General features: G+C 36.7%; 5 protein-coding genes, 1 long non-coding RNA gene and 1 other non-coding gene across 8 annotated transcripts; 5 read left to right on the plus strand and 2 right to left on the minus strand.

Moving 5' to 3' along the window:
- The first annotated feature begins 26,254 nt into the window (after positions 1–26,254).
- On the plus strand, positions 26,255–32,752 carry LOC107789341 (putative NADH dehydrogenase [ubiquinone] 1 alpha subcomplex subunit 12). The gene is made up of 5 exons (XM_075255646.1): positions 26,255–26,553; positions 27,835–27,861; positions 31,323–31,414; positions 32,160–32,269; positions 32,340–32,752. Exons 1-5 carry the CDS (start codon positions 26,465–26,467, stop codon positions 32,496–32,498), a joined length of 477 nt encoding a protein of 158 aa, XP_075111747.1. The 5' UTR covers positions 26,255–26,464; the 3' UTR covers positions 32,499–32,752.
- A 1,385-nt stretch (positions 32,753–34,137) lies between these two features.
- On the plus strand, positions 34,138–34,333 carry LOC142182435 (U2 spliceosomal RNA). The gene has a single exon (XR_012711264.1). It is a non-coding gene; the product is annotated as a U2 spliceosomal RNA (small nuclear RNA).
- LOC107789343 (D-xylose-proton symporter-like 2) lies at positions 34,138–43,099 on the plus strand. Its single transcript, XM_016611137.2, has 14 exons — positions 34,138–35,245; positions 35,340–35,422; positions 36,054–36,132; positions 36,994–37,053; positions 37,138–37,204; positions 37,277–37,401; positions 37,869–37,970; positions 38,121–38,489; positions 38,575–38,622; positions 38,720–38,782; positions 39,195–39,275; positions 39,864–39,962; positions 41,102–41,239; positions 42,668–43,099. Exons 1-14 carry the CDS (start codon positions 35,195–35,197, stop codon positions 42,797–42,799), a joined length of 1,497 nt encoding a protein of 498 aa, XP_016466623.1. The 5' UTR covers positions 34,138–35,194; the 3' UTR covers positions 42,800–43,099.
- An 8,784-nt stretch (positions 43,100–51,883) lies between these two features.
- On the minus strand, positions 51,884–52,186 carry LOC142182115 (uncharacterized). Its single transcript, XM_075256070.1, has one exon. It carries the CDS (start codon positions 52,184–52,186, stop codon positions 51,884–51,886), a length of 303 nt encoding a protein of 100 aa, XP_075112171.1.
- A 3,900-nt stretch (positions 52,187–56,086) lies between these two features.
- On the plus strand, positions 56,087–58,379 carry LOC107797315 (uncharacterized). Its single transcript, XM_016620188.2, has 4 exons — positions 56,087–56,304; positions 56,409–56,484; positions 57,853–57,936; positions 58,029–58,379. The coding sequence occupies exons 1-4, from the start codon at positions 56,143–56,145 to the stop codon at positions 58,091–58,093; spliced, it is 387 nt and encodes a 128-aa protein (XP_016475674.1). The 5' UTR covers positions 56,087–56,142; the 3' UTR covers positions 58,094–58,379.
- Positions 58,380–59,856: 1,477 nt separating this feature from the next.
- LOC107797316 (uncharacterized) lies at positions 59,857–66,990 on the minus strand. The gene is made up of 3 exons (XR_001650661.2): positions 66,877–66,990; positions 65,982–66,059; positions 59,857–60,251 (listed from the first exon to the last, which is right to left on the minus strand). It is a non-coding gene; the product is annotated as an uncharacterized LOC107797316 (long non-coding RNA).
- A 51,475-nt stretch (positions 66,991–118,465) lies between these two features.
- On the plus strand, positions 118,466–125,487 carry LOC107777702 (pentatricopeptide repeat-containing protein At5g27270-like). Of its 2 annotated transcripts, none has more exons than XM_016597802.2 (8): positions 118,466–119,157; positions 119,976–121,397; positions 121,797–122,108; positions 122,841–122,945; positions 123,087–123,174; positions 123,262–123,383; positions 123,854–123,918; positions 124,158–125,487. In XM_016597802.2, the coding sequence occupies exons 2-8, from the start codon at positions 120,089–120,091 to the stop codon at positions 124,713–124,715; spliced, it is 2,559 nt and encodes an 852-aa protein (XP_016453288.1). In that variant the 5' UTR covers positions 118,466–119,157; positions 119,976–120,088; the 3' UTR covers positions 124,716–125,487. The 2 variants fall into 2 exon arrangements, with proteins under 2 accessions (XP_016453288.1, XP_016453287.1); XM_016597801.2 differs by having other exon boundaries at positions 118,485–119,157; positions 119,993–121,397.
- Positions 125,488–144,179: the final 18,692 nt, after the last annotated feature.

A 144,179-nucleotide genomic window follows, 5' to 3' on the forward strand; every position in this document is an offset into this window, starting at 1 on the left:
TCATAGGCATAAGAGTGCTTTTGTCTTGAATGAGCAAAGTACTGACGACCCCGGCTATTTTCAGATCAATGTTTCCGTCTTTCCTTGGGAATACCAAAAGTCCCAAAAAGGTTATCATAAAAGCCACTTGTCTATGCTCGTCCCACTTCTGACGGTTACTCTTGCTGCATAACTTGTTATCCGGGTTGTTGAATCCTCCGACATGACCGTATCAGTCGTATATGAAGCACGAATTACAAAAACCTGCGGCCAAATCTGGCTTGTGGACCGTCCTAGGTATCTTTAACGAATCTAAGAACCGATGCACAGTGACAGCTCTTGGAGCGACCAGGTATTTTTGCCTCAACGGAACTTCAACATTTCCGATGTACCCGGCTATTTCCTCCAAAGTCGGGGTGAGTTCAAAATCGGAAAAGTGGAAGACATTGTGTGCCGGGTCCCAACAGGTGACCAAAGCTCTTATGATATCCCCCCGAGGTTGGATTTCCAATAAACCCGTAAGACCTTTCAGATATTTCTTGACCTCGTCTTGCCCTTCACCGCCTAAATCATCCCACCACAACCGCAACTTGAAAGGGATTTTGGTCATTATTGAAAAAGGTTCATTTTGCATCGTGCTCATCCTGCACATTTATTTAGGTGATTAAGAAATAAAATTTATTTGACTCAACAAACTGACTGAAAGGAAGATCCGGTTCCGCACACGGCTTTTCAGCACTTCGGGAATGAAGATTTTAAAGTTGGGTGAGTCAGCCAGTCAAAAATTCAAAAACAACTAAAAGTGGTCGTTTGTGCAAAGTCAGCCTTCCGGCGTCCCTTTCGGGAACATTCGGCTATTCTTGCCAAAATGGCATCACCTGATTTATTTGACAATTAAAATTTTGATATTTTTTGGCTATTTTTGTAAAAGGGGAGGTTGGACCCGATGAGGGTTGCCTACGTATCCCGCACCCTGTGAGAATAAATCCGGCGTAGTTCGGGCAGATAAAACAAACTTCTTTTTAAAACACGACTTTTTCAATGGCAAATAAAACCCTTTTTCATAAACAACCTTTTTTTTCTTTCCTTTTTTTTTCGTTTTCTCAAAAATTCGACAGAGTTTCGACGCTATTCGGACATTGATGATTTTTTTCAAAACAGGCGATTAATTCTCTTTAACCCTCTTTCCTCAAAATCCAGTCAGCATGCAAGTCCGAAACAAATAGATGCATAAGTAGAAGCAAGTAAGATGCATCAGGATGGTCGTTTTCATTTTTGGTACATCTGTCCTAGATAGGCCCAACCCCTGTGTTGAGCCTCCAAAGTCAAATGCACGTGATGCAAACAAACATTCCTACTAGGGATCCGGCATGAAGCTGAGTTATTCTAGGTTCGTAACCTGGGTATTTGTTCTAGACTGTGTACCCGAGCGGACAACTCGAGTCGAGGAGGGGGCTACGTACCGGGGACCCGCGGGATCGTCCGGCTTTGTAACTTGTCCAACTTCTTTCTTATTTCAGGTATTGACACTAACAGAATAGGGAGTCTCGACCAGCAAGCACATCCCCGGAGGTAAGAAGAGAAGGGTTTCGGCACAGTTTATATACAGTTCATATAATATCAAAGCGGTAAAAGCACCATTTAGCACATTAGGCCCAAACATGTAAAAATCAGATAATAAACAAAGCCAATTATAACAATTATTCCAAGCTCAAATTCTCGAACCCTGAACTAGAGATTCTGGGTGTTATGTCCCCAGCGGAGTCGCCAGAGCTGTCGCACCTCCTTTTTCACCTACGCCCCGCAAAGGGACATAAAAGGGAATTTTTCCAATTAAAGGACAATCGAAACGGGATTTTATCCAAAGATTCAGAGTCGCCACTTGGGAGATTTGTGGTGTCCCAAGTCACCGGTTGAATCCCAAATCGAGGAAAAGAATGACTCTGTTTAACAGTTTGCGCACCATAAATCCGGATAAGGAATTCTGTTAACCCGGGAGAAGGTGTTAGGCATTCCCGAGTTCCGTGGTTCTAGCACGGTCGCTCAACTGTCATATTCGGATTATTTATCTGGTTTTAATACAATTATGAACCTATGTGCAAATTTTAACTGTTTACCGCTTTTGTTATTATTTATTCAAAGAATTGCAACGTCGTGAGAGTGCATCTCGAATTGCGCCACATAAATGTACCCGCAATTTTCGATACATTCCAACTTCGTCGAGATTTGGATTTGGGTCACATAAATGTGCACCCTAGTTTAGGAAGATAACATTAATAAATACGCGCCTAAAGATACTAACGCGTTGTTATTTTGAGAAAAAACCGTAAAGTTCGCTATGCGGCCTGTCTCGAAATCTAAGCATTTGAAATAATTGTCCGTTGAGGGCCCCGCAATTTGTGTATTGTTGTTTGTCGAGGCTCGTCTCATTCATTATTTTTTTTTAAAGGAATTTGCAACGCCATGGAAATGCATCTCGAACCACGTCACAATCAATGTACCCATGATTAACGACACATTTCGACTTCGTTGAGATTTGGATCTAGGTCACATAAATGTGCACCCGAGTTTAAGAAAGTAAAGTATTAAAAGTACGCGCCTAAAGTGACTTGCGCGTTATTATCTTTTGGGGAAGGCCGTGAACGTTTTCTAAACGGCTCATCCCGAATTCTAAGGAATTTCCCAAATGCTTATAGAGGGCCCCGCAGCTTATGCATTTTATTTGGCGAGGCTCGTCTCATTTTATTAAAAAGGATGAACCTAAAGCAACTGTGATTTGCTATTTTTATTGTCTCTAAAGTAAAAGGAGAAGTCCTAATTAATTACAAGCGTACAATGTCCCAGTTTTTGTTGTTCAAAACAACAACTTAACGATGGCGCACATCAACGACAATACATAACTTTATTTTAATTGACAGACGTGAACTCCCACAATTCCTAAACTAATTTATCATACTCATTAACTATTGCGAAATATGGGTTTTAATGAACCAATTTAGTGTAAATGATCCTTTCTTTTCCTGACTTTTAACTGTTTTCAACACTAATCTACCAACAACATTTCAGGTTTTGCTTACTATCGAATTCAAAAACTATTATTCAATGAAGACATCCTAATACACTGGCATGATTAATGATAAAATTACTAGCGAGTAGGGTGAATATTACTAGATCAGCTCATGAATTGGAATCCTATTACAAGTTCATTACTCTTTTAACCTGACCTTAATCTAGACCCGCCTATTACTGATGACATTCGAGTTCCTCCAAACTGATTCAACGATCACATTTTTCACAAACTTGTTGAACTGACTACACTTCATGTCATTCTAAGGATCCAGTTTAACATTTCAATGTTATACAATGCTTAACAGATAACCCACCTTAAAACTGTTTTGATTATACACATAACTACTATCTATGTAACAGGAAAACATCTAAACTAACATCAATTAAAATACAGGCAGTCCTCAGTTGATCAATAAATGTGTTCGAACATTTCCTTTCAAACTTCAACGAGCTTACATCAATGTAGTTCAAGTAGTGTACCTGGTATTGGAATACAAGAAGAAGAAGAAGATCAACAGAGTAGTATGTAACCCAGCGACAGTAGCAATAACCAGCAACGACCAACAGAAATAAACCAGTAACAGTTTTAAAAAGGACCAGCAGAATTCCAGGAATACCAATAACAACACAAACACCCAGTAATTGAACAAACTGAGCTCGGATAAGGTCAGAAGCAGAATCAATGGACTACGAAATAGATTTAACAATTAAAAGGGCAAGAACCGGTGCTTGGAACCTATATTCTGCCTAGAACTCAATGGAACAATACCTTTTCTCCTAAACTCTCTCTTAGAACTAATTCAAAACTCAAAATGTTCCTCTCATATTACTTTTCCCTCTCTTCAAATTTCTCTCCAGATTTTCAAAAAATCCTCTTATCCTCTCTCCCAAAAACTCAGCCCCTTTTTCTGTCTATAAATGCCTCTATTTATAACCAAACACTGACCCTGCCCCCCTACCTTATCAGATTTTCTGCCCATGATATTCCTTTACCACTACTACATGTTTTTTGTTCTCTTTTAACTCACTTGTTCCCCACTACCCTTGTCTTTCCCTTATTTAATTGCTCAAACAGGTATGGGCACTTATTCTTAATCCATTTCCTTTAAACCTTCCCCTACCACTATGTCTTGTTCCCCATCAGCACTAAACAAATGCAATAGTTTAATATTAGTTAAGTGTTTTACTGACAGCTCACTTAAACTAGCCATTTTTAAACTTTTCAATTCCCAAATTAGCCTCCTAAAGTCCCTGAAACTGCAGCTATAACTAATTCTCGTAAGTTCTGAATGCAACCTTATGACTCATTACTATCTAGTTGACATTATCATACTAACACTGAATTCAAACCAATTGTCAGATTCACTTCAAACCCTAAACAGTAGGATTCGATTCATCAATTGCTTAAGTTTGAATAAAATAGCATCAAAATAAGGCCAAGGCTATTAATGACTCAGAACACCCTTACAGGGCATGACACAGCAGGTTCAGGTGACAACCAAAATATCAGTTGTGACGAAGCAGTTCGATTGACCAAACAATTCAGAACATTTCAAATGACCAAGCAAAAACAATGTGACTAACTGAATATACCCACATGCTCAGTACTAAGTTCAACTATACCAACAGGCTTATTTCAACACAACATTTAGGACAGAAACGAAGTAGGAGGGAAAATAGACTAGAATGAACCATGAAATCAAAACCAACATTACACTACTATCATGTTAAACTAACACTCAAACCTACCGGACTAATCGATGACGCTTATACAAATTATAACAATTGACAATAAACAGAAATAATGATGAAATTGGACCAAATAAAAGGTATGGTGAAGAAAGATAGAATCAATCGACAAAAACTGAAAAATCAATAAAGCTACATTTAAACAAAGTAAACTGAACAAACAAACACAGAAATGGAAACAAACAGGAAAAGGGAAAATACCTCAAGAACTTCAAAAACTGGACGACCCTGACTTAGACTCTGACTCGGCCCTTTAATTGAGGTCGAACGGACCTTAATCGAGTGTTCTCAACTGAGAACACTTCGACTAAGGTCCACTAGACACCCAACTTCCTTTAATTTGGACAGATTTCAGCCTTTGGTTTTCTAGGGTTCTTGGGGGTTCGATTTGGGGTTCGAGTGGTTCCGGTCTGATTCGAACCAAACCCACGGTGGTTTGGTGACAAGGAGGTTAGGGACATGTCTGGTATGAGTTTGGTATTGGTTGGGGTAGATCTACTTTTGCTCGAATCTTCGATTGAAGATTCGAGAAGCTGGAGGTAGATTCGAGGCAAACGGTTAGCAGATCCATAACGAGGGTGGTCAGGGGGTGCCTTGAGGTGAGTTTGGGACTGATTGGGGTGGGTTTCAAGTTTGCTCGAATCTTCGATTGAAGATTCGAGAAGCTTCAGTCCGATTCGAGCAAAACGGTTACGGGATTCGTGGAGAGGGCAGTTAGGTGCTCTAGGGGTGTTGGTTTCATGGTCATCGACGTCGTTGCCGCTGGCTTTCAGGCGAAAGGGTTTCAGGGCGGCTAGGGTTTGGAGGGTTGTTGGGTTTGATTCTGAGGGAGGCGATGAACAGGGATGTTGCTTAGGGGGTGTGAGGTGAAGGGTTGAATTTATATACGGAGGGGGGTTTTGATCCTGGCCCTCGGATCAAGCATGATCAACGGCCTGGATCAATTCACTTAACGAGCACGGCGTCGTTTGGAGTAGTGCTGGGGCGGGGTTGATCCGGGGGCAAGTGGGTCGGGTTGTGGGGAGTGTTTTGAGGCGTTGGATCAAACGAACTGAATGGCCTGGATCTGCCGGCTATATATGACGTCGTTTAGATATATCTGGGGATTGACTGGACCGTTCGATCGAGTGAGATCAACGGCCCCGATTTTCCATGACCAAACATCGTTGTTCCATTCGTTCCCCATGCTGGCTGGGTTGGATCGGGCAAGAGGGTGTTTGGACTGGGCCTGGACTCTCTTTTACAATTGGCCCAGTCCGATTTTCTCTTGTTTTCCTCTTTTCCTTCTATTTTCTTTTGCTTCTATTTTCTTAATTCAAAATTCCTAAATTGAATTGAAAACCAAGATTATTTAAAAAATATATTAATTAACCCTTAATAACAATTAACACACAAGATCGAAAAAATAAAATTGCACAATTAAACAATAAAATGACAAACTACCGGAATTCATATTTTTTCGCGATTTTCATTCTTTAAAATAGGACGTGGTTTAATTAATTCCGAAATGCATAATTAGATCCTAAATGCACATGCAACAAACATGCGCAGACAAATATACAAATAAATCTCAAACAACACAAAACCATTTTATTTTGAATTTTTGGGAGTAGTTCTCATAGAGCAAAAATCACGTGCTCACAATGCATATAGATGAGTTGGAATTATCTGAGGAACCAGGTTGGAAGCTCTTCTTTTATGGATCCACAAATGCGAAAGGAGTTGGAATAGGAGCGGTACTTATTTCTGAAACAGGACATCATTATCCTGTTACGGCACAACTACGTTTCTATTGTACCAATAACATGGCTGAATATGAGGCATGCATTTTGGGCTTACGGTTAGCTGCAGACATGGATGTCCAGGACGTCTTGGTCTTGGGAGACTCGGACCTCCTGGTGCATCAAATCCAGGGTGAATGGGAAACACAGGATTTGAAGCTTATACCATATCGACAATGTTTGCACGATCTGAGCAAGCGATTTCGATCAGTAGAGTTCGGACATATCCCAAGAGTTCACAATGAGGTTGCTGATGCTTTGGCCACTTTAGCATCGATGTTGCACCACCCAAACAAAATTCATGTTGACCCGTTGCATATCCAGGTTCGTGATCAGCATGCTTATTGCAACATGATAGAGGAAGAAATGGATGGCGATCCACGGTTTTATGATGTCAAGGAATACCTCGGGATGGGGATATACCCAGAGCAGGCCACCGGATATCAAAAGAGAGCCATTCGGCGATTGGCAAATGGATTTTTCCTCAGTGGAGGAGTGTTATAGAAAAGAACACCAAATTTGGGATTGCTGAGATGCATAGATGTTGGTCAAGCCACGACAGTGATGACAGATGTACATGTGGGAGTTTGTGGGCCACATACGAACGGATATGTATTGGCGAAGAAGATTCTTCGAGCAGGGTATTATTGGCTCACTATGGAGCGTGATTGTATCAATTTCGTGCGAAAATGCCATCAGTGTCAGATACACGGAGATTTGATTCATTCTCCGCCAACAGAATTGCATACAATGTCAGCACCATGGCCATTTGTTGCATGGGGCATGGATGTCATTGGACCGATTGAGCCGACAGCTTCCAACGGTCATAGGTTCATTCTGGTCACCATCGATTATTTCACCAAGTGGGTTGAGGCTAAAACTTTCAAGTCAGTAACCAAGAAGGCAGTGGTGGATTTCGTTCATTCCCATATCATCTGTAGATTTGGGATCCCCAAAGTGATCATCACGAACAATGGCGCTAATCTTAACAGCAGTTTGATGAAAGAAGTATGTCAACATTTCAAGATTACACACCATAATTCCACCCCGTATCGTCCCAAGGTGAATGGTGTGGTTGAGGCAGCCAACAAGAACATAAAGAAGATATTGAGGAATGGTAGAAGGGTCCAGGCAATGGCATGAAAAGTTGTCATTTGCATTATTGGGATATCGCACTATTGTCCGCACTTCAGTAGGTGCAACTCCTTATTTGTTGGTATACGGAACTGAGGCAGTGATATCGGCAGAAGTAGAAATTCCGTCCCTCCGGATTATCGTTGAGGCTGGGATTGATGATGATGAATGGGTCAAAGCCCGATTGGAGCAGTTGAGCTTGATTGATGAAAAGAGATTGGCATCAGTATGTCATGGCCAGTTGTATCAAAATAGGATGGCAAGAGCATATAATAAGAAGGTGCGTCCCAGGAAATTTGAAGTAGGACATCAGGTGTTGAAACGAATCTTGCCACATCAGGCCGAAGCAAAGGGCAAGTTCGCCCCGAATTGGCAAGGGCCGTTTATTGTGACCAGAGTATTATCCAACGGCGCCTTATGTCTGACAGATGTCGAGGGAAGATCCATCGACATGGCTATCAATTCTGACGCAGTCAAGAGATATTATGTGTAATTCCTTTGATTGCAATTGATGTTTGTCTGTTTGTACTTGGCATTTATCGGAGAATGAAATGACGGAGGCAATTCTTTCTTCTATCCAAACAATTTAACCTTTGCTTCCCTCTTTGAGCCTTATTTATTCTTTCATACCCCTCTCTTCGAATCACAAATGAAAATTAAAAAAAAAGGGAAGAAAAAATAATAACAAAACAAAAAGAAAAGCCACAAGAAAAAGAAATACAAAGGAATCGAATGAACTACGTTCGACCTGATTCCTCAAAGAGGATACGTAGGCGCCTCACGGCTCGGTCATAGTATAACAAAAATCAAAAAATCCCCCAAATAAGAAAACTGGGGCGGAAGTTATGTTTTAAATTGTGGAAAAAGGTTTGATTCCGAGAGTTGTAATGTTTTACCCATTAAAGTTATTTTGAATCTTTTGATATCCTTTTCCTTTTAGCCCCACACAAAAACCCATATTTGATGTCTAAAAAGACCTCCTGATCAGTATCCGAGAGATGCCGAGCAGGCAAATGAAAGCCGAGAATAACACACTGATCCCCGACTGAAAGAGGACAATGAGCCGACGGAATTGATAGCCAAAGGAATCCCCAGTAGAGAGAATCTTATCGGCAACACTCCAATCCCCAGCTGAGAAAGAGAAAATAAAATGAGAGAGTCTTATGGTGAAAACCTTCACAGGCACCGTAAGGCGACGAAAGCTGAGAGAAACAAAATGAGAGAGTCTTATGGTGAAAAACTTCATAGGCACCAGAAGGTGACGGGAGTTGAGAGAAATGAGAGAGTCTTATTAGTGAAAACCCCCTGAAGGGCACTATGAGGCGACAAGATAAGATTGGCGGAAAGGATCCGTCGAGGCATCAAGCAATGTAAAAGTGTCGATTTGGCAAAAAGAGTTCGGCGCCTGCATATCCCCCAGCGAAATGAGGCCACCAAAAAGATTGATTGATACAAATTGACTAGGTTGATTAATCCGGAATGCACGACATAATCGTTGGGATCGGTTATATCATTCAGATAAGTCCTTTTCTTTTTCTTCTCCCTAGCATTCGTTCGGAAAGACTTCTTCTTTTTCCATCTTTTGAAATCATCACTTTTCATTTCTTTTGTTTTAAGAATTTTTCCTCCAGCAGTTTGTTTTGAGAAAGATTTCCAGAGCTTACTACCATTTACCAAAACGGTGCAAAGCAAAATGCGAATAGGACAGGCCAAAGATAAGGCGACAAAGCGAAAAGAAGTTCGTCGCAAGACCAAATGATGAATGAGTCTAGATTCCAAGGGGACCAAATTCCCAGGGGAAGTTGGAGAAAACAAAAAATTAGGAAGTTGAAAAGTTATGGATCAAATTCCAAGAGGATCCCCAGTAGATTTGCGAGATGCAGGAACAACTCCGACAGATTATCGACCAAGTTCCGCGATGGTCGAACAACACAGAGCGGGGAAGGAAGAGAAAAGAAAAACCATCCCCAGCAAATAATATCATCCCCAACAAGTTTTGTAATGAAAGCACAAAGCGGGGAAAGGAAAAAGGGAAAACCCATCCCCAGCAGGAGTGACACGACCACTCACCACGTTTTAAATTAACAATTTTTTCTTTGATTTGAAGCAGGGGAAAGGAAATGTTATTGACAGCGGGAAGACATGGCCACAAAGAAGATTATCAAACTGGGGCAGAAAATTTTCTCTCATTGCAAAAATTTTCTTGAAATCAGATACCCACTTGGGGAAGATGGAAGATAACACAAGTTTTGAAAGAAGTGGAATCCCCAGCAGTATACACGAGAAGGCAATATAAGTTTTAAAGAAAGCAATCTTGGAAGAAGCAAGATAACCCGAGTTTTAAGGGTAGTGGTCTTTGAATCAGTATCATCCCCACCATTGTTAAAAGGAGGAAAGTAACTAGTCTTAAAGAAGGAAGATAATTCCCCAGCAGGTTTTAGAGAAGTGAAAACATCAGTTTGAGGGAAGTAATTGCTGAAGAAGTCAGGAGCCCGCCTGTAGAATAGAGGTTGTTTAAATTTTAAGTTGATGAAGTCAGGAGCCCACCTGTAGAATGGAGGTTGTTAAATTTTAAGTTGAAGAAGTCAGGAGCCCGCCTGTAGAATGGAGGTTGTTAAATTTTAAGTTGATGAAGTCAGGAGCCCGCCTGTAGAATGGAGGTTGTTAAATTTTAAGTTGATGAAGTCAGGAGCCCGCCTGTAGAACGGAGGTTGTTATAATTTTAAGTCGAAGAAGTCAGGAGCCCGCCTGTAGAATGGAGGTTGTTAAATTTTAAGTTGAAGAAGTCAGGAGCCCGCCTGTAGAATGGAGGTTGTTAAATTTTAAGTTGATGAAGTCAGGAGCCCGCCTGTAGAATGGAGGTTGTTAAATTTTAAGTTGATGAAGTCAGGAGCCCGCCTGTAGAACGGAGGTTGTTATAATTTTAAGTCGAAGAAGTCAGGAGCCCGCCTGTAGAATGGAGGTTGTTAAATTTTAAGTTGATGAAGTCGGGAGCCCGCCTGTAGAATGGAGGTTGTTTATTTTAAAAGTTGAAGAAGTCAGGAGCCCGCCTGTAGAACGGAGGTTGTTATGTTTTAAGTTGAAGAAGTCAGGAGCCCGCCTGTAGAATGAAGGTTGTTAAATTTTAAGTTGAGAAATCAGGAGCCCGCCTGGAGAACAAAGGAATACATTTCAAATGTCGAAGCTTAAATCTAAAAATGTAAAATAAAATCCAAAATGCAGATCCAATATATATTTTTTTTGTATTTTTTCATAATCTGAAATACTACATAATGCATTTTAAAATAAGATAGAAATATTGCACAATACCAAAGCTAATCCTAATTAATTAAACTAAATATAAACTATTTTTGTGTTTTCGAAATTATATAAAGACAAAAATAAGGTACTGTTTTTTTAAAATTGTTTTTTATGAAAAGTACATAAACTAAAATACATGTTTGTAATTTTTATTTTTCTTGTAAGAAATAAAATAAAAGAGTTAAAATGAGTTGAAATAGCTATATTAGGCCTAAATTAAATATTTACGTGCTAAAGTATAAATTTTTTGGGGAAGGTCAAAAATCACATGTCTACAGCTGCCCCTCTTTGACTGGAAACGTGAAGAGTTTTCAGACAAAGAACGACTAGACATGTTTTTTGACCCGACCATTATTTAAAGAGACCAAAACTTAAGAGAAAAGGGAAATGTGACCGAGCCCTGGTATTTGGGTTGCCTACATATCCTTGACTATAAAGGAATTAGGTCACGTGTAGTTCAGAAGTGAGTGAGATGATTGAGTATGCCGAGGTGGAGAGCCAGTCGAGGTGCCATTCCGTCGAGATTCTGATCCGCGGTCCTGTTATTACATCAAAATGAAAAAAAACTAACTAAGTCTATCAACTATGAGTTACAAGAATTCTATCTACATCTTCAAACTCGATCTTGCAACTCTTGTTGCCATGTTGACTTGTATTCTCCCGGTGAAATCCATTGTTGCCGCTTTGCACCGACTTCTTGAAATGATCTCCCTCTCGCTATGCTAGTACCTGATTACTGATCCTTTAAATGTCTCCATCTTGATCATTGTCGTCTTCCTCTGCTCTCTAGGCGAGCTCCTGACTTCTTGATCTTGAATGTATTTCTTTTGATTTTTGTTGTATTCCTCTTGATTTTTGTTGTATTCCTTCGCTCTCCCGGCGGGTTACTTACTACTTGACTTAAAAAGGTATTCCTTTGTTCTCCAGGCGGGCTCTTGACTTCCCTATTTTTCAGGCGGCCTCCTCACTTCAAAACGTGAAATGTATCCCTCTGTTATCCAGGCAGGCGTTGTTGAAAAAATAGAAAAAGATCATAAAAAAATAGTCATGTTACATTTTACTCTTTAATTTTCAAATTTTGGCAATTTTCTTTTAATTTGATTTTTAATTAGTTGTAATAATTATTAAGGTTAATTAATTTAATTGTCTAAGATAATTTGGGGATAGAAATAAATTTAGGTTTTATTTAAAAAAAATAAAAAAAGGGTCTTACCTAACTAATTAGGAAGCTTCTATATTGGTAGGGTAAAACTAACACTAATGAAAATTAAATAATAACACTAACTAGTGGATAATTAAAGAAGTTAAAAGTATAATTTATAATGGAAGATGCACTAATTTGATGCCTATTTAGAGATTAGAGAGCTGGAGAAAGAGGAGGGGGAAGTTCAAAAGATAGAGAGGAAAAAAAGATGGCTTCTTCTTAATGGAGACAGGGGGTATACACCCGTCAGTATACATTCTATATACACTAGAGATACTCTCGATATACATGGACAACCAACGAAAAGAGGGTCTTCTTCCTCCTAAAAATTCTACATCTAGAGCTTAATATCCACCATGAAAGAGCCATGAGAGATCGTCTTCTCCACCTGAAAAAAACCCCATAAAACGCCCCAAATAGTCCACTTCCAAAACTGTTCTGGCGAGTTTCGAGGTCGTCGAAGAACGTAGTTCTGAGGTTTCCGGTTCGAGGTCTCGATTTTGCTTGCGGTTCCTGTTTGACTTTGCCTCTGTTGTTTTGTTTGAATTTGTAAGATAAGGTCAGCTCCTATTTTCTAGCACTTTGATAATACTACTGTATCAGTGTTGATCTTCTCAGCTAGTTTGGTTATTGTCGATTTTGCATCCCTGTATTTGTTTGACGTAAAATATTTTATTATCTTTGGTTAGTTGGAAACGTGAGTTTAAGTTGAAGGCCTTTTGATTTATTTGAAGGTTGCTGAAGAAGTACATGATTTCCCTTTGAATTTAAAACTCATTATTTAGAAAGTAAACAACAAAAGCTATGGAAATTGTTAGCTAAAGTTGAAAAGTATTGCTATTTATATCATTGTGTCCTTTAGATGTGTTTTAACGATGTGTTGTATGTAGTTGTCAAATTAGTGCCTTTATTTATTATATTAGCGGTTAACTTTAAAGATGCCTGAATGATGTGTTGTATCGTATATCTACTTGTGAAATGACCATGTTTCATATTATTAAATCCTATGAATATTCTCACGATATTTTGTCAATAAAGAATTTAATATCTTTTGATCTCTTCTATTTTGGTTTCACCTGAACCTATATCAAACAATTTTGATATGCTTGTTTTCTGCACATATTGGAGTAAATGTTTACTTTAGCAGTAATGTACCGCATATGTATCCACAATAGTTCTCCTATTGAAGATGATTTTCCACAATATATTTTGTTCATAATCCATAGCCCGCATATAACTAATTTTAATCCTTTAGAAATCGAGGCGTGCCATTAGTTGAATTTTCCATGGCCCTCGCAAATTTGAAAGTGCGTAGTTGTTTTAGGCGCGTTATTTTTAATAATTTAACTTCCTAAACTCGGGTGCGCATTTATGTGACCCAAATCTAAATCTCAACAATGTTGGATAAAATACGTCACGGACCGCGGGTGCATTTATGTGACGGGGTTCAAGACGTGTTTTAGATGACGTTGAATTTTTCTTAAAAAATTAAATAAAGAAAAGCGGTTTAAGTTAAAATTTGCACATAGGTTCAAACATGTACTAAAATCAGATAATAGGCCAATTATAACAGTTAAGCGACCGTGCTAGAATCACGGAACTCGGGAATGCCTAACACCTTCTCCCGGGTTAACAAAATTCCTTACCCGGATTTCTGTGTTCACAGACTGTAATACAGAGTCAATCTTTTTCTCGATTCGGGATTTGAACCGGTGACTTGGGACACCATTAATTATCCCAAGTGGCGACTCTGAATTTTAATTAAAATAATCCTGTTTCGATTGTCACTTAAATTGGAAAAAACTCTCTTTATTATACCCTCCCCGGGGTGTAGAGATTCCTAACTCGAGATATGAATTTTTCCACAAAATCGCGCAAAACTGAATATCAATTCCGACAGACAGATGGATCAAATTTAAGAAATTGTTGGGGCCAATCTGGAAGGAATCCTTTCATGATATCTTGGTAATTTCCTTATTTCTGAGTATTTTTCTAATGGCACAGACAGATCATTATTTGGGCACTCCTAACTTGAGATATCAATCTTTTGGCGAGACTGTACAATGTTGTAAAGTTAAAATGCTGGACACGTTTATTAGCTTCAAAAAAATATTGCGGCTAATCCTCAAGGAATTGGGTGCTAGATTTTTTGATATGTTCCAGTCCCTCAAGTTATGATTCTTGTGAGCATGTGATTTTTGCTTCACGAAAACTACTCCAAAAGAAATCGAAAAATAAAACAAATGTCATTTGGGTACAAGTTTAAGAATTTCGCGTGACATTTTTCATAATTATTTTGTCTGTGAGAGTTTATTTTGTTTAATTAATTAAAAAATACAAAAATACATGTTGCATGCATATTTAGGATTTAATTGTGCATTTTGGAATTAATTAAACCATAGTTTGGTTTTAAAAGAAAGAAAATCACAAAAATATGTATTTGTTCTATTTTTGTCAATTAGTGTACAATTGTGTGATTTTTGTTTCTAATTGGTGTTAAATTTTGTTTGTTAATTGTAGCTAAGTGTTAATTAATATTTTTGTAGGTTAATTTTGGTTTTACAATTTATTGTAGAATTTTTTGCTAATTAGAAATTAAAAGAAAAGAAAACAAAAACAAGTGGAAATACCTACAAAATCGGAACTGGGCCATCCAAAACAACCCAAAACCAGGCCCAATTCAACACCCCTTACCCGGTCCAATTTGGTCTGTCTCCAAGATCACCCAAACGACGTTGTTTTGATGTGCAAAATCTGAACCATTGATCTCCCAAGATCAAACGGTCCAGCCTGCCCTCAGACTAACCGAAACGACGCCGTATCAGGCCAATTGATCCACGCCGTTCATTTCATTTGTTCCAACGGCCACAAATCGCCCCCATGCCCCGACCCATTCACATCCAAAGACCGATCCGGTCTCGAGGTGAGCAAGACGACGTCGTTTCCATTAATGAACGGATCCAAGCCGTTGATATCATCAGATCGAACGGCTCAGGATCATTACCCCCCATACTATATATTCCTAATCCATACCCCGCCCCCAAACCAAACACCCCTCTATCTTCGTCTCTCTCGGAGACGAACTCCATAGCCCAAACCCTAGACACCCTCTCACACCTTCACCTGAAACCCGGCGGCAACGACGCCGCCGACGGCCAAATTAACACCCTAAAGCCATTAGACCACCCTCAACCCAAATCCCTTATCCATTTTGCTCGAATCAGCCTATAGTTTCTCGAATCTTCAATCGAAGATTCGAGCAAAATTTGAAACTACCCTAACCGGCCCCAAACTCATACCGGACATCTCCCTGACCTCCCTCGTCACCAAACCACCGTTGGTTTGGTTCGAATCAGACCAGAACCGTTCAAACCCCAAATCGAACCCCCAAGAACCCTAGAAAACCAAAGGTTGAAATCTGTCCAAATTAAAGGATGATTTGGGGTCTAATCGACCTTAGTCGAAGTGTTCTCAGTTGAGAACACTCGATTAAGGTCTGTTTGACCTCAAAGAGTACGAGTCTGAGTTGGAATCAGGGTCGTCCAGTTTCCGAGTTCTTGAGGTATTTTTCCTTTCCTGTTTGTTCCATTTTTGTGTTTGTTTATATCTGTTTATTTGTTTAGTATAGTTTTATTGATTTTTCAATTTTTTGTCGATTGATTATGTCCTTTTTCAAAGACCTTTTATTTGGTCGAACTTTTTCTGGTCATGGTCGAGTATATAATAAACTATATAATCGATTCGAATGAGCTCCGTCGACTAGTTAAGTTTCATTATAAATCCCTGTTTCTATCAATATGACTCAAATCACCTCTGTGCCTGTTCGATTATGATTATTTGCTATTGATTGTATGTGTTGTAATTCGTGTAGTCGATTCGATAAGTGTCGCTGATTAGTTTTACAGTCTTGAATGTTAGAATAACCTGATAATAATTTGATTCATACTGCTTAAATATTGATTGAGTCATTGTTTGAATTTAGTTGTGAATTGGTTATAGCTGTAGTACTTTAGTGATCAGTTAGAAATCAGTTATTAGGGTTATAACTTAGAAATCAGATTAGGAGGTTTAGGACAGGGCAGTAGTTCATATTCCCAGGGGTAATTTGGGCTTGAAACCTGAAAATGACTTAGTGTTCTGTCAGTAACATTAAGGTACCGCTAAACTAACTGTTTAAATATTGATGGGTGGGATCAAGTCAGAAATAACATGGGGGGATTGATTAAAATCCAGGCTGCAGACACTTAACTAATTTTAATAACAGGCTAGACATTCAGTAATGGTTCTGCAGAGAATAACATGGGTCTTAGACTTAAAAAAAACTGAAAAGGAAGCACTCTGAAAAAGTTGTAAAAAGATAGTGCTCGTAAATTGTTAAAATAAGAAGGAATGGACAGAAGGTCTGGCCTGTTTAGTGGAGGGTTCCCAGGGCACTTAACAGTCTGTTTTTTTTGTATAAATAGGAGTCATTTGGGACAAATTGGGGGGGGGGGGGGGGTTGAAATCTGAAAAAAGGTCAGAGTTATAGAGTAAGGTACACTACCATGAACCACATTGATGTAAGCTCGTTGAAGTTTGAAATGAAATGTTCGAACACATTTGTTGTTCAACCGAGGACTGCCTGCATTTTAATTGATAGTAGTTTAGATGTTTTCCTGTTATATAGATGATAGTTATGTGTATAATCAAAACTGTTTCTTAAGGTGGGTTATATGTTAAACATTGTATAACATTGAACTATTAAATTGAACCCTTGGAATGGCATGAAGTGTAGTCAGTTCAATAGGTTTGTGAAATGGGATTGTTGAATCAGTTTGGAGGAACTCGATTGTCATCAGTAATAGGTGGATCTAGATTAATGTCAGGTTAAAAGGGTAATGAATTTGTAATAGGATTTCAATTCATGAGCTGATCTAGTAATATTCATCCTACTCGCTAGTAATTTTATCATTAATCATGCTAGTGTATTAGGATGTTTTCGTTTGAATAACAGTTTCTGAATTCGATAGTAAGCAAAACCTGAATTGTTGTTGGTAGATTAGTGTTGAAATCAGTTAAAAGTCAGGAAAAGAAATGCTCATTTATATTAAATCGGTTCATTAAAACCCATAGTTCGTAATAGATAATGGGTGTGATAAATTGGTTTAGGAATTTTGGAGTTCATGTCTGTCAATTAAAACGAAGGTATGCATTGTCGTTGAGGTGCGTCATCGTTAAGTTGTTGGTTCGAACAACAAAAGCTGGGACATTGCACGCTTGTAGTTAATTAGGCCCTTTTCTCTATCTTTAGAGACAAAAGTAAATAGAGAACCATAGTCGCTTTAGGATATCCTTAAAATAAACGAGGCGTGCCTCGCCTAATAAATTGCAAATTGCGGGGCCCTCAATAGGTGCTTATGATAAACACTTAGGTTTCAGGATATGCCGTCTTAGCAAATTTCGCGGCATTCTCAAAATAATAACGCGTTAGCATCTTTAGGCGCGTATTTAATAATGTTACCTCCCTAAACTCTAGTGCACATTTATGTTACTCAAATCCAAATCTCAACGAAGTTGGAACGTATCAAAATTGCGGGCACATTTATGTGGCGCAGTTCGAGATGCATTCTCACGACGTTGCAATCTCTTTAAAAATAATAAATAATAGAAGTGGCTGATTAGCCCTTTTAAAAATAAGTGAGGCATGCCTCGCCGAATAAATTACAAATTGCGGGGCCCTCAACGGATAGTTATTGTAGACATGTGATTTTTGACCTTCCCCAAAAATTTTATATTTTAGCACGTAAATATTTAATTTAGGCCTAATATAGCTATTTCAACTCATTTTAACTCTTTTATTTTATTTTCTTACATGAAAAATAAAAATTACAAACAAGTATTTTAGTTTATGTACTTTTCATAAAAAATAATTTTAAAAAAATAGTACCTTATTTTTATCTTTATATAATTTCGAAAACACAAAAATAGTTTATATTTAGTTTAATTAATTAGGATTAGCTTTGGTATTGTGCAATATTTCTATCTTATTTTAAAATGCATTATGTAGTATTTCAGATTATGAAAAAATACAAATATATATATTGCATTTGCATTTTGGATTTTATTTTACATTTTTAGATTAATTAAGTAAGTTGTTGTTGAAAAAATAGAAAAAGATCATAAAAAAATAGTCATGTTACATTTACTCTTTAATTTTCAAATTTTGGCAATTTTCTTTTAATTTGGTTTTTAATTAGTTGTAATAATTATTAGGGTTAATTAATTTAATTGTCTAAGATAATTTGGGGATAGAAATTAATTTAGGTTTTATTTAAAAAAATGAAAAAAGAGTCTTACCTAACTAATTAGGAAGCTTCTATATTGGTAGGGTAAAACTAACACTAATAAAAATTAAATAATAACACTAACTTGTGGATAATTAAAGAAGTTAAAAGTATAATTTGTAATGGAAGATGCACTAATTTGATGCCTATTTAGAGATTAGAGAGATGGAGAAAGAGGCGTGGGAAGTTCAAAAGATAGAGAGGAAAAAAAGATGGCTTCTTCTTAACGGAGACAGGGGGTATACACTCGATATACAGTCAGTATACATTCTATATACATTAGAGATACTCTTGATATACATTGGATATACACGGATAGCCAACGAAAAGAGGGTCTTCTTCCTCCTAAAAATTCTACATCTAGAGCTTAACATCCACCATGAAAGATTCATGAGAGCTCATCTTCTCCACCTGAAAAACACCCCATAAAACGCCCCAAATAGTCCACTTCCAAAACTGTTCTGGCGAGTTTCGAGGTCGTCGAAGAACGTAGTTCTGAGGTTTCCGGTTCGAGGTCTCGATTTTGCTTGCGGTTCCTGTTTGACTTTGCCGCTGTTGTTTTGTTTGAATTTGGAAGATAAGGTCAGCTCCTATTTTCTAGCACTTTGATAATACTACTGTATCAGTGTTGATCTTCTCAGCTAGTTTGGTTATTGTCGATTTTGCATCCCTGTATTTGTTTGACGTAAAATATTTTATTATCTTTGGTTAGTTGGAAACGTGAGTTTAAGTTGAAGGCCTTTTGATTTATTTGAAGGTTGCTGAAGAAGTACATGATTTCCCTTTGAATTTAAAACTCATTATTTAGAAAGTAAACAACAAAAGCTATGGAAATTGTTAGCTAAAGTTGAAAAGTATTGCTATTTATATCATTGTGTCCTTTAGATGTGTTTTAACGATGTGTTGTATGTAGTTCTCAAATTAGTGCCTTTATTTATTATATTAGCGGTTAACTTTAAAGATGCCTGAATGATGTGTTGTATCGTATATCTACTTGTGAAATGGCCATGTTTCATATTATTAAATCCTATGAATATTCTCACGATATTTTGTCAATAAAGAATTTAATATCTTTTGATCTCTTCTATTTTGTTTTCACTTGAACCTATGTCAAACAATTTTGATATGCTTGTTTTCTGCACATATTGGAGCAAATGTTTACTTTAGCAGTAATGTACCGCAGATATATCCACAATAGTTCTCCTATTGAAGATGGTTTTCCACAATATATTTTGTTCATAATCCATAGCCTGCATATAACTAATTTTAATCTTTTAGAAATCGAGATGTGCCATTAGTTGAATTTTCCATGGCCCTCGCAAATTTGAAAGTGCGTAGTTGCTTTAGGCGCATTATTTTTAATAATTTAACTTCCTAAACTCGGGTGCGCATTTATGTGACCCAAATCTAAATCTCAACAATGTTGGATAAAATACGTCACGGACCGCGGGTGCATTTATGTGACGGGGTTCAAGACGTGTTTTAGATGACGTTGAATTTTTCTTAAAAAATTAAATAAAGAAAGGCGGTTTAAGTTAAAATTTTCACATAGGTTTAAACATGTACTAAAATCAGATAATATGCCAATTATAACAGTTGAGCGACCGTGCTAGAATCACAGAACTCGGGAATGCCTAACACCTTCTCCCGAGTTAATAGAATTCCTTACCTGTATTTCTGTGTTCGCAGACTGTAATACATAGTCAATCTTTTCCTCGATTCGGGATTTGAACCGGTGACTTGGGACACCATTAATTATTCCAAGTGGCGACTCTGAATTTTAATTAAAATAATCCTGTTTCGATTGTCACTTAAATTGGAAAAAACTCCCTTTATTATACCCTCCCCGGGGTGTAGGTGAAAAAGGAGGTGTGACAGTTATTTCAAATGCTTAGGTTTTGAGACATGCCGCATAGCTAACTTTACGGCTTTTCTCAAAATAACAACGCGTTAGTATCTTTAGGCGCGTATTTAATAATGTTATCTTCCTAAACTCGGGTGCATATTTATGTGACCCAAATCCAAATCTCAACGAAGTTGGAACGTATCAAAAATTGCGGGTATATTTATGTGGCGCAATTCGAGATGCATTCTCACGACGTTGCAATTCTTTAAATAATAAATGATAAAAGCGGTTCAAGGTTAAAATTGGTACATATGTTCAAAATGTATTAAAATCAGATAAATAAGCCAAATATGACAGTTGAGTGACCGTGCTAGAACCACGGAACTCGGGAATGCCTAACACCTTCTCTCGGGTTAACAGAATTCCTTATCCGGATTTCTGGTACGCTGACTGTTAAATAGAGTCATTCTTTTCCTCGATTCGGGATTAAACCGGTGACTTGGGACACCATAAATCTCCCAAGTGACGACTCTGAATTAAACAACAAATTCCGTTTCGTTTGTCCTTTAATTGGAAAAACTCCCTCTGTGCCCCTGCGGGCGCATGCCAAAAGGAGGTGTGACAATTCTTTAGGAAGAAGTGGCTTGTGATTTAATCGCTCCTGCATCGAGAAATAAATATTTTTGCAGAGACATGCTAGGTGCTTGCTCGCCGAAGTTGGAAAGACCTACTCCAGTTTTCTTCCTCGTCAACCTGTAATGATGCTATGTGGTACATGTTGGCTCGTCAATAATGAAATATTGTCTCTCCAAGACTCAAAGGGTAGGGATTTTGTCGCCAAGGTTTAAAGGACACTTCATGTGTCTCTCTCGCCAAGCCGCAACAAAAAGACGTGAGGTTCGCTAGTAATGCATCTTCTTAGGGATATCAATATCGCTAGAACTCTCTCAAAATCCTGTAAAAGAAAATATCTTGAAAGCCCTCGATGCCAATAACACGACGTTTCAGGAACACGGCGCTTTAACTCCACTAATAAATGTCAATGCAGACGACATGAAACTTTTGATTTCACATGATTGATTAGTGTCGATGGTGCAAAGCTCAGTTCATCAGTAAGTATCAATGTTGATGACAAGTCACTTAATTCGACATCAGGCTTACTATTATCTTCATGTAGAGTATTATATGCTTTGGTTCCTGCTGGTTGGGTTTATTAACGATGATAGATACATTCGGTGCACTAATTGAGATATTTTGCTTTCGAACCAATACTTCATGGGATAATGATGATTTCATTTAGTGGTTCTGCTGCTTCATGAATACTTCTCAACAGCCCCACGTTCTAAGAAAAGAAAAGAAGAAAAAGGTTAGTATGAGTAACAAAAAGTTTGATTAAAACTAATCAGCATGGAAAAGGGAAGTTAAAAATAGGGAGCCTCGTTAATCTCAAGCCTTGGCCTTGAGTTAGGTCGTTGAGTATCTGAAACCAGCGGTTCCACCATCCATGCACAAGCAATAAAGACAATGGCACGAAGCTTTCGCTCAGCAACAAGAACCGGCGTCAATGACATGATGCTTCAATGCGGATGGTGAACACCGTGACGTGCACTTCTCCGTCAAATTTCGATGGATCGTACGCTTCATGAACCTCTTCCCTACAAAGAGGAGTGGTGATCATCCACTTCTTCTCATGATGCAGATTGGAGAACTCTCCATGTATATCTTCTCCAAACCTGAAAAAAAAGGAAGGAAAAAGAAGTATGTTGCCGGAACCATCCTCTCGATTTTAGCGCTTGATTAAAAGAATTGTTGCACCTGGATCAAAAAATCTGGAGCTTCGAGTTTTATAGATGTTGTATCTCTCTAAATCTTCTTCCCAGCGGTGCAAACAGCTCGTAGTTCGGATACTCTTATCTTGAGATATGTATTTTTTTTAGCAAGAGCGTGCAAATTTGAAAAAATCAAGCCAGCATGTCGGAACTCGTGTCCCAGATTCAACAAATTATCTAGGAAAACCTAAGGGCATCCTGATTGTGATTTCTACACATGTTGTAGCTCCAGGAGTCTAATTTTCAGTGGCACAAACAGCTTGTGAATTGAATTCTCCTATCTCGAGATACGACTTTTTTGCTAAGAGTGCGCATAGCTGTGAGATCAACAGGCCAGATGCATATGCCAACTTCAAAAATTAATTTCAAACAGTCCAGTAGGAATTTGGTTGTTAATTTTTAATATGTTAGATTTCTTTGAGTCTAGAATCAGTAGAATTAGGCGGCTCAAAATTTGGACTCTCCGATCTTAAGATATGAATCTTTTGTCGAGAGTGCACAAAGCTATGAGATCAACATGGGCCAGACGTGTAGATCAACTTCGAAAATTAATTTCAGTTGATACAAAAGAAGATTCGTGCTGATTTTTTGATATGTGTTAGTCGTATGAGTCTAGTTTCGGTAGAAGTAAGCGGCTCATGATTTAAAGTCCCCTACAGTAAAATATAAATTCTTTTTTGCGAGGGTACAAAGCTGGCTAAATGGTACTGCAATTAAAAAAGACACGAAAGGAACCCTATGTTCACGACTCTCGTATGCCAAGGTAAAAGTAACAAAGATCCCTTATATAGATTGTTTAGGGTGGTGGAACTTTCCCTATATAAAAAATTTCTTCTTAAAGTAAAAAAAAAAATTGTTTGACTTGAAAATTTTAAATGGTAAATATTCATTAGAAGGTAACTTTAGAGACGTATTTGAATTCAAGCCAAAGTGGAAAAGGGGAAGGATTCATGCATGAGTCTAAGAAATTGATCTATGATAAAATTGTCATACATTGTTCAATGCAACCATATTTTGGTTACCATAATTTTTCTATAAAGGTTACCAATAAAGTATTGTTTAAGTACAACATACTTGGCGACAAAAGTTTTTCCAATTCAATTTAGGCTTCACTGGAGAGTTACGATTTCCCAAAGAATTCAAGTTCTTTATTTATGGGAAAGAAAGAAAGTGTTCTTCTCATGGATACTTCAAGCTTCGTCTTCAAGTTTAGACAAGCCTACAATCTGATAAGCCTTGAAGTAGGGTGCATCTGTAGACATAAAATTTATAGGGCCTAATCCATACACAATTTGGATTAAATTCATTTGGGTTAAATAATTAATTTGGACTTTATAAATTAAAATTAGTCCATTTTATTATTTTCAAGCCCAAGGTCTATTTTATCTGAAGGCACGGACTCATGCCATATGTCAAATGACATGGCATATTCAGTCAAATCCAAAACCAACGAGATGATGCCACTTGTTAATTGATGTGGCAATCCAGTCCAAAATAGTGACCAATCAAGAATCACCAAGTGTCTAAAATGACACGTATTGGCCAATCACAAGCAAGCTTATCACATAGCTTGTGTGATAAGTTTGATGGCTCACACGAGCCAATTAGAATTAAGTAAGAGAGTTCATATGTAGTTGGACTGTATATCTTCTACCATTATAAATAAAGGGGTTACATAACTATTTAAGGACAATTAAAATTGGAGAAGAGCATTTCACAATTGGTGAAGGCATCTACAAACCGAGAGATCAATCATCAAGTGCATAGTTCTTCAACAAAGGAGTGATCAACAGAGTTCTTTTCGGAGATCAACCTGTAACAATAAAGTGCTGCTCGACGTTCTTGACGATTAAATACATTACAAGAAGGTCTGCATCGTCCTATATATGAGAAAGATGCTTCTTAAGCCCTTGAATCATGTAGAATTTGAGAGAGAGAGAGGAATCAATGGATACATAGAATTGTACTCACAAATATTTATTAATAAAATTTATTTTTTTCTTTATATTATTTTTGCTGTAGTTTATTTTTCGCATTACAATATTTGTTGCAAACAACCCCCCTCCCACTCTCTCAAAACTTAGCAAACTCAAGTTGTTAAGTTTAATAGAAAATGTGACTTTTTTAAATAAAAAATACCAGAAAAGTCCCGCCAATATCAGAAGTCGAAACACCAAAAATTGTACTAAATAAATAAAGAATAGTAGAAATTGCATCCTTAAAAGATGCACCAGTAGCACCCTCCCAAAGAGGGCGCAATGTCTTTCTTCATGCCATTCCACCAACAATGTTCTTTGATGTTTTGCTACAACCGCTGTCGATACCATAGTGGAGCTGGAAAAGAATAACTATGGACTTTGTCTCTAGGTTTCTAAGCACTCAAAAAAATCATGATGCAGTTTGGCTTATAGTTGATAGGCTAAGCAAGAGTACTCATTTCTTGGCAATCAGGATATACTACTCATTTGAACGCTTAGTAGAATTGTACATCAACAATATTGTGAGGCTACATGGGGTTCATGTTTCTATTGTATCTGACCGAGACCCGAGGTTTGCATCCAAAATTTAGGCTAGTTTGTAAGAAGCTTTGGGTATTGGGTTGAATTTTAGTATTTTTTCCGATCCTTACATAGATGGACAGTGCGGGAGGATAATATAAGTCTTGGAAAATATGTTGTGAGCCTGTATTATTGAGTTTGAAGGTAGCTGGGACAAACACTTAGCATTGATAGAATTTGCCTACAATAATAGCTACCAATCAAGCACATGCATGCCTCCTTATGAAGCTTTATACGGGAGAAAATTGGTTGGTCATGAGATTGTGCAACAAACTGAAAATAAAGTAAAAAAATGCATGTTGCAGGACCCCCACAAACTTTCGAATAGAATCATTCAAACCGTCTTCGAATTGCCTGCATTTATCCTTTTCAGCATCGATAATACCTCAAGCACAACGAGAAAGCCTGAAAAACTTTTGTCGATATTCAGCCATAGACGTACCCCTTTATTTTAAACCCATAAATTCATTGTTCTTTGCATCACGATAAGCAAGTGGAACACACTTCATGCGAAATTCTTTGACAAAATCATCCCAAGTAAGTACTAGAGGTTTTGCTTTGGCATTTGATATACTTACCCATCGGTCATGAGCATCATTTTGTAATAGTGAAATGACATACTTAAATTTGGCAACTTGTGAACACTCTAATTGCTCAAATACTCCTTTTATGCACTATTGTTCAACATAAGTAGGATCAATAGTGACTTCAAACTCAACTCCACTCATTTTTCCCATTTTCTCAAAGTTTACTTTATTAGGATTGGACATTATTTTTGCCAAGTGATAAAATAAATCAGCCATCTGTTTGAAAATGAGGGTCTGTAACAGGAGTACTATGACCCATATGAGGATGTGGTCCAACTCTTGCACCCTGATTATTTCCAACTTCAGATCCACTAGTACGAGAAAAATTAAGATCAAAAAAATATTCTCCAACCCTTCCTGTAAATGAGGTTTGGCATAAGAGTTATCTGAATCCTCACGAGTGACTTCTATAGGTCTATTAGAAAAAGAGACCATAATTTAATTCTATTAGAATTTAATTCTATTAGAAAAAGAGACCACAATTTAATTCCTACACAAGGAATATCACATTGCATTAGGGACATGTATATGGTGTATATGCACAATACACGCAATGAAGCATATTAAAAAGAAACTAGTACACTAACAAGTCACAACAATAATCCTAAAATCACAAATAAGTAATTTTGAAATATCGACAAATTCTAATTTAGGACGTACAAAATAAAATATATCTTTACTATAAAGATACGGTCAATTAATAATACAAATATTACTTTAAAGATTTTTGGGTTGTTACAACACCAAACTCTAGGAATAGATAAAAATAAAATAAAAATTAAACCTACCTTCAAATGTGAGTTCTTTTTGAATCAATTTTTTTCCTCCAAAATTGTCAATTAATCTAACAGTCAAAATTATTACTTATGTATTTGATGGAAATAAAGAGTTTTCCCTCTTCACAAAATTAAACATCAACACTGCTCAAGAGATAAATATAATGACTACTTCGAAACTCGAATCGTCTTCAAACGGATTCAAAGCGGGTCAAACTGTCGGATCTGAAAACCCGACTGACTCCCCCACAGGCCCATAATATTTCATCGCAGCAAGCGAATCGCGGTGTCTGTTGAGTTTCAGAATTCAGAGAACGAAGCAGAAGAGAATGGCGTCGGTGGTGAGGGGCATTTTCAAGTCAATCAGGGAAAAGGGCATCGGAAATTTCCTCCGGGAGGTCCGCGAAGAAGGATACCTGTTAGTTCTGCCTTTTATTCACCTAACCTCATTTTGATGTTTGCAAGTTGTAATCGGTACATGGCATGTCTGATATGCATCTTTATCGATTTGATTTCCTAAACTTAATCTAAAATCGACTATTTGTGCTGATTATTTCCATTTAACTTCCCAGTGTAAGCTCAAGGTTGAGAATTAGAGGGTAAAATAAGTATAGTTCTTTTTTTAGATTTGAAATCTCTATAGTTCTATTGTTTGATTTTGTAATTTTGTTGAATATGATTTCTTTTAGATTTGCATTAACAAGAACAATAAGATGACATTGAAATAAAATAAGTAAACCTATTAAATTGTCTGAAGTCCAAACATTTTTTAATCCCGTTAAATGAGGTAACTTTCGTTAAACTGTATCCAAAAGATGCTAAAAGCCACCTCCAGGTCAATGAACCCCGAAAATGACTCGAATTTTTGCAAACAAGGGAAGATGTACACCACATATAAATGTTCGCCTCCAGTGACCGGCAACACAAAGGCTGTTTTAACCCTAAATAGCTTCCAAAAGGGTGGAGATGGCGGTGAACCATCAGAATGTGACAACCAATACCACTCTGATGATACTCCAGTCGTTATCCTTTCAACCGGATGGTACAGTGGAGGAGATAGGTGTCTTAACTATATCACCGTAAGTGCTAATGGCAAGAGTGTGAAGGCTAAAGTTCTAGATGAGTGTGACTCTACTGCGGGATGTGATGACGAATACGATTATTAGCCTCCATGCCCGAATAATGAACTGGAGGTGACTTTTAGCTCCAGTACAATGTTTAAATGGTCTGAAAAGACGATTATAAAATATGATTCTGGTAAAATGCTGTGGTGTTTTCATTCGTCAGTCATTATTGTGCATAATGACATGTGATAAAGTTATTATAGTATATTTCCAGAAAACTTCTGATTTTTATGGGAGCTTTTATTTTTGGTGAATACAACCAGTTTCGGATTGAGGTGCAGTTGTGATTTTAACTAGCTTAAACTTATTTAGCTCTGCCCTTTAATTGACCGAAGTAAATTGGATATTATGAGCGATTGTAGACTTCCAGTATTTTGGGGCATTAACTTTTTATGTGTTCTTGGTACCGCTCATTTCATTTAAATGCTTTTCTATCATAATATCCGGAAATTTACTTGCTTTTCGCTCCGTCACCGTTGTTACCAGTTAAAAACATTTATGTTTCTTGTTTTTATGTGGTATTCATTACTCTCAAACTCTTAGCTAACTATATCTTCCATCTTTGCATTTACCAGGAACTGTCTTACTGATGGAAATCTTTTGTAAGTACCTTTTTAGCTCTCTTTCTAATGAAGTACTTTAAAAAATTGATCTACTTTTGGTGGGGATACCAGCCTTGAAATGATGAATGCATAATTGAATCGTTCATTTGTCAATGAGGGTAAAGAGTGTGTGTGGGGGGGTGGGGGGGTGTGTGTGTGTGGGGGGGGGGTGGCTTTTCATCTTTATGATATTGTTCAATACTTGTTGGAGTTTTGGCCTCGTATCGAAAAACTATTCGGTGGCCTACAGTGTTGTTTGCTGTGCTTGTTACCATCTAGACTAGAGATTATTGGTTGAGCAACTGAAAAAGCCGTTCATTCCATTTATTTGTTGTTTGGTTGCCCAAATTCTGGCTGACTTGAGCTAAAAAGATGACAGCATGGAATATGGACCATGGATTTTTCCTTTAAGATTCGTGGTTGTTGTGGAGGGATGGGCCGACGTGACCTCTTTGTTTGGCCTATTTCTTTAGCTGCTTTATAGCCCGTTTGGCCAAGCTGCAAAAATCAGCTTATTTTGAGAAGCGCTTTTTTTCAAAAGTGCTTTTCTCAAAAGTACTTTTGGTGAGAAGCAGTTTGTGTTTGGCTAATTAGTTTGAAAAGCACTTCTGAGCAACAATTAGTATTTGGCCAAGCTTTAAAAAACTGCTTCTAAGTGTATTTTTCTCAAAAGTGCTTCTCAAAAAAGTGCTTTTGGAGAGAAGCTACTTTTTTCTGCTTCTCCAAAACTGCTTCTGCTTCTCCACAAAAGCAATTTTTTTCCTTCCAAAAGCTTGGCCAAACAATTCAATTTTTGGCCAAAAGTGCTTTTGGCCCAAAAAAAGCACTTTTGGCCAAAAAGAAGCTTGGCCAAACAGGCTATTAATAGGGTGGTTTAGCAGTTTAGATTCTCTCTCTATTGTTGCGAAGTTCTTCCATAGTACTCTTTGACATACTGGACTTTCTCCTCCTCTGGCTGTGGCTTTACCTTCTGTGGGGGTTTCCACTTAAATCTTGGTGTGGTTTAATTTAATTTTTTATGTTGTTTATTGCGTTCATTTGCTTACATTATCTTTAAATTTTTCATTTTTTTTTGGGGGGGGGGGCAGGGATAGGGGAGTTATTAGTAACTAATAAAACCTTAAAGTTAGATTTGTCCAGGCTTTTACGTGTATGGATAGATTAGCACTCATATGCATGAGCAGTAGCTGTGTTTTCATTTCCCCCAGCAACGTGTTATATTGAGGTGAATAGGAACTCAACGGTCAAATACTTTTACATGCACAAAACTTCTTACCTTGACGGGCAAAGAGGCATTACTGGCTCTTTTCCCTGTCTAGTCTCATAAAATTTTCGATCTTGGACCTAAAAGTCAGTATAGTCGGCGATTGAGATTGAGTATTGACTGTAGTAGAACTTAGGAAGAAAGTAAAATCAAGAAAGCGATAGCTCTACTACTTGAATACCTATAAGTTATTACCTATCTGTAGGGCAATTGCTAGATTACCATGTCAAGGCTTTTGCATAACCCTTAAAGTATGGTTGCACTTAGACCAGGTGACATGCACCTAATAGGCACTATGCGTTGAGTTTTAAATTTTTAACCCTCAAAGTATGGTCAGCGATTGACTGTAGTAGAACTGAGGAAGAAAATGATGTTTTAGGATGTGAAGTGTACTTGAGTACCTAAGTTTTTACTTCGCTGAGCTGTAGGGTAATTGCAACATTGTGATGTCAAGGCTTTTGCTGATACTGTATCTGTAGTTGTTGCACGTAGACCAGGTGGCTTGCGCCTAATAGGCACAATAACATGAAGTCTTGATAGTGAATTAGACTTTTCACCGGTGAAGTCTTGTTTTTACATGGCTCTCCTACAATTGAAGATCATATGTCTCAAAGTGCGCAATGTATTATAAGAGACTTTTGTGATTAGTGAGTAAAATTTATTAATCTGTTTAGTACCAAGTAGGTACTGGATAGATACAAAAGTGTTTGATGGAATCATGGACTTCACATGCTAAATGAAACCAGGAAATACAGTATATATTCTGTTTACATCCTTTCTATGCCAAAGGTACAAATGCTGAAGACATTTAACTTTACAAAAGGTAAGGATAAAAGCTTATTCTCAAAGCACCTGTGGTTTCTCTCTATCCACACTGTCCAAGATATACATGATGGGGTATTTTTTTCATTTCTTCTTCAGCTCCTTCCTGATATTCTGTCCATTCCAACTGGTCATTGTGTCCTTCAAGTATAGGAAATTATCTACATTTAATTGGTTTTCATCACTTGTTGAAAGTTTTCTGTAGTTCTGTAGTAAGAGCGAAACAAGTGACGTGTGGGTTAGGCGCACGTCATGAGTTTGAAATCTACCGTAGAAAAAACCTGGTACTTAAGTGGAGAATGATAGATGGGCAGGCCCATTATCAATCAAGTTTCAAACTGTGTGCCTATGGGCCCTTGGGGATTTCTTGGTTATAAAAAAGATAATTCTGAAGTTCCATGGTGGCTGAACTAGATGCCCTCCTTAGTCCGTGTGGCTGAACTAGGTGCTCTCCTTAGTCCTTAGTATGTAATAATTAGACAATCGGTCCATTTCTTGGATGAAATGGTGGTGGAGTTAGAGCTGTTAATTGGTTAAAAGTTATTAGACAAGACAAATTTAAGGGGAATGACTTCATTGTAGTTATTGTCTGAGTTTTTAGTACTACTACTTCTCGTTATTCTTTATTTTTAGCTTGCTTATGTCATGATCATGTCAAGCAGGTCTACTTTTTGATTTCTCCCAGCTTCTTGTCTGGGTTGACTTCTTTGTTGAGGTTAATATTTTTAGGAAATCTGGAAAGCTAACTCTATTATGAAAGAAGTCCTACAAAGTCCTTTGGTGTTGTACGTGCAAATCTTGGAAAGTATTTTTTTCTTGTTTTCATAACCAGCAATAATAATACTCTCTTTCTCGACCTTAAATTTTCTCCGCAGATGCTAAGGTTTCAAGCCCTGAAGAAAATTTGCTTTGGTAGAAATGTGCTGTAACTTTAGATGTTCAACATAGAACAGCAAAACTCATATTCTTGTAATTGACTGAAAGTTTGAATTGGCTAGTTTCCCTCTTTGGTTTAAATGTTAATTTTTTTTTCATCTTGTTGCTTTCATGCTTTCGAAGCGGTATATTACATGCCTGTGTAAGAGTTCATTTGAAATGATTTGTTGTGTTCTTTTGTTGTTTAAAAACTAACTTTCTGAAAAGAAAAAAAGTTCATGTCTAAGACTCTGAGTAAGACAATATTTTCTCTGTGAGGTATCAGTGAGACAATATTGAGAGACCTTGCCACCTCTCTTTCTCATTAAAGTGATTCCTTAAATTTGCATCTAAGATAGTATTTGTTTTTTTGTTTTTGATAAGGAGAGGTAAGGTCTGTGTACACACTAAAGATAGTATTTGTTTTTGGTTTCTTGTTTCTTCTTTCTTGTTGGTTCAGGCAAACCAAGATCCACAACATAGGTGCAACACTTGTTGGTGTGGATAAAATTGGTAACAAATACTATGAGAGGCTAGGCGACGAGCAATATGGTTGGTACAGCTGCTTCCTGCTTTCCTATGTCTGAATCAGTTTGCCTACTTGTTGGTACATCTACTTGTTGTTATCTTGTTCAATGAGAGTGCCTGCAGAATGCATATTCAAGGTTACGGGTTCCCTTAAGTATCACTTAAAAGTTGAGGGTTGTGTCATTTGTTTTGTAATATCTTATGCTCCCCTTTTCCCTTAAGGCGATCAGAGGAAAGGCTTTATGTAGCCACATATAAGAATGGTTATATATTCCCCTTGTTCTAGGTAAAAAAGCAAAGACCTCTTGCACTTCATTCACTGAGTAGTTTTTGCCGCCTGCTTGCATTATCCACTAGCAAGAGTTGCTACTTTGTCCAGTCAATACTTCATGGTAACAGAACTTAGTGCGTTTCAAATAATCTGCTTCGGCATGTGCATTCTAGTGATCTTTCTTGGTAGAGGATGTTAAGGCTTGTTTGTTTCACCGTGTGAAATAACAGATTTCTACCTGGTTAAACATGCTCTTATAGGCGGTTTTTGGAAGCTTGAAAATACATTTTCATATTCTAGAGATATGTTAATCTTGTTTAAGTAACTAACTGCATAACCTTAAGAGTAAAGGTTTGGAGTCTCATCGCCCTTAATCCCCATGTATATGCAGGGAATAGTTCCTCTACCCAAATTTGAGAGACCTTTGACCTCAGTGATTTGTTTATTTTGCATTTATGATTGCTTAAGTAAACATTTTTTTGTAACATGATTATACAGGAAGACACCGGTGGGTGGAGTATGCACAGAAGGATCGTTATAATGCTTCACAAGTTCCAGCAGAGTGGCATGGCTGGCTCCATTACATCACTGATCACACCGGAGATGAAGTAAGTCCTTACAACTTCTCTTTGATGCGTACCACACCATTTCAGAATTCTTATAGTACATGCCATGCAGCTGCTATTGCTGAAACCAAAGAGGTACGGACTTGAGCACAAGGAGAACTTCTCTGGTGAAGGTGATGCATACATATATCACTCCAAGGGACACGCTTTGAATCCTGGACAAAGAGACTGGACTAGGTACCAAACTTGGCAACCCGCTAAGAAGGAATAAGTTCCAATTTTTTCAAGAAAAGCAACTTCTACAGCAGCTGGAGAGTTATATGGATATTCTGCCATGCTTCGTTAATAAAAAGCCCTTGTACTGAACCTATGGTCTTGTGTGCCATCAAATTTCAAGTTGATACACTTGCTGTAAAATTTTCTTATCCTGGATATGGTGTTTAGGTGTTGAATTGGATCCTAAATGTTGTAATGCATACTTCATACCTTCACGGGTTTAAAGTATCTGATGGTTATTTATTGAAACTAATCTATTCAGTGATGTGTGATCCCATTGAAACTGAAAATGGTGGCACGTGGTGGAAGAGCCAATGGTGATTGTGGCCATGCATGCACTGAATGTTATGACTCCTTTTGTGCTGAGTAACTGCGGAGAGTTGTTTAATAACACATGTTTTAGGCTTAATACATAGTTGATCCCCTCAGCTTGTAGACAAATTCCTTCAGCACACCCCAAAACACGAGCAATTTTGTATGCACCAACTGTTTCTCCCAATCGTGCGTATTTTACACACAGAAGAAGAGCGCGAATAGTAAAAATATTGTAAAAATTTCTCTCGGCTGCTGCTCTCTCTCATCTTACTCCCTTCATCATGTACATACTAAATTGAATATACAACAGAAAAAAAGAGTGCTCAATCAGTCTAGGTTTCAGACTCTACATTTACTTTTCAATCTTGGTTTCAGACTTTAGATTTACTTACAATGATTTTCACCAATTAAATCCAAAGAAACATTTTGATTACCTTTTTCAAGTAGCCCATGGAACCGAGAGTGAATTCACATGGAACAGGGATGTTGAAGTCTTGAGAAGCATACGAGACCTTGATTGTAATTTGCAATTGTGGCATTAAACCTATCAGTACCAGTAAAAGAAGCATCATCTTCTCTCTTTTGGACAAGCATGCCGCTGGGTCTCATTACCTGCACAGCTTCGTCGCTGCTACTGCTATTAGCTACCCCATTTATTCCCAAATATAGAGAAAAAGAAAAAAAAAAATTAGTTACATTCACTTTTGAGTAGTTGTGCCTTGATCCCTTCTTGTCTTGATTTAACATTATAGCACAAAGTTGCATAGATTATAAATAGTCATAAAACTTTTACCTTTCCTTCTACTTTGATGCATGACTTCCATTTTGTTTCAAAATATTTAGCAAATATGTGTGGAAATTTTTCTTCACTCAAAACTAAATCTTTTGGCTATTCTCACTTTTATTTCTACATTTGAGTATTTTTGAAATAATCAAATAATGTTAAATGCAGTTTCTTTCGGTCCAAATAATAAAAAAAGTAGTATCCAGAAGATATATTTTATTATTATTTTTATTGTTATTATTTGTTGCTGTATTTCAGTTGCATATACAATATTTTAGGTTTTTTGTAATTACATTTTTAATTCTCTTAATTAGTGAAAAAGAAGTTTTGTTAGTTGTGGACATACCAAGTTCAAAGAAAGCCCTAATGCAATGGTGAGGACAAAAGTTAATTAGTGCAAAGAGCAATGACAATTCAGGCATTGCACATAGTAGGATATAAAAAGTTGCCTTGATTCAGTTCCCACACCGGCAAAGCAACTATTGAGACACCGAAACTAGGAATATAAAAAGCCAAAGGAGAGACGCTCTAAAGCATACCTTTCTCGGCCTTTTGGCTAAGATCAAGTGTAGTATCTGTTCTTATCAGTTTAATATCTGATATGTGGGCCATCGGTCTACACGATATTAACTCAATTGTTTAAGGGGGAGAGTCTATTAAGGTAGCTTGCTATCTGGGCTCTCGCGCGTCGCCTATGCGTTGCAGTACAGCATGGGCCTGGCGCACCCCACCAAATCAGTTCAATCTTTAGATAACTGTCGTGGCCCAATGGCCCAATATGATTGTGCATTGTTAGGCATTTACATAATTTAGCTGAGCTTGGGGGACTTAATGTGTCTTTTTAATTAGGTATGGACTTAAATAAATATTTTTGAATTTGAGGTCACAAAAAGTAAGAATTATTACTTTTTGAAAATACATAAATTGGGATTTGACGGAGTTAATTGATGTTCAAAACACATAATTAAAAATATATAAATTGAAATAGAGGGAGTTAGTTGATGTTCAAAATACATATTTGTGTTAATTGCTACCGTAATTTTGGGTGTTGTTATGTGTAGTTAATTGTTGGTATGTACATTTCTTTACTGAACTAATATCTGTCAATTTGAAAATTATTGACTGTATGTTTACATTTCTTTATCGAACTAATAGCTGTCTATTTGTTATCGAATTAGAGAATTTGTCGGTTTTTAATAAAATAAAATAACAATAATAATAGGCTCCACTAGTGATTTGTTTTTTTACAAATTTTCAGGATTTAACAAAGAACTTCAAAAAAATAATAAAAATAGAGGAAGAAGTAAACAAAGAAGGAAATTATTTCTTGATGTGGTAATTATTCTATTAAATTAACCTTTATGCATTTTCTCAATTTTCTGTTAAGTTGAATAGCAACGTTGCTCTCTTATTGGCCGCTCCTTTGAAATTAGTCATCTCCCTTGTACTGCTTTCTAATTTCTATTAGATATTCTCAATTCTTTCACCTAACTTTTCCAGAATTTAAACCACTAACATAAGAAAAAGAGTAAATACAGTTAGCTTCACATACTCTAAGCTGTGAGCTTACATCTTCAAATTCGCCTTCTCTAATGGCGACAGCCAGCGATCCCGAGCAGCCGATTGTCTCATTCACTGACAAGGTCTTTTAATACTTTGTATATTTGCTGTAACATGTTTTTATCCGTTATTTGGGGAAAGCGTTGAGCATTTTTTTTTGATTGTGAATTGGTGTAGGGTGAGATTAACAACGTGCGAGAGCCACTTCTAAAAGGAGAGCACCATCCTGAGAACTACTCAATACGTTCCGCAATACTTCCGTGAGTATCTACTGATTGAATCCACTTTGTAATCTGAGCCATCAAATTTAATTTAAACATTGTAGTCACCATTTGGAAAGCACCGGTAAGGGGCGTGCTTTTAGTAGATTCTGGAATTGTTTAGTCAATTTCTTGGTAATTCAAATAATATGTATAACTTATAATATGAATTTTGGCTCAACAACAATCCTCTATTAGGGTATCTTAACTATCTATACAAAAGGGAACATTCTCTTTAAAATTTGGATTTGTTAAGTCATCCTTTGCTGTAATTCGGCATATTGTGATATTGTTGGCAAGATAGATATCGGTCTTTATTCTCAGATATGAATTAATCAGATGATCCAAATGAAAAAAAAAATCTGATGCGTTTTAAGAAGAAAAAAGAAAGAAAATTTCTGGCTTCAAAGTGTTAGCGTTCGGTTATATTATACTGAAAATTGTACACGGCCCGACGGCCAGTTGCTAAGGTTTAGCATTCCAGAATTAGAAGGAAAAGAAAATTAGGATAGAAAAATACTTATTACTTTATTCTCTTCTGGGTCCTATGTTGATTAGCTTAGTAGAGAGACTTATTCTTTTCATCTTTTCCGTCTGAATACATTATGATAAGTTGATGAACGATTTCCAGATTTCTGTTTCCTGCTTTTGGAGGACTGCTTTATGGTTATGATATTGGAGCCACATCCTCTGCTACAATTTCCATAGAGGTATCTTCTTTCCTTTGACCTAATAAAGAGTCCCTGTGATTTGTTATAACTGAAAAAAAAAATAAAGAAGTCTAAGGACACTGTTTTATAAAATAAAGATTTGTTATAGGACTGTTCATAAGAGCCTTTCTCTAGTGAGTTAGTGTAAAAGGAGAAGAGAACTGATATTGTAGGAAACAGATTGAAGTCTCAGCGTTGGTTCCAGAAAGTAGGAAAAAGACTGAACTTGACATTTTTATCTGTCTTTCCGGTTACAAGAGTGGGACTTGAGGGGTCACCGAACCCCGTAAAATTCAGCAGAAATCTTGTATATGTGTATGTGTATACTTTGAAATGATTAATTTAAATCACTTGACAACCTGAACATAAAAGCATTTAAGGGGCACTGGTTGAGCAGAATACAGGTGCCCCCGTCGCGTTAAAATCCTGGTTCCACTTTTGCCGGTTACCCTGTTTCTATTTTCCAGCACATGGTAGTTTGTGATATCTTTTTAAGTTTATTTTCAATTTAGATCAGGCTTTGAACATCGTGTATCTCAAGGTCTTTGCTGATGCAAAGATGTTGATAGTCATAGAAATGCATCAACTTGAATTGCTTGTTTTTCTTCAACGACAGCTATAGATATTTTTTACAGTTTCAAGTTAATCTGGAAAAGTCATCAAATGATGCTGATGGTGATCCTTTTAAATGCACCCAACTGTTGACGGTTCATAATATTTGCTTGTCACATACGCTATTGTTATTAGTTCTGGTATATAGAAGTTATGGCTTCTAATTGGTCACCTTGGATATATTCTGCAGTTGGCTCATTAATTAAAAAAAACAGCTTTTAACATGTTAATGTTGCTTATATTCTGCAGTCAGCTACATTTAGTGGAATTTCTTGGTATGACTTGTCTTCGGTGCAACTTGGTCTCGTTGTAAGTCTTCCCTTTTCTTGTAAATCATATGTGCCTTCTTCTGTCAGAGCTTCGGAAAGATCTTATGTTTGCTGATTGTCACAGACTAGTGGCTCACTGTATGGTGCTTTAATTGGCTCAGCCGTTGCTTTCAAAATTGCTGACTGGCTTGGTTAGTTTTTCTATTGATCACAATTGGTGTCACATTTCAAATTGTGACTGAAACTACTTAATTAATTTGCAGGGAGAAGAAGGGAGTTGATTGTGTCTGCTTTGTTCTATTTTGTTGGAGCTCTGGTAACAGCATTTGCTCCTGTCTATGTTATTATGGTAATTGGGCGCCTGCTGTATGGTGTAGGAATTGGACTGGTAAGATACTGCAACGTCTTTAACCTTCTCTTTCCATTTTATTTTTTCTACCAGGGGTCTTCATATTTTCACCTTTGAATTGAGATGGTGCATTCTCAGGCACGTGAGTCCTTCCACTTGTTTATATCTCCTTTAAAAGTTGTCTACTGTTTACCATTTTCTTTATTCTCTGAGGTGTCTTTCTACTTTCCCTGAACTCTACCTGGTGCTTTCACATACATGAACCTCTCCCTTCTATTGTTCTTCTTTATGAGTTGTCTCCTGATTATACTCCTGAACACAGAAATGCACTCTTTTATCTTCCTTTCTTCCTGTTTGATTTGGCGAGGCAACAATTACAGTAGGCCATCAAGGTCAAGTCAAGAATTAAGGAGTAGTAACCGGAAAAGTATTTCGGGAATCTACTTCTTTTTAAAGACCCAACTTGCAAACTGATTGCTCCATTTTCTCCTTCTGTTCCATGGTAGGCAATGCATGCTGCTCCCATGTACATTGCTGAAACGGCTCCAAGCCAGATACGAGGACAGCTGATTTCTCTTAAGGAGTTCTTCATAGTTTTTGGGATGCTAGTAAGTACTACATACTTGACTGAAAATTCTGGTTGGTCTATACGGCCATTAATGTAGAGGAAGTTGCACTTTGGATCTATAAGTATATTTCATGGTATTATTATTTGTTGTACTGGGCTCTTTTCAAGTGTGGAAAGCTGTCATTTGTAGGTTGGATATACAGTTGGAAGCCTTCTGGTAGAAACTGTTGCTGGTTGGCGATATATGTATGGAGTTAGTGCCCCTTTAGCAGTTATTATGGGAATTGGAATGTGGTGGCTTCCTTCGTCGCCCAGGTGGATTCTTCTATGTGCTATACAGGGGAAGGGTGAGTTGCAGGGTTTAAGAGAGAAGGCCATATGTTGCTTGTGCCAGCTTAGGGGAGCAGCAATTGGTGATTCAGCACCTCGTCAAGTAGATGACATTCTGTCCGAGCTTTCGCAGCTAAGCGAAGAAAAAGAGGCTACAATAGGTGAAATGTTGCAAGGAAAATGCTTGAAAGCCCTAACAATTGGTGCTGGACTAATCTTGTTTCAACAGGTAACTATATAACTAATAGCTTCATTACCATTCCACTAACAATGATCTAACTGTGTGCTCACATCTTTTGCTTTCCACTTGGCAGATAACTGGGCAACCAAGTGTCTTGTATTATGCTGCAAAAATTTTTCAGGTACACTTGCGAAATAGGTGAAGGTTGCTAAATGCTAATGCTGTTCTTATATCACTTTCTCTTTTTCGCGCCATTCTAACTTATCATACAATGACAGGATGCTGGATTTTCTGCAGCAGCTGATGCTACAAGAGCTTCGGTTTTCCTTGCGCTGTTGAAGGTGGTTTCTTGAGGGAGATCGTTTTCTTTCTCTTTCTCTTTTAACCTTGTTCTTACCTGGAAAAGAATGAAAAAAACAAGATGTCCACTCAGGTGGTAAAGGACACTGTTTTAAGTAATACGTATTATTTTTGGTAATGTCAATTTGCAACTTCCTGTGGTGTTAAGTGGATAAAATACTTGCATTCGAGGTTTGTTCAGAACATCTTTGCAAAGTTGATGCAGCAACACTCATTGATGTAGAAATAATGATAATAGTCGTACTAGTCTAGCTTTTCCTTTTGGCTTTGCTTCCTCTGTGGCTCTGTGCTAGTTATCCTGTTTGCTTTTATGGGATATTGCTGCTAGTTTCAGTTAACTTTTGCTACAGCATTAGAATGACCCTACGGTTCCTTTTTTCTCACCATGTTCAGCTCATTATGACTGGAGTAGCAGTTGTAGTTGTTGATAAGCTTGGGAGGAGGCCTCTGCTTCTTGGAGGTGTGTCTGGGATTGTAAGTGCTACACCCTCTGTTTCATTTTATATGTTTGACTGGACAACTGAGTGTTAGATGTTAATTTGACTTGTGTATAGAGGTAGTAAAAAGTATTAAATTAATGGTATCTGGTTTGAAAAACATTACTATATATTTAAATGTATTGGAATTCTAGAGAGTAGTGAAACTCTGTATTAAATGATATTTGAAGGAGAGTCTTGGCGTAACTGGTAAAGTTGTTGCCATGTGATCAGGAGGTCACGGGTTTGAGCCGTGGAAACAACCTCTTGAAGAAATGCAGGGTAAGGTTGCGTACAATAGACCCTTGTGGTACGGCCCTTCCCCGGACCCCGCGCATAGCAGGAGCTTAGTGCACCGGGCTGCGCTTCGCTTTGATATTATTAATGGAATGTTGTCAAACATTCAGGACCGTGTCAAAATGAGAAGTGTCATGTAAATTGAAATGGAGTGAGTATTAATTATATTAGTTTATGATTTCGTGGATTTGACAGGTTTAACCTAAGATAACTTACTTCCAAAGAAGCAACTTCACAACAATCAATGTTAATTTTACTGAAGCTCCCACAAATCATGTATTCTCTGCAGGCAATATCACTTTTCCTCTTGGGATCATATTACACTTACCTGGGTAATGTACCAGCCGTGGCTGTTACTGCCCTGCTACTGTATGTTGGCTGTTACCAGGTAATTCAAGCTTTATTTCTTTCAATATTTGTGCTTGAAAGTGCTACAATAGATTTGTTTGAGTGAGTCCAACTTTTGGCTATACAGTGCGAATGACATCATGATTTTTTACACATTTTATTAGCTGCAGTAACTGTAGATTTGTGTTATCTTTTGAAGAGTAAGCAACAACCTTTGCTCATCTTTAACCCCGCTGGTATAATGAAAATTATTTCTTTGGACATTGTGAATGTCCGCTACTTTAAAAATTCAGTGGACCGTGAAAATAGTCAAATCTTATTGGTAACTGGGATTGAAACGGTTTGTTGGGAGAAGCTTCTTCTTTTAATTGATCTTATACTAGCAGAGCTTATGAAAAGGAAAAAGGTAGGAGATCCTTTTGACTGTTACACACCATCGTTTCACAGATCTTGAAATTAGGTCATAGATCAGTAGAAGAAAAAGCATCTGAAAATTATTCACTGGGGTACTAGAAAGTAATTTTTAATCCAGCATTGGCTTACCTAAGAATTATGTTATAGGAATAAAAGAAGGAAAGTTGGGGCTTTGTTGAGTATGTTTCCATGAGTTCGTGCCAAAATCATAGTCTCCCTCGAATCTTTCTCTCGCTAGTCTTTTGTGTATCAATTGAAGTTCTGACAAATCTTTTCTATTATTAATCTGCTATGTATATGTCCATGTCCAAAAAGTGAAGAACATTTGGACGAAGGGTCTGTAAGACTTCTTGCATTCTTTTCTGAGGTACTAATTTGCAAGAGGTTGAAAATCTAAAATAGTAGTACTTCCTGGATTGTTCCCAAAAGAAGTGAAGTCTTGGACATACTTTTTGAGAGAAGAAACAAATAAAAAGGAAAAATGAAAGAGTTTACTATGGTGTATTGTCAGTTCCAAGATAACATCAGCAGTTATTTCTGTGATTTTCTGTGTTTTTTAGGTTTTAGGAATTTTTTGTAAAATATTATAGCCTATGGTTTTCTAAACGACCCTCTTGCCTTTTTTCATTTCTTCTTTTGTCTTAATTATAACATTCCTTGAGCCACCAAAAAAAATAAAAAATTCTACGACATCTCTATCCAGCTTCTTTTGTTTTTTGAGCTAGACCAAGTATTGCTCTGACATTTTGAAGTCATCTTTTGCAGTTATCATTTGGTCCAATTGGTTGGTTGATGATCTCAGAGATCTTTCCCTTGCGCGTTAGAGGTCGAGGGTTGAGTATTTCAGTTCTTGTGAATTTTGGTGCAAATGCACTAGTGGCATTTGCTTTTTCTCCTCTTCAGGTACCGAAAACTCTTTAATTTTCTAAATGGTTATTTTTGCTAAATGGTCTGTTATAGAATTCCCTTAAAAGCAACGTGAGGCATGCTATTGTCAATTCGTTCGAGGATTTTTTTTAATTATTATTTTAAGCCTAATCTTGATAAGATAAGAGATGAAAAGGATAGAGGGTGTTAAGGAATATAGCATATGACTTTCCAAGAGTACCAATTTCAAATATCTGGTTTTACCCTCTATCCGGGAAGAAAAGGATAGAGGGTGAAACCAGAGGCTTGAAATTAGTACTCTTGGAAAGTCGTATGCTGTATTCCTTTATCATACAGAATTAATAGTATCCATTTAAGATGCAATTAAGGCGTCTCTTTTGCCTGTCATGCATAGGATTAAAATATTTTGTTTTATCCTGGAATATCTTCAAGCTTATTATGTATTTGAATGTGCAGATATTGTACACCCTCTAGTTCTAACAGATTGTATTCTAAATAGTTAAGTTAATGATTTGACAATAGTGGGTCTATTAGGTGCTAATTCTGGTACTATCTCATGGTCAGAGTACATCTTCTTCTGCTGATTAGAATCTGTGTTAGTGGTTGAGCTTTCGGACTTCACTTGTCTTTTTTATTTTGGAAATTCTCTCAAAAGAACACATAAATTGAGTAGCGATTACAATATATTAATCAATCATACGTTAATCCAGAACTAATAGGGGTAGGTTACATGAATCTATTTTGGGGGCACATTTCAATTCAATAGTCAATACTGAATCAGGTTCTTCAATCTCTAAAAATTTACTAAATGGGGTTCTTAAAACTAGTTAAGCTCTAACTCTTACATTTGTCCCTGCACTAACTTACAAGTCTAATATGACTCCTGACAAACACCATAAGTGATTAAATGTACGAGTCCATCATGATACCGGATAAGATTAAGATTTTAGTAACAGTAACCGGATCGTGTGCATCAGAATTAATATTAAGCAGAGGATTATTTTTCTTTGTTAGATTGAAGATGTATGAGGGACCAATAGAAGAACATAGTTAGCACCTTAAGGAATCATGGTTTATGATTGTTAAAGGATAAAAACCGTAGGGTATCCCCTACGCAAGTATAATTGCACTAGATAGTTTGGTCTAGCACCCAAATTCTTTATTGCTTGGAGACAACATAATTCCCACTGGTGAGTTTATATCATCTAGAAGTGGTGATGTAATTTGTTCAAACAAGTTTAAGTCATCTAGCTGTCCATCTTAAGTTGACAAGGTACTGGTGGATTGAGTATTCAAGGCTATTCTACCCTTGTTCCATCATATGTTTCTTTTAAGTCTGGCATTATTTGGCCTTTGAAATGGATGTCATTTAAAAAAATCAACTACGAGCCAGTAACAAATAGGTCTTTGAGAAACTATATTTTTTGTTACTCCTAATTGCAGGTCTTACTGGGGGCGGGAACTGTTTTCTTTATCTTTGGTGGCATAGCTGTTTTATCTCTTCTGTTCATCTTCTTCATCATACCAGAGACAAAAGGGCTTACTTTGGAAGAGATTGAGGCCAAATATCTCTAGAACAGATCGGACTAGTTCATTTCCGTACTTGAATTTGTCTCCTTGTCACAGTACCCGGGGCAATCAAGTTGTTTGTAAATGCTCCTACACCAGTATACGAAATGGAGGGCTTGTGATTAGCCTAGTTGTGTATTGCATCATAAATGTATTATTGTCATTAATAATGGGTCACTATTTTGTACAAAAAGAGAAATATGGCAAGAATATTGTTCTAATGTGTTGTTTATCTTGATCCCCACTTTGGACATTCTTTCAGCATAAGTATATTCTCGAATGTTTCGGTGTACTTTTCTCTATTGCCGTTGTCGTATCTACCATTCATAAGATGTTATATCTTGAATATTTTGGATTGGTGAATTTTTCATTTTAAAAAGAGATCATAATAACTTAATGAACTAAACTAAAATGGTCAAAAAAACGCAGAGGCTATTATTTGCTTTTAGCTGCGGGAAATATTGTTTCGACCAAACCATATGCAATAGGGAGTGCCATGATGATTAATGACAGAAGTCTTTCTGTATTAAAAACATTTATCATTTTTGTTAATAGAAATTTAATTCGATCACAGATTACGTTTAAGTTTTACCTAAATTTAATACCCAAAAGCTATAAAATACAGAAGTTTAAGAGCCCGTTTGGATTAGCTGATATAATGTAGCTGATAAACATTAGGTGCTGATACTTATTTAATAAATAAGCAGTTACGTGTTTGGATACAAGTGCTGAAATTGATAATAAGCTGCTGCAGTATTTGATAAAAGAAAGTGTTGATAAGATTAAAATGATTTAAATAACCTTATAATTGTTTACACTTATAAGAGCGTAATTTCTTCAAAATTTTAGATTCCAGACCGATTCAAATACAAAATATTCTATTTGTCATTTTATTTTAAATACAACTATGCTTAGATAAATAATTTTTATGATAAATATAATTTATTTTATGATAAGCATATAATTATAAGTTATAATAATTAATAAAGTGACAAAAATTTCTCAGTAAAAAATAAACCTAAATAGGACAAAATATTTGAAGAGAAACAAACACTATCTTCATCACCACAACACTTAGAAAGCAATACACCAAAAATTTTGATATGTCCTCATTTATTACATACAGTTCAAAGATTAATGCACATACACATAGATACAAATATGCAATGGAATAGAGAATTTGCTTCTCTTAAATAGTCAATGAGAATTCAAGACTTGAAGAGGTGGGGGTTTAGGTTGAAACAATACTTGAGGCCGTGAGTATTGATGTAAGAGTTTTTTTCTAAAAAAGAATATTTTAAGGATAAAATAGTAAAAATCTTGGTCAAACTTAAAGTGCTTATAAGCTAAAAATTTCATAGATGGGGGTGACCAGCTTATGACTTTTGGCTTATTTTTGACTTATAAACACTGTTAACTTTATCAAACGCGTAGATAAGTCGAAAAGTGCTTATAAGCTAGACCAACTTATAAGCTTAGCCAAACATCACCAATCGAAAATCACTATTCATTACTCCCTTCGTTTCAATTTATGTGAACCTGTTTGACTGGGCACTGAGTTTAATAAAAAATGAAGACTTTTGGAATTTGTGGTCCTAAACAAGTCAAAAAGGGTCCCAGAGTATTTGTGTGGTTATAAAAACTTCTCATTAACGGTAAAATTATAAGTTTAAGCTAAATTGTTTCCAAATTTAGAAAGGGATCATTCTTTTTGGAACAACCCAAAAAGAAAATAGATTCACCTAAACTGGAACGCAAGGAGTATATTATTGCGAAAATCTCACTTTATAACTATTAAGTCCAAACTATTTACCTTTTAATACCCATGCCCAAACTATTTACCCTGCCTACCCAGTCGGCCCAATTTATTTACCCGGCCCCCATATTTCACGCGACCCAATCTACCCATCTCTCCTTATCTTCGATCCAGCCCACCTATTTCACCCGGCACAAGCTTCCCACGCTTTTCTTCGTTCTTTAACAGTTAACAAGTAGACTAGAGTACAGTTTCCAAATCTCCATAGCTAACCGATGAGAACGCAAAATTCACCCACATTCGAGTTTTTAATTTTTTTTTTCGATTCCGTTCTATCTCTTCGTCTAGTACCTATTTTTGGGTGACATTTTTGCTTTGGGTGAAATTTTTGCTTCTGAAAGTACATTTTAGTGAAAGTGGGTTTTCAAAATCATAGGATTTTTGTGTTTTCCTTTGTACTTTTGTGAATCAATGTCTATGGGTTGTTGTTTTCTCTATGGGTCGGAAGCATTGTGCGCGTAGATGGTGGCGCCATGGACAATATCATTCTTCAACACAAGTAGCTGCTGAATCCGTTGCCTCAGCCATGTCTGTTCCTAGTTTTTCCTTATTTTCTGATTCTCAGTCTCTATTTAGTCGTAACCCTAGCAGTAGTCATGTTGAAAACACAACTGAAAATGTAGAATTAGAGGGTGGAAAAGGCAACAATATTAATGTTTCGTCAGTCGATGAAACTCCCTACCTGTCATTACCCGACATAAATTCTGAACCAGTCATAGGAGGTGTTCCTGTGACTGATAAGGGAAAAGGTAAAGTTGTTGAGGATTCTGAGTTAGGGGGAAGCCGACGTGAATCCGTGCCTAAAATAGAGACTCAACCAGTAGATGTTGATTGTAGCGATGATTCTCAGTTAAAGAAGAAAAAAATTGGTATCGCACCCAAGAAGGTAATTTTCTTACAATTATGATCTTTGAGATTTTTAATGTATAGTACATTGTTATTTTTTGATTTCCTGTTATGCTTTTGTATTAAATTATAGTTATAGTCAGTTGTGTTAATTTTAATTGAATTCTATTTCTTCAAGTTCATTCTGTACATTTAAGAGAACTTTTGTAAATTTATTACAATTTCCATTTATTTGTTTATTCCATCTATCCGTTTCATCAATGTTCAGTGCGACGTAATAGTGTTTATAACTGTCAAAATCCATCACTAGATGATTAACTAAGAGAAAATCAAGTACCAACGAATTTTGAGTTTTTGGATGAAGTTCATTTGAGCTGTTCTATGTCTATGTTTCTGTGATATTAGCAAAATTTTAGGCCTATCATTCTTCTTAGAAGAAGTAAAAGATATCATTTTGTATACATTGTGTTTGAGCGTGAAGGAATTGAGTGATCTTTTCTAGTATATTGTACAGACCAGTTAATTTGCAATAATGAGCTTGTTAATTTTGGATGACATATTTTTCTTTGCTATTAGTTTCTCAATGATTTTGAATCAATATAGACAGATTAAATTAATGTTCTGTTTGAGGTTTAAAAAGGGTCACTGATTCAGTAGTTGTTGTAGTCAACCATATTTATTGAAGCCAGAGCTGCTCTGTGTGATTTCTGATTTTCAGCTTTGCATTAGATGGTTTTGTACATGATTTAGTATTTAGCCAGTTGACAGTGATGTAGAGAAGCATGGAAGGAATGAGACCGTGTAAGTTACGAGTGCGGAATGAGCTTTTCTTTATAAGTGGCATTGTGTGGATGGGGTCAATGGGCGAGAAGCACTGGTACTGTAGCATAAGTTCCTTGTCGAATATTAGCTATCTTGTAGTGCAATTTGATGTGAGTTTATGCTATTCTTTTACTTCCTTAGTAATCTCAAGAATATGCAAGATGAAAAGTATTTTGCATCCTCTAAAATATGTATTTGATAGAATAGTTTCCGGATACTGTAGATTTAATAGCTAAGTTTCTTTTGGCTTTCCCTCCCTAGTAATATTGAATATGCATCTTCAAATGAAACAACTTAAAGTAAGTTTATGCATTGATGGTCACTTAGTATTGCTGCAAATTGTTCCCACACTATTTTTCTTTTGTTTCCTTATAAGTAAAATTTGTAGTTGCCGGAAATTAGTCAGTAGAATTGTATACCCTGCTGGTATATTTATATGTCGTGTTGATATCATATGGTAGTTGTAATATTTTTAGTTGGTTTAGTTGCATTTTAAGTGAATTCTATTTCTGAAATTATCCTATATGAACATGTTTTGCAGTGTTGAGATTTCCTTGTGCCTATGGACTTAGATTATAAACCAAAGGTTGATTGGGATACCAACTGCCATGATATTCATCAATTGAAAGCAAATTTATCAAAGAGGCAACTTCGACTGTTTAAGAAAATATGCTTTGGCTATTTTTTGGATTTGCCACCAGTTATTGTGCAGATTTGGGTTATGCACTATTTGCTTATTAGAGAAGTACATCATGAGGTGAAAAATGAGATGTGGTTTGTAGTGAATGATTCTAGGTTGCACTTTGGCTTGGGTGAATTTGCACTTGTTACTGGGTTGAAATATAAGGGTGATACAAGTATAAAGAGCATAGCAGAGATAGGTTGATTTCAAAATATTTTGGGACTGCATCCGTGACATTTGCCCAACTAGCAGACTGTTTTAAGAAGAAGAAATGGGAAACAGATGATGATGCGTTGAAGATAGCAATTCTTTATTTTGTGAACAACTTCTTACTTCTCAACTTAAAACAAAGGTTATTTCACGGTCTTACATTGACTTGGTTGAGTGCGGTGATTTTAGTAATTATCCCTGAGGTATAGATGTTTATAAAGCTACAATTGACTCGTGTTCCAACAAGTTTCAAGATAAGCCTTCTTTTTATAGACTCGGTGGCTTTCCGTTGGCTTTACAGACTTGGTTGTATGAATGTTGCCCAAGTTTGGATGGTCACTTTGCTGATCATCTTGGAAACAAACTTTCACGAATTTTGAATTGGGTAGTCATGGGTCAAATACTGAATGAGCGAGTTGCTTTGCAAATGTGTAGCTTGCAACGCGAGCAGGTAATTTTCTCATAGTTTTATTGCCTCTCTTAATGTTTTGGTACAGTAGTTCAGTCACAGTTGTAGCAATATCCCAGTTCAGTGATATACTCTGTTGGTATACATGTATACTATATTGGTATCATGTATACTATATCCCAGTTTAATGATATACTCTGTTGGTATACATGTATACTATATTGGTATCATATGGTAATAAGGATCTTTTATCTTTCCATACTATAATATCATTTCTATTTCTAACTATTATGCTTAATAATTGCAGTTAAAGAACATCACCCCAACTGATGATGAGAAGCAACTATTTGATGTGCGTGGTCTAAACTTTGAAATTGAAGTTGAGTGCACTGACAGTCAGCTCGATAGCTTTCAGGTTTTTGGCACTCAATTACCAAAGACACAAAGTATGCATGAAAGTATTGGAGGTGATTCCCAACCTACCAATGCTGAGGTAATGAAGGAGTTACAAGCTTTGAAGCTTTTTGTAGAGACCAAGTTTGAGGAGGTGCTTGCAGCTATTGATAGGCAGTCAATGAAACCAGAGGGAAATTCAGCAGTATTGATCTTTTATATAATATAATGCTATAGTATATTGTTCAAAGATGCAATATATGCTTATAGGATACTATTCCATTCTTTACTTTTAGTGCACATAGTATTCTTGTAATATACATAATACTAAAATTGTTAGTTTCTCATTTTCAGCATAAGCAACAGGATAATGATCCTGACTTTCGTGAGATGCATAATGATTATGACCAGTTTGAAAGTGGCCACGTTGGGAATGATCCTATAGTTCTTGGAGATAGCACGCCCAAAGCGCCTTCTAGTATGTAAATCACAGATTTGATTGATTTTTTTTGCTGTTGTTTTTTGAAAATAGTACTCTTGCTTATACTTTTATATGTTTAGTATCTGGTTTTGGTGGGGTTGGTCAAGATGGAGGTGCCACTGGTGTCAATGTGAAGAACGTCACAACAAGTGATGGTGTAGTTAATGATGATTTTGGCTTAGATTCTAACTTTGAACTGTCTACATCTGCAATTGATCAAATCACCGCCATTACACAACAAGCAACATAGAAGCAGTCATCTCATGATGTTAAAAAGTCGGGTCCTGCTTCGCTGCCATCAGGAATCCCTGTACAGACACGAGAAGATGTTGTTATTGAGTCTAATACTGCTCCACAGGGTACGATGTTAATGTTACTAATTCTGTAGTTAGTATGTAAATGATAGGTTCTTGATAGTTTTTTAATTTTTATTTAAGTAGTGATGCTGATAATGCTTTTATGTGTTCAACATGTCGGGTTGATGGTGTTGGTCAAGTGGATGTTAGTGGCAGTAATGTGAATTTGCCTTCTGGTAATGTCTTCTATATATAACTTTTCATTCTTTTTTCCAAATTTCTTAACTTTGTATATTTATTTATTCACTAGCATTTTCTAATTTAAGCTCCATGTCGACACGGGAGTGATCTTCACTTGGATTCTGATTTTTAATATACTGATTCTCAACTTGATCTAATTGCTGCCATTACACAAGGAGGGAGACGTAATGTAAATCAATCTAGAAATGAACTGACAACTCGTGTTGTAAATAAGTCTAAACCTGATCAGTCGGTATCAAGAAGTATTGTCCAGATACAAACAGACGTTGAAACTACTCCTGCAGTTTTCGCACGGAGAAGGCACCCCGCAGCTATAAAACAGTCGCCGTATAGGAATGACTGGCAATCTGGTATTAGTGCAGTTGGGGGATCCTCGAAGGTTATCAAAGGAAGATTTCCATTTATAAATGACATTTCAGAGATTGTTGATTTTAAGCTTACGACTGCATTCTCAAACTTTGTTGAAGCAAACACGCAATTAGGAGAGTGCGTATTCGTTTCCATGTACTTTTGTTTTCATTTTTCTTAATGTTTGTTGTTATATTTCTTATCCATATCTTCTTTTATACGAAATAGGGAAGTGTATTTACCTGGTGATCAAAAGCTAGAGCCTTGTTTTGACTTTGAAGTTGAACAGATTGATGATAAGACGTTTTTCCATACCTTAAACTATTCTGGCAGGCTGCTCTCTAGTTCGGTATGTATACTGCTTTTTATTTTTGTTGTTGTAGTAGTTCATTCATATTGTTAGTGGTAGTTATGTTTTCTTCCTCTCTTTTTTTTGCAGCACTTGAATATTATATTCTACTATCTTAGGAAGAAGGCGAAATATGGAATTAATATGCCAATCAAAGTCACAACTACAGATACTCTTTTTAATAATATCATTCAAAGGGTTTTCACAGAATTTGTAAAAGGTGGGAAACAAGATCATTTGATTGATAGATCAGACGATATCATGGAGTACATGAAAGGATTTAGGATGCATTGCAACACTCCATGGCACCAGGTTGATCATGTCATTTTTCCAATTAATTTGGCAGAAATTTGGCATTGGATATTGGGGTGTGTGTCATTCCACAAGAGATGTTTTTACGTATATGACTCGCTACGTAGTCAAAAGCACAAAAAAGCTATTCAAAAAGTGGCAGAGGCTTATGCTGTGTTGATCCCCCTATTTCTAGTTAGTATTGAATTTTATAACCAAAGAAGTGACATTGTAGTAAAAAATGGTCTGCACATGGGAAAGAAGTTGACTGATCCTTTTGAGATTGAACTGATTACAAAGCTGCCAACACAGCAAAATTCGTAAGAATAGTTACTTTTTTTACTTTGTTTTCCTTATTCATATTAACATTTTCACTTCTAATTGATTTTTATAGTCTATTCATTTATTTTATTTCAGGGATTGTGGAGTATATGTTGCTTGCTTTGCTGATTATATTATTGAAGATCTTCCAATCCCTGTTGCCAATTTTGATGTGGATGGTCTTCGAGCTAGGTTTGGTATACTGTTGTGGCATTATGGGAGGAACAAGCAGTTGCATGACGAATCAAGTGAATCTGAGGCTCTAGTAGCACCTAAAAAGACTCGTGGAAAGAAACGCAAGAAGTAGTATAGGTATCTTTTTGGTTTTAGTTAATCATATCATGAAAACTTTGCAGGATTTTAATAGTTTTTGGTGAAGTATGGTATTATTAGTAGTAAATGATCTTCTGTTGATTCAAGACTGTAGGAAACTTGTGCCTTTATAAAATATTTCCAGCTGCTAATGTTTCTTTTATCATATTTAATTATTCTGGTTCAGAATATGTGGTATAGATTTCTTCAAGTACATGGGGGTTATCAGTTTAGCTATGTCTCTTGATGCTGAAAATTTGCTGATTTTGTTTCTGATTTCAGCTTGTTTTATTAGGCTTTTCTTAGGCTTCTTCCATAAAGTTGTTGGTTTATTAGGATGCTGAGGTCCATTCCTTTGCCAGAGGGTAAGGTTTAATGGATTCTGCAAGTGAAAATTAGGGGCAGATGAAGCGAACACTTCCAACAACATACAAAGTAGTTGTGACAGAAGTTAAATGATCTGCTTTCGAATGTGATGATGGTCTAAGCTTTAATGTTCATCTGTAGTTTTAGCATAGATGGTGTATTAGTGTAGTAGAACTATATACCAATCAGGTATACTGATATACCATTTGGGTATCATGTTGTATTTGACTCACCTTGTTTCCTTCAGCAACTAGATGTAAGTACTAACATGAGTTGCAAAGCGTGCGCATTTTGGGTATCACGTTGTATCTGGTGCACCATTTGTATTTCTGCGCATATTTTGTTTTAGCCATATTAGTGCAATACCACTATATACCAACGAGGTATACAAATATAACATTTGGGTATCACCTTGTATTAATGTACCTGATGATGTACAATAACTGCATGTAAATGGCTTCAAATTTGTTATACTTCAATACAAACATGAGCTGCAAAACGTGCCCATTTTGTTAACAAAGTATGTACAAATGTTGCATTTGCAGCACCCCTTCTATTTCTGCACATATTTTGATACTAATAAGATATACAGATATACCAATAAGGTATACAGATATACCACTTGGGTATCACATATATATTTTAGCATCTTTTTTCCTGCAACAACTAGATGTAAATGCATCCCACTTTTATATACTAAAATAGAAAATAAATAGATTCTTATTGAAAATACAAGTAGCCATATAAATTTGTTGCCAAAAAGTAATTTCTCAAAGAATCATCATACCAAATATATGTCTAGTGCAAGAAATGCATTTTATTTTTTTGCAATTCAAATGCTATGATTCTACGATATATGAGTTCTATAAAAACATTGAAGCATTATATCAATCTCTCTTTGGAATATTTCGGCATGTTCTCTGGTTGTGTCCTTTTCTCCCGCATAGTGCACATGTAACTGTATTTCCTTCCCAGCCTCCTATGCCTCTCTTCTTTTTAGGTCTTCCTGGTTTGATTTTTCCTTTTGGTGGCAGTACCACCTGCGAAGAGACATCTTCTGGAATTTGCCACGTTGTTTCATCAGGCAATGGATTTACTGGTATCTCATATGTTTTTAGCAAGTAGTCTATGCTGTAGTAATCCGAGCAATACTTGTATGAATCCATATGGAATTTTTGTATAACTGCCATTGCATGTGGACATGGAATATCGTCTAGCTGAAACCTCCCACAAGTGCAGTTTCTTTCATGTAGGCGCACCACATTTCTTGTTTAGCCATCAATTACTAAATGTAAGAATTCAGTTGATGGCAACACCTAATATAATTTTAATTAAGAAAAGTCATTAGCTATATGAAGTAATAGTATTTCTTAAATAACAATATTCAGTTATTTAGTGAAATCACTAAGGTAAAAAAGTAAAAATACAGTACATGCAGTGTTTTTATGATTTTGAAAATGCATACCGTCATCGTCTGTGATAAGATAGTATTATCTGCCAATATTTTTTCATACTTTGCATCAATCTTCATAAATGATTCTACTGCATCCTTCCGATTGGTGTAATTCCATTTTTGAATCAATGTTGTCATAAAGTCAAGCAAATTCACAACTGGGAGGTCTCTTGCGTGCTTGTTTGCTGCATTTACTGATTCCGCAATATTCGATGTCATGGTCATGGTTCTATTTGCCTTGGAATGCGCCCGGGATCATTTATCATATCCAATATCCATCAGGTATATTTTCACTCTACTATCAATAGCTTCTAACTCTGCCATATGCATGTTGAATTCTTCAACAGTGTATGCTCTTGCTAACGCAAAATATACTTCTTTGATTTGTTTTTGGCTCTTCCTGAAGTTTGTCTTTATGTTGTTCCACAGATGGAACATACATGCACAATGAGGGACTTCTGGATAGACAATTGAAGTTGCTTTCCATATAGCATCATGCCTGTCTGATACAATGCACATTCCCTCTCTTTGTCCATAGGTTTCTCTGAACTGCACGAAGAACCATTCCCACGATGCATCATTTTCCGAATCAACAATTGCATATGCAAGGGGTAGAATTTGTCCTGTAAACCCAAAGAACAAAATATCAATTACAACACACTATATTAATTTAGCATTTCATATAGTAGTATAGTCATAGGTAGGTACAGGTGTGTAGCAAAACAACTATATACTCTGTTGGTATATTTGTATACCATACTGGTATCATATAATATTTGAAAATATTTTTTGTTTCTTTAACTGAATGTAATTGGATTGTACACAAAATATTAATTTAGTATTTCATATAGTAGTATAATCATAGGTACGTGCAGGTGTGTAGCAAAACAACTATATACTCTGTTGGTATACTTGTATACCATACTGGTATCATATAATATTTGAAAATATTTTTTGTTTCTTTAACTGAATGTAATTGGATTGTACACAAAGTATTAATTTAGCATTTCATATAGTAGTATAGTCATAGGTAGGTGCAGGTGTGTAGCAAAACAACTATATACTCTGTTGGTATACTTGTATACCATACTGGTATCATATAATATTTGAAAATATTTTTTGTTTCTTTAACTGAATGTAATTGGATTGTACACAAAATATTAATTTAGTATTTCATATAGTAGTATAGTTATAGGTACGCGCAGGTGTGTAGCAAAACAACTATATACTCTGTAGGTATACTTGTATACCATACTGGTATCATATAATATTTGAAAATGCTTTTTGTTTCTTTAACTGAATGTAATTGGATTGTACACAAAATATTAATTTAGCATTTCATATAGTAGTATAGTTATAGGTACGCGCAGGTGTGTAGCAAAACAACTATATACTCTGTTGGTATACTTGTATACCATACTGGTATCATATAATATTTGAAAATATTTTTTGTTTCTTTAATTGAATGTAATTGGATTGTATTCTTACCCTCTGCGTCTTGCGTGGAAGCCGTGATTATGGTCCCTCTATATGTTGACTTAAAAAAACTTCCATCAACTACAACTGTTGGCCTACAATAGACCCATCCTCTAATCGATGCATATATAGCTATGAATGCATACAAGAAGCTCCCATCTCCTTCAGTGTGTAGTCGTGTCACTGATCCTGGGTTAGCGTACTCTAACATATAAAGATATGTTGGCATTTTCTTGTATGATTCACTTGGTGATCGTCTCAATAATTGCATTGCTTTTTCTTTTGATCTCCATGCTTGCATGTAGCTTAAGTCCATACCATATGCTTTTTGGATGTCTCTCTGGATATCTGTTGGTGTGTATATATGGTTTTCGGGTCAACAAGTTTATCTTGTACCACAGCTGCAACAAAAGCTGAGACAGCTTGCTTTTGTGAACAAAATCTCTTATCAGTTAAACAAATGTGGACAGAATTGAAATCCGTCACTTTGAAAAGATTTGATGCTCGCAGGCTTGATGCTTTAAGTCTCCAAGTGCATCTTTCATCCACGCATTCAAGGATATACCTGTTTATAATACAAATACAGTTATGTATAATGTTTTATTGATAAAAAACACACACAAAAATCCGTACAATTATATACTCACATGGTATACTCTGTTGGTATACTTATATACTGTATCAGTATCATATTTTGCTGATAAAAAATATAGACAAAGCAGCACAATTCTATACTCACATAGTATACTGATTTAGCATACATATATACTATATTGGTATTATGTTTTACTGATAATAACAAAGACAAACCAATACAGTTATATACTCGCATAGTATACTGATATATCATACTTATATACTATACCAGTATCACTGATAAAAAACACAGACAAACCAATACAATTCCATACTCGCATAGTATATTAGCATACTTATATACTATATAGGTATCACATAGTTTTTTACTTGAAAACATGCAGACGGACCTTCTTGGGCATGATTTATGAACCCGATATTGACATTTTTCTCTAACGGCATACTGTTTCATAACGAGAGCCAGCAGGTTCTTGTCTTCATAAATTTGTCCTTTTTCAACATTTTGATGAAATTGATCAGTTATGATGTTTGCATCATCAAGTTCTAAAATGGCGTCATCTCCTTCTTGCACATCAAACGTAGTAATCATATCAGTGCTTTCAAATTGTGCAATTTCTGATGAAATTGGAGCAACATCGAAACTGGAGGTGCTTGCAGCTATAGTGTTTTTAGCAAACGACACACACAGGGGAAGTGTTGTCATCCCTGCACTTGATTTTTTCAATTCCATGTAAACACTAACACTCATATCGCTGCAAATTGTAATTGGTGGATATCCTTGAGCAATAGCATACTGAATAACCATTGTTTTACTGTCCTTTTGTAGTTGTTTTGCAATTTCTCTGAGAAGTTGTTTAAATTTCCAAGAGGTCTTTATTAGAATTGCATCAACATGAAAATTTATGAAATTATTGTTATCATCCCATTCTCCACTATGCTGCAGCAGAATTGGAATATTTTCCATGATTCTGAAGTTATAATCACTTTTATGTCTAAAATTGAATCTCAACAATGCAAATTTCAACAGTGTTCGAAATTTCAACAGTATATAGCTGCAATAGATTTTTCGAAATCAAACCTCTAGATCTCCAGATCTCCAAACCTAGATTAGAATTTTCAGCTAAAATTCAGAAGTTTAGCTCCGAAATCAAAATCAAAACAACAGCGAAATCAAAATCCGAAAAGAAGACGCGAATCAACATCTTCGATCTGTTTTTTCACACTTAGTGATCTTCAAATTAGGGAATGTCGGTGGAAATCTCAATTTTGTGCGCTGATTTTCTGAAATTTGAGCAGCTTTTGCGTTTTTATAGGTAGAGCATTAAGCGTGGGGTAGTTATTTTGATATTTCCGTTTATTTATTATATGGATAGGAGATTGTAATTATTTAGTGGGTAGAATTCTTTAATGGGTAGGGCAGGGTAAATAGTTTCACTTTTATAGGTACTCCTGTCTTTTCCCCTATATTATTTACACAAAACTAAAAAATAGAACGGGCGTGTGAACCGGGTTGATACATAAACCGGGTCAACGTAAAGCGGCGGCGTACACGTATAAAGTGGCAGAGGAAAAATAACTAGGGTTTAAGACGAGTATTGAAGGTGAAGGCGAGATAACGTAATGGCGAAATTTAACGAGGTGCAGAAGAAGAGGAGAGCATTAATCGCAGAGAGTAAGAGAGCAAAACATGGGGACCCAAATACTCGTAAGCTTAAGCAGAAGGCCCAACCTCTTTCCATCTCCGGCAAGCGAAAACGCAAGCTGTTCAAGAAATGGCGCAGGGTCTGTAATCTCTAATCAATATTAGTTCCTTCTCTTATTTTTAATTCTATATGTATATAAAGATGAAAATTTGTGATTTGACGCTTTTGAATGATGTGAAACAGGAGCAAAAGGAGGCTATAGAAAAAGGGGTGATTACAATGCAGGATGTGGAGATGGCTGTAGCTGATGCTGCTGATGGTAAGTTATTTACTGCTGTAGCTGATTCTCCGGACCTAGTGTTTAAGCAGAGGGTTCGGACCCGCAGCATTTTGCTTATGAGCTTTTGTGTGTGTGCGCGCGCATGAGAGAGGAAAATCCATTACAAAATAGATGATCTGAACCTGCTGCTTCAAGAGAGCAGTGGGTGCAATGGCATTTCCTATTCGAGCCACTGGCAGAACGGGGAATTTATATAAGGAATTTCGAAGAAAAAAAATGCTAGAATGGCAATAGTTGGGGTTTAAACTTTGACCTAAAACAACTTTTGAACCCTCTTTATCACTACCTAGAATTTTGCTTATGTTAACAGGGTTCAAAAGTTTATAAAGATTGTATTTTTACCCTATTTGCACTGTATAATTTTGACGAAGGGGATTCAATTCCTCTTACTACTCCAGTGTTGTGAAGAGCATGAAGCGAGGAAAGCTACAACCCCCATTTCACGAGAAGCGAGAAGCGAAGCGCTCGCTTTTTTTAAGTGAAGCGGAATTTAAAAAAGAACAACTACATAACACATAAGAAAGGCAATAAGAACTAAGAATAAACGATATAAAAATTGGGCAGAAATTTTCTGAAAAAAGTTCGCCAGTATTTCGCCGCTTTTTGGACGTTTAGAAAGAAAAAAAAGAAGAAGAAGAAGACTGAAAATCAAAAGTGCAAAAGAAGAACAACCTTAGTTGATGCTTTGAGATTATTTCAGAAATCAGAAGTTGATGAAGAGAAGAAGAAATCGCTCTTGTTGTTGAAGAAAAACCCTAGTCTCGTTGCTGTTAAAGAAGTCCAGACAGTGTTTACGGTTTAAAAACCTCGTTTTTAAATAAAATAGGGCTTGGGTTTAAGTTTAAACATAGAAGCGGACGCTTCTTCTCGCTTCACCACTTCTCGCTTTTTACAGAGAAGCGGCCCCCTTTTCGTACCAGAGTTGCTTCTATTACCTTAAGTGCTGCCCTTCACTTCTCGCTTAAAGCGAGGAAGCGAGCGCTTTTTTAATCACTGACTAGCTCCGCCCCTGACTCGAACTAGTTAGAATTCAGAACCTTGTGACTTTACGACTTGAATCCATTCTAGGGTGAGAGCTATAATGTTGATGCTAGTCAATTTCTTATATTGAGCTGAGGTTGCTAGTTCAGTAGGAAAGAGTTATCTTTTTGTTGCTTTACTCTTTGTGTTTACAAGTGTAGTTAATGCTTCCTATATGAATAGGTTGCTTCCTATGTGAAAATGTTAAAAGTTCAATGATTTGTTTGGTGGTTGTTATATCTGCTTTATTTTCTGTTCTGTCCTCTCCTTGAAAGGGGCTGATCCATGTAACTGATGGAAATTTTCGGATTTTCCTAATGAATTCAGGGAAAACTCAAGATGCCAATAGAACACCTGTTAAATTTCCCATGAAGAGCTCAAAACTTAAACTGAAGCAATTGAAGAAGAAAGGCAAGTTCCTATAGAGTTGCTATTTTACATTCTTATTTGAACTAGGATTCTTTGTTAATTTCGCTTATTGACTACAAATCCATGTGTTACAGGAAAGGGAAAAAGGAATTCTAATAAACAAGCTACAGAAGCTTCCGTGGATGTAATGGTGGAGTAAGCGAGGGACATTAGAATCATTTTGCTGACTGCTTGATGGGCAATATGTCTTTTTTTTTTTTTTTTTTTGTTGTTCTGTCCCTACTTTCCTGGGAGTTAACAAGGGCTTGTAATCTACGTTTGTATTAGCATCTGCTACTAGGAAAAAAGGAGGTAGGGGTTCTTATAGTTCTTCATGTTAGTGGTTATATGTTTGTATCATACAATTTTGTGGATACTATGGATCTTTGGGATTAAAGATGTTCTTAAAAGAGCTCATAACTGAGCCTGTTTGTCAGAGCTAGTCAATACACTCTCCTGTTTCTTTATGAATGGTAACTTCTGCGGCAGTAGCATGGAAAGTTGCTAAAAGAAAGTGGCATCATAATCGGGGAAGAAAGCCAAATATGTCATAATGAGCAGGGGACCATAGCTCATATTTTTACAGAGTGCAGTGTGTTAAAAAAATTCTGGCCGGACAAATTACATCAAATTATGACCCTCTGTCTTCCATCAGAACTGGATTAAACCAGCTGTACTTCTAATAATAACTACTAAGGTCAACATTTCCCCTTTCTGACTCTGGCACAAATGGATCAATCGAAATCAAAAACCACTTCACTAATAAAAAGGATCTTCTAAATACCAACTCAGTCATTGCAAAAGCTACCGAATAAATAATGCTTACAGGAAAAAGAAGGAAATATACAAACTAAACTGTCAAAGGAATTAATTACAGAAGGTTCCCCATTGGGTAATCAGTAACCCGGGGTAGGAGGAATAGGAGGTGCTCCAGAAATCACAAAGGTGACTGGAGTTTAGGCTACTATATGATACTTCCTTTCACAATTGACATATTTGCAAAACAAACAGCTCTACAGAGATAGCAATTCGAAAGAAACTACATCCACTTGAAATCAACTCAGGCTCAAATGTAGTAGTTACTGCACTTCAAATAGGTAATGTTCATTTTCCTCACCTCATTGATAATTGCACGTTACTCCTCTGAAGCACACATACAGAGAAGCTAACCATGTAACTGACTAACTAGCTAAGAGTGGAAGCAAATAGAAAGTTCTTAAGAGCTCAAATCTACATCTCTTTCCCCCACCCTTTGCATCTAAATATGTTGTAAACTACTCCCTGGGGGCTGGGAGCTATATTCCAGTGGGAAAGTCCCTCTATGTACTGATATCTAGCACATATATTAAATATTTCCTCTTGATCCAAAAAAAAAAACTTTTTCTGTTCCCCGAATAAAAATGCTGAATAAGAAACTAAGGATTGCTGAGTAAGAGAAGTAAGGATTGCTGCTGATAGTTGACACCTATGGTTCAACTGTCAGGTTTTGTATTTGCTGTACATACTACTATTTGTAATGAAAATAGTTTAGTTAACAAAAAGAAAAAAGATCTCATAAAACTGTTCACAACAGGTAAATGAGAATGGTGTTCAATTTTGAGCAACAATCATATTATTGTGTACACCTTTGGGACAATAAAACATGTGACTACAACAATATAACAGCTTTGTCCTTTAGCTTACTGAAGACAGGAAACAACAGAGGGAGATACACAAACATGCAACCTACTTCCTACAGTTTAATTTCTCCTTCTCTTAAAAGTTAGTCAGGAATTTACTACAACAAAAAAAAGTACACCAGAATCATGAGAACTTGGTCACTTGACACGGGTGAAGAACCATCAATAATTCCAAATAAGAAGACAGAGACACTAAAGTATCTTAAACCTCATAAAATACTTTCAAACAAGGAGACGCTGACAGTAGGATGAGCCAATGTTTCTTCACTAATGTTTAACAAACATTCAAAGGGGTGACAGCATACAAGAAGACCGCTATTCATTCCTTAAACAGAAAAGTTAAGACGAAATGAAGAGGGAAAAGGTAAGGATGAATTCATCCACAAAATGTAATTCATTCTTTTTCCAACTTAAACCTTCATTTCTCTGCTTTCTCCACCTACTCCTCCTCCTTCTCACCATACCGGCGCTTAAACTTTGCAATCTGACCAATACTTTGAGCCATTTGACGCCTTGCTCTAATGTGATAAACCTTGCCTGTTTGGTGTATTTTGGTCATCATAACATGCATCAATCGTCCACTTTGTGTCACATAGGATATCCATTGCATTTGAGGGTGAATACCTTTCTTCATTTTCTCTGAAAATAGACCTACAATTCGGTAACAATACAATTTCTCTTCCGAACTAATCCATGTGACACAACCAACCTTCTTTTTTTTTGGAATAGGTAACAATATATTAATCAGCAGTACAAAGTGCTGGAAACCATATTTACAAGTTACCAAAGATGCATAATTCAGAAAAACTATATCCTGTTCAGCTTACAGGGATTCTATGACTTCTAGGAGTGATTCAGCTTCATCAGCATACTTCTCTTTGCACCAAAAGTAAAATAACAGAATACAACCAACCTTTTCTGAGTCAACTAGATTCTTTTATATAATAACTCATTTAAGCTTTCATCATAACAATGTGAAGTAAGAGGGCTTTTTCACATTACTCCTGGCCACGGGCGGAGCTAGAATCCCGGCCACGGGTTTGGTCAAATGCTCAAACCCAATAGCTTTTGCTCAAACGGTGTATTTATATTATAATTTTCATCAAATATGAACAAATATTAAATTAAGAACCCAATTATTAGCACTTGAAGTCGTCATTCTAATCCAGAACCCATAAAGTTGAAATCATAGCTCCACCTCTACTCCTGGCTATACGTTTACGGCCTGTAAAGCCTTTTAATGAAGAAAAAAGAGATAAGTGACAAAGAAGACGCTATAAAAGGTGAATGGATAAAATCCATACTTTTGACTGTCATGAAAACTTCTGAAGAGTAAATTTTGAAAAGCGAAGTATTTTCTTCTTTAAATACCATGGACAGTTTCTCCCTAATCAAAAAATAGAGTATCAAACTTTTTGCTTTGACCAAGTGAATAATCGGGTTAATGATGTTGGCTAAAAAGGAAAAAGTGCAAAGGCAAATGCCAAATTTCACTGGTATAATGCTCTACTATTTTATTTTTTTGGATAAGGTAAAGGTTTCATTAAAGGAGGACCAAGAAGGTACCCAAAAAATTACAAGTTACAGCATAGCTGCATCAGTTGCATTATGTAAGTTTTCAACTATATTTTCTTTACACCAGAAATACAAATTTTGAAGGCAACTAATCTTTACAATAGCTAGGTGATTTCTTTGGTTCTACTATTATACTCAACAAGAAATTTCTGCAACTGTCAATCAGTCTCTTGCCCATAAACAAGAGCGGTTTTTACAGGATAGCTAAAGCCACAGGGGAAACTATGCTTCCAAAGAACTGAGATGATGCTAATTCCCAATCTATGTACATATAATCAATGATTCAATGACATCACAAGCAGATTGACCTAACTATCTAGGGAACTGTGTGTACTTTCTACTAGCCTTGTTCGAACCAAAATACAATTGTTGGATACCCATTCCCACAACAACGGCTAGCGAAATTTTCCGCTTCGAAAAATCTATTTGGATGACCTAAAAATCACACAAACGATCATCCTATTCATTGCCTATTTGACATATAACTAATTCCAGATGGTCTGTAAAGCAAATCGCACTTCTTATCGAAGTGACAATAATTATTGTTACGATCAAAACCAATACCATTTAAAACAGACAAAAACTTAGTATTCTATTATCCTTGCACTTAAAAACTTCCAATTTATTGTTTCATGCACCTATATAGTAACATAGTATGTATATAACCATCAGGAAGAAATGAATGAGCATATAAACAGAACCAACCAATGCAACATCTAAAGAATTTACAGAAATGAAATTCTCATACGTCATAGAAATAGCTCACGATTGTCACAAATTTAAAAAGCCACGCATTAAGTAATCGAACTGCCAGGATGAAAATCGGTGAAATGAAATCCTAGATAACCCTAATAATACAACAACGTACAACACTTCACGTACACAAGCGCATATATATATATATATATATATATATATATATATATAAGCGCACATATATATAGAGAGATTAGTAGTCTCACCTTGCTGTTTCAGGTCGGAGAGAGAATCTACAGAGAGAGAGAGTGCGTGAGTGATAGTTTGCTGCCTTTTGGGGATTTTACATTTTTGGAGAGAGTAGTATATTGACCGGTATTCAGTGGACCAGCCCAATATTTGCTTGGGCATAAATATTGGCCTTTAAGAAGTTCAACTGTTTAGAGAAAGGGGAATGGGATTTTGGCATGGTATAACAACATACCCATATAATTGGCAGAAAATAGCCCTAGTTATAGATATTGGCATCACATAGCCAATAAATGTATATCACAATAATAATATGTATATCACAACATTTTTTTTCTTCTTTGTCTATATCAACATGTATATTAAAATTTTATTTTCATTCTTTGTACATAAATAATATTATTCTTTGAATATCAATAATATAAAATTATATATATAGTTATTGCTGCCTTTATATCAATGTATATCACAATAAAAATATTGTATTATTTGTATAGCACATCGGACATGTGTATACCAAAATACATATCAAAAGTTTATTTTTCTTCTTTGTGTATATCAAACATAAGTTTTCTTTGTATATCAAAATATTATTTACTCCCACAATTATATTAATTATTTTTATATTTTAGAACTTGCTTAAACATGCTATATCAAAAATTTATTTTCCTTTTTTGATCAATAATTAATAATTATATTATTTGTATATCACTGTGTATAACATAATAATAATGTGTATATCAAAAAATTTATGAAAATTTTATTTTCCTTCTTTGTATAACACATTTCAGATTGAAAACTCTAGTTCAATCACATGTCATAGTTGTATACACATATCCGATGTACTATACACTATGATATACAAATTGTCACACCTCGTTTTTACCCGAAATGGGGTATCATACATCGAAGTTGATTGATTGGAGTTGTTGTTCGGGGTTGGTCCGTTCGAGTTCCGTCCGTTTCCAATTTCGCCATAAAATTTGGTTCATCTTGCTCGTGTAATTTTGCTTAAAATTTCAGTCAATCAAAGCTGTAATTTTCAGGTTCATATCTTTTTCTTTTCTTGTGAACTTTGTGGTTGAAATATAATATGAGCCTACTATATAATTTTAAAGTGTTCGTGGTTATGTTCAAGATAGAGCTTGGTTTTTTTTATCTACTAATTTGAGTGCTTTAGCTGGATATCGTAGTAGTCAGTTTGCTTAAGGAGTCATGTTTTTCTCTTTATTTCCGCCCATCTTGGAAGAAGTAACGTATTTAGGACCATCATCTGCTATGAAGCCTCGTCTCCTGCCCAACTCTTCTTCCTTTCATTACTTTAACTAGGTGGTGTCAACCCGTGCCAGCACGGGCCCAATATTATTTAGCTTTATATGATTTCTAATTGCAAATATAATAGAAGTTGGTGTTGCAAGTGTGGAATCGAGCAGACAATATTGCATGCTAAGTGATAGATACCTATTTACATACATTTTGATCAAAATATATGTTGTTTGTATCCATGACAACACCACATTAGGGAATGCTTACAGTGCCACAGTAGTTACAACATAGTATATAACATAACAATTTACATATTAGCGGAAGATGATGCATTATAATTCTTGTCTAAAAATGCCAGCGAACAAATAAATATGTTATATTTCATAGTAGAATTAGAAGCCAAAATATCTTCGAGGCAAGTAGTCAAGTACTGTGTTGTTAATCTGGATATCAAAAAAAGCCTTGTAGCAACTAAAGGCAAATATACCAAAAAGAACCTAAACCAAGAAGATTAATTTTAACCATAGCATGCTAGCATATAGTGGGATGAGTCACACCCTATATTACAATCTAAAAGTACTATCAAATATGAAAGCTACTATTCTAAAGTGCAGCATTTTTCCAGCTGCTTAAAGTGTGGTTGGAACCTTTAAAAATACTTGGAAGTATAAGCTTAACCTGAACACTGTACTTACAAGTTCCTAGTAACTATCCATACACTTATTTGCTTAGGTTTTCAGTAAAATAGGTTAACAAAATATAGTGTACAGAAATATTATAATGACTAAAAGATGGAGCATTCTATAATATAGAGTAGAGGGTTGAGTTTGAAAATAAAATCAGGTGAAGCATCATAACTTTCTCAATACAAAATGTCTGTATAGCTCAATTTCTAACAAGTGGAAGGTCCCTATCTGCCGTAAAATATATGCACATTCTACTGCAACATTAAAGCAATCCAGTCCAACTTTAAAGTTGAAATTTCTAAACTAACATCTGCTATCACTGTACTCACTTTGAGCTTATAAAACTCTTAGCAAGTAAAGGAAATAATAGGGGGGGGGAATTTGTTCATGCTTTGTTTAAACCAGAATATAGAAAAGAAAAACCATAACAGAAATATGTAACTATTAATCTTAAGAAATTCTATCATGCTTTTTTAAACCACAATATGGGAAAAAGAAAATCGCAAGTATGAAATCAGAACTCTTATTATATCAACTCAGATAATTCTATATACAGTCATAATTAACTTAAATGACCACAACCTTTCATGACTTTAAAGTAAAAGCGAGTGAACAAAAAGATTAAAGTTGCAATGTGAGACACCTATTTGTTTCATATTCGTATTATCATGCAAAAAAATAGGAAGACGAAAAGTTGGAAGCTATAATTTATAATAAGTTGTACTAAAAATCATGATAGTGAAAGATTTTATCATCTATTCAAACTCAAATTCTTCAACCATGAAAGGAAAAACAATTTATGGTCAAGAAGTTCTTAGATGCTATCCAAATTATTATTCGGCCATCCCTTTAAAATGTTTTTTTTCTTGTTGTGTGTCCTTCAACGTACCAGCCACAATACAATAACCCCGCAGAATTTGTACAATATAAAGGAATATTGTACTTCTCAAGTCTCCCAACCTGATTTAAGGCAGAAAACCAGCTACCATATATATTCTTCACAGGCAATTATAGTTCAAGAAGAGTTTTAACATTTAGTTAAGCATTTCTTTTGAAGTATTATATCAAAAAATAGTAAAAGGCTCTTTAATGTTACTCTAAACCTCCTGAGGGAATAAATCCCATAAGAAAGCAAAAAGGACAGAGAAAGAGCAAAAAGAAGGTTAACGAAGAGTTGTAGCTGGTTAACATATAGGGTACTTTTTAATTTGCAAGTGTTTAATGAAAACTATTGTATATGCTTTTATTAATTTAGATTTCTTATTTAAGGCTAAGTTTAAAACAGCTAAGCTTAATGTATTTGTCAGCTATTAATTACTGTATATTGCATCTTTCTAGCTGAGCAGAAATCCTATGTCTAAAGGTGCAGCTAAATCAATTGTTATTACACCCAACCATCAGGAAATATGATACTTTGTCTAGAATATATGTATAACAGAAGTACACAACCACCACAACGGATCACAAGAACTGCAATAATAAAAAGAATAAATCGTGATAGGCACAACAGAGGCCAAAAATCAAAAAGCAAATGGAGAAATCCAGAAATCAAACAGAATCTACTGACCAGAGAAAAAAGAAATGAAGGGGAGAAGCTGACACAAAGCAATAATCAAGCAGACAAAACAGGGGTGTGAAAATATGAAATGAAGAAGAGTTATTAGTAAGAAAATACCAACTGAACTTTTAAAACAAACTCAAATTTGAACTTGAAAGGAATATTTTTACAATAACAAGCGAAACTTTCTTTCTTAGAATGATGAAAAGATTAAGGTTGCTTTTCACTTCCTTTCAGTTTAAATAGAAACATTATTGTTTTTGTTGTAGTTTCAGGGGCAGCATACTGATGACGATATCAAAAGCTTTATTAAAGTAAGAAGTTGGTAAGAAAATTTACCTTATGATTGAAACACTACTGAATAACACAAATACACAACAACCACATGGATCACAAAAACTGCAATAGAGGAGAAACCTGAAAAGTTAAAACAACCTAAGAGTTAGAAGCAGACTAGCCAATAACCAGTTTGATCATATTGGCTCTACCAGTTAGGGAAAGATAAGGTGCCTCGCAAATAATTTTATAAATAAAAACCATAAATTAAGACTTGGCGAATTTAGCGTATACATTTGCCACGAAATTGCAAAATCGAGAAGTATGCAAAGAACCGAGAAAACCAAAAAATCCAAAACTCAGCACGCTTCGAGTTTAAAATGTATTTTTATTGCTCGATTTAAATATAGCTATGTGCTCCTCTGCACAAGGTGATTGATCAGTTAGGCCTGTTCCGAAGAGCAGAGAAGTTAATTAGAAGCCTTGCTCTTTCGATTCATAAGGGAAAGATTAAGCTCCAACTATCAAAACACGATTGACAAATACTATCCAAACTGAGCCCAATTTAACATCGTAGGCCAAAATTGCAAAATCCCAATTGATTAAGACTATAGTTACAGGTAAAAAAATGAACCAGTAAAAGTGACGAAACAGAGGATAAAACAAAAGAAGACGACGAACCGAAGAATTACAAACTTTATTAAGCACTATAATACTATACCCAAAATTTTCTTCCTTTTAATTAGGCTTAATACCCATATCGGTATCAGCAGCGGACTAAGATCGAGAAGCCATTGATCTCGAGAAATTTTTTTGCATGTGGGTTGGAACTAATTGAAAGAGCAGGAAAAAAGAAGAGAAATAAATAGAAAACAACCAAATTGAAGTCGAAGAAGGAGAGAATGTTTCTATATCAGATGCATAGCAAAAAATATGGGCAGAATTGATAAAAACATACCTGCTGGTAGAAGCAATGTGAGGAAGACGAAGAGATATCCTAGAAGCAGTCTAAACTCTGAAAGTTTATTATACAAAGAAATGGAGAAATGGAAGAAAAACCTAATGTTGCCTCCGTGGAACGTCATTCAAATATTATACTACGTAGATAAGCTGATTTAAATGACTTAAATGCCCTTGATCTTTATCGAAAAGACAATAAGCACACTGGTCGAAGCCGTAGCTCTATTAATACATAGTAATTTGTCATGTTTGTTATAAAACAAACACTATAAAACAAAGATAAGTATAGAGAGAAACTGATATATTATTCGAATTCAAACTGATGTACATAATAAACTGAAATCTCTTCTATTTATAGAAGAAAGAAAGCTGCTCTGTAAGCTGCTACTACAAGCTGCAGTGTAAGCTACTATAAGTTGCTGTGTAAGCTGCTACTACAAGCTGCTGTGTAAGCTGCTACAAGCTGCTGTGTAAGCTGCTGTTGTACCAGATATGGATAATCTTCTACTGAGAGCAATATTTATCCATAACGGAGTACTGAATGGATAAGCTTATTATACCCGGTATGGATAATCTTCTACAGGGGGTAATGTTTATCCATAACTGGGTACTGAAAAGATAAGCTCATTATACCCGATATGGATAAACTTCTACTGGGGGTAATGTTTATCCATAACCGGGTACCGAAGTGATAAGCTTCTTCAGGAAGCTTATTTCCAATATAGTACTAAATAGATAAACATATTTACGGTGGAGTCCCATATGGATAAGCTTGTTCAGAAAGCTTATTTACAACGGAGTACTAAATGAACATCCATAATATAATATATTTATAACACTCTCCCTTGGATGTTCATTAAAAGATAATGTGCCTCATTAAAACCTTACTAGGAAAAACCACGTGGGAAAAAAAATCCCAGCGAAGGAAAAAGAGTACACATATTTAGTAAGACGCATTGCTAGGTGCCTCATTAAAAACCTTATAAGGAAAACCCCATGGGAAAAACCTTAGTAAGGGAAAAAGAGTGCATCGCGTATTTTACTCCCCCTGATGAAAACCTTGTTTCAAATATTTGAGTCTCCGCATTCCAATTTTGTATACCATCTTCTCAAAAGTTGAAGTTGGCAAAGATTTAGTGAATAAATCTGCTGGATTATTACTTGAACGGATTTGTTGCACATCAATGTCACCACTTTTCTGAAGATCGTGTGTGTAGAACAATTTTGATGAAATGTGCTTCGTTCTATCTCCTTTTATAAATCCTCCTTTAATAGCGCTATGCATGAAACATTGTCTCCGTATAATATTGTGGGTCTTTTATCACATTCCAACCCACATATTTCTCGAATGAATCACTGATCTCAATCATATGCATTCCCTGCTTGCCGGTTTGAAATCGAACTTTATGGGTATCGGATAAATAACCTGCATTACCAATATGATCTGCACCACTTTTGTTAGCATTAGCAAGATAAATAAGTGCACCATCTACACCGAGATAGAGTATTTCAGGACCAAGGAGTTCCTCGTCCTCTTCTGGAGGTCGGAACAAATACTTATTTACTTCAAGTGATCGAACAACCATTGGTGTACTCAATGGGTGCGCTTTGTCCATGTAAAAGCGTTTTAAGATCCTTTCTGTATAGGCAGATTGATGGATAAAGATCCCATCTGCTAAATATTCAATTTGCAGACTAAGACAAAGTTTTGTCTTTCCAAGATCTTTCATCTCAAATTCTTTCTTAAGATATTCAATTGCCTTTTGAAGCTCTTCTGGAGTTCCAACAAGATTTATGTCATCACCATAAACAACAAGTATAACAAATTCTGATGCCATTTTCTTTATAAAAATACATGGACAAATAACATCATTTATGTAACCTTCTTTCAGCAAATATTCACTAAGGCGATTATATCACATGCGTCCAGATTGCTTTAAACCGTACAAAGATCTTTATAATTTGATCGAGTACATTTCTCAAGACTTTGAATTATATGCTTCGGGCATTTTCAATCCTTCAAGGATCTTCATATAGATTTAGCCAAATAAGTCAAATAGGTTGAGACTTGTATCTAAATGGTACGACATTTTCAAGTGTCTGGACTGCTAGTCCGATCCTCACAATCGTTTACAATATTGTGCACTATATTGTATTAAATATATCGTCGACGATCATTTTGTGTCAATTCCGAAGCGACATAACTTGTGGAGATCTCATCACTTTTTTTATTTTCAGGTACCTGAACTTTTTCGGGAGTTTCATGAAATGTTATGTTGTGGGCTCTTCTAGAGCTTATTTCCTCCTCATTATGATCATTTCGATCATTAGCTCCTACTATTTTTCAAGGATTGTTACCTTTGGAACCGATTGGTCTACCACGCTTCATGCATACAGTAAACTCTATCCTTCAGGGACTTTAATTTTAATAGGAGCATTTGCAGCTGAAATATGATATTTAATTTTGGATCAGCAAATGCTTCTGGCATTCGACTTGAATTATCTTCTAAGTGAGGATCATGATAATTCGATTCATATAACATATTTTTCAACTGTTTATTCCATCCTTCAAATGTTAGAAAAACTAACATATATCCTCAATCATCTTTGGGAAACATATCTTTGTGTATTATGGTAGAGAAATTAATCACATACCACACAATAAAAGATAGTAAAAATATTTGGTTTCTGATCCTAAACCAATTGTGAAGGGAGGACTTATCATATATTGTTGATCTGATGCATACAAGTGCTGCTATATGCAATTTAGAAAATCTTAGACCAATACATGAAGCTTTGTTCTCATAAGCAATGGTTTAGACATTAATAGGAGGTATTCAATGCTAAACCAGCTTGGATATAAACCAGCATTATCAAGATGAACTGTCTTGATTTCATAATCTGAAAATTATGCTTTTAATCGAGAAAAGCAATTCCAAATGCCAAACTGCAGGTTGACAATAATTACACATGTAACCATCTCAAATATGCACCTATAAGTGGTTCACATGATAGGTGAACGGGCCCATATTCACCTTTTATATATTTCAGAATCAGGGGTCTTAGTCCCAACTTTAGCTGGTATAATCATTCATTATGAGAACAAGCAACACATAAGAATTCCTGAAGAATCTTCTAGTTCTTTAGCATATGCTTATCTGAATTTTCAAATAGCTCATTTAAAAATGGCAAATGAAAACTTCAAGTTTATCATGTCATGTGCTATCTCTTAGTAAACTTCTGGTTTACTATGGCATAAACTTTTGCTTTAGTAAACTTCTAGTTTACTGTGATACATGATATAGTACAAATTAAAGAATAAGGCGGGTAACTTCTCACATACATATTATTTTACCCCCTATGATTGTGGAAACATGAAGATTATCAATCTTCCAATCATTTGTAGTCTCACTATGATAGCCATTTGTATTAGTAAACTTCAGGTTTACTACAACATATGTTTTGACCATAATCATATAATATGAATGACATATTTGTATATAAGCTCTTCGAGAGACTTAATTTATTATCCACAATCTAATATTTATCTGGCACTACTGGTGTCATGTATTCTTTAGGCAAACATTTAGCTCTTCAGGAGTTATTGATACATTTTGTACTATCAAATATTGCTCAGACGCTGCTGGTGTCATGAGAGAAAATCACAATCAAATAAACAATGTAAAACAATTGTTTAAGCACGCGAAAACTCTTCTTCATAATATTTTTCCACTTCAGGAGGCAATTTTAACTGTGTTACTTCTTCAGGAGCAAATTTAAAATACGAAATATTGAGTATATATTCTCTCAATTATATTAACTCTTCTGGAGGTGAATTGTAATGTATTCACATCAAGAGCGCGTTCATATTTACCCAACTTATTAGTATTGTCACATGCACTTCAGGGAATGGATTAATATTATCAAAAGTTCTCATCCTTCAGGAAATCGAACATAATTATCTGAATGCGCATTAATCACATCAAATTGTGATGCCTCAACCTCTTTTAAAATATTTACTACTTCAGGAGCAAATCGAGGCGTGCATTTAATATAGAGAATATTTATGTAGCTTATCTTCAATTGTAACTATAGAAAGCCTAAATTATCACTTCTGGTGATCATAGACATATACCACTTCTGGTGGTTAACAAAATATAATTACAATGAGATGTATGAAATATAAACTACTTCTGGTGGTTGTATATTTCTTGCAAACTCTGCTAGAGTTTAAGTTGATCTAATAATATTATCCATATTCTTTAAAATGACATAAATAAGATATATTATAGTAAACATCAAATCATAATTTTTCTTTATGTACAACAATTACATAACCATACTATCTATTACAAATAACAAAAATTAAAATATTTACATTTCTACAGATTCACCACCGATTACATGACTTGTTTCTCCTTCTGGGAGTGCAAAGTAATCAGCTACATCCAAATGCATGAAGTCTAAATTATCTTCAGAAATAAAATTTGCTTCAGCATTTTTCTCTGTCTTCTTCAGGGAGGCTTGATAAAGCTCAACCAGGTGCTTTGGCGTACGACAAGTACGTGACCAGTGCCATTTTCCTCCACATCTATAGCATGCATTTTTTACATTTGGCGCTTGCACCGCTTCATGCTTTTGTTCCTTCCTTTTCCACTGCTGGTGGTGAGAAGGCTTCTTTGGTGCATTATTATTACCATGATTGGGGTTTCTTCCCCGACCACGGTCATGACCACGACTGGGGCCACGACCTCTTCCACGTTTAGCTTGGTGGAAGTTCGTCTCATTCACTTCAGGGAATGGACAAGAACCAATAGGTCGGCTTTCATGATTTTTCATTAATAGCCCATTATGTTGCTCTGCTATAAGAAGATGTGAGATAAGTTCAGAATACTTTTTAAATCCCATCTCTCGATATTGCTGCTGCAGGAGCATATTCGAGGCATGAAAAGTGGTGAAAGTTTTCTCCAACATATCATGATCAGTAATATTATCACCACATAATTTTAATTGGGAAATAATTCTGAACATAGCAGAATTATACTCACTGATAGATTTAAAATCTTGTAGCCTTAGATGAGTCCAATCATAACGTGCCTGTGGAAGAACGACCATCTTCAGGTGGTCATATCTATCTTTCAAATTATTCCACAGTATGACTGGATCTTTAATAGTGGGATATTCCATTTTCAGGCCCTCATCAAGGTGATGGCGTAGGAATATCATTGCTTTGGCACGGTCTTGGTTTAATGCCTGATTTTTATCCTTGATGGTGTCTGCCAGACCCATCGCATCAAGATGAATTTCAGCATCAAGCACCCAAGACATGTAGCTTTTGCCCGATATATCCAGGGCTACAAATTCAAGTTTAGAAAGATTTGACATTATTTAGGAAAAGAAAGTTCTTACCTCAGATACTTTCAAAATATTTGCTCGAGATGGTAGAGCTTCGTGCTGATAACGTGTTACAAAACAAAGACTATAAAACAAAGACAAGTATAGAGAGAAACTGATATATTATTCGAATTCAAACTGATGTACATAATAAACTGAAATCTCTTCTATTTATAGAAGAAAGAAAGCTGCTCTGTAAGCTGCTACTACAAGCTGCTGTGTAAGCTGCTACTACAAGCTGCAGTGTAAGCTACTATAAGTTGCTGTGTAAGCTGCTACTACAAGCTGTTGTGTAAGCTGCTGTTGTACCAGATATGGATAATCTTCTACTGAGAGCAATATTTATCCATAACGGAGTACTGAATGGATAAGCTTATTATACCCGGTATGGATAATCTTCTATGGGGGTAATGTTTATCCATAACTGGGTACTGAAAAGATAAGCTCATTACACCCGATATGGATAAACTTCTACTGGGGGTAATGTTTATCCATAACCGGGTACCGAAGTGATAAGCTTCTTCAGGAAGCTTATTTCCAATATAGTACTAAATAGATAAACATATTTACGGTGGAGTCCCATATGGATAAGCTTCTTCAGGAAGCTTATTTACAACGGAGTACTAAATGAACATCCATAATATAATATATTTATAACAATGTTCTCATTTTTGTTTTCTTTACTCACACTACGAGACATTACTATTTGTAGTAGTATCACCTTCTGTCCAGATCATTTTAGTTCCTGATTGTTTAAGTGTTCTTTTCAGGACCTTATTTGTTTGGTTGTGCTGTGATGTAATTTGAGTAATCAGGAATTAAAGTTTGGAAACAGTCTTGTAGTTGCTTTAAATTTGAACAGTCATGTATTAATATTTAGGAAAGTTGCATTTGATAATGTTGACAAGCAATCAATATATCATTGGGCCAATATAGTTGAAACGCTAATTGAGCCTCTAGAATACAATCACCACTATCTTAAGTAACGAAATGTGTGGTTATTCCAACAAATGAATTCCACAATTTTAGATCTTCACATGCAATCTTAAACTATAGATAAGTAATTGAATCTTATGAATATTGTAGCTTGCTTTAGGCACGATTTATAATAAAATATCGTGACTATGGGTACGGTTCTCATGGCATAGTCATGATACATAATTCCCAACTCGGGTGTGCATTTCATGTAACCCGACCACAACTTCAAACAATAATAAAAAATAAACATGTTGTAATTGCGGGTACATTTCATGTGGCGCGGTTTGCAATGTGTACCAAAACGCCAAGTATATGACATCGTTACTTGTTCCAAAAATAATTCCATAAATAAATAAAAGCGGTTATAAAGTTAAAAATGCACAATAGATTTTAAACATGTATTAAATCAGATAATTAGGTCAACTATTAATAGTTGAGCGACCATGATAAAACCACGGAACTCGGGAGTGCCTCACACCTTCTCCCGAGTTAACAGAATTCCTTACCCGGTCTTTTGTGTTCACATGCCATAAATTAGAGTCAATTTTCCTCGATTTGGGATTTAAAATAAACCGATGGCTTGGGACACCATAAATTATTGCAAGTGGAGACTCTAAAATTAATAAATAATCTCATTTCGATTTATGTCACTTTAATTGGAAAAACCTCCTATATCCCCTTTCGGGTAAAAAGGAGGTGTGACAATTTGTATATCATAGTGTATAGTACATCGGATATGTGTATACAACTATGACATGTGATTGAACTAGAGTTTTCAATCTGAAATGTATTATACAAAGAAGGAAAATAAAATTTTCATAAATTTTTTGATATACACATTATTATTATGTTATACACAGTGATATACAAATAATATAATTATTAATTATTGATCAAAAAAGGAAAATAAATTTTTGATATAGCATGTTTAAGTAAGTTCTAAAATATAAAAATAATTAATGTAATTGTGGGAGTAAATAATATTTTGGTATACAAAGAAAACTAATGTTTGATATACACAAAGAAGAAAAATAAACTTTTGATATGTGTCACACCTCCTTTTTCTACCACCGGAAGCGGTATAAGGGAGTTTTTTCAATTAAAGTGACAATAATCAAAATGAGATTATTTATTTAAGATTAAGAGTCGCCACTTGGGATAATTTATGGTGTCCCAAGTCACCGATTTTAAAATCCCGAATCGAGAAAATTTGACTCTTATTTACGGTTTGCGAACACAAAAATTCGAGTAAGGAATTCTGTTATCTCGGGATAAGGTGTTAGACATTCCCGGGTTCCGTGATTTTAGCACGGTCGCTCAACTATTAATATTGGCCTAATTATCTGATTACTTACATATTTTGAACCTATTATGCATTTTTAACATTTGACCACTTTTAATTATTTATGGCATTATTCTAGAACAAGTTACGATTGTCGTACACTTATTTATTTGGTACACATTGTGAATTGTGTCACGGGAACCGTACCCACGATCCATAATATGTTTACTTTATTAACATTATTAGAAGTTGTGGTCGGGTCACATGAAATCTGTACCCAGATTTGGGAATTATGTATCATAATCATGTCATGGGAACCATACTCATAGTCACGATGATTCATTATTACTAATCGCGCTCAAAGCAAGCTACGATATTCATGAATATAAATGGCCTAAGCATACTCCTAACGATGACAAAATGATGATATAAAAGTAAGCTTGATATTAAATCTAATTTGCATGTGTAGATTACGACCAAAGCTCAAATCCGTTTAAACCCAATTAACCAGATTCTCATCCTGCAATCCCATGTATAGTCCAATCTTCCCTTTCATTTTTCTTCTCTTTTATGTTCATTGAATTTCATAAAAACCATTACTGAATTGATTCCATTTCGGTTCAACAAGGCATGTGAAATTTAATTCAAGAAATTAACTTAACATGTACAAACTAATTCATTTCAATCACATCAAGCAATTAATAGTGAAACAGTCATTCATTTAAACCAAACTCACTGGAAAACAAGCATTATGAGATAGAGAATTTGACAAACCAGATCATATTCTAGGTTTAATAATAAAATCAAACACTAAACAAACCAAACCATATTCTAGTCGCATGATCAAACAGAAGAATAATTGGAATGGGAAAGAAATGGACCTCAAAATAGAACTTGACCGTGATTTGTTTGGAAACCTTAAAACGTGAGTGTGGAACAAGGCATGGACCAGAAATTTGAACGGAGATCTTGAATGGAAATCCTTCTGGCGGCCTCGAATCTTACTCGAACAGGAGATTACAGAAGCACAAAGAGTAAACCAAAACTCTACGTCCAGATCTTTTGGGGTTGCACGACGTAACTTATCGAGCCTTGTTGCTCTGTTTTGGAGAGACGAAGAAGAACAAGTATGGGTATGGTGTTTTCAATGGTGAAGGAGATGAAGGGGGCCTGGTTCGCTGGGTGAGGGTGTGGCTGTTGCAGCTCATTTTCCGGCGAGTTGGGATTAGAGTTGGAAAGTTGTGGTCGTTGGTTGCTCAGTGTGGAGATGGGACGACGATGGCGGCAGAGATGGTTTTCCGGCAGGTTTCAGGCTTGGTTCAAAAGGGTGTGAAACGAGAGAGATGAGAGGTTTTGGAAAATGGGGGCATCTGGTTTGGTGAGAGAGAGCGGTCGACGCTGACCTTGGTTCTTTTTGGAGAGGAGTTCCCGTTTTTAGGTGTGCCTTCGTTTGTGAAGAAGATCTAATTCAGGGGGGTCTCTCTGTTAGAAGAAGGTCCAACGGCTGAAACTTCTCTTCTTCAGTTAGAGTGAGAGATCGGAGATAAGGGGCTTGGGGAGACGGCTGGTGGTTGGAGGGTGGTCATGTGTGGCTGCTGATGGGTTCTTCGTTGCTAGGGTTTGGGGTCTTTAGGGTTTTTGGTGTTCAAGATGTGGAGAAGATGATATGGGTCTTGCGTGTTTTCCAAAAATCAGAAACGGCTGTTCATCCTTGTCTAGGTTAGGGTCCTCTTTAGGGTATTAGGGGTAAAGGAGATTAAAAGAGGAAGGCAAATAGGGATATGTCTTATTGGGCCTTAAATTTGGGGCAAAGATTAAAAATGGACTACAAAACTCATTAAAATGGGATAAACCAACCCAAAACACACTCTTTCTTCTCAAATTATATAAAATTTATAATACAGAAATATAAAACTAATCTTAAATTAATTAAAATAAACAATATTATATTGTGAGAATATTTTTTGGTATTTTTCAATTTTGTGAGTAAAAGGGTCAATACTAGTCAAAAATAGCAATATTAGACTTAAACTATGTATTTATGCTAAAAATGTTAAAATCTTGGGGAGGGTCAAAAATTACATGTCTACAGCCGCCCCTCTTTGACTGAAAACGCGAAGAGGTTTTAGACAAAGAACGACGAGACGGGTTTTTTGACTCGACCTTTATTTAGAGAGACCAAAAACTAAGAGAAAGGAGAACGTGACCGAGCCTTGATATCTGAGCTGCCTACATATCCTTGGCTATAAAGGAATCAGGCCACGTGTAGTTTAGAATTTGGAACAGTGATGGAGTATACCAAGGTGGAGAGCCGATTGAGGTGTCATTCCGTCGATGTTCCGGTCTGCGGTCCTGTTATTACATCAAAATCAAAAAATGAAAAAGACTAACTAAGCCTGTCAACTATAAGTTACAAGATTCCTATCTATAAGTCTTCTGAAGCTTGATCATGAGTCTTGAATAGTTCTTCATGCAAACTTTAGATTTGAACCTTGATGTTTGCTAGCTGCAAGTGCTAGTTCATTCTTCCACGGCTTCTTCGGATCAAGACCGTACATGCAGTGCTCGTGACTTCAGTCATGTCTTGAGTAGCTCACATCTTTCATCTCCTTTTGCATTTTGGATACACTTCCCTTTTTTCTTTTTTTTTCTTTTATTCTGGATCAAGACTACTTCTGTTGGTCATCTCGAACTAACGACTCGCATTCTTGCCGTGGGCTTCTGCTACATCTAACTTGAATTGAATTCTGAAATGACTTCCCCCATTCTCCAGGTGGGTGCCTGCTAGTGACTGGAAACTTGAAATGAATTCCCTTGTTTTCCAGATGGGCGCTTGATGCTTAAACTTTGAGATGAATTCCCTTATTTTCCAGGTAGGCGCCTGATGCTTAAACTTTGAGATGAATTCCCTTGTTTTCCAGGTGGGCACCTGCAACTTAAACTTGAAAAGAATTCTCTTGTTTTCCAGGTGGGCGCATGTACTTAAACTTTGAGATGAATTCCCTTGTTTTCTAGGTGGGTGCCTGCAACTTAAACTTGAAATGTATTCCCTTGATTTCCAGGTGGTCGCCTGATGCCAAAACTTGAAATGTATTCCCTTGTTTTCCAGGTGGGCGCCTGATGCCAAAACTTGAAATGAATTCTCTTGTTTTCCAGGTGGGCGCCTGATGTCAAAACTTGAAATGTATTCCCTTGTTTTCCAGGTGGGCGCCTGATGTCAAAACTTGAAATGTATTCCCTTGTTTTCCAGGGGGGCGCCTGATGTCCTTGTTTTTCAGGTGGGCGCCTGATGCCAAAACTTGAAATGCATTCCCTTGTTTTCTAGGTGGGCGCCTGATGCCAAAACTTGAAATGTATTCCCTTGTTTTCCAGGTGGGCGCCTGATGCCAAAACTTGAAATGTATTCCCTTGTTTTCCAGGTGGGCGCCTGAGGCCAAAACTTGAAATGTATTACCTTGTTTTCCAGGTGAGCGCCTGATGCCAAAACTTGAAACGAATTCCCTTGTTCTCCAGGTGGGCGCCTGCCATTACAACAAAACAGACAAAACAAAAGAAACTTTTCTGCCCCAGTTTGGTACCGGGAACATCTGTGAGTGTTAATCGAATCATGTTATCCAAAAGTGCTCTAAGAATTTAAAAGCTAAATCCCATTGTCCAAGAGGCCCCTGAAAATTTAAAATTAAATCTCATTTTAACAGTGAAAACTTCAAAGCTACATTCTATTTCCTAAAGGTAGAACTTACGCTAAATCTTATTATCTATGAAGTTCTTAAAAACCTAACTCAATTCCATTATCCAGGAGGGTCATGAGAACTTTAAAATTAGATCCCATTATCCAGGAGGGCCCTGAAACTTGAACTTAAATCCCATTATCCAGGAGGACCCTGAAAACCTAAAACTAAATCCCATTATTTAGGAGGGTCCTGAATACTTAAAACTAAATCTCATTATCCAGGAGGGTCCTGAAAAGCCGAGAATGAACATACCTGATCCATGCTCTCTTCCTGGAGGATCTCTATAGAACGAACAAAATTCCTTGTCCCTAAACCATGCTTTCCTCATAGAGGGTTCCCGCATATCGAACAAATTTTCTTTCCCCTTCTCAAACCGTCTTTGTGCTGACAAAATTTGGGCACGACACTTGAAAAATTCAAGCTTCCAAGCTTTGATTTGGACATAGTCTTTGCCCCTGTTTCAAACAAAGAAAATTTGTGAGTTTAAACATGGTGGTTGGTTTGTGGCCTTGACTTTGAGGGCGATTGCTCCTTCACTTCCCATGATAACTTTGATTTCAACTCAAAAGACCTTGCTTGTTTATTGACTAACCACTTTCTCTGTCACCCTTATCACAGAAAATACCTCTGATCCGTTCAAACCCAATATCCTCTATCTGTTGCATTGTTTATGAATTGACATATACTGAACCTTTGTATTTCACATGAATCCCAAAGCACGTAGATTGTTACCAACTCAGTACACGTACTGTTCTTTCCTGACGTATGTCACTTTGATGTGCTTGCCAGATTCCGTTTTGTGCAATTAGAAAGTTGGTAGCAAATTTTGAAGTCATTTCTCACTTGTTTTGGCCAAACAGACTCAAGAAGATGAAGTAAATAAAACAACAGGAACGGAGTACGTGACAATGGAAATAGATGATACCTAACAAGAAAATTACAAAGTATAAATTAATCAGATGTGGATACCAACTTTAATGATCATGACATGCACATTTGGATTAAGTGGCCTAATTTGTCAAGCAAGTCTAATGTTCAAATATTGTTGTACCTCTGAGTCGTGAAACTGGCTTCAATGCTCCGATTATCCTATCTGATTCACGGTCCTTATTCGACTTGTAGTGCCCGAAGGGTTTTCACCATCAAGCCTCTGTCATTTTGTTTTTTCTCTCAACTTACCATCGCATTATGGTGCCTGTGAAGGTTTTTACCGATAAGACTCTCTCATTTTTTTTTATTTTTTTTTCTGATTCTGCAGATGATAAGGCATTAACCACAATAGAAATATCATATGCTCCTGGCATGTCTGACTCGGCACTCTCAAAGATTATCTGGGAGGTCTTTTGGACTATAATGTGGCTTTTGGACAGAGTTAGAAAGAAAGGATATCATAAAGGCTCAAAATAACTAAGACAACTGGATTAATTTATTTACAACCTTAGGAATCCATTCTAAAAACTTTGCCCCAATTTCTAAAACAAGGGAATTTGATTATTTTTTTTCTTTTTCTCTTTGAGATGGAATTTCTAAGAAAGATTGCCTCACTCTCGACTTCGTGAGATTATAAAATATTTTATTTGGTATGATCGAACCGTAAGGCTACCTACGTATCTAGTGGTGACAAGAATCAGGTCGAACGTAGTTCACAAGACTACTTTTGTTACTATTTTCCTTTTTCTCTTTTTCTTTTTTTTCTTTATCTCTACTTTTCTCTTCTTTTTTTTATAATTTTCTTTTTGGAATGGACTTTCTAAAATAAACCTATGGAGACAATTTTTTTTGTATGACTCTAACTTGATTCCAAAAGAGGGGCAAGAAATCAATACAGGCTCAAAAGGGTATCGAATGGTATAAGTGTTTAGGTAGCTGAAAGAGGGCCTCCCAATCTCTAACAATGCCAAATACAACACATGCAACTTGAGAATGAAAAAGAAGATCATGCATAATATTTCTTTTACAGCTTCGGCATTGATATCACCGATATGCCTTCCACTTCTCTTTAACGCCTTGTTAAGTACAAAACTCTCGTTGGGTAATTTCTTCTTCACAATGGATACCCTCCGTTTGTTCGGAGCAAACTTCCTTGGCTTTATCTTGTTACTTGAGATGCACTTTAACTCAAAGTTTCTCACTTCAAATTGTCCGAGATGCATTCTCCTTTAACGAATTCTTGTCATCCTATTAACTTCCCAAATTATCTTTCCCAGTTTTACACAGTTCGGGGTCTAAATGATCTCAAAATGTCCAAATATGTACTTATTTCCCTCAAATGTCCCTATCATCTTCAAAATTATTTTATTGCTTCATGATTAAACTAACTTTTAAGACCAGGTCTAGAATTATGCGTGCATGTCATGTCACTAGAGCCAACATGAAAAGAACTATAAAATGAGAAGAGAACTAAACACAAAAAAATGATAGAAATAACAGAAAATAGGAAATTGCATTACACAGACGGTGAAAGGATTTGAACAACAAAATAAGCAAAATAAACTGGGGTTACAACCCTGGAACAAACCTAGACAACACTAAACGAGTTACTACGACTAAACGAACTAGGCAAAATAAAAGGATAGAAGGGTTTGAGTCACAAGACAATATCCGGATTACATCCCTGAAATAACCCGAACAACAGAAATGACAATAAAATAAACCACCAGGACTCCCCTGGCTAGACAAGAAAGGAGCGTCTTTCCAATTACCAAGCTCGACATCTTATCTATTGAGTTTCACATCAATATCACTGGGACCTTCACCAACTTCAATCACATTGTCTTCACCAAGTGACTCATTGACTCCTTGGACCAACCCTTCATCATTGCAAACCATCCCAATTATTTGTGTGTTGTCATGTACCTGTAGAGGATTATATGTGACACTTGGGGTATTACTGCCTTAGACTACAATTATTCCTTCTTGAATCATTCTTTCTATTTCCCTTTTTAAAGCACGACAATCTTCAACATTGTGCCCCTGGGTATTGGAATGGTATTCACACCTTTTAGCAGGGTCAAAGATTCTCGCACGTGGGTCTATATAATTTAGAGGAATAGGTGCAATCATGTCGTAATGCTTTAATTTCTCAAACAAGCTTGCATAAGACTCTCCTATTGGTGTAAAATTATCTTTCAGCCTTTGTTCCCTTCTACACCCTTGGCTTGAATATGGGTTATAGGGCATTTGAAAATTTTATGGAGGCTGGTGGGGATTCTACGGTGCTCATGCTCGCCTTTTAGAGTGACCCAGTGGTTAGACAGAGGGTCGGACGTTGTTCGGAGGATAATACTAGGGTGGATTATGTGGAGCTCAAGGATATTCATGGGGTAGGTATTGAGGCTGAAAGTGTTTAGCAGGAATGCCTACTAGATCTTGTCGTTGGCGGGGCTCAGTAACATCTTTTCTATCAATCGGGGGACTTACCCGAGCAACTTGTTCATTCCATCTGAGCCAAAACTCCCTAAAACTTCCCTCGGGTTTCTTTTCCATTTGAGATAGAGAGGAGCGGTCTGAGATAATGTCTACATTGTACTGATAGTGCCGAACAAAATTTTGAGCCATGTCACCCTATGCATGCCACTTACTGACATCTTGATGAGTAAACCACTCCAAGGCTTCCCCACTCAAACTCTCACTGAAATGTGCCATCAACAATTCATCTTTCCCGCAAACACTTCTCATTTTACTGCAATAACCCTTCAGATGGGCTACTGGATCTCCACGCCCATCATAGAAATCCAACTTTGGCATCTTAGACCCAACAGGCAGTTAGATGTCAGGAAACAAGCACAAGTCTTTGTAAGGCACGCTCACTTGGCTCTTTATCCCTTGCATGTTTCTTAAAAACTGCTCTATGATTTTCACCTTCCTGGATATCTCATCTTACTCCACTGTCTTAGTAGGTTTTTCAGTTTCACCGAGAGGCTCAAAATGAGAAGTGTGAGAGTATGGATCCGAGACCTTGAAAGTTAGTTCTTGAGCACAATGTTGGGCATCGGGGACTTTGAACACAGTCTCGCTAGAGGATCGAGGAAACGTAGCTGGTGGAGGAGCTACAAAAACATGAGTGGTCAAAGGAGTGAGATATGAGGTGGTTTTGGCGGGTGAAGTGTGAAAAGGTTGTGGGTAGATATCAGCAACAGGGGGGATCTGGATTTGTGACAATGGCAGAACGATGACAAGGCTTTCAGGGTAGTTAGTGAGAAATAATGGCGGAGGATGCCCACTAATCCAGGCTTGGTATATTTCGTCCATTTGTCCTTTCAACGTTAAGACCTCTTCTTTCAACTCATCTTCTGACTCAACAATCTTCTTAGACGGATCAATAACACTCGTGTCCAAGTCTTTGCTAGTCATGGCTACCTTGCTCTTTGACCTTGTGTTGTATGGATGAGTTACTTAAGAACCACAAACCAACCACCCTTCTGCTCAATGAAGATAACAAAAGGAACAAAATGGGGTCATCTTGATAGTATTGGGGCATTTAACAACTAAAAATATCACATTGCGTACAATGCACCTAGCAACTATTAACGGTTCTAGAATGACTCCGAGGGCCACGAGGTCACTTAGCATCATCCCAATTTTGTTCACTTCAATCTTCTCTTTTCTTTCTTTTCTAGCACTTCATGGCTTGTTCATTTTCCTTCCTCTTTTTTTCTTCTAATTATCACTCTTTTCTTTCCTCTCATTTCTCACATCTCATAATTTCACCTCTTTTTTTTTCTTTTTTCTTTTTCTTTTAATTTTAATTTTTAAAAATGATTCGATCGAACCCTATGTAGGCTGCCTACATATCATGTCGCTGCATGAATCAGATCTTTACATAGTTCGAAAATCGATAATAGACTAAATAAACTAATGTTCTCTTTTTTTTTTTTTTACTTTAATGACTATTGTGATGAGAAAGAAGAAGAAATTCTTTTCTTTTTTTAAACTTAATGTTCTATAATCTATTCTAAACTCAATATTAAACGAGCATATATTTTTTATTGTCTTTTTTTTTGAAACAGATACTCTATGAGAAATTATTAAGGAAAATAATCTAAAAGAGAAATATATTTCTTTTGATTCTCTTTTTTTAAGGAAGGAAATCTAAAGAATAATCCAAAGAAAAATATTTTAAATTTTCATTTGATATCTTGAAGAAAGATTTCGAAACGAGAAATGGAAAAGATAAAAAATGTTTTTTAGATTTCAATTTTTGATTACCTAAAGTAGAAACTCTAAAGACAAACAAAAGATAAAGTATGTTTTTTTCCTTCTATGTACAATGTCCTAAAGTTCTAGTAAAAATAAAAAGAATATATATTTTTTTGTTTTATATATATTTCCCAGAGAAGAACCTCAAAAGCAAGTCTTTTTTTTAGATTTTTGGAATTAATATCTTAAGAAAACTTCTAAAGGGGTATTAAAGAAAATTCCCTCTTTTTTTTTGTTTTGAATTTTTAATATTAATTACTAAAGAAAATATAAAAGCAATTTTTATTTTAAGTTGTAGATATTAACTTCCTAAGGAGAACCACTTCAAAAGAATTTTTTTTTTTAATTTCTAGAATTAGTATTCTAAAGAAAACTTCTAACGGAAATATAAAACGCAAAATCTCTTCTTCTTTTTTTGGATTTTTGAGTTATAACATACTTTTTCAAATACAAGATAAGAAGTACAATAACAAAATACTCGGTATTACTGTACAAAACTAGAAGGTAAAAGACGATATAAAAAGAAAAACAGACTCAAAACATTAAAAAAATCTCCTTAAGCAACTCCTGAATGAGCGATCATGACTAAAAGGTCCCGGGGTGTCTGTCATGCTCAAACTCTGTTAAGTAGATCCACACCTGTATGAGAAAACTGAAACCAACACTATGTGAGACAATAACACTACCTACTGGACCTATGCAAGACATGATTGAGGCTATTTTTGCAAAACAATTTATGTGGCCAAAAGGTGGCTAGAAGTGCAAACTCGACAAAAGTGACCTCTAAGACATGGAAAAATTACTTTGCAGAAATAACCCATTTCATAGAAATGGTCTATGTGAACAAAAATGGCTAAGCATGCAAATTCAACACAATGGACCTTAAACAGAGAGGACATCTTGTTGTGGATTTAGGACTCTAAGACATGGGTTAATTGAACCACTCTTGCAAAAATAGCCCTATTCTGCAAAATGGACGATGTGGCCAAAAGTGGCTAGAGATGCAAGATTTGGCTACGACCCCGCAAAGCCAAAAACCTAAGACTTACTAGGAAGATTGGACCCTATGTGGGTTGCCTACGTATCCCGCCCGAGAGACGAGCATCAGGTTCGCATAGTTCGAAGATTGGATACGAGCGAGAATTAAAAACAACTAATTTAGAGAACATATATTTTTTTTGTCTTTTTTGAAAAATGATGAAACATGTAAACTCTTTTTGGATTTTTCAAGTCTTTTTTTGTCTCTTTCTTAAAAAAAATGTGAAAGAAAAACATAACTGGGCCCTACTTGCTTTATTTATTTATTTTTACACTTCACCCTCTTTTTTCTCATTTATCCTCAAACTTCATTGGTCTGCCAAATGACCTCTTTTACCCTTGAAAGTTATAACATGTAGCACATAGGATGCACCAGGATGGTCTTTTATTTGTTGGGTATACCTGTCCTAGACGGACCCAACTCTTGTGTTGAGTCCCCAAAGTCAGATGCACGTGATGCAAACAAGCGTTCCTACTAGGGATCCAGCATGAGACTATGTTATTCTAGGTTTAAATCCTGGGTGTATTGTTCTAGACTCGGCTTACCCGAGCGGAGGGGAGTGTACCGGCACCAAAAGATCATCCGACTTTATAACTTGTCCAAACCTCGTTCTAAATTAGGATGTGACTCTAACTGAAAAGAAGTCACGCCAGTGTGCACTTCCTAGAAGATTAGAAGAGAAGGGTTTCGCAACAATTTATATACAGTTCAAATAATATCAAAACGGTAAAAAGCGGTAATTAGCACATTAGGCTCAAACATGTAAAATCAGATAATAAATGAAAGCCAAGTATAATAGTTATTCTAAGTTCGAATTCTTGAACCCTGAACCAGAGATTTTGGGTTCTTGTCCCCAGAAGAGTCGCCAGAGCTGTCACACCTCCTTTTTCTACCACCAGAAGCGGTATAAGAGAGTTTTACTAATTAAAGTGACAATAATCAAAATGGGATTATTTATTTAAGATTAAGAGTCACCACTTGGATAATTTATGGTGTCCCAAGTCACCGATTTAAAATCCCGAATCGAGGAAGTTTGACTCTTATTTACGGTTTGCGAACACCAAAATCCGGGTAAGGAATTCTGTTAATCCGGAAGAAGGTGTTAGGCTTCCCGGGTTTCGTGATTTTAGCATGGTCGCTCAACTATTAATATTGGCCTAATTATCTGATTAATTACATATTTTAACCTATTGTGCATTTTTTTTACCTTTGATCGCTTTTAATTATTTATGGCATTATTTTGGAACAAGTTACGATTGTCATATACTTGTTTATTTGGTACACATTGCGAATCGTGTCACGGGAACCGCCCCCACAATCTACAACATGTTTACTTTATTAATATTATTAGAAGTTGTGGTCGGGTCACATGAAATGTGCATCTAGATTTGGGAATAACGTATCGTAAACATGTCACGGGAACCGTACCCATAGTCACGACGATTCATTATTACTAATCGCTCCCAAAGCAAGCTACAATATTCATGAATATTAACGGCCTAAGCATGCTCCTAACGATGACAAATTGATGATATAAAAGTAAGTTTGCTATTAAATCTAATTCGCATGTGCAGATTACGACCAAAGCTCAAATCCGTTTAAACCCAATTAACCAGATTCCCATCCTGCAATCCCATGTATAGTCCAATCGTCCCTTTCATTTTTCTTCTCCTTATGTTGATTGAATTTCATAAAAACCATTACTGAACCGATTCTATTTCGGTTCAAAAAGGCATGTGAAATTTAATTCAAGAAATTAACTTAACATGTACAAACTAATTCATTTCAATCACAGCAAGAAATTAATAGTGAAACAGTCATTCATTTAAACCAAACTCACTGGAAAACAAGCATTATGAGATAGAGAATTTGGCAAACCAGATCATATTCTAGGTTTAATAATAAAATCAAACACCAAACAAACCAAACCATATTCTAGTCGCATGATCTAACAGAAGAACAATTGGAGTGGGAAAGAAATGGACCTCAAAACAAAACTTGACCGTGATATGTTTGGAAACTTTAAAATGTGAGTGTGGAACAAGGCCTGGACCAATAAGTTGAACGGAGATCTTGAACGGAAAACCTTTCGGCGACCTTGAATCTTACTCGAACATAAGAGAAAAAAAGCACAAAGAGTAAACCAAAACTCTACGTCTAGATCTTTTGGGGTTGCGCGGCGTAACTTATCGAGCCTTGTTGCTCTATTTTTGAGAGACGAAGAAGAACAAGTATGGGTATGGTGTTTTCAGTGGTGAAGGAGATGAAGGAGGTCAGGTTCATTGGGTGAGGGTGTGGCTGTTGCAGCTCGTTTTCCGGTGAGCTGGGATTGGAGTTGGGAAGTTGTGGTCGTTGGTTGCTCGTCGTGGAGATGGGACGACGACGACGGCAGAAATGGCTTTCCGGCAGGTTTCAGGCTTGGTTCAAAAGGGTATGAAACGAGAGAGATGAGAGGTTTTGAAAAATGGGGGCATCTGGTTTGGTGAGAGAGAAGGGTAGACGCTTACCTTAGTTCTTTTTGGAGAGGAGTTCCCGTTTTTAGGTGTGCCTTCGTTTGTGAAGAAGATCCAGTTCAGGGGGGTCTCTTAGTTAGAAGAAGGTCCAATGGCTGAAACTTCTCTTCTTCAGTCAGAGTGAGAGATCGTAGATGGGTGGCTTAGGGAGACGGCTGGTGGTTGAACGACGATCACTGTTGATGGGTTCTTCATTGCTAAGGTTTGGGGTCTCTAGGTTTTTTTGTGTTCAAGAGGTGAAGAAGATGATATGGGTCTTGTGTGTTTTTCAAAAATCAGAAACGACTGTTCATCCTTGTCTAGGTTAGGGTCCTTTTTAGGGTATTAGGGGTAAGGGAGATTAAAAGAGGAAGGAAAATTGGGATATGTCTTATTGGGCCTTAAATTTGGGCCAAAGATTAAAAATGGACTACAAAACTCATTAAAATGGGGTAAACCAACCCAAAACTCACTCTTCATTCTCAAATTATATAAAATTTATAATATAGAGATATAAAACTAATCTTAAATTAATTAAAATAAACAATATTATATTGTGAGACTATTTTTTGGTATTTTTCAATTTTGTGAGTAAAAGGGTCAATACTAGTCAAAAATAGCAATATTAGACTTAAACTATGTATTTATGCTAAAAATGTATTAAATCTTGGGGAGGGTCAAATATTACATGTCTACAATATGTATTTTGGTATACACATGTCTGATGTGCTATATACTGTGATATACAAATAATACAACATTTTTGTTGTGATATACATTGATATAAAGGCAGCAATAACTATATTTATAATTTTATATTATTGATATACGAAGAATAATATTATTTATATACAGAGAATGAAAATAAAATTTTAATATACATGTTAATATAGACAAAGAAGAAAAAAAATATTGTGATATACATATTATTATTGTGATATACATTTATTGGTTGTTTCTGTTTATATGCTCATTCATTTCTTCCTGATGGTTATATACATATGTTACTATATAAGTGCATGAAACAATAAATTGAAAGTTTTAAGTTGGTTTTTGTCTGTTCTAAATTGTATTGGTTTTTATCGTAACAATAATTATTGTCAGTTCGATAAGAAGTGTGATTTGCTTTAAAGACCATATGGAATTAGTTATATGTCAAATAGGCAATGAATAAGATGACCGTTTGTGTGATTTTTAAATCAACCAAATAGATTTTTCAAAGCGGAAAATTTCGCTAGCCGTTGTTGTGGGAATGGGTATCCAACAATTGTATTTTGGTTCGAACAAGGCTAGTAGAAAGTACACACATTTCCCTAGTGATAAAACCACATCCTATAGGTCAATCTGCTTGTGATGTCATTGAATCATTGATTATATTTACATAGATTGAGAATTAGCATCATCTCAGTTCTTTGGAAGCATAGTTTCCCCTGTGGCTTTAGTTATCCTGTAAAAATCGCTTTTGTTTATGGGCAAGAGACTGATTGACAGTTGCAGAAATTTTTTGTTGAGTATAATAGTAGAACCAAAGAAATTACCTAGCTATTGTAAAGATTAGTTGCTTTCAAAATTTGTATTTCTGGTGTAAAGAAAATATAGTTGAAAACTTAGATCAATTTATGAATTTTATAGGTGTTTTGGGAATGCAACTGATGCAGCTATGCCGTAACTTGTAATTGTTTAGGTACCTTCTTGGTCCTTCTATAATGAAATCTTTACCTTATCCAAAAAAATAGTAGAACATTATACCAGTGAAAATTGGCATTTGCCTTTGCACTTTTTCCCTTTTAGCCAACACCATTAACCCGATTATTCACTTGGTCAAAGCAAAAAAGTTTGATGCTCTATTTTTTGATTAGGGAGAAACTGACCATGGTATTTAAAGAAGAAAATACTCCGCTTTTCGAAATTTACTCTTGAGAAGTTTTCATGACACAGTCAAAATTATGGATTTTATCCATTCACCTTTTATAGCGTCTTCTTTGTCACTTATCTCTTTTTCTTCATTAAAAGGCTTTACATGCCGTAAACATATAGCCAGGAGTAGAGGTGGAGTTATGCTTTCAACTTTATGGGTTCTGGATTAGAATGACGACTTCAAGTGCTAATAATTGGGTTCTTAATTTAGCATTTGTTCATATTTGATGAAAATTATAAAACAAATACACTGTTTGAGAAAAAGCTATTGGGTTTGAGCGTTTGGCCAAATCCGTGGCCGGGATTCTAGCTCCGCCCCTGGCCAGGAGTAATGTGAAAAAGCCCTCTTACTTCACATTGTTATGATGAAATGGGGTATAGGGGTTTTTCCAATTAAAGTAACATAAATCGAAATGAGATTATTTATTAATTTCAGAGTCACCACTTGGAATAATTTATGGTGTCCCAAGTCACCGGTTTATTTTAAATCCCAAATCGAGGAAAATTGACTCTAATTTATTGTCTGCAAACATAGAAGACCGGGTAAGGAATTCTGTTAACTCGGGAGAAGGTATGAGGCATTTTCGAGTTCTGTGGTTTTAGCACGGTCGCTCAACTATTAATAATTGGCCAAATTATCTGATTTAATACATGTTTAAAATCTATTGTGCATTTTTAACTTTATAACCGCTTTTATTTATTTATGAAATTATTTTTGGAACATGTAACGATATCGTACACTTGCCGTTTTGGTACACATTGCAAGTCGTGCCACATGAAATGTACCCGTAATTTACGACATGTTTATTTTTATTATTATTTGAAGTTATGGTCGGGTCACATGAAATGCACACCCGAATTGGAAATTATAAATCATGACTATGCCATGGGAATCGTACCCATAGTCACGATGTTTTATTATAAATCGCGCCTAAAGCAAGCTACAATGTTCATAAGATTCAATTACTTATCTACAGTTTAAGATTACACATGAAGATCCAAAATTATGGAATTCATTTGTTGGAAAAACCACACATTTCGTTATTTAAGATAGTGGTGATTGTATTTTAGAGGCTCAATTAGCATTTCAGCTATATTGGCCCAATGAAACATTATTTGCTTGTCAACATTATCAAATGCAACTTTCTCAAATATTAATACATGACTGTTCAAATTTAAAGCAACTACAAAACTGTTTCCAAATATTAATTCCTGATTACTCAAATTACATCACAACACAACCAAACAAATAAGGTCCTCAAAAGAACACTTAACAATCAGGGAATTAAAATAAAAAAATGATTAAAAAAAATTATTAAAATATAATATGAGCCCATTCTAAAGTTAAGAGTTGCACTAACCAAACAAGATATGTGGCCTAATTCGGAGAAGTTAACATCGAATATATCTAAAGACAACTAGAAAATTGGCAAAAGGAATTTTGATAAACTGATGCTACTACTACATGATCAGGATAGAAGGTGATACTACTACAAATAGTAATGTCTCGTAATATGAGTAAAGAAAACAAAAATTAGAACATGACAAATTAATATAATAAAACGAAAAAGAGTTGGGCAGGAGACGAGGCTTCATAATATATGATGGTCCTAAATACGTTATTACTTTGTGACGATCTGGCCTGTCGTCACGGGAGTTACTACCCCGTTTCCCCCATTTTATGCTTTTTCATGTTTCGTTATCGGTATTCGGGGTGTTAGAGTTAAATCGGATTGGTTTTGATAGGAAATGAGACATTTAGTCTCTTTAAGAAAGGCTTGTTTTGGAAAAGCCAACCGGATGTTGACTATTGAGTTAGAGAGCTCGGATTTGATTTCCGGTGATTCGGTTAGCTTTGGGGGTTGATATGTGGCTTACGAGTGGGATCAGAATCGATTTGGAGGTCCGGGGGTAGAATTAGGCTTGAATTGGCGAAGTTAGTATTTTGGCGAATTCCGGTTGGTAGGTGAGATTTTGATATGGGGGTCGGAATGGAATTCCGAGAATTGCAGTAGCTTCGTTAGGTGATTTTGGATGTGTGTGCAAAATTTCAGATCATTCGGAGGTGTTTTGGTTGGGTTTTTGATCAAATGCGTATTTCAGAAGTTTTTAAGAAATTTAGGCTTGAATCCGATGTAACTTGATGGTTTTGGTATTGTTTGTGGTGTTTTGATGATTGGAGCAAGTTTTGATGATGTCTTAGGATGTGTTGGTACTTTTGGTTGAGGTCCTGGGGGCCTCGGGGTGATTTCGGATGGCTAACGGATGATTTTGGGACTTAGGATGTTGCAGAAATCTGCAGATCAGTGCTGCAGGGTTTTGCTCTATGCGATCGTAGGAGTGGCATTGCGATCGCATAGAAGCATTTTTGAGGGGTTGTTTGGTTGTTCAATGCGATCGCATAGGGAGGCATGCGATCGCACAGTGTAAAGTTAATCCGGGATTTTCGTGAAAATTTGTTCAATGCGATCGCAGGAGCAGGTGTGCGATCGCATAGGCTAAGGTCATTGTGCTATGCGACCGCAGAGGATAGGATGCGATCGCATAGGGTTGATTATGGAGCTGCAGATTTTTATGCTATGCGATCGCAGAGTATTGGACCGCGATCGCATAGAGTTAGCTACAGTGATCCGGGCAGAATGTTAAAAACATTTCATCTGCGAAACCAAACCCATTTTCCTCCATTTTTGAGCAACCTTGAGAGCTTTTGGACGAGAATTGAAGGGGGTTTCGACGGAAAGTGATTGGAGGTAAGTCCTATGAACTAAAAACACGTTTTTATTGTGAAATTGGTCTTGGAATCCAGGGAAATTTAGCAAAAGAGGAAGAACTAGGGCTTGAGTTTTAATATTTCAAATTTGGATTTGAGGGAGCATTTGAGCTCGAATTTCGGTAAATTTGATATGTATAGACTCGTGGCGAGATAAGGAATCCGGTGATGTCAATTTTCTGATTTTTTGAGAAGTGGGCCCGGGGCTCGGGTTTTGCCAACTTCGTGATTTTCGATATTTTTCGAGTCTTTTCGATTGAGTTGTATTCCGTTAGCCTATTGAAACGTATTACTTGTGGTTTTGATCAGATTCGACGCTCGAGGAGATTGATTTGCGAGGCAAAGGAGTAGCGAGCTAGGATTTCGGCCTGCTTGAGGTGAGTAATGGTTATAAATGATGTTCTGAAGGTTTGAAACCCCGGATTTGCACAACGTGGTGCTATGTTGAGATGAGACACACGCTGTATGATGAGCGTGGGGTCTATTACTACTGGGGATTTGGACTCGGTCCATCCCGTTTGATGACTCAACTGTACTTTTAACTGAGACTTAATTAATATCATTATATGATGGGCTAGTTGCCATGTTTGGGGCCTTATGCCGATCTGTAGAACCCTTAGGAGGCATTTGTATTGGTTGACCTCACTTTTCTTGTCGAAATCATACCCTCAGTCATGTTCTTAACTGATAAACATAATATTAACAACAACAACAACAACGACCCAGTATAATCCCACAAGTGGGGTCTGGGGAGGGTAATATGTACGCAGACCTTACCCCTACCCCGAAGGGTAGAGAGGCTGTTTCCAGGAGACCCTCGGCTCAAAAAAAGCAACAGGAGCCGATATATTAGTACCATAAAAAATGCATAATACAATAACAGCAATATAAGAGATATGAAATACAGAATACGAAATACGAAATAAATGGCTGGTATAGTAAAACTAGCAGGTAAAGCCCTGCATCAATAGACGACCAATTATATTCTTAGTTTAAACATAATATGAACCAACTTTAGAAATTATTAAATCCTAATGAGAGTAACGTGTAGGTTGAGAACCCCGTCTTATCTTAGTGTGCCCGAGAGGCCAAGTCTATATTGACTGAGAGGGGTCGAGAACCCCATGGTGAGGGTATTTGATATGCTATGGATCGGGCTGCACGCCGCAGAAGTATATATATATATGTGGATCGGACTACACGCCGCAGTAGTTTAGCGCTTGGGCTGAAGGAGCCCCTCCAGAGTCTGCACGCCCCCAGTGAGCGCAGTAGACTATTCTTGGATCGGGCTGCACGCCGCAGCAGTATATATATATATTCTTGGATCGGGTTGCACGCCGCAGTAGTTTATATATATATATATGGATCGGGCTGCGCACCGCAGCAGTATACTATATGGATCGGGCTGCACGCCGCAGCAGTACAAATATGAATTTGGTTATCGTGAGGAGTAAACGAAATAAATACTAGCTTAAAAGACTTTTAACTGACTTCTTCATTCAGTTGCTGTTTTTGACATTCTCACTGTTTTAATATAGAACTGCGTAGTGTTTTACGAGTTTTCTTTTCGTCAATCATTATTTATTGCTATTACTCACTGAGTTAGAGTACTCATTTTACTCCCTGCACCATATGTGCAGATACAGGTATCCCGGAGGCATAGTTTGATCCTTCTGCTGTTGTTCAGCTTATTCCGGAGTCATTGAGGTAGCTGCATGGCATCCGCAGGACCCGATTTCTCCCCTTATCCTTTTTTCCACATTCTAGACAACTCTATGTATAGGTTACTACAGAGACTTGTATTAGAGGCTCTTGGCTCGTGACACCAGATCGGTGGGATTTATATTGACATTTTATGGATTTTTCCGTACTGTTTATCTATTACTACAAATTTATAATCACGTTAACTGGACATTAAATCCTATTAATTGGTAATGAATTCTACATAAGGGATTGTGAGTGACGAATTGGTCGGGCTTGCCTAGCATCGTGTTGGGCGCCATCACGATTGGGGATTGGGGTCGTGACAAGTTGGTATCAGAGCCTAGGTTACTAGGTCTCGCGAGTCTTGAGCCGGTTTAGTAGAGTCTCGCGGATCGGTACGGAGACGTCTGTACTTATCCTCGGGAGGCTGTAGAACCTGTTAGAAAAATTCCACATTCTTGAAATTCTTGTCGTGCGAACTTGTTGATCCGAATACTAAATTTCTCTCTATTCCATTCTCTCACTGATGGTGAGGACTCGAGCTACCGGACATGCCAGACGACCACCAGTACCACCTATTGAGGCTACTAGGGGCCGTGGATGCGGTCGCGGTCATGGTAGAGGTAGAGAAGCAGGGGCAGCACCTGTGGATCCTTTAGTTGCCCCGGCTCCGGATTAGGCTCCAGCTATGGATGCTCCAACAGCACCAGTTCAGGCACCAACTGTGCCTATCCGGGTTCCAGGTCTTCAGGAGGCCTTGGAACAGATCTTGACAGTTTGCACAGGCCTAGCTCAGGCAGTTGCAGCCACCACAGCAGTAGCTACTTCGCAGGCCGAGGGAGGCAATCAGACCCCTGTTGCTCGCACACCTGAGCAGGTAGTGCAGGGATTACAGACTCCAAAGGCACCTCCAGCTCAGCCAATGGTACCCGTTCATGAGTACAGGGTTCCAGTTATGCCAGACGATGAGTAGCGTCATCTCGAGAGGTTCAGTAGACTTCAGCGTCCTTTTTTCAGTGGTGCTCAGGGCGAGGATGCCCAGGGTTTTCTCGACAAGTGTCAGCGTATGCTTCGAACAGTAGGGATTCTTGAGTCCAGCGGTGTGGCTTTTACTACATTTCAGTTTACTGGAGCGGCCTTCACTTGGTGGGAGGCGTATGAGCGGCGTAGGCCGGCAGGTGCAGCACCTTTGACTTGGCAGGAGTTCTCCACTCTCTTCTTGGAGAAGTGGATACCGCAGTCTCAGAGGGAGGAGCTGCATAGACAGTTTGAGTGGCTTCGCTAGGGAGACATGACTGTGTCTCAATATGAGGCGAGATTTTCTGAGTTGGCTCGTTATGCCTCATGGATAGTTCCGACTGATCGGGAGAGGATTAAGAGGTTCGTGGATGGTCTTAATTACCACCTTCGTATTCTGATGACTCGAGAGAGAGTTCTGGGTATTTCCTTCGAGGATGCAGTTGATATTGCTCGTGACATTGAGACGGCTCGCCGTCAGGAGAGAGAGAGGAGAGGGAGGCCAAGAGGCCTCGAGGTTCTGGTAGTTTCAGTGGCGCTCCTTCGAGGGGCCAGTTCCAGCAAGGTCGGGGTCGTTCTTTCAGGCCCGCTCAGTCAGCTCGACCTGAGTACCGAGGTGGATCTTCTGGTCATGGACATCATAGATCTCAGTAGGGCCAGTCATCACTCAGTGCCCTTACAGTCCAGAGTTCATCTCGTGCTTCATTTGCTCAGGGTTTTTCCAGGCCGAGTGTATTAGCTAGCCACTCTAGCACGAGGGGTTCCCTTCAGTCTCAGTTCCCAGCACCCAAGAGTTGCTATGAGTGTGGAGAGTTCAGGCATATGCGGAGGGAGTGTCCTCGCCGTGCTGCTAGCTCATCTCAGCAGAGGGGTCAGCCCTCGACTTCTGCTCTAGTTATTTCACCACCCGCCCAGCCAGCTAGGGGCGAAGGTCAGGCAGCCAGGGGTTTCCCTAGAGGGGGAGGTCGATCAGGGGGAGGTCAGGCCCGTTTCTATGCACTCCCAGGCAGACCCGACGTCATTGCTTCGGATGCTATCATTATAGGTATTATTTCAGTCTGCCATAGAGATGCCTTTGCATTATTTGATCCCGGTTCCACCTATTCCTATGTGTATTCATATTTTGCTCATCATTTGGGTACGACCCGAGGATGTCTTGCTTTACCTGTTCATGTATCTACCCCGATGGGTGATACCATTATTGTAGACCATGTATATCGGTCGTGTTTGGTGACTATTGGGGGCCTGGAGACCCGAGTTGATTTATTGTTGTTGAGCATGGTGGACTTTGATGTTATTCTGGGCATGGATTGGCTATCTCCGTGTCATATTATTCTTGACTGTCATGCTAAGATAGTCATTTTGGCTATACCGGGTGTTCCGAGGATTGAGTGGTGTGGCGTGACTGACTATGTTCCTAGTAGGGAGTTTCCTATCATATTTGGCTCTTGTGAGGGATGTTGGAGCTCAGACTCCTAGCATTGATTCGGTTCCAGCTATGAGGGATTTTCCCGATGTGTTTCCTGCAGACCTGCCAGGCATACCACCGGACAGGGATATTGATTTTGATATTGACACGGTGCCGGGCACTCATCCCATTTCTATTCCGCTGTATCGTATGGCACCATCAGAATTGAAGGAATTGAAAGAACAACTTCAAGAACTCCTAGATAAGGGGTTCATTCGGCCTAGTGTGTCACCTTGGGGTGCACCGGTTCTATTTGTGAAAAAGAAGGAAGGCACAATGAGAATGTGCATTGACTACAGGCAATTGAACAAAGTAACAGTGAAGAACAAGTATCCCCTGACCCGTATCGATGATTTATTTGACCAGCTTCAGGGGGAAAGGGTATTCTCCAAGATTGATCTTCGTTCAAGCTATCACCAGTTGAAGATCAGGGATTCAGATATTATGAAGACTGCTTTCAGGACTAGATATGAGCACTATGAGTTTCTTGTTATGTCCTTCGGGCTGACTAATGCCCCAGCCGCGTTCATGCATTTGATGAACAGTGTATTTCGGCCATATTTGGATTTGTTCGTGATTGTTTTTATTGATGAAATATTGGTGTACTCGTGTAGCCAGGAGGAGCACGCACATCATTTACGAGTGGTATTACAGAGATTGAGGGAGGAGAAGCTTTATACAAAGTTCTCCAAGTGTGAGTTTTGGCTAGGGTCAGTGGCTTTCTTAGGTCACGTGGTGTCTAGCGAGGGTATTAAGGTCGACCCGAAGAAGATAGAAGTAGTACAGAGTTGGCCTAGACCGACCTCAGCCATAGAGATTCATAGTTTCCTCGGTTTGGCGGGTTATTATCGCCAGTTTGTTCAGGGTTTTCATCTATTGCCTCACCCTTGACCAAGTTGACGTAGAAGGGTGCTCTGTTTGTATGGTCGGACGAGTACGAGAAGAGCTTTAAGAAGCTCAAGACAGCTTTGACCACAGCTCTGATATTGGTGTTACCATCAGCTTCAGGTTCTTATACCGTCTATTGTGACGCTTCGAGAGTTGGTATTGGCTGTGTGTTGATGCATGAGGGTAGAGTGATTGCATATGCTTCTCGTTAGTTGAAGCCCCACGAGAAGAACTACCTTGTTCACGACTTAGAGTTGGCTGCCATAGTTCATGCTTTGAAGATTTGGAGGCACTATTTATATGGCGTATCTTGTGAGGTATTCACCGATCATCGCAGTCTTCAACATTTATTCAAGCAAAAGGATCTTAATTTGAGGCAGCGGAGGTGGCTTGTGTTGCTCAAGGATTATGATATTACCATTTTGTATCACCCCGGGAAGGCCAATGTGGTGGCTGATGCATTGAGCCGGAAGGCAGTTAGCATGGAGAGTTTGGCATGCATTCTAGTTGGGGAGAGGCCCTTTGCAGTTGATGTTCAGGCTTTGGCCAATCGGATGGTGAGATTAGACATTTCAGAGCCTAGCCGGGTGTTGGCTTATATGGTTTCTCGGTCTTCCTTGTATGACCACATTAGAGAGCGCCAGTATGATGATCCACATTTGCTTGTCCTTAAGGACAGGGTTCAACATGATGATGTCAGGGATATGACCATTGATGGTGATGGCGTGTTGAGGATTCAGGGCCGGATTTGCGTGCCCAATATGGATGGACTTCGGGAGTTGATATTGGAGGAGGCCCACAACTCACGGTATTCCATCCATCCAGGTGCCACGAAGATGTATCAGGATTTGAGGCAGCACTATTGGTGGAGAAGAATGAAGAAAGATATTGTGGGATTTGTAGCTCGGTGTCTCAATTGTCAGCAGGTGAAATATGAGCATCAGAGACCAGGTGGTTTGCTTCAACAGATGGTTATTCCCGAGTGGAAGTGGGAAAGGATCACTATGGACTTTGTGGTTGGACTTCCTCGAACTTTGAAGAAGTTTGATGCTATTTGGGTGATTGTGGATCGGCTGACCAAGTCTGCGCACTTCATTCCAGTATGTACTACCTATTCTTCGGAGCGGCTAGCAGGGATCTTTATCCGGGAGATTGTCTGATTGCATGGGATTCCAGTGTCTATTATCTCAGATAGGGGTACTCAGTTTACTTTGCAGTTTTGGAGAGCACAACATTTCATCCTCAGACGGACGGACAATCCGAGCGCACTATTCAGATACTGGAGGACATGTTGCATGCCTGTGTTATTGATTTCGGAGGTTCTTGGGATGAGTTTCTGCCGCTTGCAGAGTTTGCCTACAACAATAGCTATCAGTCCAGCATTCAGATGGCACCATATAAGGCCTTGTATGGGAGACGGTGTAGATCTCCAGTTGGTTGGTTCGAGCCTGGCGAGGCTAGGATGTTGGGAACAGACTTGGTTCAGGATGCCTTAGAGAAAGTGAAGGTGATTCAGGAAAGACTTCGTACAGCTCAGTCATGTCAGAAGAGTTATGCGGACCGGAAGGTTCGAGATGTGACCTATATGGTTGGTGAGAATGTCTTGCTGAAGATTTCGCCCATGAAAGGTGTTATGAGGTTTGGGAAGAAAGGCAAGTTGAGTCCACGGTTCATTGGGCCTTTTGAGGTGCTTCGGAGGATTGGGGAGGTGGCTTATGAGCTTGCTTTTCCACCCAACCTGTCGAGTGTGCATCCGGTATTCCATGTTTCTATGATTCGGAAGTATGTTGGGGACCTGTCTCATGTTTTAAACTTCAGCATGGTCCAGTTGGATGATGATTTGACCTATGATGTGGAGCGAGTGGCTATTTTGGGTCGTCAGGTTCGGAGATTGAGATCAAATGATATCGCTTCGGTGAAGGTGTAGTGGAGAGGTAGGCCCGTGGAGGAGGCTATTTGGGAGACCGAGCGGGAGATGCGTGTGCAGGTATCCTCACCTGTTTGAGGATCCAGGTATGTTTCTTGACTCGCTCGAGGACGAGCGTTTGTTTTAGTTGGGGAGGATGTGATGACCCAGCCCGTCGTCACGTGAGTTACTGCTCCATTTCCCCCATTTTATGCTTCTTCAACGGTATTCGGGGTGTTAGAGTTAAATCAGATTGGTTTTGATAGGAAATGAGACACTTAGTCTCTTTAAGGAAGGCTTGTTTTGGAAAAGGCAACCGGATCTTGACTATTGAGTTAGAGAGCTTGGATGTGATTTACGGTGATTCGATTAGCTTCGGGGGTTGATATGTGGCTTAGGAGTGTGATCGAAATCGATTTTGGAGGTCCAGAGTAGAATTAGGCTTGAATTGGCGAAGTTAGTATTTTGGCGAATTCCGGTTGGTAGGTGAGATTTTGATACGGGGGGTCGGAATGGAATTCCGAGAGTTTTAGTAGCTTCGTTAGGTGATTTTGGATGTGTGCACAAAATTTCAGATCATTCGGAGGTGTTTTGGTCGGGTTTTTGATCAAATGCGTATTTCAGAAGTTTTTAAGAAATTTAGGCTTGAATCCGATGTAATTTAATGGTTTTGGTGTTGTTTGTGGTGTTTTGATGATTGGAACAAGTTTTGATGATATTTTAGGATGTGATGGTGCTTTTGGTTGAGGTCCCGGGGGCCTCGGGATGATTTCGGATGGCTAACGGATGATTTTGGGACTTAGGATGTTGCAGAAATCTGCAGATCAGTGCTGCAGGGTTTTGCTCTATGCGATCGCAGGAGTGGCATTGCGATCGCATAGAAGCATTTTTGAGGGGTTGTTTGGTTGTTCAATGCGATCGCATAGGGAGGCATGCGATCGCACAGTGTAAAGTTAATCCAGGATTTTTGTGGAAATTTGTTCAATGCGATCGCAGGAGCAGGTGTGCGGTCGCATAGGTTAAGGTCTTTGTGCTATGCGATCGCAGAGGATAGGATGCGATCGCATAGGGTTAATTATGGAGCTGTAGAGGACCTTGAGAGCTTTTGGACGGGAATTGAAGGGGTTTTCGACGGGAAGTTGTAAACACGCGATTTTTGCCCTATGAAAGAATTACTCCCAAAAAATTCAAAATAAAACAATTTTCCTTTGTGTGCAATTTTTGTTATTTTTGTGTGGTATTTTTGTATAATTATTTGTATTTTTATGAGTGCATGTTTATTTGTTTTAATTAATAAAAATTTAAAATATATCACATTTTCATTTAGTATTTAGTTAAGTTTGTTTTACATAAAAATGAAAGTCACAAAAATAGGAATATTTTGCATTGTTAGCATTTAATGTCAAATTATGCAATTTTGTTTTAATTGATGTTTAATTGTGTATGATAATTTTTGTTAGGAGTTTAATTAGTATTTTTGGAGTCAATTTAGTTTGTAGCTCAATTTAGAATTTTAGTTTTATCAAAAATAAAAAAGAAAAGAAAAGAGGGCTACAAGACGTTCATATTTGAATTGAGTCTAATATAACTATTTTGACTATTTTATCTTATTTCGGCGCAAAAGAAAAATTACAAAAAATATATATATAAATTTTAGCTTATGTATTTCTCATAAACTTGAAAAAATACAAAATAGTACCTTATTTTTTATACTTTATATAATTTCGAAAATTATAAAATATGTAGTTTTATTAATGTTTTGTAGTCATTATAAACTTAAAAAATATAGAAATAGTACTTTATATTTTATCGTTGTATAATTTCGAATTTTTTTTTTTAAAAAAAAGAGTTATTAACGTTTTGTAGCCATTTTAATCTTGAAAAACACAAAAATAATACTTTATATTTTATCTTTACATAAAAAAACGAAAATGACAAAAATAGTTTTATTTATGCTTTGTAGCTATTTTAATCTTGAAAAAATACTAAAAAAAAAAACAGAAAGAAATAGTTTGTTTTAAATAGTCTTATTTGGTAGTATTTTGCTTACATAGGACTAAATGAATAACATCGTGCTTTTATTCTCGGGTCCGTGCAAAGAATAATATTTGGGTTTAAACTATCCGTTTTTAGGCCTAATTTTCGGACCTGACCCATAATAATCCGAACCCCACCGCGCATGGAGGACACATGTCTTGGACCCCTACACACGTGGGGTCCATGTCCTTTGAACAAGGACAAAACACATGGGGGATTTAAAAAATTGAAAAGCTGGAAGATTTGAAAAAGGGAAGGGACAAAACGTGAAGGAGGGGGGATTCGAAAATCAAAAAAGTAAAACAATTTGGAAAAGGTAAGGGACAGAACGGGTGAGAAAGGGGGGATTGAAAATTTTAAAAGAAAATTTTTTGGGAAAAGAAAAAGACAAAAACGTGAAAAGGGGTGGGTTTTAAAACAAAAAGAAAGGAAAAAGTGAAAAGTAACGTGGAGGAAATTTCTTCCTCATTTGAAAAGTAAGTGAAAAGTAACTTTCTTCCTCATTTGAAACTGAAGAAAAACGAAGAGAGAAATGTAAAGCTTGGCCATGGTTCCTTTTTCTTTCACGTCCAAAACGACCTCACGCCATAACCATCGCCACCCCTTCGAAACTGCCACCTCACTGCCGCAGCTGCTCCTTACCACCTCCAGCTGCATCGTCGACCACCTCCACTGCCCAACACTCACCTGCCGCTGCTGCTCCCCGTCGACCATGGCAGCAGCGAGTCCAGTGCTGCCGCTGCTACTCCTCGACGCCACGACACCCTCGTCCCTCCATGCTAATCCGTCATAGTCCAAACGTCCAGCTGCTGCTTTGTCCTTTTTCAACGTCCACAAAACAGTCCGTTCAACCTCCAATAGTTCAACTCCGAGCTCGACTTGGGTTCGTTCAAGTTTTAGGATTTTCTTTCAAGATTATTTAGTTCATTTTTATTTATTTTCTGTTATGGCTTTGGTTTTAAATGTTGTTCCTAATCTTATTTTTTTTTATTATTCATTTTTCGGATTATTGATTCTTTGTTTAAAGTGTTATTTTGTAATCTTGTTTTGTTCATTAGTTCTCCTTCTTCTTCAAGACCTTTTTATTTGGTCAAGATCTTTCTTCTGTTTGTTTGAGTGTGCGTTATAAGCTACATTCGATTTGAACAACTTCGTCGAATAGTTAGTTTATGACTGCTTTGTTTGGACGAATACAGCATGAATCACTTCGTTGGTATGTTTTGATGCTTGAATCATTTTGTGTGAATTTGACTTAAGGATTGGTTGTAGCTGTGTAGTGATTTGGTGTAGTTGTAAATCAGAGAGGTTTAAATACATATTGCTAAGAGTGAGGGCAAGACAATAATAATAGGGGATTTTCAGGGGTATTTTTGGGTGTTAAAAGATTTAAAATGATTAGTGTTAGTAGTCTGCCAGTTAATATTCAGTGTATAATTAATGAATTATTTAATGAAAAGGGAATTAGTAGTGCAGAATACACCATGTCTGGTATCTTTAAGGGTGGAAAATCAGAAAATAAGCATGAGATTAATGATAAAAGTGTACAGATGCACATGGGAGGGAATATACAGGTTGAAAGTGAAAAGCTTTGAATAAATAATGTTTAGTTCTAGCCTATAAATAAGGGGAGTTGATATAGAGAAGGGGACGGGAAAAAATTCAGAGAGGAAAAATTTTCAGAACTTGGAGAAATAGGCTAATTTTTCAGAACTAAAAAATAGTCTTTGAGAGCTAAAAACTGAAAGTGAGGTCCTTTTCTTTACTACTGAAATCAGAACTTTGTTACTGCGTCTGTGGATTGCGTTTAGTGTTACTGATTTTCAATTAGGCTTTCCGGGTTTTTTTTTCTTCAGTTTGGTTCTGACCATTGTTACACTGGTTATTGCTGGTTTTGTTGTTGTGTTATTGCTGCTGCTGACTCCTTCTTCTTTTGTTCTTGTACTGCCATTTCCAGGTACACAGTTGTACACTCTCTGCTTGAAGCGAAATGAAATATTAATCAGGCTTTGTTCCTGTTGAATTCCTCCTGTTTAGATTTGTGTTTGAATATAATTTTCCTTTCTTTGTATAAAAATGTAGTTGACTGATTAATGAGTAACGAGGTTGCATAACTTCTTCATATAATAATGTTAGTTTAAATTAATCAAAGAACAAGTAGTTTGTTTTGATATTATTGTGCGTAAATCTCATGTTCCAGTGTTATTAAATAATAGAATATAGAACGGAAGCAATCTTTCTTTGTACAAACTCGATTGCAATTTTCCATTTGCATTAGCCGTAAACTAATAACTAATAAGTTCGACTTTTTTTCAGCAGGTAATTAATTGAGAGATTTCCTTTTATTTTAGAGACGAACTTAATAGAAGAAATGTAGTCACTATAGGTTTATCCTTTTAAATAAAAACGAGACGAGCCTCGCCAAATAAAACACACAGATTGTGGGGCCCTCACAAAAATATATGTGTTAATTACTTAGAGTTCGGGAGGGCCGTTTAGCGAATTTCACGGCCTTCCCAAAATAATAATATGATAGTCTCTTTAGGCGCGTGTTTAATAGTTTACTTTCTTAAGCTTGGGTGTGCCTTTCATGCGACCCAAATCCAAATCCCAAAACATCAAACAAAATGTGTTCCGGATTGTGGGCGCATTTCATGTGACGCAGTCCAAAGACGTGTTTTAAGCGATGTTCACATTCTTTTAAAAATAATAATAATAAAGTGGTAAAAGTTAAAATTGGCACAACGGTTCATAATTGTATTAAAATCAGATAAATAAGCCGAATATGACAGTTGAGCGACCGTGCTAGAACCACGGAACTCGGGAATGCCTAACACCTTCTCCCGGGTTAACAAAATTCCTTATCCGGATTTCTGGTACGCAGACTGTAATATGGAGTCATTCTTTTCCTCGATTCGGGATTAAAATTGGTGACTTGGGACACCCTAAATCTCCCAAGTGGCGACTCTGAAATAAATAAATAAATCCCGTTTTCGATTGTCCTTTAATTGGAAAAACTCCTTCACCCCTCGCGGGGGCGGAAAAAGGAGGTGTGACAGAAGTGATTGGAGGTAAGTCCTATGAACTAAAAACACGTTTTTATTGTGAAATTGGTCTTGGAATCCAGGGAAATTTAGCAAAAGAGGAAGAACTAGGGCTTGAGTTTTAATATTTCAAATTTGGATTTGAGGGAGTATTTGAGCTCGGATTTCGGTAAATTTGATATGTATAGACTCGTGGCGAGATAAGGAATCCGGTGATGTCAATTTTCTGATTTTTCGAGAAGTGGGCCCGGGGCTCGGGTTTTGCCAACTTCGTGATTTTCGATATTTTTCGAGTCTTTTCGATTTGGTTGTATTCCCTTAGCCTATTGTAACGTATTACTTGTGGTTTTTATCAGATTCGACGTTCGAGGAGGTTGATTTGCGAGGCAATGGAGTAGCGAGCTAGGATTTCGGCCTGCTTGAGGTGAGTAATGGTTATAAATGATGTTCTGAAGGTTTGAAACCCCGGATTTGCACAACGTGGTGCTATGTTGAGATGAGACACACGCTGTATGATGAGCGTGGGGTCTGTTACTACTTGTGATTTGGACTCGGTCCATCCCGTTTGATGACTCTACTGTACTTTTGACTAAGACTTAATTAATATCATTATATGATGGGCTAGTTGCCATGTTTGGGGCCTTGTGCCGATCTGTAGAACCCTTAGGGGGCATTTGTATTGGTTGACCTCACTTTTCTTGTCGAAATCATACCCTCAGTCATGTTCTTAACTGATAAACATAATATGAACCAGCTTTAGAAATTGTTAAATCCTAATGAGAGTAACGTGTGGGTTGAGAACCCCGTCTTATCTTAGTGTGCCCGAGAGGCCAAGTCTATATTAACTGAGAGAGGTCGAGAACCCCATTGTGAGGGTATTTGATATGCTATGAATCGGGCTGCACGTCGCAACAGTATATATATTTATGCGGATCGGACTGCACGCTGCAGTAGTATATTATATGGATCGGACTGCACGCCGCAGTAGTATATTATATGGGTCGGACTGCACGCCGCAGTAGTTTAGCGCTTGGGCTGAAGGAGCCCCTCCGGAGTCTGCACACCCCTAGTGAGCGCAATCGACTATTCCTGGATCGGGCTGCACGCCGCAGCAGTATATATATATGGATCGGGCTGCGTGCCGCATCGATCGGGCTGCGCGCCGCAGCAGTATACTATATGGATCGGGCTGCACGCCGCAACAGTACAAATATGAATTCGGTTATTGTGAGGAGTAAACGAAATGAATACTGGCTTAAAGGACTTTTAACTGACTTCTTCATTTAGTTGTTGTTTTTGATATTCTCACTGTTTTAATATAGAACTGCGTAGTGTTTTACGAGTTTTCTTTCCGTCAGTCATTATTTATTGTTATTACTCACTGAGTTGGAGTACTCACTTTACTCCCTGCACCATGTGTGCAGATACAGGTATCCCGGAGGCATATTTTGAGCTTTCTGCTGCTGTTCAGCATATTCCGGAGTCATTGAGGTAGCTGCATGGCGTCCGCAGGACCCGATCTCCCCTTATCCTCTTTATTTTTCCGCATTCTAGACAACTCTATGTATAGGTTACTACACAGACTTGTATTAGAGGGTCTTGGTTCGTGACATCAGATCAGTGGGGTTTATATTGACATTTTATGGATTTTTTTGTACTGTTTATCTATTACTACAAATTTATAATCATGTTAACTGGTCATAAAATCCTATTAATTGGTAATGAATTCTACATAAGGGATTGTGAGTGACGAATTGGTCGGGCTTGCCTAGCATCGTGTTGGGTGTCATCACGACCGGGGATTGGGGTCGTGACATACTTCCAAGATGGCTGGAAATAAAGAGAAAAACATGACTCCTTAAACAAACTGACTACTATGATATTCAGCTAAAGCACTCAAATTAGTAGATAAAAAAACCAAGCTCTATCTTGAACATAACCACAAACACTTTAAAATTATATAGTAGGCTCATATTATATTTCAACCACAAAGTTCACAAGAAAAGGAAAAGATATGAACCTGAAAACTAGAGCTTTGATTGACTGAAATTTTAAGCAAAATTACACGAGCAAGATGAACCAAATTCTATGGCGAAATTGGAAACGGACGGAACTCGAACGGACCAACCCCGAATAGCAACTCCAATCAATCAACTTTGATGTATTCGAGGCCGCTGTTCTTGGCTCTCAATCGTTCTCTTTTTCAGAACTACTGCCTGAATTTTCTGTCCAAATTTTCCCTCTCTTTCACGCTATCTATGTGTATGCGCGTTTATCTTTGTAGGTGTGTGTTGAATACTTCTTTTTTTGTTTTTAATTTTTGAAAGAAAGAAGATCTAAAGGGGGAGGCCTGTTAGCAATCTTAAAGATTTGGTGATGGTGGCTGTTTTCCTTGTGTATAAGAGAAAATCCCGAGGTAAAGTGGGGTGGTAAGGCTGGTTTTTGAAGTAGGGAGTGGGGTCTTCTCTAAGATCAGAGAGATGGCTGATGTTTTGTTCTTCTTGAAGAAGCTGTTGCGCAACTCCTTTTTGCTGTGTGTATTAGGTCACTGATCTAGAGGTGTGTAATTTTTAGGTCTTCTCATGTGTTTTTGTTGAGAAATGATTTAGGGTTGGGCCTGGGATTTTGGGCTTTTTAAAGGGATGGGCTTGTGGGGTAATTGTGTTAGTCTTGGCCTAGTCTAGAAATGTGAAGCCATAGCCGTTTCTCTTGCCTTCTTTAATTTTGCAATATTGGTCACTCTAACTCAAATTTTAATTTAAATTCCATTTTTGTGTGGCTAGGCTATTTATTTACTAAAATTCTTTTTTTGATTACTTGTAGGAGTAATTTCCATATGAGGCACACAAATAATACAATATTTTTACTGTGATATACATTGATATAAAAGGCAACAATAACTATATATATAATTTTATAATATTTATATACAAAGAATAATATTATTTATATACAAAGAATGAAAATAAAATTTTAATATACATGTTAATATAGACAAAGAAGAAGAAAAATATTGTGATATACATATTATTATTGTGATATACATTTATTGGCTATGTGATGCCAATATCTATAACTAGGGCGATTTCTACCAATTATATGGGTATGTTGTTATACCATGCCAAAATCCCATTCCCCTTTCTCTAAACAGTTGAACTTCTTAAAGGCCAATATTTATGCCCAAGCAAATATTGGGCTGGTCCACTGAATACCGGTCAATATACTACTCTCTCCAAAAATGTAAAATCCCCAAAAGGCAGCAAACTATCACTCACGCACTCTCTCTCTCTGTAGATTCTCTCTCCGACCTGAAACAGCAAGGTGAGACTACTATTCATCTCTCTCTCTCTCTCTCTCTCTATATATATATATATATATATGCGCTTGTGTACGTGAAGTGTTGTACGTTGTTGTATTATTAGGGTTATCTAGGATTTCATTTCACCAATTTTCATCCTGGCACTTCGATTACTTAATGTATGGCTTTTAAATTTTTGACAATCGTGAGCTATTTCTATGACGTATGAGAATTTCATTTCTGTAAATTCTTTAGATGTTGCATTGGTTGTTTCTGTTTATATGCTCATTTATTTCTTCGTGATGGTTATATACATACTATGTTACTATATAGGTGCATGAAACAATAAATTGGAAATTTTTAAGTGCAAGGATAATAGAATACTAGGTTTTTATCTGTTTTAAATGGTATTGGTTTTGATCGTAACAATAATTATTGTCAGTTCAATAAGAAGTGTGATTTGCTTTAAAGACCATCTGGAATTAGTTATATGTCAAATAGGCAATGAATAGGATGACCGTTTGTGTGATTTTTAGATCATCCAAATAGATTTTTCAAAGCGAAAAATTTCGCTAGCCGTTGTTGTGCGAATGAGTATCCAACAAGTGTATTTTGGTTCAAACAAGGTTGTGGCTTTAGTTATCCTGTAAAAACCGCTCTTGTTTATGGGCAAGAGACTGATTGACAGTTGCAGAAATTTCTTGTTGAGTATAATAGTAGAAGCAAAGAAATCACCTAGCTATTGTAAAGATTAGTTGCCTTCAAATTTTGTATTTCTGGTGTAAAGAAAATATAGTTGAAAACTTAGATCAGTTTATGGATTTTATAGGTGTTTTGGGAATGCAACTGATGCAGCTATGTTGTAACTTGTAAAAAAATTTTGGTACCTTCTTGGTCCTCCATTAATGAAACTTTTACCTTATCCAAAAAAATGAAATAGTAGAGCATTATACCAGTGAAATTTGGCATTTGTCTTTGTACTTTTTCCTTTTTAGCCAACACCATTAACCCGATTATTCACTTGGTCAAAGCAAAAAGTTTGATGCTCTAGTTTTTGATTAGGGAGAAACTGACCATGGTATTTAAAGAAGAAAATACTCCGCTTTTCAAAATTTACTCTTCAAAAGTTTTCATGGCACAGTCAAAATTATGGATTTTATCCATTCACCTTTTATAGCGTCTTCTTTGTCACTTATATCTTTTTTCTTCATTAAAAGGCTTTACATGCTGTAAACATATAGCCAGGAGTAGAGGTGGAACTATGATTTCAACTTTATGGGTTCTGGATTAGAATGACGACTTCAAATGCTAATAATTGGGTTCTTAATTTAATATTTGTTCATATTTGATAAAAATTATAATACAAATACACCGTTTGAGCAAAAGCTATTGGGTTTGAACGTTTGGCCAAACCCGTGGCCGGGATTCTAGCTCCACCCCTAGCGAGGAGTAATGTGAACAAGCCCTCTTACTTCACATTGTTATGATGGAAAGGGGTATAGGGGATTTTTCCAATTAAAGTGGTATAAATCGAAATGAGATTATTTATTAATTTCAGAGTAGACACTTGAAATAATTCATAGTGTCCCAAGTCACCGGTTTATTTTAAATCTCAAATCGAGAAAAATTGACTATAATTTATGGTCTGCGAACACAGAAGACCGGGGAAGGAATTCTGTTAACTCGGGAGAAGGTGTGAGGCACTCTTCCGTGATTTTAGCACGGTCGCTCAACTATTAATAATTGACCTAATTATCTGATTTAATAAATGTTTAAAATCTATTGTGCATTTTTAACTTTATAACTGCTTTTATTTATTTATGGAATTATTTATGGAACAAGTAACGATGTCGTACACTTGCCATTTTGGTACATATTGCCAACCGCGCCACATGAAATGTACCCTCCATTTACGACATGTTTATTTTTTATTATTATTTGAAGTTGTGGTCGGGTCACATGAAATGAACACCCGAATTGGGGATTATGTATCATGACTATGCCACGGGAACCGTATTTATAGTCACGATGTTTTATTATAAATCACGCCTAAAGCAAGCTACAATGTTCATAAGATTCAATTACTTATCTACAATTTAAGATTACATGTGAAGATCCAAAATTATGGAATTCATTTGTTGGAATAACCACACATTTCATTACTTAAGATAGTGGAGATTGTATTCTAGATGCTCAATTAGCGTTTTAGCTATATTGGCCCAATGATATATTGATTGATTGTTAACATTATCAAATACAACTTTTCCAAATATTAATACATGACTGTTTAAATTTAAAGCAAGTACAAGACTGTTTCCAAACATTAATTTCCGATTACTTAAATTACATCACAACACAACCAAATAAATAAGGTCCTCAAAAGAACACTTAAACAATCGGGGAACTAAAATGAGAACAATGATTAAAACAAACTGATTAAAATATAATATGAGCCAATTCTAAAGTTAAGAGTTGCACTGACCAAACAAGAAATGTGGCCTAATTCGGAGAAGTTAACATCGAATATATCTAAAGACACCTAGAAAATTGGCAAAGGAAATTTTGATAAACTGATGCTGCTACTACATGATTAGGACAGAAGGTGATACTACTACAAATAGTAATGTCTCGTAATATGAGTAAAGAAAACAAAAATGAGAACATGACATATTAAACTAATGAAACGAAGAAGAGTTGGGCATGCGACGAGGCTTCATAGCAGATGATGGTCCTAAATACGTTACTGCTTCCAAGATGGCTGGAAATAAAGAGAAAAACAGGACTCCTTAAACAAACTGACTACTATGATATCCAGCTAAAGCACTCAAATTAGTAAATTAAAAAAACCAAGCTCTATCTTGAACATAACCACAAACACTTTAAAATTATATAGTAGGCTCATATTATATTTCAACCACAAAGTTCACAAAGGGGAGGAAAAGATATGAACCTGAAAATTAGAGCTTTGATTGACTGAAATTTTAAGCAAAATTACACAAGCAAGATGAACCAAATTCTATGGCGAAATTGGAAGCGGACGGAACTTGAACAGACCAACCCTGAACAACAACTCCAATCAATCAACTTCGATGTATTCGGGGCCGTTGTTCTTGGCCCTTAATCGTTCTCTTTTTCAGAACTGCTGCCTGAATTTTCTGTCCAAATTTTCCCTCTCTTTCTCGCTATCTATATGTGTGTGCGCGTTTATCTCTGTAGGTGTGTGTTGAATACTAATTTTTTTGTTTTTAATTTTTGAAAGAAAGAAGATATGAAGAGGGAGGCGTGTTAGCAATCTTAAAGATTTAGTGATGGTGGCTATTTTTCTTGTGTATGAGAGAAAATCCAGAGGTAAAGAGGGTGGTGCGACTGGTTTTTGAAGTAGGGAGTGAGGTCTTTTGTAAGATCAGAGAGATGGCCGTTGTTCTGTTGTGAGGACCCGACTCGTCGTCTCGTGAGTTACCACCCCGTTTTTCCCATTTCCTATTTCTTTATGCTTCATTATCAGTGTTGGGTGTGAACGAGTTGATTTGGATTGGTTTTAGTAGGAAATAAGACACTTAGTCTCTTTAAGAAAGGTTTGTTTTGGAAAAGTCAACCGGACATTGACTTATGTGTAAGAGGGCTCGGATTTGAATCCCGATGATTCGGTTAGCTTCGGGGGATGATTTGTGACTTAGGAGTGTGATCGGATGTAATTTTGGAGGTCCGGTGTAGAATTAGGCTTGAATTGGCGAAGTTAGTATTTTGGCGAATTCCGGTTGATAGGTGAGATTTTGATCCGAGAGTCGGAATGGAATTCCAAGAGTTGTTGTAGCTTTGTTAGGTGATTTGGGATATGTGTGCAAAAATTTAGGTCATTCGGACGTGGTTTGTTCGGGTTTTTGATCGAAAGTGTATTTCGAAAGTTTTTAGAAATTAGGCTTGAATTCGATGAGTTTTGGGTAATTTGATATTGTTTGAGGTATTTTGATGATTGGAAAAGGTTTGAATAATATTATGAATTATGTTGGCATGTTTGGTCGGGGTCCCATGAGGCTCGGATAAGTTTTGGAAGAGTTTTTAGAAGATTTTTGTCGTTTGAGTATAAGCATGTAATGATCCAAAGGTCCATTTTTAGTTCTAGAGATCGAAATTTTATTTCGATATTTCCAGAATTTAAATAATGAATTATAAGAGTGATCTGAAAAGTTTGGTCTAATTTCATCAAGTCGCAATTGAGTTTTTGACACAAAACATGAGTTAATTATTTAACGAGCGTAATGGATATCGCACTGAGAAAACGAGATCCGAATTGAGTTTCTATTGAAGGACTATGTTCGTATCATTATTTGTGACTCATAGGATCAAGAATCATCGAATTCCGAGTTCGTATGATGGAGTTAGAGCCATTTTAGTAAAAAGAAAAGTGCTGCAATTTCTTTGGCTGTTGTTATATTTTTTTAGCAGCGTGAACAGTGACCGCGCGTGAACAGTGGCCGCGCGGGTGAACAGTGGCCGCGCGGGTGAACAATAACCGCACGCGTGAACAGTACTTCCGAAAAATTCTGGGAGTGAGTTTATAAAACACTTCATCCGCGATTTTGGGTCATTTTTCCTCCATGGTTGATCATTTTGAGAGCTTCTTGGTGGAGATTAAAGAGGGATTCAAGGGGGAACGACTTGAGGTAAGTTTTTTGGACTTAGAACTCATTTTTATTGTGAATTCCACCTAGAGATTCATGAAATATAAGCCTACAAATCAAGAACTAGGGCTTGAATTTTGAAACCAAACAATTAGGATTTGATGGGTCATTTGAACTCGGATTTGGGAGTTCTTGGTATGTATAGACTCGTGGCGAGACAAGGAATCTGGTGATATTAATTTTCTGATTTTTCGAGACGTGGGACCGGGGCTCGGGTTTTGTCAAATTCGTGAATTTTGATATTTTTCGATTGCTTTCGATGGGGTATTGTCTCTTTAGCATAATGCGACATATTTGTTGTGATTTTGGGCAGATTCGTCGCACGAGGAGGGTAATTTGAGAGGCAAGAGCATAGCGAGTTAGACTTTGACCGTCTTGAGGTGAGTAATTGATGTAAATGATGTCCTGAGGGTTTGAAACCCCGGAATTTCACATCGTAACGCTATATTGAGGTGACTTGCACGCCGGATAATGGGCGTGGGGTAGAACACCATTGGGGATTATGACTTGGTCCGTCCCGAGAGATGTTTGTACCGTGTTTTCTACTTGAACTAAATTGAGAATCATCCTTACTTAGATTTAATTGTTACATTTGGGCTTCTTGCCAATTATTTGAATCCTTCAGGGATTGATATCACTGCTTTCGCATATTTTGCATATCATTTGACCTTAGTCCAAGGTTTTAAATACTGTTTTGCAAACTCAGCCATCTTTCTAAGATTTAAAAACTTAAATGATATTTTTAAATGATATTTCGGGCTGAGAACTACTGTTTTACAAATGCCCAAGGGGCTTATGATGGTTTCTGAACTATGCATGGATCGGGCTGCGCGTCGCAGCAGTATTACATTGATATTGAGGCCGAGAGCCTGGTTGAGTACATTGATATTGAGGCCGAGAGTCTGGTTGATTATACTGAGATTGATATGAGGCCGAGGGCCTAGATTTGATGCCACGAGATGGCTTGATATTGCACTTGGGCTATAGGAGCCCCTCCGGAGTTTGCACACACCCCTAGTGAGCGCTGTCGACGATAAATAAATGGGTGGCTCGGGCTGCACGCCGCAGTGGGTACTAGAGTGTACCATCATATGCATTGCATTGCACTCATGCATTTGTTTTTATCCGTTATACCTGTCTCAGTATTTGGTACTCTGACTTAATTGACTTGTTGCTTCACTATTTGTTGTTCTAAACTGCCAGTTATAGTTTACTTTGTATTTTTCCATGATTTCTTATTCTCGGCCTTTATTTATGTTTATTACTCACTGGGTCGGAGTACTCACATTACTCCCTGCACCTTGCGTGCAGATCCAGGTACACCACAGGCTAAGTGAGGAATTGTTTAGCTGAGCAGGCAGTATCCGAGAGTATTGAGGTAGTTGCATGGCGTTCGCAGCCTTGATCTCTCCCCTCTATCTCTATCTTTTATTCCGTATTTTTCCTATACAGACTTGTATTAGGTGGATATTCTATATTAGAGGCTCATATTCGTGACACCGGATTCTGTTGGTCTATGGTGTGGTATTTTAATTGAACTTCCGCAGATTTTATTATTAATTATACACTTGAATGAAATGACTTAGTAAATTCTCTGTGATATTTATCTATAATCTGAATAAGAATTTGGGATAATGTTGTTGAATGGTCGGGCTTGCCTAGCAGTGTGTTGGGCGCCATCATGACCGGGGTTGGGGTCGTGACACTGCTGCAGAATAAGGGATTGTTCTCCGGGTCACACATTGAAGACCCCCAGCAAGGGGTGTGTAATTTTTAGGTCTTCTAATGTGTTTTTGTAGAGAAAGGATTTAGGGTTGGGCCTGGAATTTTGGGCTTTTTAAAGGGACGGGCTTGTGGGGTAATTGGGTTTGTCTTCGCCTAATCTAGAAATGTGAAGCCATAGCCTTTTCTCTTGCCGTTTTTAATTTTGTAATATTGGCCACTCTAACTCAAATTTTAATTTAATTTCCATTTTTGTGTGGCTAGGCTATTCCTAAAATTCTTTTTTTGATTACTTGTAGGAGTAATTTCCATATGAGGCACACAAATAATACAATATTTTTACTGTGATATACATTGATATAAATGCAACAATAACTATAAATATAATTTTATATTATTGATATACAAAGAATAACATTATTTATATACAAAGAATGAAAATAAAATTTTAATATACATGTTGATATAGACAAAGAAAAAAAAAGTTGTGATATACATATTATTATTGTGATATACATTTATTGGCTATTTGATGCCAATATCAAACTGCCAATTATATGAGTATGTTGTACAATCTTGTCCGAAGAAGATTTCCATTTTTGATCAGCATATCACTCGAACACTTCAAACATCTTTCAACCTCAAAAAGAAGATGAAAGTTATAATTTTCCAACAGCAGAACACATGACGCCCGACGTTGTTCATTGAGCTCCAGGTTGCAAAAAGTTCAGTTAAAGTCATTAAACGCTTCATCCACAAGGTTACACCATATGATGGAGTAAACAAGGAATATTATGTAGATAACTGACTATGCTAAAGCTCTCCCCGAAAAAAGAAGGGGAAAAAAGACCTCAAAATAAGGCTCGGAATCATGTCAATCAACCCACAGACAGAAGAGAATGCTATAGCTTCTCCAGAAGGAAAAAGCGAGTTTTAAACAAGGTCTTTTACATTAGTGATATTGCAACTTTTAAGCACCTCACGTTAGGGATGTAGCTTAGTGATCAATAAAGTGGGAGAAGACCTATGAGTATATTTGTGCTGGTGGGAGATAGTCGATTACCATTGCCTGGCACTTCTAAAATGAAAAAAATATGTAACTCTCAATGTTCATTTATCTTTTCGTGTAAAAACATGTTTTTATGTCAATATTAGTAATTTGACACTTAAAAACTCCTTTGGGAAAGATTAATCAAACACAAAATAGGAAGTTTCTCCAATTGTATATTTTAAAAAATATATTTTTGTTATAAATAGAATTCTATTTAAGTTGAATGTCTATATTTAGAGAGATTCTAGGGTTTATTGCTTGATAGCTAAGCCAATCTCTCTCTATAAATAGAGGGTTCAATTCCATTGTAATTCTTCTCATATCAATAAGAATTCTCTTCTCTCTACTTTGATCTGCAATACTCTTCTTCTTCTTTTATTATTTTATAACACGTTATCAGCACGAGTCTCTAATTATCTATTGAAATTTAGCCTATATTAATACTCGTCTTTGAGAGCTTGATGGTACCACCCGCGACTGAAATAAAAATGAACTAATTCTGATTTCTTGGATATTATATTGGACAATTGATGCATTGGTTTTGCCTATGCAACGGTATAAATAGAGGCTTAATCATGGAAGCTGGCCACTGTCTTCCTTTAAAATTCCACTACGCTGTCCATTGATAAGCCACCACAATATGAGATATATTAAAGGCAGTAGAGATGTACGTTTTCCACCTGCAAAAGTAAAAAGACAAGGGATTTCCAAGCTTTGAGAATAAATTCTGGATTTAAGGTAAGTATTTTATCTTATTTTTCTCTTTTAAATTCTTGAAAGTTTATAATTTGATTTTAAATAAAAGCAAAGACAATTAATTTTGATTATAACTCTAATGGAGTTAGTAAGAAATTATAACTACTTGAAGTGGTAAAACTTCTATGTCTTGCCATGATCAAAGTCATATATGATTGTGAGCGCAAGAAGTAAAAACTCATCCCGTTGAATTTGCTTCATTCTCATTCCCTTAAGAGAATGTGGTAGCAATAAGTAATAAGTCTGAAAGAAGACAAAATTATTACTATGCATGTATCAATGGATGTGGACGTGGCAATTGACGAAATTATAATCGTCATTATTGTGATAATGAGAATAATAAGGATTCTCAAAATAGTCCTTCACTTTGTGAAAGTAATATTTGTCATCGATTTGACATGAGATTTTATAAAGCACATCTAGATGGTTATGGTCCATTCATGATGTGAATGTGACAACATCTGATTTATGAATACATATTCATTCTTGGAAGAATATGAACGTGCTAGTGGTAGTGAATATACCACACTCACCTCTAGAATGAGGTTTGAGATGATATAAGAAAATAATATCATTATTATGACATGAATGGTCATTGGTCACGTACCTATTGCACACCAAAATATTTTGGTAATGTGATTATTAAAGAATAACATTAATGCAAGAAACATATCTTGCATATAATTTTGACCATAACCATAATGGTATAACTTTCTCTTTAAAAGAGATATTCACCATATGAATGTTGATGAATATGTGATACTACAAAATTAATTGAGAACTCTGCAAGAGCCAATTATACTATTTTGGAGAAACACAATTGATTACCAATAAGGTACTGTGTTGTAGTAAGTCTCAAAGAAACTTATTCAGTTTCCAAAGTACACGCGAAAGCAATTGATTATATTGAGACTATAAATAAAGGAAAGATTTAATATCTTCTATTACTACAACTTGTAGCGGGGTAATATGTATGTGAAAAGTTACCCGCTTTATTCTTCAGTTTGTACTACACAAATAAAAGAATGCCACAATAAAGTAGAACTTTATTGATATAAAACTCATATCATAATAAACTTGGAGTTTATTGATATCCAGTTGGCATAGCTGGTTTAGTCATATCAATTTAAGGATGATGTGCAAAAATAAAAGAGAATTCAAATGAGTAAACATTAAAGAACTAGAAAGTTCTTTACGAATTCTCCTAGGTTGCTTCTTCTCATTAATTAGTAGACCAACTAAAATTGGGATTGAATCCCATAAACGCTGGAAATATCAAAAGTGAATATGGGCCCATTCACTTGCCATGTATACCACATAAGATGCATTTATGAGATGGTTACATGTGTGATTATTATTAACCTGCAATATGATGTTTTGTGAGGTAACTTGCTCAATAATTTAATTTCGAGCATAATTTCCAGATTTTCTACTCAAGAAAGTTTATCTTGATAAGTTGGTTTACATCACAGTTGGTTTAACAAATAATTTATTGAGTGCCTCCACTTAATAGCTAAACTATTGCTTATGAGAACAAAGTTACCTATATCAGTTTGTATATTACATTCTCCCCTCACAAATGGTTCGGGGTCAGGAACCAAATAATTCCATCTTATTATTATTGATGTGCGGTGTATATTTTGATTAGCACCATGACACACAAAGATGGGCTCGCAAAGTTGAGGAAACAAGTTAGTTTTTCTAACACGAGGGGCAGACATGATAAACACTTGAGAAAAAGTTACGTGGAACGGATTATCATTTGTATATATAGATCATCGAATATCATAATATGAACTTGAAGTTCATAAAAAGATAATTCGTTTGCAATATATTTCAAAGCATGCCATACGTATTTGCTGACCCAAAGAAAGTAACTATATTCTCATTGCAAATGCTCATATTAAGTCCTAAAAGGACAGTCTATAGTACGCTTAAAGCGTATAGACAAATCGGTTTCAAATAAAACTTCTTGATAAAGAAGATGAACAAATGATCAAACTAATCATAATAAGGAGGCAAGTGATCTAGAAGATCACATGACATAACATTTCATAAAATCTCATGAGAGATTCAGGTACCTGAATATATGAATGAAGAGATCTTTATGTTATGTCTTTATGAAAAAATATTGGAACCGATATAAAATGTTCGTCGACGACATCTATCATAGCGCTAAGTATAGATGAGGATATTAAGTTTATCGAATATAGACACAAAAGTATTGGCCAAACGGAAGAGACATAATTCAAGTAGAATTGATTCCATATGAAAGACATATAATTTTGTCTATGTTGTTCAAATACTTGAAAGTATAAAGTCAATGGTATGTGCAATCAGTTTTCGATATCTTATATGTCTAGCATGACATAAAAACTTGATATGCATCTAAAGTCTATTATATGGCTTATATGACTTAACTTATATGACAATCCTTGAAGGATTTAAATCGCTTAAAGCATATACAATTCTTGGTCTTGAAGTACCACATGCTAAGTGCAATTTGTGCACATATGTATCTTGCTATAACTATAAGCATGATAATGTGATAGCGAGAATACCTCTATGGAGATATTGAAAAGGTCATTCTACGGAAGTTTATGAAGACATTACATCTCTATCAAGAATGATGATTTTAAAATGCAATATATTCATTCAAGTTAATATAGTTGATTTGTTTATCAAGTCTCTACCAAAGATCGTTTTGAAGATGGTGCACAAGATTGGAATGCAAATGCTTAAAGATGTGAATTGATGCTCTCATTAGGGGGAGTTAATATGCGTTGTGCTCTTTTTCCCTTACAAGGTTTTTTCCCATTGGGTTTTCCTTGCAAGGTTTTTAACGAGGCAACCAAAAAGCGTATTGTTAGATATGTGTACTCTTTTTCCTTTTCTATAATTTTTTTCCCATTGAGTTTTATTTAGTTAAGGTTTTAACGAGATACATCAGTTGTTGAATAGATATTCAAGGGGGAGTGTTATAAATAGAATTCTATTTAAGATGAATGTTTATATTTAGAGAGATTCTAGGATTTATTGTTTGGTGGCTAAGCGAATAAAAGATTATATTCCATTATAATTTATCCCATATCAATAAGAATTCTCTTCTGTTTACTTTGCTCTTCAATACTCGTTCTTTTTTTTTATAACAATTTTGATAAAAACACTTTCCTCAATAAGTTAAGTAGTCTGCTTTTTTTAGAGTAAAAACTGATATAAACTGAAGGGGAAACAAGTGTAGGACAGGAGCTGCGAGTCTTGAAATTAATTTGAGCCGCCATTATCCATTCCTTCTTCTTTCCACTGAACAGCCTGCTCTATCCCCTACTTCTCCAACCCTGTCAAACTTCCAAATCAATTAATGGAAGCTCTGCAGTCTTCATTTCTCTGCTCAACTCCACTGAAAACCCCATCTCACAAACCCACCAGAAAACCCAAACCAAAACCCACAATATTCTTCTGCTCCGTTACACCAGACCCATGGACACTCAGCGACGGCAACAACAGAAACCTAAACAAACCAAAACCCAAATCAAAACACGCCAAAAACCCACTTTCCGATGACAACGCTCGTCGCATTATCAAAGCTAAAGCCCAATACTTAAGCGCGTTGAGACGAAACCAAGGCTCACAAGCTATGACTCCTAAATGGATTAAGCGGACCCCTGAACAGATGGTGCAGTATTTGGAAGACGATAGAAATGGGCATTTGTATGGTAAGCATGTGATTGCGGCTATCAAGAGAGTTAGAAGTCTTTCGGGCAAAGCTGAAGGGTCATATGATATGAGAGAAGTGATGAGTTCTTTTGTTACTAAGCTTACTTTTAGAGAGATGTGTGTTGTGCTCAAAGAACAGAAGGGTTGGCGACAAGTTAGAGACTTTTTTGATTGGATGAAATTACAGGTGAGTTTGATATTGATGTTTCAACTTTTACATTAAGTTAGACGAACCCAGTTATATCATACTTAAAAACAGTGTTTGGAAATTGGATCGGATATCAGTGTGAAACTTTTCTTTATATCTGATGTTAATTTTGATTTTTGAGAGGCTTCAGCAGCTTTCATGTGCCAGTTCCCTTGTTTTTTGTGCTCCTTTTACTTGATTGAATTTTTTCAAATGACAAGTTAAATATTTGAGATGGATAAGTCTATACTCAGCTGGTCCTTATTATATGACAAAATGTAATATTTAAGGTGTTAAACTGACTTCTATACCATTACTGATAGCGGAGAAACAACAACAACAACAACAACAACGGCATCTCAGTCTCAAACAAGTTGGGGTCCGTTATATGAACCCTCACTGACCACATTATTCCATCATTGATAGTGGAGAAAAATATTAAAGTAATAATTAGAAGTTACTTTGATAGAGAAAAATATCACATCATATTTTTAAAATTTGAATGATCACATCGTGTTTAAAATTTGAATGATCACATTTTGAAAGCCGTGAGTTGTTTAGAATTGGAAAGAGGTCATATTGATTTGGACGGAGGGAATAGTTATTTTCACCCATTATGGTTTATACTGAATGTTTTTTGCAAAGTTTCATAGAAGTTTTTCAATATACCTTTTGTTAAATTGTTCTTAAAATCTATATTAACATTGGCTATGAATCTGTCACTTAGACTTTGTGAATCTAGCATCTGCAATGACAAGTTTTTCTTTCTAATACTACTTTCTTTGGAGAATCTGAAATATTAATTTGGTGTAATTTAGATTTATGCTTGGAACAGTTAAGCTACCGGCCAAGTGTCATTGTCTATACGATTGTCCTCCGTGCATATGGGCAAGTTGGGAAAATCAAGCTAGCTGAGCAGACCTTTTTGGAAATGCTTGAAGCGAGGTGTGAACCTGATGAAGTTGCTTGCGGTACCATGTTATGTGCTTATGCTCGATGGGGACGTCACAAAGAGATGATGTCCTTCTTTTCTGCTGTTCAGCAAAGGGGAATTACACCTTCAACTGCAGTCTATAATTTCATGCTTTCATCTTTACAAAAAGGATCACTTCATGAAAATGTTATTACTATATGGAAACAGATGGCTGAAAAAGGGGTTGAGCCCAATCATTTTACTTTTACAGTTGTTCTCTGCTCACTTGTCAAACAAGGTCATGCTGAAGTAGCTTTTAAAACTTTTAATCAGATGAAGAGTTTGGGGTTCATTCCAGAGGAGGCAACTTATAGCCTTCTCATCAGCCTGGTTTCAAAGAGTGGTAATTATGATGACGCTTTCGGGCTGTATGAAGATATGAGATCTCAAGGGATAATCCCGAGCAACTTTACATGTGCTTCACTTTTGACTATGTATTACAGAAAGGAGGACTATCCCAAAGCCCTTGCGCTGTTTGAGGAGATGGAAAGGTATGACATCAAAACGGATGAAGTCATATATGGCTTGCTTATCAGAATATATGGCAAGCTTGGTCTCTACGTAGATGCTCAAAAGACTTTTGAAGAAGTTAAGAAGTTGGGTGTGGTTAGTAATGAGAAGACCTATACAACAATGGCTCAAGTCCATTTAAATGCTGGAAATTTTGAGGAAGCACTGAATGTAATGGACGAAATGAAATCAAAGAACATATTATTTTCAAAATTCTGTTATGGTATCTTGTTGAGGTGCCATATTGCAAAGGGAGACTTGGCATCTGCCGAAGCCGTGTTTCAGGCTCTCTCTAAGGCGCAAGGTCATGAGTGTGGTTTTTGCAAAGACATGCTCAATTTCTACATGAGACTCGGTTTAACTGAGAAAGCAAAAGATTTTGTTTTCCAGATAAGGAAAGGTCAAGTGGAATTTGATGAGGAGCTTCTCAAGTCAGTCATGAAAGTTTATTGTGTTGAAGGAATGGTCAGAGATGCAGTGCAGTTGATAGGAGAGTTCAGTGCAAGCAAGGTATTTGAAGATTCTGTATTTACACAGACTTTTTCTGTGGCCATTCATGGAAATGATAGATTTACCGCAGCTGAAATTGCTTCTAAGCCCTTGGACCAACCAGGTGCCGTGGCTTTTGAGCTGGCCCTTATCCTCTTTATAGCAGATGGAAATAAAACGAAGGCAGAAGAAACACTAAAATTGTTGCTTAAGACTACAAATGGTCTGTCTGTTGCTAGTCAGCTTATCAGAAAATTCACCAAAGAAGGTAATAAACTTGCTCTTTGATTTAGTAAGTTAGAGCTAAGCAACACTAACTATTTCTGCTCTTTAATATTCTTGATAAGTGTAATAATTCGGCTTAGGGCAAAAGATTGAGCTTGCCTGATTTCCTGTTGATAGGTGCAATAATTCGGCTTAGGGCAAAAGATTGAGCTTGCCTGATTTCTTGTTTCCTGTGAAGTGTCTTAATTAAACAGCTCTGAACCTAGGATGTCATATTCTTTAGGCTTCATCACTCTATGGTGGTATAATATGGTTACTAAAGTGGCATGTTGGCGTTCTAGGAGCCATGCATCCAAATATTTCTTTCTGATATAGTTCATCCTTTAAGCAGAAACATTAAGATGCCTGATTTTTTGGGTAATTTGTGTCAATTCTCCTGTAGGTGACATTTCAAAGGCGGAAAACCTTTATAAGCTGTTAATGAAGCTGGGCAGAAAACCAGAGGATGCTGCAAGTGCATCCTTGATAATTTTTTATGGGAAGCAGAAGAAACTAAAGGAAGCTCTAAATGTCTTTGAATCTGTTGCAGACTCCTCGAGGACTGGAAGTCTTCTATACAATTCTATAGTTGACGCATATAATAGATGTGACAAACAAGAGGAATCTTACATGTTTTACAAGGAAGAGATGGAGAAAGGGCATGTTTTTGGTCCAGTTGCTATTAGCATGCTAGTGAATGGTTTAAGTAATTGCGGTAAGAGTATGGAATCATTGACTTGAATGTTTCCTGCTCAATTTTAAGACTTTGTGTTTACACTGTAGGAGCTGCGTTTAAACTACTTTATCTATACAAGTCATCCATTTTGGCATAATCCTAAACTATTAAACACTCTAGTACAATCTCTTAAGGTTAGTGTGGGTAAAGGGTCGTGAGGGATCAGAATGACTCCTTTCCTCTCCATTTTCTTAAGGAGTTCTAGAAATTTTTATGATCAGGCCCTTTTCCAAAGAGCATAAATGAACTGTGAACATGCCTGCCCCTCATTCACCTCAAATCTACCACTATCGTCTCCTGGTACTTCAAGCTGGTTTAGCTTTGTGCCAGTTAAATAAATTAAATAGATACTTGGTGTTTACGTCCCACAATTTTTCAATTGATGTCTTCAATGCCTTCTGTTGATGCAATTGATCTGTTTACTGGCTTTTGTTCCTCTTAAACTTTAAAATGTAGACGGAACACCACGCTGATTTCACTATTTGTTGTTGAGGAACTGTAACTTTTTTCCCTGGAGTAACTTTCGGATTGTGTTAGGATTAGAAGAGGTGAATGCATAAAGAGTTTCATTGTCTCATAAATTTTGATATTCACATTTATAACATCTGCTGTAGGAGAATCTTGAAACTGGAAAAAAAGAAATAGTTAGTTATCTTATTTGGTTGTATTATCTGATTTTGTTGCTTGATGATGTTGGAATACAATGTGCAGGGAGATATACTGAAGCAGAGGACATCATTCACAATTCTTTGCGTGCTGATGTGGAGCTTGATACCGTGGCTTATAATACATTTATCAAGGCAATGCTGGAAGCAGGTTTGCTTTCATTAAAAAAATGATTGCGTAAAAGCATCTGAAACATTTGTCCTTTTCATTTTTCATTTGGAGCATATTGAAGATCAATCTTGACCATAAATTAAAATTTTCGAGACCTGAAGCCATTTTACTGGAGTGCAGGTAAATTGCGCTTTGCTACCAGAGTTTATGAGCACATGCTCTCCTCGGGTGTTGCTCCATCAATTCAAACATACAATACCATGATTAGGTCAGAGCATGACATTTTTCGAACTGAGTGAGGGAAAGATACTATATTTTGCATTTCTCAAAGTGTAAGAATTTGTTGTTGGTGCAGTGTATATGGAAGAGGAAGAAACCTGGATAAAGCTGTGAAAGCTTTTGATATGGCTCAGAAGATGGGCATTTCTTTGGATGAAAAGGCTTATACCAACTTGATATGTTATTACGGAAAGGCTGGTAATTATCTGCTGTCTAAATTTCATGTCAGGCGTTTGTTAAGAAACCCTGGGCTCTTTTAGTGAAGATCATTCTAATGCAAATTCTCCTAATCTCTTATTATCTCACAATTTCCCATAAACATAGATAGTATTGAAAATTTGTCATTTTTATCTTTGTGGCTCAGTTAGGCTTCTTGGGGGTTTCCCTTTATCTTATGTATGTTTCTAATTCCCTAACACGAAATTGCTAATGTGAATGGCAACGCTTTCTATATGTATCCTTTTTTTCCTGAATTTTTTAATTTCAAGATGGTCATTTTCTGCCTTTGTTCAAACACCTTACATCTATCATAATGATTGTACTGTTTCCAATTGTTTTTGGTCGGTGGGGGTGGAGGGGGAAATGGGTGTTGTACTTGAATTCCCTTGACAGCATCACAATGTTTTAGTTGTAGCAATTTTCCGAATTCTTATTTTCAATTAATGCAGGGAAATATGATGAAGCATCTCAATTATTTGCCAAAATGCAGGAAGCAGGAATAAAACCTGGGCAGGTAATTTACACATAATCATAGCCAGATCCAGTAGAAAAGTCATTTTCCTTTTTATTTTGTGGCAGTAATGTGTCTGCTACAGTATGGCCACATCCTGGCTGCTAAAATATTGCCATGTGCTTTTTGTACAAACTTATATGTCGTGGTTGTCAATAATGCGCTTTTAATGTTAAATGACATACTCATATTGTATGGGAGAACACTAGATTAAAGTACTAAGAATTTGCAGCACATTGCAGGTGAGCTACAATATTATGATGAATATATATGCTGCTGCTGGACTTTATCGAGAAGCTGAAATCCTCATGCATAGCATGCGGAGCAGTGATTGTTCACCCGACTCCTTAACATATCTCGCACTTATTAGAGCATATACAAGGGGAGCAGAGTACTCAGAAGCTGAGCTTGCCATTGATTGTATGCAGAAAGAAGGAATTCCCCCTTCTTGTGCGCATTATAACGTGTTGCTATCAGGTTTTGCAAAGGGAGGATTAGTTGGAGAAGTAGAAAGGATCTATAAAAGTTTCATGAACGCTGGACTACAACCTGACCTAGAGTCTAATCGTATTATGCTTAGAGGTTACACGGACTATGGTCATGTGGAGGAAGGCATCTCCTTCTTTGAACGAATTTCCAAGTACATAAAACCTGACCGGTTTATAATGAGTGCGGCTGTGCACTTGTACAGGTCAGTGGGCTTAGAAATCAAAGCAGAAGGGGTGTTGAGGTCTATGAACAGTCTCGGGATTCCCTTCTTGGAAAATCTTGAAGTTGGATCAAGGTCGAAAGCTGCCTGATTCATCAGCATAGACTCTGGAGTTGGGACCTTTTAATAGATTTCTTGATGAGACGAAATGCCAAATGACAATTATATCGTATCAAGTAGGCAACTGTGTGTAGACCGACTAACGTGAATACAGTAGCCAAGGATATACCGGGCAGGAATGGAGCAAAGCTAGTATTTTGTGAAGGAAGTTGAAATAACGTGCAACCTTTGAGTTTGGCAATGTCTGCCACAGTACAGAGCATTATCTGCGTACCGACGTGCTGATGATCTTCTTACTGCGTGTGGTATATCCCAAGTCGGAATATGATTCTGTTAAACCAATGTTGAAGGCCTGAGAAGTATGAGCAGGTGTAAATAGCATTTGTTTCTGTAGTTTCTCTTATACCCTAAGGGGTCGTTTGGTATTAGGTATAAAGAGGTATATGGGTAATATAAAAATTTCATATCACTTTAATACTCTGTTTGGTTAGCAAACCAGGTATAAGTTATCTCGGTGTTAATTTTAACACCGGGATAACTTATACCTTATAGAAGGTGGGGTAATTAGCACCGGTATAACTTATACCTTCTTCTTAGAATTATGCAATTGTCATTCTTAATACAACATACCGAATAGTGAATAAACAACAATTCCAGCATAACTTATCCCAACATAACTTATACCGGCATAAGTTGTATTCCAACCAAACGACCCCTAAATGATTAAGCATTATGTATAGAGATACTAGATGTTAGTAATATTTGTACATTTAGTTTCTAACAAGTTTTGAAGAGTTCTAATATTAAAATTGCATGATAGTTTCATGTTATTGCTAGATTATTATGATGATGTTACTGTAATATCTCCTTTTTGTGAATCTTGAGACTACTTACCCCATTACGTGTCTACTTATTCCCGCTAGAGAGCCTATTATTCACTACTACCTATCTTATCTTACAATACCCTACTACATACATATTAATACGCACTATTAAGTCTAGTTTATCATAATTACATGCATTGATTGGCTGTTATATTTTATTGGAGGGGAGAAACTAAGATTGTTACTGGAATAGTTAGAAATTTGATCGAATGTACTTGAATCTCATTAGACGGAGAGATATTTGTGCCTCAGTCCAAAGATTTTTCTTGTAATTCAACTGTGCTCCCTACTTTATTGATAAAAATACCATATCTTTTATCTATCGAGACGCTTATGCTAATGCTTGTTCACTAATTGATAATCATTTCAACCAGATAGATTGAAAATTATTAATTATTATGCTTATTCTGTATGATGTTTTTCAAATTTCCTCTACCAAAGCATGCAAGGAAGTAGAAAATAACACAAAAAGATAGGTATTACGAGTGGCTGAATCTAACCCATAATTTAAGCATGTTAATCGGGCCAGCCCAATCACCGCCTAGTTTGACCCAGGTCAGCCCAGGTCAGCCCGGTACGCTAGAGGATGGGGATGGGTTCGGGGGTTGGGGCGGGAACGAACAAATTTTGGTCCCCAGTTACTCGTTACCGGGTTTTTACCGGGCTACAACTCGGTCCAGCTAGGTTACCGTTGTAAAATTATTATTTTTTAAAATTTTTGAACCGTTGCCAATGGTCAAATTCAAAAATTAAAATATAAAACGAAAGCCTTCGGAGTTTGATCCTTACATATTGCCTATTGGTCCTACAACAACAACAACAACAACGACTCAGTATAATCTCACAAGTGGGGTCTGGGGAGGGTAATATGTACGCAGACCTTACCTCTACCCCGAAGGGTAGCGAGGCTGTTTCCAGGAGACCCTCGGCTCAAAAAAGCAATAGGAGATGATATATTAGTACCATAAAAATGCGTAATAAAAATAACAACAATATATAAGAGATATGAAATATGAAATACCGGATACGAAATACGAAATACGAAATACGAAATAGATGGCTGGTATAGTACAACTAGAAGGTAAAGCTCTGCATCAATATTGTCTATTGGTCCTATTAAATAATTTTGTAGCCACTTATTTTCAAATATCAATTTTAAAATTTTAAAATTCAAATTTCAAATTTAAAGTTTAATTCTAAGGCTTAAAAGTTTGCAAACACTTAAGTATCAATAACATTGAATAAGAAAAAATAAAATATACTAAAAAAATAATTAACGGCCCAGTCCGAACCCGTTAAGCCCGAATCCGGACAGACTCTAATTAGACCGGAATTTCCCAACCCGTTACCAGCCCGTTAATCCAGCCCACTAATCAGCCCGGAACAATAATCAGACGGGCTATTTTTTATTGTGTTCAGCCCGAACCAGCCCTTCCGGTTAACACCTCTAAGTCCCATATTATGAATAATCCAATCATCTGTCAATTGAGAAATAAGGCCTATAACCGTCCGATAATGAAACTCACTTGAGAACATTTTCATGATCAGAATGTTTCTAATTTTACAATTCAAGTATAATGCAACATAACAGGCCACTAGAAAAAAAAATTCTAGTGTGAGAAACTCTGGCCTCTCTCTAAAAGAAAACACCAACTAGAAAAATACCCAACATCCCTAACACTGGAAAAACAAATGAACAACATTAACAATTTAGAAATCCTTCCGCCAGAACCTTCTGACACTGACTCTACTTTAACTAACCAATCTACTACCTTCAAGGATAAGTTTCTATCCAATGAAAATGAGAGAAACATTTCCATATCCCAACCACCTTCTTATTTAATACTGATGGCTGTTGATATAATCGAGGAAGAAGGGGAAAAAGACCAAAGAGACGAATACACAATTCCAATAACGAGGGAAGACAAACAACGTATCTACTTTCCTTGGCGACACTTAGTGATAATTAAACTTCAAGGGGAAAAAATCCCTCACCAAATTCTCAAACGAAAACTCACTGACATATGGAAGCCAGCGAAAAACTTCCCTCTTATTGATCTGGGAGAAAACTATTTCACAGTAAAATTTTGAAAAGAAGAAAACATGATCAACGCTTTACAAAATGGGTCGTGGTTTATCTTTGGCCACTTTCTATCAGTCCAACTGTGGGAGCCAAATTTTGTTCCATCAAAAGCAAAACAATCCCTTACGGCGATATGGATACGACTCCTACAACTCCCCACTGAGTTCTATGATGAAACAATTCTGAAGAAAGTAGGCAACACCATTGGAAGGGTTCTTAACGTAGATGTTTGCGCATCGTTAGCTCTGAGAGGCCATTATGCAAGGCTGTGTGTGGAACTTCCACTACTCAAAGCAGCTAAATCCAATGTTTGGATAGGATCCCACAAACAACAAATTTTATATGAGTGTGACAAGCTCCTATGCTTAAATTGTGGCCATCTTGGTCACTTAGTAGGCCAGTGCAAAAAAGCCAAAACACAATCTAATAAAACATCAACAGAAAAGGAAGAAGAAGAACAACTTCTCAACATGCAGGAACAATCGCACAAGATCGACGAGGAATGGAGGACTGTCACTTTTAACAAAGGGAATAAAAAAAGCGTGAAGATTGATACCCAAGAAGTTTCAAACAAGGCAGGTATTAATGTCAATATTTACGATGCAAACACAGGTAAATTTCTTAGCTCTCAAACTCTCTGTTATAAAGCTCGTCCTAATACTGGAAAAAATATAATCAAGGAAGAATCCACCCTTAACAATAACAAATTTCAATCAAAAAACCACTTCTCAGCTTTGATGGATGAGGATATGGTTTTGGAAAATCCTACAATTTTTTTTACCAGGAAGAATAATTAAAAATAATAATGAAACCAATGTGTTGGACATTAGTGACACAGCCAATGAACACGTGTCATCTAACACGACAGAATTCCCTAATAACCTACAAACTTTTGCTCCTATAAACACCCTCAACCCTACTAATACGCATGCACTAACCAACAAAACAATGCCTAATCCTAATATTAATCCTCGGTATGCTTCTAATGGAAAAGCTTACTTGTCAACACCCCAAACACCAAAGCTTCAAATAGCCAATAATATTAAACACGTATCCCCAGCCCAACCCACCACCATTCTTAATAAATCCCATACGCCATCCCCTTAAATAACGTGCTTCACGGGGTTGCAAAAGATACTGAAATCTTTTGGAATATCAACAATCAATCCAATTCTCCTATTAATTCTGATAATCCACTAGAAAATGCCAAGACTTCTTTTGCCAAGTCGGAGACGCCACACTCTCATCCAAATACTACGCCTAAGTCGTCTCCAAAACATGGCAAACCAAACACCACAAAATCCTCAAACACAGAACATTCCCACAATCGTCATTCAACCACCACTACCGGTAACCCACCAACCACTATCTTGGGTGGAGTTAGGATTGATGGGCCATGCAATCTCCTTCAACATAATGTTGAATGGAAGGGAGACAGTCATAATACTGCAGAACTCACACTATCTAGCTCAACTAATATCGGAGGGCATCCGATTGGCCATGAATAATTTCATGAATCATATGTGGGTGAACAACATTCTATACCCAGTAGCACCAAACTTGACTCCCAACATAACTTAAATGATGATGGGAGAATGGAACCTGCCACCCCATTTTGTCCAAATCCAAAACACCAATTCAGTGATGGACTTAGCATTCTTCACTCCGAAAATAACAACAAGCATCAACCCAATTTTTACCACATGGGATGCACATGCAAACCAAGCTTAGGTTCCCAATGCACATTATGCAACTCCAGTCCACCCTCCACAAAATACGTCACAACCTCACACCCAAGGAAATCCACCAAACCAAGAGGCAATGATAGAGGAGGTAGTGGAACCACCCATCAACTTACTCCCAGAATTAGTGAAAGAAGATTCAAACTTAGACGGGGTAAAAGTGTTCATCTTCACGGAGATGCAGGAATAGAGGCAAGTGCTCAACTGTCCATTGGTACTTTACAAGTGCACGATGGACATACGACCACCAGCCGGCCCAACAGTGGGACAACATGCCCTGATCTTAGTTCCCTTCCAGAGAGGGAACCCAGTACATGCACCAAGGGTGCTGGAGACCGGGGATCTTCACAATTGGACGATCAATATGAATAGGCCCATCTCTTCCATCATTTGGAATGTTCGTGGAGGCAATAATGACAACTTCAGGTTAAACCTTAGGGAAATGGTTGACATGCATCGCCCTGGCATGGTCACTCTGTTGGAAACCAAAATGAATAATCATATATCTCTCTTAAACCCTTTTGGTTTCTCCGACATGATTGAGATTTCAGCTGAGGGTCATTCAGGTGGAATGGTCATCCCGTGGGATCAAAACACGGTAAATATCCATAGTTTCATGCGTAGAAGTTAGGAGATCAGTGCTACTATTGAGGTAATTCCCACATGTAAAACTTGGATTTTTACTTCTATATATGCTACCGCTAACATCAACCTCAGAAATCAAATGTGGAACAACCTCATTAATATGCATGATAATTATAACGGGCCATGGCTAGTAGGGGAGATTTCAATGATGTAATAGACTCATCAGAAAAACTAGGAGGAAACCAAGTTAATAGAAATCGCTCTAAATATCTTTGGAATTGTATTAATAAATGTGGCTTAATTGATCTAGGGTTCAAAGGTTGTAAATTTACTTGGACTAATCGTAGAAAGAAAAATAATAGCCTTATTATGGAGAGATTAGATAATCCTTGCCAATAGTGAGTGGTTAAGTTACTTTTCTAATGCCTTCGTAACTCACCTACCTAAAACCCACTCGGACCACAATCCTCTTCTATTAGAAATAATTCCTAAATCAAACATCTCTCTACCAAAACCATTTAGGCTTGAAACCTACTGGTGTAGACACCCTAGTTTCAATTCCTTAGTTGCGGAATGTTGGGAAAATTCCAACTACATAGGCTCCGCAAAAATCTTCCTAGATAAGGTTAAAACTTGGAAAAATATGATCTTTGGAGATATTTTCAAAAAAAAGAGCAAAATATTGGCAAGACTTAAGGGTATACAAGAATCCAAGCACTACCACACTAGTAACTTCCTACATCAATTGGAACAATCCCTTCAATTAGAGTATAACAATTACCTCAAAATTGAAGATGATTATTGGAAACTTAGAGCTAGAATATCCTGGATTCAAGAGGGTGATGCCAATACAAAATTCCATCACATCATGGCCACCAACAATAAAAGAAAGAACAAAATTGTTTTTTTCAAAAATGAGGAAGGAAAGTGGATCAATGATCCGTATGAAATTATATCTCATATTAAGCAATACTTTAAAAATTCCTTCAAAACTTCTCACATATCTACTAATTGGAAGGACATTCTCTATGATCCCACCAGTTTCAATAACATCGATCTAACAACTGTGGATAATCGATTATCCCTTCGAGGTCACCACTGCAGTTTTTTCATTTAAACATTTTAAAGCCCCTGGACCCGATGAGATTCATCCATTTTTCTATCAAAAATTCTGGAAATTGGTGGGACCATCAGTTATCAACCTTTGTCTTCAAATTTTCCAAAACAACTCAATTCTTGAAGACATGAATAACATTTACATCTGCCTCATTCCAAAAATTCATAATGCTAATAACCTAAAGAACTTTTGTCCAATTAGTTTGTACAATACGGTGTATAAAGTTATTACAAAAATTATTGCTAATAGACTGGAACCCTTCCTAAATGATCTAATTAGTCCTCACCAAGCCAGCTTTATAAAAGGAAGGCATACTAGTGACAACGCCATTATAATATAGGAACTGATCAACCAATTCAAAAAGACAAAAGGGAAAAAGGCTAGTATGATATTAAAAATCGATCTAGAAAAAGCATTTGACCGATTGGAATGGTCTTTTATTTATCGTATGCTTAAGTTCTTTAAATTCCCCCCGTCCATCTCCAAATTAATCATGAACTGTATTAGTACACGCAAGATAGCTATCTTAGTCAATGGTACTACTACTGAGTTTTTTACACCTAGTAGAGGCATTAGACAAAGTTATCCCCTATTACCCTACATTTTCATACAAAGTATGAAAATGTTCTCTAGGCTTATCTCTCATGAAGTAGATATATGCCAATGGGAGTCACTACACCTCAATCATCAAGGCCCGTGCATATCCCATTTATTCTTCGCTGACGACTGACCCTAATGGCCAAAGTTAATGAGATATCATGCACCTCTATTAAAAGATACCTCTCTTTTTTTTGTAAGCTTCCATGTCAAAACATTAACATTTAGAAATCTAGGATAATCTTCTCAAAGAATTGCAATGCTAATTTAGCAAAAGAAGTTGCTGACCACTTTTCAATAAATATTAGTAACTCCTTTGGAAAATGCATAGGGTATCCTATTCTCCAGAATAAGCCAACACCCAGGGATTACCAATTCATAATTAATAATATGCAAAAAAAACTTGTTTCGTGGAAAGTAAAGTTTCTCAATATTGCTGGCAGAACGCCCCTCGCAATATCCGCTCTAAACTCTATATCAAGTCATGCAATGCAATACACTTACCTACCCAATAAAATTCTCAGTCAAATAGATTGTATCCTACGCAATTTTATCTGGGGATCTACAGATGAAACCAATAAAATTCACTATGTGAACTGGGACACCGTAACCAAACAAAAAGAGGAAGGGGGTCTTGGCATCACAAAGGCCAAATCTAAAAATATTATTTACTCTAAGCAAACTTACTTGGAGAATCCTAATAATCTATGGTCCAGAATTATCATATTCAAATATGCTAACAAGAGCCCAAAAACACAATCTTCCTTTATATGAAAAAACATTCTAAAAAGATGGTCACTCTTTTCCAAAGGCATAAGGTGGTAACCAAGCATAAATTCTAACCTAGATATATGGTACTCCACCTGGATCCCAAATATTCAAAACCTTAGACTATGCATTGAAGGTCCTCTCACATAGTCTGACTCAACACTAAAAGTGAAAGACATTATCACTTCGCGGAAATGGGACTTATTGTCACACCTCATTTTTCCGCACCCGCGAGGGAGCAAGAGAGTTTTTCCAATTAAAGGACAATCGAGACGGGATTGGTTTATTTATTTCAGAGTCGCCACTTGGGAGATTTAGGGTGTCCCAAGTCACCAATTTTAATCCCGAATCGAGGAAAAGAATGACTCCATATTACAGTCTGCGTACCAGAAATCCGGATAAGGAATTCTGTTAACTCGGGAGAAGGTGTTAGGCATTCCCGAGTTCCGTGGTTCTAGCACGGTCGCTCAACTGTTATATTCGGCTTGATTGTCTGATTTTATACAAATATGAACTTATGTGCAAATTTTATCTTTCAACCGCTTTATTATTATTGTTTTTAAAAGAAATATGAACATCGCTTAAAACACGTCTTTGGACTGCGTTACATGAAATGCACCCACAATCCGGAACACGTTTTATTTGATGTTTTGGGATTTGGATTCGGGTCGCATGAAATGCACACCCAGGCTTAAGAAAGTAAAATATTAAACACGCGCCTAAAGAGACTATCGCGTTATTATTTTGGGAAAGACCGTGAAATTCGCTAAACGGTCCTTCCGAATTCTAATTAAACCATACATTTTGTGAGGGCCCCGCAATCTATACGTTTTATTTGGCGAGGCTCGTCTCATTTTTATTTTTACAGGATAAACCTACAATGACTATATTTTCTATTAAGTTCGTCTCTAAACTAAAAGAAAATCTCTTAATTATTTACATGCTGAAAAACGTAACTTATTAGTTATTAGTTTACGGCTAATGCGAATGGAAAATTGCGATCGAGTTTGTACAAAGAAAAACTGCTTTCATTTTATATCCTGTTATTCAATAATACTAGAACATGAGATTGACCATAATATCAAAACAGATTAATTATTCTCCGTAATTTAAACTAACATTATTAGATGAAGAAAGTATACATATGCAACCTCATTATTCATTAATCATTCAACTACATCTTTATACGAAGAAAGAAAAATTATATTCAACCACAAATCTAAACAGGAGGAATTCAACAGGAACAAAGCCTGATTAATATTTCATTTTTTGCTTCAAGCCGAGATTGTACAAATGTGTACCTGGAAATAGCAGTACAAGAATAAAAGAAGGAGAAGTCAGCAGCAGTAATAACACAGCAACAGCAGATTCAGCAACATCGCAAACCAGTACAGTAGGAATAGCAGAAAACTCAGGAGACTATAAACGACTCCAAGTATAGTGAAGAAGTAAAAGGCAGGAAGGTTCTGACTATTTCAGATCTTAAGCGAGGCAATGAAGCAGTAACTATTTTTTTTCAACTTCAAAACTCTCCAAAATGAATTCTGCCCCTGTATATTCAGTGTATACAGAATGTATATCGGGTGTATACTTCTCACTCCGCCCCCTCTTTTTTTCTTCTCTCTATCTAGTTTTTCCTCTCTTTTTTTCCACCCTTCTTCCTAAATTTTCTCTTCTATTTATAGCAAAATTTTCGAAATTTTCAGATTTGTTTTTTATTATTTTATTATTTTTTTAATTAAAAGAAATCCCACTTACAAATTGCTTTTATTTTTTTAGAAAAAGAAATCCCACATTTATTTACTTTTATTTTTAAAATTCCAACTTTAATTACTTTATCTTATTTAAAATCCCACTTTTTATTTTTTTAAAAGAGAATCTCACTTTATTTAACTTTTCTTTAAAAAATAAACCACTATCTTTTCTTTTTCTTTTAAAAATGCTACTTTCAATTACTTTAAATTTTTTAAATTTTCAGATATCTTTATATTTATTTTTTAATTCCAACCTTCTTTTACTTTTAAATTTTTTAAAACTTTTTACTTTTTTTTTAAATTTTCTACATTCTTTTACTTTTTTTTATTTTTTTATTTTTTATTTTTTTAAAATCATTTCCGAAATTACTATATATATATATATTTTTTTTTTTAAAATAAAAATAATAAATAAAATAAAATATTTTCGGATTTTTTTTTATATATATAAAAAAACAAAAAATAAAACTATTAATAGTGATAATTAAGTTTGTCTCTAAAATAAAAGAAAATCTCTTAATTATTTACATGCTGAAAAACGTAACTTATTAGTTATTAGTTTACGGCTAATGCGAATGGAAAATTGCGATCGAGTTTGTACAAAGAAAAACTGCTTTCATTTTATATTCTGTTATTCAATAATACTAGAACATGAGATTGACCATAATATCAAAACAGATTAATTATTCTCCGTAATTTAAACTAACATTATTAGATGAAGAAAGTATACATATGCAACCTTAATTTTGGCAAGAAAGTTTGATTCCAAGAGTTGTACTATTTTACCCCTAAAAATTATTTTTGAACTTTTGATACCCCCTTCTCCTTTCAGCCATACACAAAAATCCCTATTGATGTCCGGGCTCCCAATTTTAATACTTGAAAATTAAAGACTTGAAATGTATGCCTCTGTTATCTGGGCGGGCTCCCAAGTTCAATGCTTGAAAATTAAAGACTGAAATGTATGCCTCTGTTCTATGGGCGGGTTCCCAACTTCAACAACAACTTTAAAAATGAATGTCATTCCTCTCTTCAACCAATACATCGCCATTCTGTTCTTCAGGGGGCTCCTGATTTCAACAACTTTAAAAAATAAAATCCTATTCGAGGGCGGATGAACCCGAAATATCCTATTCGAGGGCGGATGAACCCAAATATCCTATTCGAGGGCGGATGAACCCAAAATATCCTATTCGAGGGCGGATGAACCCAAAATATCCTATTCGAGGGCGGATGAACCCAAAATATCCTATTCGAGGGCGGATGAACCCATATATCCTATTCGAGGGCGGATGAACCCAAAATATCCTATTCGAGGGCGGATGAACCCAAAATATCCTGTTCGAGGGCGGATGAACCCAAATATCCTATTCGAGGGCGGATGAACCCAAATATCCTATTCGAGGGCGGATGAACCCAAATATCCTATTCGAGGGCGGATGAACCCAAATATCCTATTCGAGGGCGGATGAACCCAAAATATCCTATTCGAGGGCGGATGAACCCAAAATATCCTGTTCGAGGGCGGATGAACCCAAATATCCTATTCGAGGGCGGATGAACCCAAATATCCTATTCGAGGGCGGATGAACCCAAATATCCTATTCGAGGGCGGATGAACCCAAATATCCTATTCGAGGGCGGATGAACCCAAATATCCTATTCGAGGGCGGATGAACCCAAATATCCTATTCGAGGGCGGATGAACCCAGAATATCCTATTCGAGGGCGGATGAACCCAGAATATCCTATTCGAGGGCGGATGAACCCAGAATATCCTATTCGAGGGCGGATGAACCCAGAATATCCTATTCGAGGGCGGATGAACCCAGAATATCCTATTCGAGGGCGGATGAACCCAGAATATCCTATTCGAGGGCGGATGAACCCAAAATATCCTATTCGAGGGCGGATGAACCCAAATATCCTATTCGAGGGCGGATGAACCCAAATATCCTATTCGAGGGCGGATGAACCCGAAATATCCTATTCGAGGGCGGATGAACCCAAAATATCCTATTCGAGGGCGGATGAACCCAAAATATCCTATTCGAGGGAGAAGTAAAAAGGTTTAATAGCCTTTGCTTAATATCACCGGTGAGCATAACATTTTGTTCCACAGCAGAAAGGACTCTAATCTCCAACAGAAAGAGTCATACCGGCAACACTCCAAAACCCCAGCTGAAAAGTGATACAAATGAGAGAGTCTTATCGGTGAAAACCTTCACATGCACCATAAGGTGATGAAAGTTGAGAGAAAAACCCAAAATGAGAGAGGCTTGATAGTGAAAACCCTTCGGGCACTACAAGTCGAATAAGATTAAGAATCAGATGGGGAATTGCCAATTGAAGATCTTGAAAGATGATTGACGAAGGATAGGCCACATAGGCATGTCATGACCATTAGAGTCGGTGTCTGTGTTTGATAGGGTTTTATTTATAGTTTCTTTTGTTAAAGAGTCATCTTTTTCCGTTGTCTTTTATTCTGTTCCCTTTTATCTTTTCCTTTCATAGAAAAATTCCCCAGTAGAGTCTGTTTGGTCAGAACCAGTGGGAAATGATTTCAAAATAGGCCATCAGCTTTCCAAGATAAGATCTGACTAATACATCCAAGTGATATAGTCAGGAAGGAACAAGCGCGAGGCCAGTGTCAAGAAAGATATCTCCAGCAAAAAAATTGACGAGTGTCAAGAGGGATATCGTTGCCGAAATCAAAGGTTATTAAACCTCAAGACCAGAGCCCATGGACAAAACAAGAAAAACAATAAGCATGATTTGGGAAATTCATGCGAGACTAAAAGGTCGGGAAAATGCAAATTTCCGAGCCATGCCACGAAAGAAGAGGGATATCCCCAGCAGAAAAGGATTATCCCCAGCAAATAATATCATCCCCAACAAGTTGTGGAACGCAGAGAAAGGAAGAGAAAAGGGAAAACCATCCCAGTGGGAGTATCACAACCAACCACCGCGTTTTAAACTAACAAATTTTGTTTAAATTGAAACAGGTAAAGGAAGTGGCATTGATGACAGAAATGCAGGCCATAAGGGAGACTGTCAAACTGGGGCAGAAAATTTTCCTTTCATTTGGAAAATTTTCTGGAAGTCAGATAACCATTCAGGGTAAAATGAATATAGCACCAGTCTCAAGGGAAGTGGTCTTTGAACCAGTTTTATCCCCAGCATAACAAGTTTTAATAAAAGAAGTTGTTCCCCAGCAGACAGAACAAAGGGATGACATTTGTGCTCATAAGAGCAAAAACCATTATCATCCCCAGCAGCTTCCAGAAGAATGATGCATCAATTTGAAGGGATAAAATTCCCCAGCAGCATTATCCTCAACAACGTTATCCCAAGAAGATAACACTTTTATCCCCAGCAGTGTTGAGAGAAAATAAATTCTGAAAAAAAAAAAAAATTAAATTTGAAGGAGGGGAAGAAAGGAGACTCCCACAGTGGTATTATCCCCAGCAAGCAAGAACAAAGCAGAGCGGAGGATAAAAAATTGAAGAAGAAGTCAGGCGTCCACCTAATCTCCAACAGAATTTCACGGTCTTTCCCAAAATAATTAAGCATTCTTTTATACACAATTCAGATAATATTAAAGCGGTAAAAGCATCATTTAGCATATTAAGCATAAACATGTAAAAATTTTATATTTTAACCGCTTTATTATTATTGTTTTTAAAAGAAATATGAACATCGCTTAAAACACGTCTTTGGACTGCGTTACATGAAATGCACCCACAATCCGGAACACGTTTTATTTGATGTTTTGGGATTTGGATTCGGGTCACATGAAATGCACACCCAGGCTTAAGAAAGTAAAATATTAAACACGCGCCTAAAGAGACTATCGCGTTATTATTTTGGGGAAGACCGTGAAATTCGCTAAACGGTCCCTCGAATAAGTCGCCAGATAAAATTCCCATAAGCAATACTAATCATTTTTATTTTACCGCTTAATATGCAAAAAGTCCGTGAGATTTTCGGAGCTTACTACCAGTTGCCAAAATGATGCAAAGCAAAATGCGAATAGGACATGCCAAAGATAAGGCGATAAAGAGAAAAGAAGTTGGTCGCAAGACCAAATGATGAAAGGGGCCTAGATCCCAATAAGACCAAATTTCCAGGGGAAGTTGGAGAAAAACAGGAAAACAACAGTTGAGAAAATTGTGGACCTAATTCCAAGAGGGCCCCCGGCAGATCATCGAGATGTAGGAGCATCCCCGACAGATTTTCGACCAAGTTCCAAGAGGGTCGGACAACATAGAGTGGGGAAGGGAGAAAGGGAAAAAACCATCCCAGTAGGAGTATCATAACCAACCACCGGGTTTTTAAACTAACAAATTTTGTTTGGTTTGAAACAGGTAAATGGAATGGCAGTGAAGACCATAAGGGAAAATGCAAACTGGGGCAGAAAATTTTCTTTTCAGTTAGAAAATTTTCTGGAAATCAGGTACCCATTTGGGGAAGAATAAAGATAGCACCAAGGAAGTGGTCTTTGAACCAGGGTTTCCCCCAACATAATAAGCTTCCAATGGAGGAAGTTGATCCCCAGCAGACAGAACAAAGAGATGACATTTGTGCTCAGAAAAGCAAAGAGTCATTATCCTTCCCAGCAGCTTCCAGAAGAATGAAGCATCGATTTGAAGGGATAAAATTCCCTAGCAGCGTTATCCTCAACAACGTTAACCCTGAACCAGTGGTTCTGGGCCAAGTCCCCAGCAGAGTCGCCAGAGCTGTCACACCTCCTTTTTCTGCACCCGCGAGGGTGCAAGGGAGTTTTTCCAATTAAAGGACAATCGAGACGGGATTGGTTTATTTATTTCAGAGTCGCCACTTGGGAGATTTAGGGTGTCCCAAGTCACCAATTTTAATCCCGAATCGAGGAAAAGAATGACTCCATATTACAGTCTGCGTACCAGAAATCCGGATAAGGAATTCTGTTAACCCGGGAGAAGGTGTTAGGCATTTCCGAGTTCCGTGGTTCTAGCACGGTCGCTCAACTGTTATATTCGGCTTGATTGTCTGATTTTATACAAATATGAACTTATGTGCAAATTTTATCTTTTAACCGCTTTATTATTATTGTTTTTAAAAGAAATATGAACATCGCTTAAAACACGTCTTTGGACTGCGTTACATGAAATGCACCCACAATCCGGAACACGTTTTATTTGATGTTTTGGGATTTGGATTCGGGTCGCATGAAATGCACACCCAGGCTTAAGAAAGTAAAATATTAAACACGCGCCTAAAGAGACTATCGCGTTATTATTTTGGGGAAGACCGTGAAATTCGCTAAACGGTCCTTCCGAATTCTAATTAAACCATACATTTTGTGAGGGCCCCACAATCTATACGTTTTATTTGGCGAGTCTCGTCTCATTTTTATTTTTACAGGATAAACCTACAATGACTATATTTTCTATTAAGTTCGTCTCTAAACTAAAAGAAAATCTCTTAATTATTTACATGCTGAAAAACGTAACTTATTAGTTATTAGTTTACGGCTAATGCGAATGGAAAATTGCGATCGAGTTTGTACAAAGAAAAACTGCTTTCATTTTATATTCTGTTATTCAATAATACTAGAACATGAGATTGACCATAATATCAAAACAGATTAATTATTCTCCGTAATTTAAACTAACATTATTAGATGAAGAAAGTATACATATGCAACCTCATTATTCATTAATCATTCAACTACATCTTTATACGAAGAAAGAAAAATTATATTCAACCACAAATCTAAACAGGAGGAATTCAACAGGAACAAAGCCTGATTAATATTTTATTTTTTTGCTTCAAGCCGAGATTGTACAAATGTGTACCTGGAAACAGCAGTACAAGAACAAAAGAAGGAGAAGTCAGCAGCAGTAATAACACAGCAACAGCAGATTCAGCAACATCGCAAACCAGTACAGTAGGAATAGCAGAAAACCCAGGAGACTATAAACGACTCCAAGTATAGTGAAGAAGTAAAAGGCAGGAAGGTTCTGACTATTTCAGATATTAAGCGAGGCAATGAAGCAGTAACTATTTTTTTTTTCAATTTCAAAACTCTCCAAAATGAATTCTGCCCCTGTATATTCAGTGTATACAGAATGTATATCGGGTGTATACTTCTCACTCCGCCCCCTCTTTTTTTCTTCTCTCTATCTAGTTTTTCCTATCTTTTTTTTCCACCCTTCTTCCTAAATTTTCTCTTCTATTTATAGCAAAATTTTCAAAATTTTCAGATTTGTTTTTTATTATTTTATTATTTTTTTAATTAAAAGAAATCCCACTTACAAATTGCTTTTATTTTTTTAGAAAAAGAAATCCCACCTTTATTTACTTTTATTTTTAAAATTCCAACTTTAATTACTTTATCTTATTTAAAATCCCACTTTTTATTTTTTTAAAAGAGAATCTCACTTTATTTAACTTTTCTTTAAAAAATAAACCACTATCTTTTCTTTTTCTTTTAAAAATGCTACTTTCAATTACTTTAAATTTTTTAAATTTTCAGATATCTTTATATTTATTTTTTAATTCCAACCTTCTTTTACTTTTAAATTTTTTAAAACTTTTTACTTTTTTTTTTTTTAAATTTTCTACATTCTTTTACATTTTTTTATTTTTTTATTTTTTATTTTTTTAAAATCATTTCCGAAATTACTATATATATATATATATTTTTTTTTTTTAAAATAAAAATAATAAATAAAATAAAATATTTTCGGATTTATTTTATATATAAAAAAAACAAAAAATAAAACTATTAATAGTGATAATTCACTTTTTATTTTTTTTTATTTTTTTTTTGGTTTTGTTTTGTGTTGGACAAAAATGAAGAAGGGGTGTTGGGTTAATGGACTGGGTCGACCCAGTTCGAAATGGACTTGGTCGTAGGGAAGATTGGGCCATTTTTTGGGCCTATAGCTTGAAATTGAAGAAGAGGCCCAATTCCGACTTTCTTTATATTTTCGCTCTCTTTTCTTCTTTTATTTTTCTAAAACTAAATTATAAAAATACTTAAACTATTATTAAGAACTAAATTAAGTTATAAAGGCGCAAATTAACTCCCAATAACAATTAACGCACAATTAAGTATTAATTAAGCATAAAATTGTATATTTGGACATTAAATGCTAAAAATGCAAACGATGCCTATTTTTGTAATCTTTAATTTTTGTAAAACAATTTTAATTACTAACAATTGTAGAATTAAATCCTACATGCAAAATGCGACATATTTTTGTATTTTTTATTAATTTAGCGAATAAACACGCACAGACAAATACAAATAATTCTTCAAAATATCACAAAATTGTACACCATAGAAAAATCATTTTATTTTTGAATTTTTTGGGAGTAATTCTCATATAGGGCAAAAATCACGTGCTTACACTCCGGGGGGTAATATTGGTTGTCCTGGGCCTGGAATGTAGGCTCACTAGGAGATTTGTGGAATGTAGCCGGGGGAGGTGCTACGAAAACAGGAGTCACAGGTGGAGGAAAGTATGAAACTGGTTTTGGAGGTGGAGACTACGGTGTTTGAGAGGTGGTTCCTCGGTAGTGTTGGTAAATGGGGAAATTTGGGGATAATTCAGTGGTAATATTATCCTGAGTTTGGGTCATTGATGGAGCAGGGTTAGTTGGGTAAGATAGGGGTAACTGCCCTGTAGACCAAGCCTGGTACATTTCAGCCATTTGCTGTTTGAGTTTAAACATCTCTTCTTTCATTTTCCCGACATCCATCTCCTCTAGCTCAATACCTGTGTCAACATCTGGGATAGACATACTTTCGGGTATTGGTCCTTTTGATCTCGTGTGATAATGATAATATGCCAGTATACTCTTTAGAGAAACTAACTGCTTGAATTCTGGAAATGAACAAACTTGTTAGTTTTGAGAATTTAACACATATATAATTGTTGATTTTTGCTTTCAACCCCACAAACTGTACATCTGCCTCATTGGACCCTTTTCCCAACACCATAACTGACTTGTTATCCACCTTTTCCAACTATACCACCGTTTTCCCACTGGTTAAAAGCAAAAAGACCAAATTTATTATTTGATTTTTACATGTTTATGCTTAATATGCTAAATGATGCTTTTACCGCTTTAATTCCCCATCTAAGCAAATGGCTGAAATATACTTTGACTGAAGTAAGCCATCAATAATTCATCCTTTCCCCCAGCTCCTCGCATCTTGCTACAGAAACCCCTTAAGTGGGCTACTGGGTCGCCGTGCCCATTGTATAGGTCAAATTTAGGCATCTTGAAACCAACTGGTAATTGTACATTTGGGAACAAGCACAAATCCTTGTAAGCTACACTGACTTGCCCACCTAATCCCTGCATGTCAGGATAATATTACCACTGAATTATCCCCAAATTTCCCCATTTACCAACACTACCGAGGAACCACCTCTCAAACACCGCAGTCTCCACCTCCTAAACCAGTTTCATACTTTCCTCCACATGTGACTCCTGTTTTCGTAGCACCTCCCCCGGCTACATTCCACAAATCTCCTAGTGAGCCTACATTCCAGGCCCAGGACAACCAATATTACCCCCCGGAGGCCATCTCTTTGTTTTGTCTGCTGGGGATCAACTTCCTCCATTGGAAGCTTATTATGTTGGGGGAAACCCTGGTTCAAAGACCACTTCCTTGGTGCTATCTTTATTCTTCCCCAAATGGGTACCTGATTTCCAGAAAATTTTCTAACTGAAAAGAAAATTTTCTGCCCCAGTTTGCATTTTCCCTTATGGTCTTCACTGCCATTCCATTTACCTGTTTCAAACCAAACAAAATTTGTTAGTTTAAAAACCCGGTGGTTGGTTATGATACTCCTACTGGGATGGTTTTTTCCCTTTCTCCCTTCCCCACTCTATGTTGTCCGACCCTCTTGGAACTTGGTCGAAAATCTGTTGGGGATTTTAAAGCGGTCCTTCGGGCACTACAAGTCGAATAAGATTAAGAATCAGATGGGGAATTGCCAATTGAAGATCTTGAAAGATGATTGACGAAGGATAGGCCACATAGGCATGTCATGACCATTAGAGTCGGTGTCTGCGTTTGATAGGGTTTTATTTATAGTTTCTTTTGTTAAAGAGTCATCTTTTTCCGTTGTCTTTTATTCTGTTCCCTTTTATCTTTTCCTTTCATAGAAAAATTCCCCAGTAGAGTCTGTTTGGTCAGAACCAGTGGGAAATGATTTCAAAATAGGCCATCAGCTTTCCAAGATAAGATCTGACTAATACATCCAAGTGATATAGTCAGGAAGGAACAAGCGCGAGGCCAGTGTCAAGAAAGATATCTCCAGCAAAAGAATTGACGAGTGTCAAGAGGGATATCCTTGCCGAAATCAAAGGTTATTAAACCTCAAGACCAGAGCCCATGGACAAAACAAGAAAAACAATAAGCATGATTTGGGAAATTCATGCGAGACTAAAAGGTCGGGAAAATGCAAATTTCCGAGCCATGCCACGAAAGAAGAGGGATATCCCCAGCAGAGTCGCCAGAGCTGTCACACCTCCTTTTTCCGCACCCGCAAGGGTGCAAGGGAGTTTTTCCAATTAAAGGACAATCGAGACGGGATTGGTTTATTTATTTCAGAGTCGCCACTTGGGAGATTTAGGGTGTCCCAAGTCACCAATTTTAATCCCGAATCGAGGAAAAGAATGACTCCATATTACAGTCTGCGTACCAGAAATCCGGATAAGGAATTCTGTTAACCCGGGAGAAGGTGTTAGGCATTCCCGAGTTCCGTGGTTCTAGCACGGTCGCTCAACTGTTATATTCGGCTTGATTGTCTGATTTTATACAAATATGAACTTATGTGCAAATTTTATCTTTTAACCGCTTTATTATTATTGTTTTTAAAAGAAATATGAACATCGCTTAAAACACGTCTTTGGACTGCGTTACATGAAATGCACCCACAATCCGGAACACGTTTTATTTG

The sequence above is a fragment of the Nicotiana tabacum genome, chromosome 6, assembly GCF_000715075.1.
Source record: "Nicotiana tabacum cultivar K326 chromosome 6, ASM71507v2, whole genome shotgun sequence".
Classification (NCBI taxonomy): domain Eukaryota; kingdom Viridiplantae; phylum Streptophyta; class Magnoliopsida; order Solanales; family Solanaceae; genus Nicotiana; species Nicotiana tabacum.

Coding starts and splice junctions, on each gene's coding strand:
- LOC142182115 (XM_075256070.1), bottom strand. CDS start 52,186: ATGGCAGTTATACAAAAATTCCATATGGATTCATACAAGTATTGCTCG.
- LOC107789343 (XM_016611137.2), top strand. CDS start 35,195: ATGGCGACAGCCAGCGATCCCGAGCAGCCGATTGTCTCATTCACTGAC. Junction 38,783..39,194: donor TTTTCCTTGCGCTGTTGAAG/GTGGTTTCTTGA, acceptor CACCATGTTCAG/CTCATTATGACTGGAGTAGC. Junction 39,963..41,101: donor TGTATGTTGGCTGTTACCAG/GTAATTCAAGCT, acceptor CATCTTTTGCAG/TTATCATTTGGTCCAATTGG.
- LOC107797315 (XM_016620188.2), top strand. CDS start 56,143: ATGGCGAAATTTAACGAGGTGCAGAAGAAGAGGAGAGCATTAATCGCA. Junction 56,305..56,408: donor TGTTCAAGAAATGGCGCAGG/GTCTGTAATCTC, acceptor GATGTGAAACAG/GAGCAAAAGGAGGCTATAGA. Junction 57,937..58,028: donor GAAGCAATTGAAGAAGAAAG/GCAAGTTCCTAT, acceptor CATGTGTTACAG/GAAAGGGAAAAAGGAATTCT.
- LOC107789341 (XM_075255646.1), top strand. CDS start 26,465: ATGGCGTCGGTGGTGAGGGGCATTTTCAAGTCAATCAGGGAAAAGGGC. Junction 26,554..27,834: donor GTCCGCGAAGAAGGATACCT/GTTAGTTCTGCC, acceptor TGCATTTACCAG/GAACTGTCTTACTGATGGAA. Junction 32,270..32,339: donor CTGATCACACCGGAGATGAA/GTAAGTCCTTAC, acceptor CATGCCATGCAG/CTGCTATTGCTGAAACCAAA.
- LOC107777702 (XM_016597801.2), top strand. CDS start 118,615: ATGGAAGCTCTGCAGTCTTCATTTCTCTGCTCAACTCCACTGAAAACC. Junction 122,946..123,086: donor CAAGGCAATGCTGGAAGCAG/GTTTGCTTTCAT, acceptor ACTGGAGTGCAG/GTAAATTGCGCTTTGCTACC. Junction 123,384..123,853: donor ATGTTATTACGGAAAGGCTG/GTAATTATCTGC, acceptor CAATTAATGCAG/GGAAATATGATGAAGCATCT.